The sequence below is a fragment of the Salmo trutta genome, chromosome 27, assembly GCF_901001165.1.
Source record: "Salmo trutta chromosome 27, fSalTru1.1, whole genome shotgun sequence".
In the NCBI taxonomy this organism is placed as follows: Eukaryota; Metazoa; Chordata; class Actinopteri; order Salmoniformes; family Salmonidae; genus Salmo; species Salmo trutta.
The window spans coordinates 39,691,806-39,835,984 of record NC_042983.1 but is presented as its reverse complement, the minus strand read 5'-3'; the positions used below and the strand labels follow the sequence as shown (position 1 = coordinate 39,835,984).

Below are 144,179 nucleotides of genomic sequence, written 5' to 3'. Positions count from 1 at the left end.
ATACACCACAGAGTTTAGGAAAGTGTTTCCATACACCACAGAGTTTAGGAGAGTGTTCCCATACACCACAGAGAATATGAGAGTGTTTCCATACACCACAGAGAATATGAGAGTGTTCCCATACACCACAGAGTTTAGGAGAGTGTTTCCATACACCACAGAGAATATGAGAGTGTTCCCATACACCACAGAGTTTAGGAGAGTGTTCCCGTACACCACAGAGAATATGAGAGTGTTCCCATACACCACAGAGTTTAGGAGAGTGTTTCCATACACCACAGAGAATATGAGAGTGTTCCCATACACCACAGAGAATATGAGAGTGTTCCCATACACCACAGAGTTTAGGAGTGTTCCCATACACCACAGCATTTAGGAGTGTTCCCATACACCACAGAGTTTAGGAGAGTGTGCCCATACACCACAGCATTTAGGAGAGTGTTCCCGTACACCACAGAGAATATGAGAGTGTTCCCATACACCACAGAGAATATGAGAGTGTTCCCATACACCACAGAGAATATGAGTGTTTCCGTACACCACAGAGTTTAGGAGAGTGTTTCCATACACCACAGCATTTAGGAGAGTGTTCCCATACACCACAGCATTTAGGAGAGTTCCCGTACACCAGGCCTGTTTTACGTCTGCCTCTGTAGGTAAAAAACTATTATTTTCTATTACAAGACCTTCATCCCACTAACTTTCTAGATTTAAATGTATTTATTTATTTTGGCAACTTCAGTTTCTCTTTTCAACTGTTACTGCATATGCACTGGTGTTATAGTATGATGTCACCCATCAATCATCTACTTACTGAGACCTGGCTGGTCTCTCGTGTAAGGTTCCACCGTTGGTCTCAGTCATTGGGTGTCCTGTAATCGTAACAGATATTATCTGCCTGTCATTGGCCGAAAGAGAAGATGGACAGCTTGGCCATCCAAAGACGTGGAAGCGGATGGATATAGTATGAACTCTGTGTGTTATGCAGAGTTCCTAACCAAGTGGGAATTTACCACATACGACTGGGGAAAAATCCACTTCAACAACCCCCAACTGGTGATTACTAGCAGATAAGCAGTATAGCATCCAGCTCCCACTTCTCCCACATGCTGACCTCTGACATCAAAATACTAAGGAAATGACCTCGATAACAGCACTTTCAGCAGTTAAAATTCAACAACAAAACATTGTTTAAAAAAAAACAAATAATCTATTAATATGTTTTTTTTGAACGCTATAATTTATTTACAAGCATGATAGCTGGACTTTAAGTTTATGGTTTATGCAGATTGTTGGCCATTAGCCAAATGGCGTTTCTCAATGAGTTCAAAGACACGTGAATGCATCCAACTAGTATTTTAACAACTTCACAACTGGTAAATCCCACCTCCCACTTGGTTACGAATGCAGCATTATTAACAACTAACGGCAAGTGTTCACTTTCTAGCTCTGTTGATTTGGTTCATATGTCATGCACTCACACTGTTTCAGTCTTACTATACGTTTGTAAAGAACAGCCGAACACCAGAGCATGTATTTATTGTATAGAATCAAAGTAAACTAGATCTTGAGCTGTGAATTTGTATGTATGTACTGTCAAATATGAAAAGATGGATATACTGTATGTAAAGTATTTATAAAATTATATAAAGCTGTGCAATGTTTAATATACTTGTACGAATGTTTGACAATCCAACTTTGTGACTTGGGGAGTGTTATGGACTTGGAAGGAGATTTGAAAGACTGTTACATGTTTTTGTCAGTTGTATTCCATTGGTTGTCAAGCGCCACCCACAACTGTGTTTATTTTACCAGGCGGTGAACCCCCCCCCCTCTACCTCCCCTCCAACCCCGAATACAGGTAAGCTAGTAACATCTCTGTACTCTCTCAGGCTGATGTTGACTTTGTCTCTGGGGTGAGTCCCTCTCTCTCAGGCTGATGCTGACTTTGTCTCTGGGGTGAGTCCCTCTCTCTCAGGCTGATGCTGACTTTGTCTCTGGGGTGAGTCCCTCTCTCTCAGGCTGATGTTGACTTTGTCTCTGGGGTGAGTCCCTCTCTCTCAGGCTGATGCTGACTTTGTCTCTGGGGTGAGTCCCTCTCTCTCAGGCTGATGCTGACTTTGTCTCTGGGGTGAGTCCCTCTCTCTAAGGCTGATGCTGACTTTGTCTCTGGGGTGAGTCCCTCTCTCTCAGGCTGATGTTGACTTTGTCTCTGGGGTGAGTCCCTCTCTCTCAGGCTGATGTTGACTTTGTCTCTGGGGTGAGTCCCTCTCTCTCAGGCTGATGCTGACTTTGTCTCTGGGGTGAGTCCCTCTCTCAGGCTGATGCTGACTTTGTCTCTGGGGTGAGTCCCTCTCTCTCAGGCTGATGCTGACTTTGTCTCTGGGGTGAGTCCCTCTCTCTCAGGCTGATGCTGACTTTGTCTCTGGGGTGAGTCCCTCTCTCTCAGGCTGATGCTGACTTTGTCTCTGGGGTGAGTCCCTCTCTCTCAGGCTGGTGTTGACTTTGTCTCTGGGGTGAGTCCCTCTCTCTCAGGCTGATGTTGACTTTGTCTCTGGGGTGAGTCCCTCTCTCTCAGGCTGATGTTGACTTTGTCTCTGGGGTGAGTCCCTCTCTCGCTATTTTTTCTCTCTGGCTCTCTCTTGGGCCAGATAGTATATACACAGTTCTGTCTGATGAACTGCTGAATGTGTTTAATGTAATCCTGTTCTCCATCCTCTCCATATCTTTGTCTTCTTCTCTTTTCTCCCCCTCTCTTTTCTCACTCTCATTCATTTCATTCTTCATGTCCTTCTTGTATTCACTCACTCATTTTCTCTCTCTCTCTCTCTCTCTCTCTCTCTCTCTCTCTCTCTCTCTCTCTCTCTCTCGATACTGTACATCATGATTAACTTCTTTCTGTCCAGAAGGCTGATCATTACAGTTTTTCTCAATTGCTAAAACACAATTTCTGAAACCTTGCTCCATTTCCTGAAAACATTAAACACAAAACCGCATCTTCAAGCACTATTTACATAACCTCTGACTCCTCTCGCAAAATGAAACATTCGCCTCAAAACAGTTTTACCAGTGTTCAAAATCAAACACTGCTCTCAAATCATAAACAAAGTGATCAAAATGATATACACTCTCAAGCAGTCAGTAAACAATACACCCGAAAAATAGAAAACACATTGTTCAAAACATACAATTCTCAGGGAGAAGTACATTTTTAATCTAAAAAAAATCATATTTTTCCATCATTGTCTTTTGATGAACGAAAACATGTTCTATCATAGTAGCTCAAAATTGATCAGAAATTACTACTCTGCTTTGCTCTTTGCAATTTTATTTTTTGTTCTTCCTCCTCCTTGTACACCAATTTTTACAGTACTGTACCCTGCATCTCACAAACTTGTCCTTTGTCTCTGTGATACTGTAATTATTGTTCTTTGTTGATGTGAACCTGCAACCAGTCAAAATCTATTGAGCAGTCAGTACTGTTAATAAATGGAAAGCACAATGTTCAGGGCCATACAACTTGTCCATTGTACAGTATACAGCCTACAATGCACTGTACTACAGTATACAATACTAAAAGGGACAAAAATCAAAGGAGTAAACATGTGATCAATGTGCTTGTTCTTGTCTTTGGGCTGGGTCAGGCCAGAGCACTTCGTCGACATCACAAGCAATATTGTCCCTCCTGAGGCAACGGGGGAAGAAGCCTCTTGTGTGCCGTATCCAGCCCTGACATGATTCCTCACCTATATCACCACAGGCTAAATCCATGGCTTGCAGCAGATTTACTCTGGTGTAGGGTTGTCTATCATACACTTTCCATCTCCAAGAGGAGAAAAACTCCTCAATCGGATTCAGGAAAGGCGAGTATGGAGGGAGGTACAAGTTCATAAACTGCCCATTGTTGTTAAACCATTCCCTTACCTGAGCAGCTCGGTGGAAACTGACATTGTCCCACACTATCACATAGGTGGGAATGGGATTCTCATTTAGCTCTTGACCCTGCTGCTCTTGAACCTGCTGCTCAAATAAAATATCTCTTAGATTGGCAATAAATGTTAGAAGGTGCTGGGTGTTATATGGCCCGAGTGTAACATGGTGATGTAGAACACCATGGTTGCTGATAGCAGCACATATTGTGACATTGCCACCTCGTTGACCAGGGACTTCAACAATGGCCCGCTGTCCAATCATGTTTCTGCCTCTCCTTCTCCTCTTTGTTAAATTGAAGCCTGCTTCATCGACAAAGATGAACTCATGGGGTCTGTCCAAGGATTCCAAGTCAAATATTGTCTGTGTTGATATACAATATACTGTATGTAGGATTTTGTAAGTCGTACAGAGACAGTGCTATACTGTAGAGTACAATTAGGCCTACTGTATGCACTTCTGATTCACATACATTGTATGTACTGAAGAGTGATGTCATTCACATAGTATGTGTTAGTACTGTAGACAATCTGGATTACAGTAAATGTTTCTGAATGAACACTTACTTGCACATACTGAGCTCGCAGTTCTTTCACCCTTGGTGAGTTGCGCTCAAAAGGTACTCTGTATACTTGTTTCATTCGCATCCTGTTACGATGGAGGACACGGTCAATTGTGGAAATGCACTGTCGATTCCCTGGAAGTGTGTGTTGTCTTGTATCACTCGTTCCTGGATTTCTCTGAGTCGTATTGCATTATCTTGAAGGACCATGCCAACTATAACGGCCTCTTGCTCCCGAGTGAATATAGCTGTCCTTCCACCTGCATGTGGCAGCCTTGCAATTCTACAAAAAGTAGTTGTGCAGTTACAAAACATATTCATGCAGTACAATACATACAGTGATTAACCTGTCTGGGCGAGGTGGGACGCCTAGTCAACAGCCAGTGGAATCGCGTGGCGCGAAATACAAATACCTCAAATGCTATAACTTCAATTTCTCAAACATATGACTATTTTACACCATTTTAAAGACAAGCCTCTCGTTAATCTAACCACACTGTCCGATTTCAAAAAGGCTTTACAGCAAAAGCAAAACATTAGATTATGTCAGGAGAGTACCCTGCCAAAAATAATCACACAGCCATTTTCAAAGCAAGAATATATGTCACAAAAACCAAAACCACAGCTAAATGCAGCACTAACCTTTGATGATCTTCATCAGATGACACTCCTAGGACATTATGTTATACAATACATGCATGTCAAGTTCATATTTATATAAAAAACCCGTTTTTTACATTAACATGTGACGTTCAGAACTAGCAAACACACCGAAAACTTCCGGTGAATTTACTAAATGACTCTTGATAATCGTTTACAAAATACATAACAATTATTTAAAGAATTATAGATACAGAACTCCTTTATGCAATCCCGGTGTCAGATTTTAAAATAGCTTTTCGGCAAAAGCCCATTTTGCAATATTCTGAGTAGATAGCTCGCCATCACAGGCTAGCTAATTTGACACCCACCAAGTTTGGCATTCACTAAACTCAGAATTTCTATAAGAAAAATTGGATTACCTTTCCTGTTCTTCGTCAGAATGCACTCCCAGGACTTCTACTTTAAAATAAATTTTTATGCTATTTTTCTCGTAAAATAGCGATAATATTCCAACCGGGCAACGTTGTTTTCGTTCAAAGGCTGAAAGAAAAACATGGCCACTTCTCGGGGCCGCGCATCTCCCAGAGACAGCAGAGATCTCATTCCACTTTCTGGCGCCTTCAGAGAGCCTATGGGAGCCTTAGAAATTGTCACGTTACAGCAGAGATCCTGTATTTTCGACAGAGATAACCTAGAAGGACAAGAAATGGTCAGAGAGGACACTTCCTGTATAGAATCTTCTCAGGTTTTGGCCTGCCATATGAGTTCTGTTATACTCACAGACACCATTCAAACAGTTTTATAAACTTTAGAGTGTTTTCTATCCAAATCAATTATATGCATATTCTCGTTTCTGGAAAAGAGTAGTAACCAGTTTAAATCGGGTACGTTTTTTTATCCGGAAAATACTGCCCCCTAGCCTAGAGAGGTTAAGACACTACACACAGACTTAGTTAAGACACTGCACACAGACTCAGTTAAGACACTGCACACAGACTTAGTTAACCTCTATGGGACCGGCGGGACGAATTCGTCCCACCTACATAACAGCTAGTGTCATCCTGTGGCGCGATTTTTAAAACGTTTGAAATGCTATTACTTCAATTTCTCAAACATATGACTATTTTACAGCTATTTAAAGACTCTCGTTAATCTAACCACACTGTCCGATTTCAAAAAGGCTTTACAACGAAAGCAAAACATTAGATTATGTCAGCAGAGTACCCAGCCAGAAATAATCAGACACCCATTTTTCAAGCTAGCATATAATGTCACAAAAACCTAAACCACAGCTAAATGCAGCACTAACCTTTTATGATCTTCATCAGATGACACACCTAGGACATTATGTTATACAATACATGCATGTCTGTTCAATCAAGTTCATATTTATATCAAAAACCAGCTTTTTACATTAGCATGTGACGTTCAGAAAAAGCATACCCCCCGCAAACTTCCGGGGAATTTACTAACAATTTGCTAAATTACTCACGATAAACGTTCACAAAAAGCATAACAATTATTTTAAGAATTATAGATACAGAACTCCTCTATGCACTCGATATGTCCGATTTTAACATAGCTTTTCGGATGAAGCACATTTTGCAATATTCTAAGTACATAGCCCAGCCATCACGGGCTAGCTATTTAGACACCCGGCAAGTTTAGCCTTCATCAAAATCATATTTCCTATAAGAAAATGGTCTTACCTTTCCTGTTCTTCGTCAGAATGCACTCCCAGGACTTCTACTTCAATAACAAATGTAGGTTTGGTCCCAAATAATCCATCGTTATATCCAAACAGCAGCGTTTTGTTCGTGCGTTCTAGACACTATCAGAATGCTAAATCACGGTCGTGCGCATGGCGCAGAATGTGACAAAAAAATTCTAAATATTCCATTACCGTACTTCGAAGCATGTCAACCGCTGTTTAAAATCAATTTTTATGCAATTTATCTCGTAGAAAAGCGATAATATTCTGACCGGGAATCTGCAATTAGCTAAACAGCCGAATGAAAATACTCCACGGGGGCGAATCGCGCACGCGCCTAATTCTGTTGTCCCCTGATGCGACACTTGGAAAAGGAGATAATGTGTTTCAGCCTGAGGCTGCCTCGTCATCGTTCAGGTTTTTCCCGGGTTCTGAGAGCCTATTGGAGCCCTAGGAATTGTCACGTTACAGCTAAGATCCTTACTCTTCAATAAACAGAGACAAGAAGAACGACTCCTTGTCAGACAGGCCACTTCCTGCATGAAACCTTGTCAGGTTTTTGCCTGCCATAGGAGTTCTGTTATACTCACAGACACCATTCAAACAGTTTTAGAAACTTTAGGGTGTTTTCTATCCAAACCTGAACAATAATATGCATATTCTAGCTTCTGAGTTGGTGTAGGAGGCAGTTAAAAATGGGCACATATTTTTTCCAAAATTCTCAATGCTGCCCCCTAGCCCGTAGAGGTTAAGACACTGCACACAGACTTAGTTAAGACACTGCACACAGACTTAGTTAAGACACTGCACACAGACTTAGTTAAGACACTACACACAGACTTAGTTAAGACACTACACACAGACTTAGTTAAGACACTACACACAGACTTAGTTAAGACACTGCACACAGACTTAGTTAAGACACTACACACAGACTTAGTTAAGACACTGCACACACATACATGTCTAGACGTTCACTGAGTTGGACAAAACATTAGGAACATCTGCTCTTCCCATGACATAGACTGACCAGGTGAAAGCTATGATCCCTTATTGATGTCACTTGTTAAATCCACTTTAATCAGTGTAAATGAAGGGGAGGAGACAAGTTAAAGAAGGATTTTTAAGCCTTCAGACAATTAAGACATGCATTGTGTATGTGTGCCATTCAGAGGGTGAATTTAAGTGCCTTTGAATGGGGTATGGTAGTAGGTGACAGGCGCACCGGTTTGAGTGTCAAGAACTGTAACGATTCTGGGTTTTTCCCTGCTCAACAGTTTCTCATGTGTATCAAGAATGGTCCACCACCCAACAGACATCCAGCCAACTTGACACAACTGTGGGAAGCATTGGAGTCAACATGCGCCAGCATCCCTGTGGAACGCTTTCAACACCTTGTAGAGTCCATGCCCTGACAAATTGAGGGCAAAAGGGGTGAAACTAAATATTAGGAAGGTGGTCTTAATGTTTTATCCATGCTGTACACACCTTTTAAACACATACACATTGGCTACAAGACACATGGCTACAAGACACATGGCTACCAGACACATTGGCTACAAGACACATGGCTACAAGACGTATGGCTACCAGACACATTGGCTACAAGACACATTGGCTACAAGACACATTGGCTACAAGACACATGGCTACAAGACGCATTGGCTACAAGACGCATTGGCTACAAGACGCATGGCTACAAGACACATTGGCTACAAGACGCATGGCTACAAGACACATTGGCTACAAGACTCGTGGCTACAAGACACATTGGCTACAAGACGCATGGCTACAAGACACATTGGCTACCAGACACATTGGCTACAAGACGCATGGCTACAAGACACATTGGCTACAAGACACATTGGCTACAAGACGCATGGCTACAAGACGCGTGGCTACAAGACACATGGGCTACAAGACACATTGGCTACAAGATGCATGACTATAAGACACATTGGCTACAAGACACATTGGCTACAAGACGCGTGGCTACAAGACGCGTGGCAACAAGACGCGTGGCTACAAGACGCGTGGCTACAAGACGCGTGGCAACAAGACGCATGGCTACAAGACGCATGGCTACAAGATGCATGACTATAAGACATATTGGCTACAAGACGCGTGGCTACAAGACGCATGGCTACAAGACGCGTGGCTACAAGACACATTGGCTACAAGACGCGTGGCTACAAGACACATTGGCTACAAGACGCGTGGCTACAAGACGCGTGGCTACAAGACGCATGACTATAAGACATATTGGCTACAAGACGCGTGGCTACAAGACGCATGGCTACAAGACGCGTGGCTACAAGATGCATGGCTACAAGATGCATGGCTACAAGATGCATGGCTACAAGATGCATGGCTACAAGACGCATGGCTACAAGACATATTGGCTACAAGACATATTGGCTACAAGACATATTGGCTACAAGACGCATTGCTACAAGACGCGTGGCTACAAGACACATGGGCTACAAGACACATTGGCTACAAGATGCATGACTATAAGACACATTGGCTACAAGACACATTGGCTACAAGACACATTGGCTACAAGACGCATGGCTACAAGACGCGTGGCTACAAGACACATTGGCTACAAGACACATTGGCTACAAGACACATTGGCTACAAGACGCGTGGCAACAAGACGCGTGGCAACAAGACGCGTGGCAACAAGACGCGTGGCTACAAGACGCGTGGCAACAAGACGCGTGGCAACAAGACGCATTGGCTACAAGACACATTGGCTACAAGACACATTGGCTACACGTGATGTTTTCACCCTCACGCAGGAGACCATATGGCCCCTACAGAGGAAGAATACTCAGGGTGTGCTGCGGGATTTTGAATAGGGGTGCTTTAGTCAGCGTATCAGTAATCATTCGAAGTGTTTGTGTGGCCAGTCTAGCTTTGACTGGTGTTGTTCTCACACTAAGAGACAGAGAAAAAATGAAAAGAAAGCTGTTTCCCTTTTTTGGCATGCAGGAAATTATACTTTAGCAGAGAGAAAGAGACGTGCAGTCCTTGAACAAACTGAAGGGCAAGAGAGACCGAGACGTGCAGACCTCGAACAAACTGAAGGGCAAGAGCGAAAGAGACGTGCAGTCCTTGAACAAACTGAAGGGCAAGAGCGAAAGTTAAGAGAGCAGAAAATGGCACAGGGGGAAAGATTTAGTGAGGCATGAAATAAGAGGAGAAAGTATAGGTAAAATAAAGAGGTTAGGGGAGCGGAGAGAAAAGGAGAGAGAGTGTCTAGTCCGGACCTGTGTTCCTGTTTATCTTCTGTGTGTAAGTGTCTGAGTCCCCTCTAGATTCCAAGCCCACCTACCTCTCACCAGCCAGACGTGAGAGCAGAAGAGAGAGGGGCAACATGAGACAGAGAGGACAAGAGAGAAGAGAGAGGGGGAACATGAGACAGAGAGGACAAGAGAGAAGAGAGAGGGGCAACGTGAGACAGAGCGGACAAGAGAGAAGAGAGAGGGGCAACGTGAGACAGAGCGGACAAGAGAGAAGAGAGAGGGGCAACGTGAGACAGAGAGGAGAGAAGTGAGAGGGGGAACATGAGACAGAGAGGACAAGAGAGAAGAGAGAGGGGCAATGTGAGACAGAGCGGACAAGAGAGAAGAGAGAGGGGCAATGTGAGACAGAGCGGACAAGAGAGAAGAGAGAGGGGCAATGTGAGACAGAGCGGACAAGAGAGAAGAGAGAGGGGCAACGTGAGACAGAGAGGAGAGAAGTGAGAGGGGCAACGTGAGACTGAGAGGACAAGAGAGAAGTGGGAGGGGCAACGTGAGACTGAGAGGACAAGAGAGAAGTGGGAGGGGGAACGTGAGACAGAGAGGACAAGAGAGAAGAGAGAGGGGCAACGTGAGACTGAGAGGACAAGAGAGAAGTGGGAGGGGGAACGTGAGACAGAGAGAAGTGGGAGGGGCAACGTGAGACTGAGAGGACAAGAGAGAAGTGGGAGGGGGAACGTGAGACTGAGAGGACAAGAGAGAAGTGGGAGGGGGAACGTGAGACAGAGAGGGAATGTGAGACGGAGACAGACAAGAAAGGAGAAGATAAAACATAGACAGGAAGGACTATTTGAGACAGTGAATGACTGAGGGAGGGAGGAGTTAGAGAGAGAGTAAGGAGGAGTGACAGAACTCTAAAGGAGGGATCAGAGACAGAGAAGGAGAGAGGGGTAGAATGACAAAAAGAGGAGAGGGGGGGTTAGTGTGTGCAGGACAGATAGTGAAGGAGGAGGGGATAGCTTTGAGGAAATATTAGCAGCTTGTTTCCTAGTCTGACTTTCCCAAGACTGCCAGGCCATTTGCTTCACACACACTCCGTCGGACTCACACTCCGTCGGACTCACACACGGCTGGAGCTGGGACTAACGGTAAGAACAACAGCTAGCCTCTTGACCTCAGGATTAGGAGTCAGGGTGGGGGAGAGGGTCAGGCTCACAGGAAGTAGTGGTGAACAAAAGCGAGTGTTCCCTCTCTCCATCTTTCTTCTCAGAGTACTCCTAAAAGGAAATACTCCAGGAGAGAGAGAGAGAGAGAGAGAGAGAGAGAGAGAGAGAGAGAGAGAGAGAGAGAGAGAGAGAGAGAGAGAGAGAGAGAGAGAGAAAATCACTTTGGAATACTTTTTGTGACTTTTTCCCACATTTGAAACATCACTCTAGTGATTTGTAAACTTTAAATAACAAGATAAATATTATCTTTCTCTGAAGAAGGTAGTGTCCTGTGACATTGTAGAAATTAATGTTTATTACTGCTAGTTTCTGTACTTCAGCTCTGTCTCTATTTGTCTAGTAGGAGGGTTTGGCATGTTTCAGTCAAAAAATATGTCCTTGTTTGTCTGGAAAGGGTGTCAGACAGGAAAATACTCTTGATTTCCGTGGAGTGATTTTGGGATTGATAATGATGATTATGAGGAAGAGGAGGGTCTGTAACATAATTGATGTCATGTGCGTACTTACTGTCCTCCAGTGTTGTGGCTTGCTCTAACCAGTCACTGTATGACAGTGTTGTGGCTTGCTCTAACCAGTCACTGTATGACAGTGTTGTGGCTTGCTCTAACCAGTCACTGTATGACAGACAGTGTTGTGGCTTGCTCTAACCAGTCACTGTATGACAGACAGTGTTGTGGCTTGCTCTAACCAGTCACTGTATGACAGACAGTGTTGTGACTTGCTCTAACCAGTCACTGTATGACAGACAGTGTTGTGGCTTGCTCTAGCCAGTCACTGTATGACAGACAGTGTTGTGGCTTGCTCTAGCCAGTCACTGTATGACAGACAGTGTTGTGGCTTGCTCTAACCAGTCACTGTATGACAGACAGTGTTGTGGCTTGCTCTAACCAGTCACTGTATGACAGACAGTGTTGTGGCTTGCTCTAGCCAGTCACTGTATGACAGACAGTGTTGTGGCTTGCTCTAACCAGTCACTGTATGACAGACAGTGTTGTGGCTTGCTCTAACCAGTCACTGTATGATAGTGTTGTGGCTTGCTCTAGCCAGTCACAGACAGTGTTGTGGCTTGCTCTAGCCAGTCACAGACAGTGTTGTGGTGTGTTGTGTGAGTGACAATACCCAAACACACACACACACTATTGTTCAGTGTTTGTGCTGCCCCGATAGTGTGCTTTGTTGTCAGCCTCAGTATCCTGCACAGGCCATTGAACCTTTCAGCTGGTGACCTCCAAGTCCCCTGCAGCCAATCTAAAAACATCAGTTATGTGTTCACCATAATAACCAGTTTCACATTCGTAATATAATCTGATGTATTGAAGGGGATCATATAATCTGATGTATTGAAGGGGTCATATAATCTGATGTATTGAAGGGGGTCATATGATCTGATGTATTGAAGGGGGTCATATAATCTGATGTATTGAAGGGGTCATATGATCTGATGTATTGAAGGGGATCATATAATCTGATGTATTGAAGGGGTCATATGATCTGATGTATTGAAGGGGGTCATATAATCTGATGTATTGAAGGGGTCATATGATCTGATGTGTTGAAGGGGTCATATAATCTGATGTATTGAAGGGGTCATATAATCTGATGTATTGAAGGGGTCATATGATCTGTTGTATTGAAGGGGGTCATATAATCTGATGTATTGAAGGGGTCATATGATTCATGTATTGAAGGGGTCATAAGATCTGATGTATTGAAGTGGTCATATGATCTTATGTGTTGAAGGGGTCATAAGATCTTATGTGTTGAAGGGGTCATAAGATCTGATGTATTGAAGGGGTCATAAGATCTGATGTATTGAAGGGGTCATATGATCTGATGTATTGAAGGGGTCAAATTACCAGACATGCAGTTGACACTTACTGTAGGACAAACAAACCAACATTACAATATTTAAACTCTATTTGCACTCCTTTTGTTTATGTGTGTGTGCGTCTGTGAAAAGTCGTCATACGTCATAATCCTCAACACCGTCGTAAACTCTCCCTCTACGTCAGGTCTGTCTGTCTCACTGTTCATCAGGTCTGTCTGTCTCACTGTTCATCAGGTCTGTCTGTCTGTCTGTCTGTCTGTCTGTCTGTCTGTCTGTCTGTCTGTCTGTCTGTCTGTCTGTCTGTCTGTCTCGCTGTTCATCAGGTCTGTCTGTCTGTCTGTCTGTCTCACTGTGTGTGTGTGTGTGTGTGTGTGTGTGTGTGTGTGTGTGTGTGTGTGTGTGTGTGTGTGTGTGTGTGTGTGTGTGTGTGTGTGTGTGTGTGTGTGTGTGTGTTGAAGTGATCAGTAATACGATTGTGCTGCTGTCAAAGGAACGAGACTGTTTTATAATGGAGGATAAACCGTATAATTAGTCTTAAAAGGTCAGTCTAAGTGGTGTGTTGTTATCAGGTAAACTGAGAGGGGCCACTCACATTCGGCTTTGTGGCCTGAGAGGTCAGGTGAATAATTCAGCAGTTGATTGTTCGGGACTTTTGTGTTTTCTGTGCTCCGGTCAAAAGGAGTTATGTTGTCCAGCTCTTCTCCTTTCCCTCCCCATCTCCTCCCCTCCTCCCCTTCTCTCCTCTCCTCTACTCCCCTCCTCCCCTGCTCTCCTCTTCCTCTCCTCTCCTCTTCTCCCCTGCTCTCCTCTCCTCTCCCTTTCCTCTCCCCTCCTCCCCTACTCTCTTCTCTCTTTCCTCTCTTCTCCTCTCCTACTCCTCTCTTCTCCTCCCCTCTCCTCCCCCTATTTCAGATTCACAGCCCAACAACTGCCACCGCTCTCTCCCCTCCAACACCCCAACTTTATATTGACATCAGACAGTAGATGACATAGTCAGGTGATTTCCACTGCTTAACAGGTGTTACTCTTTAATCTACACACACTATCAAATCAAACTTTATTTGCCACATGCGCCGAATACAAGTGTAGATTTTGCCGTGAAATGTATACTTTACAAGCCCTTAACCAACAGTGCAGTTCAAGAAGAAGAAAATATTTACCAAGTAGGCTAAAATAAAAAGTAATAATAAAAAGTAACACAATAAGAATAACAATAACGAGGCTATATACAGGGGGCACCGGTACCGAGTCAGTGTGCAGGGGTACAGGCTAGTTGAGGTAATCTGTACATGTAGGTGGGGACGAAGTGACTATGCATAGGTACCAAACAAACAGCGAGTAGCAACAGTGGAGGGGGGTCAATGTAAATTGTCCAGTGGCGATTTTTATGAATTGTTCAGCAGTCTAATGGAGATAGAAGCTGTTGAGGAGCCTTTTGGTCCTCGACTTGGCGCTCCGGTACCGCTTGCCGTGCGGTAGCAGAGAAAACAGTTTATAACTTGGGTGACTGGAGTCTCTGACAATTTTATGGGCTTTCCTCTGACACCGCCTATTATATAGGTCCTGGATGACAGGAAGCTTCGCCCAAGTGATGTACTGGGCCGTACGCACTACCCTCTGTAGCGCCTTGCGGTCAGATGCCGAGCAGTTCCCATACCAGGCGGTGATGCAACCGGTCAGGATGCTCTCGATGGTGCAGCTGTAGATCCTTTTGAGGATCTGGGGGCCCAAATCTTTTCAGTCTCCTGATGGGGAAAAGGTTTTGTCGTGCCCTCTTCACAACTGTCTTCGTATGTTTGGATCATGATAGTTAATTGGTGATGTGGACACCAAGGAACTTGATACTCTCAACCCGCTCCACTACAGCCCCAGTCCACGATCAGCTCCTTTGTCTTGGTCACATTGACGGAGAGGTTGTTGTCCTGGCACCACACTGCCAGTTCTCTGACCTCCTCCCTATAGGCCATCTGATCGTTGTTGGTGATCAGGCCTACCACTGTTGTCGTCAGCAAACTTAATGATGGTGTTGGAGTTGTGTTTGGCCACACAGTCGTTGGTGAACAGGGAATACAGGAGGGGACTAAGTACACACCCCTGAGGGGCCCCAGTGTTAAGGATCAGCGTAGCAGACGTGTTGTTGCCTACTCTTACCACCTGGGGGCGGCCCGTCAGGAAGTCCAGGATCCAGTTGCAGAGGGAGGTGTTTAGTCTATGAGTCCTTAGCTTAGTGATGAGCTTCGTGGGCACTATGGTGTTGAACGCTGAGCTGTAGTCGATGAACAGCATTCTCACATAGGTGTTCCTTTTGTCCAGGTGAGAAAGGGTGGTGTATAGTATGATTGAGATTTCGTCATCTGTGGATCTGTTGTGGCGGTATGCGAATTCAAGTGGATCTATGGTGTCCGGGAGGATGCTGTTGATATGAGTCATGACCAGCCTTTCAAAGCACTTCATGGCTACCGACGTGAGTGCCACGAGGCGGTAATCATTTAGGCAGGTTACCTTCACTTCCTTGGGCACAGGGACTACGGTAGTCTCCTTGAAACATGTAGGTATTACAGACTCGATTAGGGAGAGTTTGAAAATGTCAGTGAAGGCACTTGACGGTTGGTCAGCGCATGCTTTCAGTACACGTCCTGGTAATCCGTCTGGCCCAGTGGCTTTGTGAATGTTGACCTGTTTAAAGGTTTTCTTCACATCAGCTACCGATAGCGTTATCACACAGTCATCCAGAACAGCTGGTGCTCTCGTGCATGCTTCAGTGTTGCTTGCCTCGAAGTGAGCATAAAAGGCATTTAGCTCATCTGGTAGGCTTGCGTCACTGGGCAGCTCATGTCTGGGTTTCCCTTTGTAGTCCGTAATAGTTTTCAAGCCCTGCCACATCCGACGAGCGTCAGAGCCAGTGTAGTAGGATTCAATCTTAATCATGTATTGACACTTTGCTTGTTTGATTGTTTGTCTGAGGGCATAGCGGGATTTCTTAGAAGCGTCCGGATTAGTCTCCCGCTCCTTGAAAGCGGCAGCTCTAGCCTTTAGCTTGATGCGGATGTTGACTGTAATCCATGGCTTCTGGTTGGGATATGTACGTACAGTCATTGTGGGGACGACGTCATTGATGCACTTATTGATGAAGCCGATGACTGAGGTGGTGTATTCCTCAATCATTGCATGAATCTCGGAACGTATTCCAGTCTGTGCTAGCAAAACAGTCCTGTAGCGTAGCATCCGCGTTATCTGACCACTTCCGTATTGAGCGAGTCACTGGTACTTCCTGCTTTAGTTTTTGCTTGTAAGCATGAATCAGGAGGATAGAATTGTGGTGAGATTTGCCAAATGGAGGGTGGGGGAGAGCTTTGTAGGATTTCTTTCCTCTGGTTGCACATGTGACATGCTGGTAAAAATTTGGTAAAACTGATTTAAGTTTGCCTGCATTAAAGGCCCCGGCCACTAGGAGCACCGCTTCTGGGTGAGCATTTTCTTCTTTGCATATGGTCTTATAGAGTTGGTTCAGAGCAGTCTTAGTGCCAGCTTCGCTTTGTGGTGGTAAATAGACGGCTACGAATAATACAGATGAGAACTCTCTTGGTAGATAGTGTGGTCTACAGCTTATCATAAGGTACTCTACCTCAGGCGAGCAATACCTTGAGACTTCTTTAATATTAGACATCGCGCACCAGCTGTTGTTGACAAAAAGACACACCCCCCCACCCCACGTCTTACCAGAGGTAGCATCTCTGTTCTGCCGCCAGCTCTATTTTGTCCGTTTCTTCATTCAGCCACGTCTCGGTGAAACATAAGATGTTATAGTTTTTCATGTCCTCCCATGGCTCATCACCATAATCTCTGTATCTCCCCTAACCCCTGATTTCTGATAAGTCTTCTTTAGCCCAGGTCCAACCTAGATTATCATAACCTTAAAGGGAAAATCCACTTAAAAACAATATTTTGGTATTTATTTCATTAGTCCACAGTTGATACAGTCCCAAAATGTTTTGCATTGTCAGTAGTCAAGTTTTCAAGATGTTGGACTCTCAAGAAGCAAAGTGTCACCAGCCATATCATCAAAATGCATCGTGATGATGTGGTTGGTGACACTTTTCAGATTATTTCCAGGGATACACAACATCCTGAAATATATGTAGATATATTTTTAGAACAAATACTATATTTCCCTTGACGTAGTGATGCAGCATGTAAAAAAATGGCTCAACATATCCCACTCTCCCCTATAGTCACTGCTCACCAGTTACTTATGCTAAATTAACCCTTGCTGTATCTTTTATGTTGCAACAGAAAAGGTTTGTATGTTTGCCTATAGTCCATGAACTGTACTGAAGCATTGTCAGAATGTTTTGCCATGGCCCATGCCTTACTTCACTGTAGTATTGTCATAGTGTGTGGTTGGAGAATTCCTTGGTCAGTTCTCCCAGCTCAGTCCGGGGCAGTAAGGCTACAACAGTGTTGTCCTTTTAGCTGTTCAGTGGTAGCTGTCCTGTTCTGGTTCGGTCCGGTCTGCCATTAAGACTTCCTGCTATTGTGGTGCGTTATCAGCAGTTGGTCAAGGCTTTCTGTCACTACAGGTTTTAGCTACTGTTTGTGTTACCATACTTGGTCATAAAAGTGCCTTAGAGAGAATCAAATGAAATCCAAATCAAATGTTATTGGTCACATACACGTGTTTAGCGGATGTTATTGCGAGTGTAACGATATGCTTGTGTTTCTAGCTCCAACAGTGCAGTAGTATCTAACAAGTAATATCTAACGATACACAGAATCTAAAGTAAAGGAATGGAATTAAGAATATATAAATATTTGGAAGAGCAATGTCAGAGTGGCATAGACTAAGATGGAGTAGAATAGAATACAGTGTATATATATGAGATGAGTAATACATAGACTAAGATACAGTAGAAAAGGATATAACACAGTATATACATATGAGATGAGTAATGCAAAAATATGTAAACATTATTAAAGTGACTAATGTTCCAATTATTAAAGTGGCCAGTGATTTCAAGTCTATGTATAGGGCAGCAGCCTCTAATGTGCTAGGGATGGCTGTTTAACAGTCTGATGGCCTTGAGATAGAAGCTTTTTTTCAGTCTCTAAGTCCCAGCTTTGATGTACCTGTACTGATCTCGCCTTCTGGATGATAGCGGGGTGAACAGGCAGTAGCTCGGGTGGTTGTTGTCCTTGATGATCCTTTGGCCTTCCTGTGACATCGGGGGCTGTTGGTGTCCTGGAGGGCAGGTAGTTTGCCCCCGGTGACGTGTAGAGCAGACCGCACCACCCTCTGTAGAGCCCTGCGGTTGTGGGCAGTGCAGTTGCTGTACCAGGCGGTGATACAGCCCACAGGATGCTCTCAATTGTGCATCTGTAAAAGTTTGTGATGGTTTTAGGTGCCAAGCCAAATTTCTTCAGCCTCCTGAGGTTGACTAGGCGCTGTTACGCCTTCTTCACCACACAGTCTGTGTGGGTGGACCATTGTCAGTATTGTGTACGCCGAGGAACTTGAAACTTTCCACCTTCTCCACTGCGGTCCCGTCGATGTGGATAGGGGGGTGCTCTCTTTGCAGTTTCCTGAAATCCACAATCAGCTCCTTTGTTTTGTTGATGTTGAGTGATAGGTTTCTTTTCCTGGCACCACACTCCCAGGACCCTCACCTCCTCCCTGTAGGATGTCTCGTCATTGTTGGTAATCAAGCCTACTATTGTTGTGTCATCTACAAACTTGATGATTGAGTTAGAGGCGTGAACACAGTGCCTCACTTTATGTGTTAGTGGGTAACTAGGTTAGTAATGTAGATATTGTGTGTATGTATGTGTAACAGATATGTAACAGTAATGACAACATCTTATGCAGCCATTGTGAGTTTTGTGTGACCTTACAGCCATGTGAAGAGGTCACATCCTGGATTGCTGGACACCTTGGTCTCCTGTAAGGCACACACACACTCAATGTGAGGCCCTTTACGTAGCAGCCAGACATTTGGGAGGCCACTCCCACGAATTTCCAGCAATCTCCCCTCCACTTCCTCCACTCCTCTTCCAACAGCTTTCAGTCAAATTGTATTTGCGATCAAGAAAATACCTGCTTTTAACAATGCATCTTGAGATTATTTGGCATGCTCTTGCTTTTTTAATGCACTGCCTTGCATCTTGCTTAGTACATAAGAGTGAAGCATAATTATAACCAGGTAGCTGATAACAGCAGAAATACTTCCTGTTGACAAACATAAGATCAACTGAACTGACGTCTCAGAATGACAGGACCAGTAGCTGGGCTACAGATCTCATAGGACTCGTATCCAGACTTACGGTTAGTGCATTCATCTTTTCATTATACCTTTCTTTCAACAAGGAACACAGACTGAGGTCTACAGTTTAGGTACAATGATTAAGAAATTACACAAGACAAAACAAAACGATCACAGATGACACAAAAAAATACAACAGCAGATTGTTACATTTACACATAGGTAGCACAAGAACTTGCATTACCCAAAGCAGGTACAAGCAATACAAAAATAAAAATCCTGCTATAAATGTTTAAATGGACAAGGGGGACAAGAGTCTCAAGTTTAAGTTTAGTCAGCAGGCTATTCCATAAGCAATTAGGGTAACATGAAAAGGCAGCCATACCCAACTCTGTGGAGGTCGCAGGGGCCTCAAATGTAGTCCATGCTTGAGACCTGGTTTTATGAATTATAATTATAATGTTGATAAGTGATGGTAAATAAGAAGGTAGTTCATTCAGAAGTGCTTTATAGACAAACACGAGAGCATGTTGTTCTCGTCTCATGGACAGCGAAGTCCAACCCACATTTTGATATATCTAAAGGTGAGATAACCACATCTCAGTTATATACTGAACAAAAATATACACGCAACATGTAAAGTGTTGGTCCCATGTTTCATGATCTTTTCCATACGCAAAATTTCTCTCAAATGTTGTGCACAAATTTGTTTACATTGTCAAGATTATCCAGTCACCTGACAGGTGTGGCATATCAATAAGCTGATTAAACAGCATGATCTTTACACAGGTGCACCTTGTGCTGGGGACAATAAAAGGCCACTCTAAAATGTGTAGTTTTATCACACAGCACAATGCCACAGATGTCTCAAGTTTTGAGGGACTGCAGGAATGTCTACCAGAGCTGTTGCCAGAGAGTTTAATGTTAATTTCTCTACCATAAGCCACCTCCAACTTAGTTTTAGAGAATTTGGCAGTACGTCCAACTGACCTCACAACTGCAGACCATGTGTTACCATGCCAGCCCAGGACCTCCACATTCGGTTTCTTCACCTGCGGGATCGTCTGAGACCAGCCACCTGGACAGCTGATGAAACTGAGTATTTGTGTCTGTAACACAGTAAAATAACAACAACGAGGCCATATACAGGGGGTACTGGTAACGAGTCAATGTGCAGGGGTACAGGTTAGTCTAGGTAATTGAGGTAATATGTACATGTAGGTAGAGGTAAAGTGACTATGCATAGATAATAAACAGCGAGTTGCAGCAGCGTAAAAAAGGGGGTCAATACAAATAGCCATTTGAATAACTTAGCAGTCTTATGGCTTAGGGATAGAAGCTGTTAAGGAGCCTTTTGGACCTAGACTTGGCACTCCAGTACCGCTTGTTGTATTGCAGCAGAGAGAACTGTCTATGACTTGGGTGGTTGCAGTCTTTGACAATTTTTTGGGCCTTCCTCTGACACCGCCTGGTATAGAGGTCCTGGATGGCAGGACGCTTGGCCCCAGTTATGTACTGGGCCATACGCATTACCATCTGTAGCGCCTTGCAGTCGGATGCCGAGCAGCTGCCATAGCAAGTGGTGATGCAACCAGTCAGGATGCTCTCGATGGTGCACCTGTAGAACTTTTTGTAACACTTCAGCAATAGAGCCCTTATTAAAGCTGTCCTTGAAAGAAAAAAAGATGCATACAAAAGATTCCTTCTTGGTCAGGTTTCTTTGTTTTCCTGTGGTGAAGGTGGGCTGAGGTGGACTAACCAAATACACAGACATGCTCTACTTCCAAATCGCTCTCTCTGTCACACACACACACATAGGCTACCATCTTTCTCATTCCTCAGCAGTCCTGCCTCTCTGTGCTCTTGCTGTGAGTATGTGTGGAAGCTGCCAAGGCTGGAATCTTTAATAAACTTCCCATTTCATAAACTAACATTTTGACCTTTAGAATAAAGCATGATCAGTCCTTATGAAGGATGTGATTATATGATAACTCTGGAGGAATATCTGACCTTATTCTGCTGACATTATCCTGATGACATGATCCTGATGTCATTATCATGCTGACATTATCCTGATTACATTATCCTGCTGACATTATCCTGATGTCATTATCATGCTGACATTATCCTGATGGCATTATCCTGCTGACATTATCCAGATGGCATTATCCTGCTGACATTATCCAGATGGCATTATCATGCTGACATTATCCTGATGACATTATCATGTTGACATTATAATGATGGCATTATCCTGCAGACATGATCCTGATGGCATTATCCTGATGACATTGTCCTGATGACATTATCCTGATGACATTATCCTGATGTCATTATCCTGCAGACATGATCCTGGTGGCATTATCCTGATGTCATTATCCTGCAGACATGATCCTGATGGCATTATCCTGCTGACATTATCCTGATGACATTTAAAGCACTAGAGTGGGTGTGGTTGGTTAAAATCAGCTCCTCCTCATTGCTTTAACAATGTGCCCTGTTTGGCAACGGACCACAGACTGGGATGGAACATGTACTGTGTAGTGGTTTTAGAGGGCTGTATAGTTGTCTTCAGGAGGCTGTTTAAATAAGGGGACTATTTGACTTTGGTGTATTTGGAGGGCTTTACACAATGAATAGATGATGGATGGAAGGTAGGCTTGAAGTTGACACTGGAAGGAGCATGTGTGTGTGTGTGTGTGTGTGTGTGTGTGTGTGTGTGTGTGTGTGTGTGTGTGTGTGTGTGTGTGTGTGTGTGTGTGTGTGTGTGTGTGTGTGTGTGCGTGTGTGTGTGCGCATGTGTATTTTAGCAGACTTGGGCCTCTGTGTGACTCTGTTTTAAAACACACATTCTTAAATACACACGTGTGTGCTATAAATATGTCCAGAACTGAGTTCGCCATGACAGCCAATCCTGAGAGGCGGTTCCCACGGGGGACCAGTATGAAAAAAGTGTAAAATCAAATCAAATGAAAATGTATGCACTCACTAATCTAAGTTGCTCTGGATAAGAGAGTCTACTAAATAACTAAAATGTAAATGTTAACCGGCTACACACACTGGCTGCCAGAGTGTTGTTTCATTCCTGATACTGGCTGGCAGAGTGTTGTTTCATTCCTGATACTGGCTGGCAGAGTGATGTTTCATTCCTGATACTGGCTGGCAGAGTGTTGTTTCATTCCTGATACTGGCTGGCATAGTGTTGTTTCATTCCTGATACTGGCTGCCAGAGTGTTGTGTCATCCCTGATACTGGCTGGCAGAGTGTTGTTTCCTTCCTGATACTGGCTGCCAGAGTGTTGTGTCCTTCCTGATACTGGCTGGCAGATTTTGGGGCAGAATGTTTCTTTGAAGTCTGTAAGGCACAACTGCCCAAATCATCCCGAAAATATTCTCAAAAAATGTGACTTCCCGATAAAAATTCTTAAGGCATAAAAAGTGAGGCAGCATGCAGTGTTTGGTAGTAGCTGACACACACACACACACACACACACACACACACACATTATTTTTATGGATATTTTGAAGGGGCACCTCCCATTGACTCACCACCACCTCTCCCTCCCTGTATGAAAGGAAGAGGTCAAAGGTTGAGGAGGCTGATGAAACTGCCAGGCCATACACAGACAGATGAAAAGGATATGTTGATTATATTGAGAGAGAGAGAGAGAGAGAGAGAGAGAGAGAGAGAGGGGAATATAATGAGAGAGAGAGAATGCAAAGCAGAATTAGGCAGATACAAGGTAATTATCAACATCCAGAAAAGAGACGTTAAATTCTACAACCACCTAAGAGGAAGCGATTCCCAAACCTTCCATTACAAAGCCATCAACTACATGTAAAATCTTTCCCAAATGTTCCCAAGCTGGGCTTGTAATTGGCACTGGACACCTCATAGGGTACTTTAACTCCAAAACACTCCCCCATGAGAAGCAGAAGTATCTCATTTAGGATGTTCCACCCTGGGATGATAGTCTGTTACTTGTATTCGGGGGTTGTTAAATTAAGCGAATGGGTATTTTAGTCCACAACTAACCCTGTTCTCTCCCATCCCCAGATAAATACCATGCGTAGGTGAAGAGCGTGAGGAAGAGGCAGAAAACATGTCGTTCTTTGGTCTAGACTATGCCAAGAAGAAAGAGAGTGGTAAGGATCTGCTGGGAGTGTCCGTACATGACTGATCTCATTACATTTCATATTTAGAAATTAGCCGTTGGTTTAGAGATCCACTGTATATGCAGAAGTATGTGGACACCCCTTGAAATTACTGGATTTGGCTATTTCAGCCACACCTGTTGCTGTCCTGTTCTCACTCTCAATTCAATTCAAGGGACTTTATTGGCATGGGAAACATGTTTACATTGCCAAAGAAAATGAAATGGATAAACAACAGTTTATCCTCTCTCGCTCTCGCTCTCTCTCTCTCAGAGTTGGAGAGGAAACTGAGGGCAAACGACAGAGAGTATAACCTCTCCTTCAAGTATGAGGTGAGTTTAGTTGAATGTGTGTGTAAGTGCAAGCCTATGCATTGTTATCCTCAGCGGTAAATCCTCTGGTGTGTGTGTGTGCGTGTGTGTGTGTGTGGTACTTTGTGCATGCGTGCTCTTGTGTATTGAGTTAGTCCCTGTGACCAGACTATACATGTCACTGTCTGGTTATTGTCATGCTGCTGGCAGGCTGCCAGGGGTCTGTCTGGTCTGCTCTGGTCCGGTCTGATTTGCACTGGTCTGCTCTGTTCTGGTCTGCTCTGGTCCGGTCTGGTCCGGTCTGATTTGCACTGGTCTGCTCTGTTCTGGTCTGCTCTGGTTGCCTACCAAACTTGCTAACTGCCTGGTACTCAGCACTCTATTGTCTCTTGAATCACTCTGACATCAATGCAAATGTTCTCAAAAGTCTAATCAAACACTTCATGAGAGCCCATGAGCTCATGTTGCACAACATTTCTATAGGCTATGCAATTGCGTGAGAAAACAGATTGATGGGCCTCTATTAAAAAGAGGAGAATCCCATCAGCTTTCTCTAGGCTAGACCTTGTCACGTCCTGACCAGCAGAGGGAGTAATTGTATTAGTTTTGGTCAAGGCGTGGCAGAGGTTTTTGTGTTTTGGTATGTGTGTCTACGTTCTGTCTAGCTTTGGTTTTCTATGTATAGTTAATTGGGGTGGGACTCCCAATTGAAGGCAGGTGTGTTGAGTTGCCTTTGATTGGGAGTCCTATATTAGTAGGGTGTGTTTGCAAACACTGCGTTTGTTAGCCTGCTACACTGTTGCTGGCGTGAGTATTGGTTTTCCCCCCTGTGGATGCTTTTCTCGTGTTTGATTAAAAAGATGAGTATCCACATTCCTGCTGCGTTTTGGTCCTCCTTTTTTGTGACAGACCTACTATATTTATTTCTCAACTTCCCTAATATTAAGCACATTTCTTGTCTTTACAACAGGAGTATAGCCTACCTGGCTGGCATGAAAATGAACCGGGAGTAAAGCGTCCTCCAGTTGCTATTTAACTGCATAGATGACATGTATTTTTTCCACCTGCCAGTTTCGAGAAAGGTGCATGATAATTTTTGTGACTTTTTCAAATCATAGTCCCATTCCTCATGTAGCCTAACCCATAGGCCTATATGTTTTGATAAGGTTGGTATCACAAGTAAAGTGGCCAAATAACTTCTTAAAATGAAGCACATGAATCCACTTTACAAGGGGTGTAGAGCCCAACTGGCATACATAAGCAGCGTGTGTTTCAAGTTTGAGGAAGATCATTTTCACCATAAAAATGCACCTTTATAATAAAAGCATTACATACATAATCACATTTGCTGTCACTTTTGATAATGGTGTTTTCCCGCTAATTTGCACTTATAGCCTACTACAATGTGCGCATTGCTGTGCTTATAATGTGAAGAAATAGCCTAATAGTTTATCAACATTTTAAGCTAAACGTTCTGATCTGCTAAACATTTGGAAAGTTTTTTGATGCTAGTGGTTGTATTAATTTGGGATTTATCGCATTCCACAACTGTCCCAGTGTCACGTCCTGGCCAGTATAAGGGTTAATTGGTATTGTAGTTTGGTCAGGACGTGGCAGAGGGTATTTGTTTTGTGTGGTTCAGGGTGGTGTTTTGGGAAAAGGGCGTTTGATTTAGTATTTCCGGGTTTTTTGGTTTATGATCTATGTTTAGGTAATTCTATGTCTAGTCTAGGTAGTCTGTGTTTCTATGGTTGATTTATTGGGGTTGGGACTCTCAATTGAAGGCAGGTGTTTTCTCTTTGCCTTTGATTGAGAGTCCCATATATTAGGGTGTGTTTGTGTTTGGGATTTGTGGGAGATTGTTTTTGCATTGCGTGTTGTTGTGAGCCTGCAAAACTGTCATTTGTCGTGCTTATTGTTTTCTTGTTTTTCGTGTTCAACGTTCTTTAATAAATTAAGAAAATGAACGTCAACTCTACTGCGTATTGGTCCACACTATCAGACGACGATTTCGCTATATCATCGGATGATGAAGAAGTGCGTGACAGAATCTCCCACCTAACCAGGACCAAGCAGCAGAGGAAGGAGCAGTGGGATTATGAGTTGGACTATGTGGAGAGATGGACATGGGAGCAGGTTATGGCCGGAGAAGGCCCATGGAGTATGGCTGGTATGGACCGGGAACGTTTCCGAGGATCAAGACTGGCGTTGAAGCACGAGAGGCACCCCCAATAATTTTTTTGGGGGGGGCACACGGGTAGTTTGGCTAGGCATAGGAAGAGCCGGAAGCCAGCTACCCGTGGTTATATGGAGGAGCGTATGAGGTGGAGAGCGCCATAGTGCGCTCCTCAGCGAAACATCTCACCCATACGCACGCACAGTCCGGTGCGCGTTATTCCAGCCCCTCGCAGGTGCCGTGCTAGAGCGGGCATATGTTTGATAATTTATGAAAAATATAATACTGAAATATCACAAGTATATATGGTTTCGTTTTATAAAGCTGTGTCCATCGATAACATTCAATAATTTCTCAATACTTAGGTCACTTTTTCAAAACTCTTCACACAGTTCTAACAAACTTTCAGCTTGGCACAGCAGTTCATTTCACGTTCAAAATGCCCTACAACTACCAAAACACTTCATACATGTCTCAAATCAACTCGTTCTTCCATAACACTAGCAAAGGTTGTCACCCAACAAGCACACGTTGTCACTCATAAAACAACAACCTAAAAAACACTAACAACAGGTAGCATTACACAATGTTTTCTTTACAAAACAAGAATGACACCTCTGTACTGTTTAGAATTCACTGCAGTATATGTTACAGGAATGTATCAGACATGATGCAATATGGTTCAATATGTTTTATGTCATTTTATGGCATTGAGTGATTCCAAAATACAATAATTTATATATAGGTCCAGACTCACATTTAAGCAACTCCAATCCAAAATTAAATCTAGAATCGGCTTCCTATTTCACAACAAAGCATCCTTCACTCATGCTGCCAAACATACCCTCCTAAAACTGATCATCCTACCAGATCCTTGACTTCGGCGATGTCATTTACAAAATAGCCTCCAATACTCTACTCAGCAAATTGGAAGTAGTCTATCACAGTGCCATCCGTTTTGTCACCAAAACCCCATATACTACCCACCACCGTGACCTGTATGCTCTCGTTGGCTGGCCCTCGCTTCATATTCGTGGCCGAACCCACTGGCTCCAGGTCATCTATAGGTCTTCGCTAGGTAAAGCCCCGCCTTATCTCAGCTCACTGGTCACCATAGCAGCACCCACCCGTAGCACACGCTCCAGCAGGTATATTTCACTAGTCATCCCCAAAGCCAACTCCTCCTTTGGCCGCCTTTCCTTCCAGTTCTCTGCTGCCAATGACTGGAACAAATTGCAAAAATCACTGAAGCTGGAGTCTTATATCTCCCTCACTAACTTTAAGCATCAGCTGTTAGAGCAGCTTACTAATCATTGCACCTGTACACAGCCCATCTGTAAATAGCCCACCCAACTACCTCATCCCCATATTGTTATATATTTTTTTGCTCCTTTGCACCCCAGTATCTCTACTTGCACATTCATCTTCTGCATATCTATCACTCCAGTGTTAAATTGTTAAAATGTAATTATTTCGCCACTATGGCCTTACCTCCCTATTCTTACTACATTTGCACACACTGAATATAGATTTTTCTATTGTGTTATTGACTGTACGTTTGTTTATCCCATGTGTAACTCTGTGTTGTACTGCTTTGCTTTATCTTGGCCAGGTCGCAGTTTTAAATGAGAACTTGTTCTCAACAGGCCTACCTGGTTAAATAAAGGTGAAACAAAATAAAATGACACAACAATGTAGGCTGTGTGTAGTGGTTGGTGGTCATGGTATGAAGGTTTGGCTTGGAAAGCCTTTTTCACCTGGCCACAGACAGCTGATGTGTTGTGCATTGAAGTCCACAAGAAAAGGTGAGAGGAGAATGAGTAGATAGTTGCGAGAAAGAATTATACAGTGCGTTTGGAACGTATTCATACCCCTTGACTTTTTCAACATTTTGTTACGTTACAGCCTTATTCTAAAATTGATTAAATCGTTTTATTCCCCTCATCAATCTACTCACAATACCCCATGATGACAAAGCAAAAACAGGTTTTTAGAAATTGTTGCTAATTCAAAAATAATACTGAAATATCATATTTACATAAGTATTCAGATCCTTTACTCAGTACTTTGTTGAAGCACCTTTGGCAGCGATTACAGCCCTGAGTCTTCTTGGGTATGACGCTACAAGCTTGGCACACCTGTATTTGGGGAGTTTCTCCCATTCTTCTCTGCAGATCCTCTCAAGCTCTGTTAGATTGGATGGGGAGCATCGCTGCACAGCTATTTTCAGGTCTCTCTAGAGATGTTAGATTGGGTTCAAGTCCGGGCTCTGGCTGGGCCCCTTGGACATTCAGAGACTTGTCCCGAAGCCACTCCTGCGTTGTCTTGGCTGTGTACATAGGGTCGTTGTCCTGTTGGAAGGTGAACCTTCAACCCAGTCTGAGGTTCTGAGTGCTCTGGAGCAGGTTTTCATCAAGGATCTCTCTGTACTTTTGCTCCGTTCATCTTACCCTCGATCCTGACTAGTCTCCCAGTCCCTTCCGCTGAAAAACATGCCCACAGCATGATCCTGACACCACCATGCTTCAATGTAGGGATGGTGCCAGGATTCCTCCAGACGTGATGCTTGGCATTCAGGCTGAAGAGTTCAATGTTGGTTTCATCAGACCAGAGCATCTTGTTTCTCATGGCCTGAGAGTCCTTTAGGTGCCTTTTGGCAAACTCCAAGTGAGCTGTTATGTGCTTTTTACTGAGGAGTGGCTTCCGTTTGGCCACTCTATCATAAAGGCCTGGTTGGTGGAGTGCTGCACAGATGGTTGTCCTTCTGGAAGGTTTTCCCATCTCCACAGAGGAACTCTGGAGCTCTGTCAGAGTGACCATCGGATTCTTGGTCACCTCTCTGACCAAAGCCCTTCTCCCCTGATTGCTCAGTTTGGCCAGGCGGCCAGCTCTAGGAAGTGTTTTGTTGGTTCCAAACTCCATTTGAGAATGATGGAGGCCACTGTGTTCTTGGAGACCGTCACAATGCTGCAGAAATGTTTTGATAACCTTCCCCAGATCTGTGCCTCAACACAATCCTGTCTCGGAGCTCTACGGACAATTCCTTCAACCTCATGGCTTAGTTTTTGCGCTGACATCCACTGTCAACTGTATATAGACAGGTGTGTGCCTTTCCAAATCATGTCCAACCAATTGGACACCACAGGTGTACTCCAATCAAGTAGAATACTTATGGAAGTAAGGTTTTCGCTTTGTCATTATGGGGTATTGTGTGTAGATTTTTTAAAATGTAATCCATTTCAGAATAAGGCTGTAATGTAACAAATGTTGGAAAAAGTCAAGGGGTCTGAATACTTTCTGAAGGCACTGTATATACGGTACAACAGGCAACGTGATCGTACTGTTTTTAATGTGGCTTCTATGAAAGTGAACTGTGTTTGCATGTAATCAGGGGTGTATTCCGCCAATTCTGTTGAAAAACGTTTCTTAAACAGAAGCAAACAGAATGGGGATAAACATACTTGAACTTGTCCAATAGAAATTCAAATTTGCAAATGCTAGACTAATGATTACATCCTATATCAGCTAGATGCAGGCAAGAGTGTGCAAGGCAGTATTGAATGTGTCACTGTCTGTCACCTTGATTACTTAAAATTCTCTCAACCTGTAAACTTTCATTCATAGGCTAGGTTGTAGTAACCTCATGATGGGTATAGGGAAAAGTTGAGCATCATGCTGTAGCCTAAACCTATCGGTCTCACATTGAGCTGGGTGAATGGAATGTGAATGACAGTCATCCGATATGCTGTGATAGAAATAAGGCCATGCTCATAAAAAAAGCATTATCCTCCCTCATCTTAAACGGGATCGACTGCCACTGGTCTACATGATGCTGATGAAAGCCCCCTTGCTGGACTTCTCTATGCTGCATGTTTGGCTGCAAACTGGACATCTCTTTTACAACTGCAGCAGGCAATCTTATGAGGTGGTGTTGACTGGGAGGGCCTGTGATTGGCTGATATAATAGACAGCCAAGTGGTAAATTGCATTCTGTTCTAAAGAAAGGACTAAGCTTTCTTGCTAATGCACTTCACAGCCAGAATTACTCTACTAGTTGTATCTGCTTGGCAGGGAAATTAGCCTACTATTGTAACGGTCGTCGTATGGAGTAGACCAAGGCTCAGCGGGTTGAGTGCTCATATTTACTTTTATTGAGACACTTAATGACAAAACAAGAAACCAAAACTAACGACAAACAGTCTTGCAGGCTACACACAGCAATGCAAAAACAACTTCCCACACAAGACAGGTGAAAAAAGGGCTACCTAAGTATGACTCCCAATCAGCAACAACGATGTACAGCTGTTCCTGATTGACAGCCATACCAGGCCAACAAAGAAATACACAACATAGAAAAACCATAGAAATACAAAACATAGAACAATACCCAAAAACCCCGGAACACATAAAACAAACACCTTCTTACATAAGTACATATCCCAACAAACCCCGAACCACATAAAACAAACACCCCCTGCCACGTCCTGACCAAACTACAATAACAAATAACCCCTTTACTGGTCAGGACGTGACAACTATTTTATCAAGCCAGGTAGTTTTTTTACACAACTTTTCACATTTCACATAACACACATTACCTGTCGTTGTTGATGAAGCCGTCTGTGTCTTCAGGGCAGTAACTCGGGTCACTATCAGAGGCCTAATGATGGCGTGTCTTTTTCATAGGAGTCGAGGGAGACTGGCAACAACGGAGGAGGTGTCAGAAATGTACTTTTATTGTTGCCTGACAAGCTGTGAAAATAGCAAGTGAACATTGAATAAAATTATTTTTGGAGGTCACTAAACCATTGCAATCACATTGGTGGACATGTTATGATACCCACCTTTGCTCCTTCTGATTGATCCCCTGGTCAGCAACAGATGCCGGGACCTGTCTGACACCCAACTGGGCACTTTGTCTAACAGAAAAACAGGGTCAACGATGGTCATCATCCCTCAATTATAAACATAGCTCGAGAAATAACGTAATCTTGTTTGGAAGCTAATTCTATGCTTTACAGATGTAGACACTGGCTCCAGATTGGATTAGATTCAGGCCTGTGATGCCGTTACACTATGCAGTCAACTGTGACATGATTTGCTATGGCCCTGGCTTGGTTTGAGTTTATTGCTACAACTTAGTACAACGTTGTAGTCCGACATGAGTTAGCAAGGACCACCATAGCTGCATCCAATATGTATTTGTGCCCTAGACATGGGTTGCACCTCGGAGGCTGGTGACTGTTTCATCTAAATTACACTAACTTAGAGTGGCATGGAAATAATAAATTACTAAATAATTAGTAGGAAACAACTTTTCCATATTATCAAATTTACTTCAGAGAGATTGCAATGTTGCCATTACTACTAGCAAACGTCATCAAAAATAGCTAGCAATGCTAATGTTAGCTAGCTAAAATACGGTGGTTCCCTCAATCTTAGTCAGCTGGCTAAAGTTATACTGCATCTAAATTCAATCTGGCGACATCACAGTCATGACAAAAGGTTTTCCTACTAATTATTTGCCTTTTGAAATGTTATCGTTTTTCCAAGCCAAATCCGAGTTGCCATGAGGTAGGCTAACGTTAGCTAGCTAGCTAGGCTTTTCAGTCAGCCGTGATCCTTTGAACTTGTTCATTAGGGGCGATGAAACAACCAAAAGGGTTCTGACTGGAACCAAAAAGGGTTCTCTTATGGGGACAGCCGAAAAACCCTTTAGGAATGCTTTTTTTCTAAGAATGTTGGCTGGGTGATGCTGAAGGGGTTTGGGTCAGTGTTCTGCAGTGTTCAGGTTGTGTGTGTGTTGATACTGTATGTGTTCCCTATCCCCCAGGTTGGCCTACTGTCTGCTCTGAGATGTGTGTTCTCCTTGCTGTGCAGCAGCAAACAGGGAGGCAGTGTGAGGATCCACTTCGCCAATCCTTTGGGGTCACTGAGAAAGGTCCTTTGTTTTTGAAAGAAAAGCTATTTTTGTCCATTAAAATAACATTAAATTGATCAGAAATAGTGTAGACATTATTCATGTTGTAAATGACTATTGTAGCTGGAAACGGCTGATGTGTAATGGAATATCGACATAGGCATACAGAGGCCCATTATCAGCAACCATCACTCCAATGGCACGTTGTGTTAGCTAATCCAAGTTTATCATTTTAAAAGGCTAATTCATCATTAGAAAACCCTTTTGCAATTATGTTAGCACAGCTGAAAACTGTTGTGGTGATTAAATAAGTAACAAAACTGACTAGTTGAGTATCTGAAGCATCAGCATTTGTGGGTTCGATTACAGGCTCAAAATGGCCATCAGTCTATTCTTTATTTTATATCACCGGTACGCCTCCGAGGACCAGGCTACCCAACTCCCGCTCTACGCACGGCTACCATCAGGCCTCTGCACAGCCCAGTCTGCCCTGTACAAGCACCCCGCTCGTACAGGGCTACTAGTTCCATCCAGCCAAGACGGGTTGTGCAGGAGGTAAGATCAAGACCGACTGTGCACCTCCATAGCCCTGGATTTCCAGCTCCTGTCTCTCGTGCGGACCCGGAAGTGCGTCAACCCAGTCCGACTCGTCCTGTTCCCGCTCCCCGCACTAGCCTGGAGGTGCGTGTTCACAATCTGGTACGCCCAGTACCAGCACCACGCACCAGGCTTCAAGTGCGTAAACCCAGCCTCGCCAGTCAACAGTCACCAGAGCTGCCCGCCAGTCAACAGTCACCAGAGCTGCCCGCCAGTCAACAGTCACCAGAGCTGCCCGCCAGTCAACAGTCACCAGAGCTGCCCGCCAGTCAACAGTCGTCAGAGCTGCCCGCCAGTCAACAGTCGTCAGAGCTGCCCGCCAGTCAACAGTCACCAGAGCTGCCCGCCAGTCAACAGTCACCAGAGCTGCCCGCCAGTCAACAGTCACCAGAGCTGCCCGCCAGTCAACAGTCACCAGAGCTGCCCGCCAGTCAACAGTCGTCAGAGCTGCCCGCCAGTCAACAGTCGTCAGAGCTGCCCGCCAGTCAACAGTCGCCAGAGTGGCCAGACTGCCCCGAACTGCCGGAGTGGCCAGACTGCCCCGAGCTGCCGGAGTGGCCAGACTGCCCCGAGCTGCCGGAGTAGCCAGACTGCCCCGAGCTGCCGGAGTGGCCAGACTGCCCCGAGCTGCCGGAGTGGCCAGACTGCCCCGAGCTGCCGGAGTGGCCAGACTGCCCCGAGCTGCCGGAGTGGCCAGACTGCCCCGAGCTGCCGGAGTGGCCAGACTGCCCCGAGCTGCCAGACTGCCCAGACTGTCCCGAGCTGCCAGACTGCCCAGACTGCCCCGAGCTGCCAGACTGCCCAGACTGCCCCGAGCTGCCAGACTGCCCCGACAGCCTGGAACGGCCAGAACCGGAGCCACCTCCAGAGATAGGTGGGTTGGGGAGGGGGGGTGTAGCACAGTGCCGTCGTTGACGGCAGCCACCCTCCCTTCCCTCCCTTTAGTAGGGGGGAATTTTTCTTTTGGTGTTGTTTGGGGTTATTTTTGTTAAGGTGCTTCCGGGGTTAGCACCTTTAAGGGGGGGGTACTGTCACGTCCTGGCCAGTATAAGGGTTAATTGGTATTGTAGTTTGGTCAGGACGTGGCAGAGGGTATTTGTTTTGTGTGGTTCAGGGTGGTGTTTTGGGAAAAGGGCGTTTGATTTAGTATTTCCGGGTTTTTTGGTTTATGATCTATGTTTAGGTAATTCTATGTCTAGTCTAGGTAGTCTGTGTTTCTATGGTTGATTTATTGGGGTTGGGACTCTCAATTGAAGGCAGGTGTTTTCTCTTTGCCTTTGATTGAGAGTCCCATATATTAGGGTGTGTTTGTGTTTGGGATTTGTGGGAGATTGTTTTTGCATTGCGTGTTGTTGTGAGCCTGCAAAACTGTCATTTGTCGTGCTTATTGTTTTCTTGTTTTTCGTGTTCAACGTTCTTTAATAAATTAAGAAAAATGAACGTCAACTCTACTGCGTATTGGTCCACACTATCAGACGACGATTTCGCTATATCATCGGATGATGAAGAAGTGCGTGACACCCAGAGTAGAGCTGTGTTTGAATTTAGTACTCATACTAACCACAAGTTATGTTGGCTGACAATTTGTTAGCTACGCTATCCTTACGAACCACATAGCATATCATTACAGCACTATGTACCGGTATGTTAGCTAGCTACCTAACGTTAGTTGGCTGCTAATACATCAAACTTGGCAGTATATTAACTACGTATATGCTAGCTAACTAACTACCCAACTGTGTGTTCATGAATTGCGTTTCGCTCTCTGAAATTTCAGAGCGCAAACTGGATGCTCTGGTCAAGGAGTAGGGTTGATCCAAGCATTTTGACCTCACAATGGCAGTCAAGCACCCAAGCTAACTGGCTAACGTTGGCTAGCTTGCTATCTACTTCCAGACACAAATGAGAGAACACCTCACTCTGACCATTTTACTCGCCCTAGCAGAGCTGGTTAGGCTGTTTTCATGTTGTCCAGAGTGTTGGTGACTGTAACTGTCTGCTGGCAACAATTTAATTGTGCTTTTTTGTCAATGTTTACTGACACCGTCCATATTCAATGGGTGTTCGTAAATGTGTCAGTTATTGTGTGCTCTGGCACACTCAGACAAGAGTGCTTTGAATCGGAGTAGATAGCCAGAGTGACTTTTCAAACGCAACCTATTGACTTGATTATTCTCGTCATTCTTAGCTTAGCTAAGTGGTATAGTCATTGTGTGTTGTCAATGGACATTGTTAATGAAGTCGTAAGATGTCTAGCTAGTCATTTGTTACGCTAACAAGCTAGCAAGAAGTTGTATCGCAACAGCATCAACGTCCGGTAAACAGGCAAAGCGCTAGTATGCTCCACTGAAAGGATACCATTCGTTTACATATGCTAAAATGAACTAATAGTATGTAGTATATACTTATTAAGTATGTAGTATACAGTATGTTAGTATGGGTATTAGAACACAGCTTATGTTTGGAGTATTTATTTCTCTCACAGAATAGGTACACTTTTGTACTATTTTGGATATTAGATTGACAAAGGCTAGTGCTTTTGCTGTTCATTTGGCCAACTAATCTTGTTGGTTGATGAAAATATGCACAGTTCTTCCAATATCTTCAATATGTGCCTCGGAATTGGATAAGGACGCGCGCAGTTGCGTCCCCGAAGTGTCAGTCTTCACTTGTAGCCTGAGAAAGACCTGATCAGAAGAAGGAGAGCCATGTGAGTGAGAGGTGCTTTGGAGCACATGGCACACAGGGAGAAGGGAATTAAACATTTTATATTCAGCCCAAGGGCACAATGGGGGGTATAATGGCCACACATTATGGTCTTGAACCGGAAAAGGAGAGGAGAGCGGGTAGTTAGTAGTATTGAGAGAGGAGGCAAGGGTCTGATCCATAAAGTTCCCCGCGGCGCCGGAATCCACTAAAGCTGTAGACACAGGACATGAGGGACAGTCAGCCAGAGTGATGGGTACTAAAAATAGTCAAACAGGAAGAGCAGTAGATGAAATACTCACTCCTGGTCCCGGGGATGTAACATCACGTGACCGTCCCTCTGCTCTAGTGGATCCCGGATTCTAAAGTAACGGACACCACTGGTGCTTGTGCCCTCCCTGGCCACAGTACAGAGGTCCAGTCGTATCCGTCTGAGTCGTTCCGCCGCGGGAAGACGTGTGACCCCTACCTCCATGGGTTCAGGCTCTGATCCCGAACACTCGCCGAAGGAGGGAGAGAAGCAATGGAGATGCCGACGCTCCCAGAGGAGGTTATCCAGACGGATGACCATCGTAATGAGTGCGTCCAGGGTGAGGTTGTCATCTCGGCAGGCCAGTTCTGTCTGGACATCCTCGTACAGATCTCTTCTAAATAAAGTGCTGAGCGCCAGCTCATTCCATCCACCGGAAGCTGCTACTGTCCGGAAAGTAAGCACATACTCAGCAGCCGTCTGATTCCCCTGCTGAAGGTGATGCAGACGCTCACCTCCCTCTCTGCCCTCCGCGGGATGATCGAAAATACATTTAAACAGAGCCATGAACCCCTCATCAGCCTCGAGCTCCTCCTCTCCTCTCCCAGACGGCTGTAGCCCATTCCAATGCCCACCCAGTCAGCACAGAAATAACCATGGCATCCTTAGACCCCTCGGTGGTGGGAGCTCCCATCTGATGTGCGAAATAGAGGGAGCACTGAAGGAGGAAGCCACGGAATTTGGATGATGTCCCGTCACTTTAAACTTCATAGGCATAATATGATCTCTTCTCCCTTCTTCCCTCTCCCTTTCCCTCCATCCCTCCCTCCCTCCTCCAGACTAATGCCATTAAGACATCTAAGTACAACACGTTTAACTTCCTGCCCCTCAACCTCTTCGAACAGTTCCAGAGGATCGCCAACGCTTACTTCCTCATTCTGCTGTTACTCCAAGTGAGTGGAACACACACACACACACACACACACACACACACACACACACACACACACTTTTAGCTAGCGTATAAATACTTATCAGGCCCATGTTAGTGCTGAGCAGATGACTATAATTGATATGATTGATGTGATTCACAGAGTAAAGTTATAATCAGTAAGAAAACAACATATGACTGAGTGAAGTGCATTAAGATTACTGTCACGCCCTGACCATAGAGAGCCCTCTGGGTTCTCTATGGTGTTTTAGGTCAGGGCGTGACTAGGGGGATTTCTAGTTAGTTTATTTCTATGTTGGTGTATGTGTATGGTTCCCAATTATAGGCAGCTGAATATCGTTACCTCTAATTGGGGATCATACTTAGTGTGTTCTATTTCCCACCTGCGAGGTGGGATATTGTTTGTATGAGTGCCTATGTGCGCTACGTATTGCACGTTCATTAATTCTTTGTTGTTTTGAAGTTTCACTGTAATAAATATGTGGAACTCTACTCACGCTGCGCCTTGGTCCGATTATCTATATAACGATCGTGACAATTACGGGAAGTGACATACTCAGAACAGGAAGTTGACTCAGCATTTTAGCAAAGTCTCGTTGTCATATAGAGGGTTACACACAACACAACACATACCTAGAGTGAACTCATCACAGCGTACAGTATGTAGAAACAACTATGGAGACTAGTAGAGAGCAGAGCCATATACTGTACCTGTAGGTAGATCTGTCTTATGGATCTAGTAGAGGGCTTCCTGTCATCTATTCTGTCCTGTTCTGAATGTCTATGTGTAGGCTTGTGTTGTTCCCGTGTGTGTTTTTATCTGCATACTAACTGTATATGTTGAGCTCATATCAACACCATTTACAACCAATAACAATCTCTCCTCCCTATCTTTTTTTGTGGGGGGGGGTTATAATGAATGTGAGATTTTGTGTAGATTTAGAAATGTTACCTAAGCATTTGTTGAATGTTGTGGATGTGTTACGGTAGGTGATTCCTGCAATCTCCTCTCTGTCCTGGTTCACAACCGTGGTCCCTCTGGTCCTGGTGCTGTCTGTGACGGCTGCTAAAGACGCTACAGATGACATCGTGAGTATGAAGAGAACTCTGCCTTTGGGCCTTACCCACCCTCCTTACCACTATATTTGGGCCTTACCCACCCTCCTTACCTCTGTATTTGGGCCTTTCCCACCCTCCTTACCACTATATTTGGGCCTTACCCACCCTCCTTACCTCTGTATTTGGGCCTTACCCACCCTCCTTACCTCTGTATTTGGGCCTTACCCACCCTCCTTACCTCTGTATTTGGGCCTTACCCACCCTCCTTACCTCTGTATTTGGGCCTTACCCACCCTCCTTACCTCTGTATTTGGGCCTTTCCCACCCTCCTTACCTCTGTATTTGGGCCTTACCCACCCTCCTTACCTCTGTATTTGGGCCTTACCCACCCTCCTTACCTTTCACATCTTACTGCTCTTCAGCCATTCCAAGAAGACATTTTATTCGCTTTTCCTTTTCGTCTACAGTTCATTTGGAAAGTATTCAGACCCCTTCACTTTTTACACATTTTGTTACGTTACAGCCTTATTCTAACATTGATTCAATTGTTTGTTTCCCTTCATCAATCTACATACAATACCCCATAATGACAAAGCAAAAATAGGAAGAAAAAAAAATTTAATATCACATTTACATAAGTTTTCAGACCCTTTACTCAGTACTTTGTTGAAGCACCTTTGGCAGTGATTACAGCCTCAAGTCTTCTTGGGTATGACACTACAAGCTTGGCACACCTGTATTTGGGGAGTTTCTCCCATTCTTCTCTGCAGATCATCTCAAGCTCTGTCAGGTTGAATGGGGAGCATTGCTGCACAGCTATTTTCTGGTCTCTCCAGAGATGTTCGATCGGGTTTATGTCTGGGCTCTGGCTGGGCCACTCAAAGACATTCAGAGACTTGTCCCGAAGCCACTCCTGCGTTGTCCTGGCTGTGTGCTTAGGGTCATTGTCCCATTGGAAGGTGAACCTTCGCCCCAGTCTGAGGTCCTGAGCGCTATGGAGCAGGTTTTCATCAAGGATCTCTCTGTACTTTGCTACGTTCATCTTTACCTCGATCCTAGCTAGTCTCCCAGTCCCTGCTGCTGAAAAACATCCCCACAGCATGATGTTGCCACCCCCATAGTTCAATCTTTGTTTCATCAGACCAGAGAATCTTGTTTTTCGTGGTCTGAGAGTCCTTTAGGTGCCTTTTGGCAAACTCCACGTGGGCTGTCATGTGCCTTTTTCTGATTAGTGGCTTTCATCTGGCCACTCTACCATAAAGGCCTGATTGGTGGAGTGCTGCGGAGGTGGTTGTCCTTCTGGAAGGTTCTCCCATCTCCACAGAGGAACTCTGGAGCTCTGTCAGAGTGACCATCGGGTTCTTGGTCCCCTCCCTGACCAAGGCCCTACTCCCCCGATTGCTCAGTTTGGTCGGGTGGCCAGCTCTAGGAAGAGTCTTGGTGGTTACAAACTTCTTCCATTTAAGAATGATGGAGGCCACTGTGTTTTTAGGGACCTTCAATGCTGCATATTATTTTTCTTAGCCTTCCCAGATCTTCCAAGAAATGTGGAAAAAAGGAAGGGGTCTGAATACTCCGAATGCACTGTATACATTTCCCCTTCTCTGTAATGATTTGTTCACCTTTGACCATCTGACCCATCTGACCTTTAACCTTATTGTCTGAGTTGACCCCTGGATAGGGAGGTTTTGACCTCTCAACAGGTGTTAGTGGTGCAGACAGATCCACGCTGACATTATCCCGTTTTATTGGCGACACCTCTAGGTACCATGGTTATTATAGTAAACTAAAACGGAAAGTTACACTAATCAGGAAAAAATATTTTGTAAACTGAAATAAAATTATTATCAAACCCGTTTGAAAAACCTTACAAGGTATTTTACATATCAGCTAACCACTTCATATGGTATAGCAGTCAGACTGCACACTTGATGACATAGCACGCAACCATTGGTTGATTGGCACACTCGATGACATGGCACGCAACCATTGGTTGATTGGCACACTCGATGACATGGCACGCAACCATTGGTTGATTGGCACACTCGATGACTTGGCATGCAACCATTGGCTGATTTGTCATTAGTAAATCAGATCTAAAACATAACTGGAACTAAACAGAATTTTAAAAAAGTCCCAGAAATAAAACCTAATATTAAAACACAACACTATAATAACCTTGCTAGGTACACACACTCACATCACCTAACCCTTCTAAAACATCACCTAACACTTCTAGAACATCACCTAGCACTTCTAGAACATCACTTAACCCTTCTAAAAAATCACCTAGAACTTCTAGAACATCACCTAGCACTTCTAGAACATCACTTAACCCTTCTAAAAAATCACCTAGAACTTCTAGAACATCACCTAACCCTTCTAAAACATCACCTAACACTTCTAGAACATCACCTAGCACTTCTAGAACATCACCTAGCACTTCTAGAACATCACCTAGCACTTCTAGAACATCACCTAACCCTTCTAAAAAATCACCTAGAACTTCTAGAACATCACCTAACCCTTCTAAAACATCACCTAGAACTTCTAGAACATCACCTAACACTTCTAAAACATCACCTAGCACTTCTAGAACATCACCTAACCCTTCTAAAACATCACCTAGCACTTCTAGAACATCACCTAACACTTCTAAAACATCACCTAGCACTTCTAGAACATCACCTAACCCTTCTAAAACATCACCTAGCACTTCTAGAACATCACCTAGCACTTCTAGAACATCACCTAGCACTTCTAGAACATCACCTAGCACTTCTAGAACATCACCTTACCCTTCTAAAATATCACCTAGCACTTCTAGAACATCACCTAGCACTTCTAGAACATCACCTAACCCTTCTAAAACATCACCTAGCACTTCTAGAACATCGCCCAACCCTTCTAAAACATCACCTAGCACTTCTAGAACATCACCTAGCACTTCTAGAATATCACCTAGCACTTCTAAAACATCACCTAGCACTTCTAGAACATCACCTAACCCTTCTAAAACATCACCTACCACTTCTAGAACATCATCTAACACTTCTAGAACATCACTTCGCACTTCTAGAATATCACCTAGCACTTCTAGAACATCACCTAACCCTTCTAGAACATCCCCTAGCACTTCTAGAACATCACCTAGCACTTCTAGAACATCACCTAGCACTTCTAGAACATCACCTAACCCTTCTAAAACATCACCTAGCACTTCTAGAACATCACCCAACTCTTCTAAAACATCACCTAGCACTTCTAGAACATCACCTAGCACTTCTAGAACATCACCTAGCACTTCTAGAACATCACCTAGCACTTCTAAAACATCACCTAACATTTCTAGAACATCACCTTACAATTATTCTACGATAACTAGTGTTTTCCCTGAATTATGAAATTAATCCCAGACATTATCTGTGTTCACCTGACTGTTTTTCCAGGGTTAGTAAATGGAGTGGTGGTCAGGCAGTAATAGCAGAGGAGTGTATTGTGTTGTGGTAGTAGAGGAGAGTATTGTGGTAGTAGAGGAGAGTATTGTGGTAGTAGAGGAGTGTATTGTGTTGTGGTAGTAGAGGAGAGTATTGTGGTAGTAGAGGAGAGTATTGTGGTAGTAGAGGAGAGTATTGTGGTAGTAGAGAAGTGTATTGTGTTGTGGTAGTAGAGGAGAGTATTGTGGTAGTAGAGGAGAGTATTGTGGTTGTAGAGGAGAGTATTGTGGTAGTAGAGGAGAGTATTGTGTTGATGGTAGTAGAGGAGAGTGTTGTGGTAGTAGAGGAGAGTATTGTGGTAGTAGAAGAGAGTATTGTGGTAGTAGAGGAGAGTATTGTGGTAGTAGAGGAGAGTATTCTGTTGTGGTAGTCGAGGAGAGTATTGTGTTGATATTACTGCACTATGTGGATATTAATGCTCTATGTGGGTATTACTGCACTATGTGGGTATTACTGCACTATGTGGGTATTACTGCTATATGTGGGTATTACTGCTATATGTGGGTATTACTGCACTATGTGGATATTACTGCATGATGTGGATATTACTGCACGATGTGGGTATTACTGCACTATGTGGGTATTACTGCACTATGTGGGTATTACTGCACTATCTGGGTATTACTGCACTATGTGGGTATTACTGCTCTATGTGGGAACTGGAACACGCTTTCGTACACGTCATTCCAGAACATCCCAAACATGGTCAAAAGGTGACATGTCTGGTGAGTATACAGACCATGGAAGAACTGGGACATTTTCAGCTTCCAGGAATTGTGTACCGATCCCTGTGACATGGGGCCATGCATTATCATGCTGAAACATGAGGTGATGGCGGTGGATGAATGACACGACAATGGGTCTAAGTATCTCATCACGGTATGTCTGTGCATTCAAACTGCCATCGATAAAATGCAATTGTGTTTGTTGTCAGTAGTGTATGCCTGCCTATAACACAACCCCACCAACATCATGAGGCACTCTGTTCACAACGTTGACAAATCAGCAAACTGCTCGCCCACACGACGCCGTACCCACTGTCTGCCATCTGCCCGGTACAGTTGAAACTGGGATTCATCCGTCAAGAGCACACTTCTCCAGCTTGCCGGCGGCCATCGAAGGTGAGCATTTGCCCACTGATGTCGGTAAGACGCCGAACTAGAGTCAGGTTAAAATCCTGGTGAGGACGATGAGATTAGATCCGTGCTCATCGTCCACACCAGAATTTTGACCTGACTGCAGTCCCGTGTCGTTACCAACTTCAGTGGGCAAATGCTCAGTTCATCTTTCAATCACCCACGTGGGTATATGCTCCTAAAAACCAATGAGGAGATGGGAGAGGCGGGACTTGCAGCGCGTGACGAGACAAAAATAGAACCAGTTCTATTTTAGCGTCAGGTTACGCAGATGCTTGTTGACGTGCGCGAGCAGTATGAATGAAATGATTGAGTGACATGTAATTGTACATTTATTTTGGAATGCTGGCGCACGTAACACGAGCAGATTGGTCAACATGTTAGATGATCTGCCCTAACGTTGACAAATCATTCTGACGTGTTTTCATATGTTCTGTTGTTATGTTGTTCAAGCAGGAATCTAGATTCAAAACTAAAACTATATAAGGAAAATTATTTCGCAATTCCAGCGTAAACAAACATGTACTACTATTATTGTCTGTTATTGAGTGGATTGGCAACCTGATTCTGTAGCATTCTGGGAAGCGTGATGTAATTCTGTTACACGTTAACCTCAGTAGCAAAACAAGGGTCTGTTTGTTAGGTCGGGTGGCGACACTGCCTGCATCCCAAACTGCACCCTGTTCCCTATGTAGCGGACTACTTTTGACCTTGGCCCATAGACTCTGGTCAAAAGGTAGTGCAATACGGTGCCATTTGGGATGTAGTCAGTGACCTTTCTGTCTTCATGCTCATGGGCCACCACCCCATTGGTTGCTTTAGTGAGGTCATATTGTTTGGCTTGTCATAACTGGCTCTTGTTGAGGAGATGTTGACCATCTTTAGCGACACGGTGGTGGTGGGCAGTCATTTTGCTGGGTCGTCTTGTGAGACTCCAGACCCACTGACCTTTAAGCCAGAGAAAGATGTTTCCGATGGACAGAAGCCTTTGTAATGATTTAAGTGGAATGGAACACCCTCCATTCACAAGACAAGTCTAATGTTATTATAATCATGTCTGTCCTACTAGAACCGCCACAGGAGTGACAACCAGGTGAACAACCGGAAGGTCACAGTGCTCATCGATGGAGAGTAAGTCCATGAGATCTACTATTGGTTTCTAACACTTCATAATGAACACAACTCATAATGGCACACTGGTTGTGTGTGTGGTCACAGATTGTTTGCCCCTTCCTGCTCCCTGTCCCCAACCTGCTCTCTCCACTGTCTTCCACCAAAATCCATTTCCACAGCAAATGTGTCAGGTGTCACCTTCCGGAGACACCTGAAACCCCACCTCTTTAAGGAATACCTAGGATAGGATAAAGTAATCCTTCTAACCCCCCCCCCCTTAAAAGATTTAGATGCACTATCGTAAAGTGGTTGTTCCACTGGATATCATAAGGTGAATGCACCAATTTGTAAGTCGCTTTGGATAAGAGCGTCTGCTAAATGACTTAAATGTAAATGGGAAACTTCCCATCAGAGCAGCAGCCTAGATGATGAAAGGAAAATAGGCTGGACACAGATTTGACCCCTCCATACATTTTTTTTTTCTTCCTGATCCTAAAAAATAGAGGGAGGATGTCTACTGTCTTGAAAAATGTGAAACTTGAAATACTCTTCTTTTCTACCCCTCTTTCTCTCCCTCCCCTCCCCCACCCCACCCACTATCTCTCTCTCTCTCTCTCTCTCTCTCTAGACTACGGAGTGAAAAATGGATGGATGTTCATGTGGGTGACATCATCAAACTTGTAAACAACCAGTTTGTTACGGTGAGAACAGAACACTGAACCAGCCTTACTGTGTGTTCATTACAACATACCGTTTCACATCTAAAACATCCAGTACCTCACTGTTAGTCTTTTTCAGCTGCTATGATTCTGGCATAAGAGACCATCGTGATAGACTGGGTGTGAAACAGGTGCATATATTAGGTGTCTTTAATAGTCAGTGAATCTGACTATGTGAATCTCTCCCTCTGTGATTTCAGGCAGACCTGCTGCTGCTCTCTAGTAGTGAACCTCTCAACTTGGTCTACATCGAGACTGCTGAACTGGATGGGTAAGTGTGTGTGCGTGTCTGTTTGTTTGTTCATATACTGTACAAAGCCTGTGTCTATTTCATACCCATGTCTCTCCTGCTCCTATCGTCCTCTCCTCCTCCTCCTATCGTCCTCTTCTCCCTATTTCCTCTCCTCCTCTTCCTATCGTCCTCTTCTCCCTATCTTCCTCGTCTCCTCCTCTCCAGCAAGTGAAATTAGGAGGCTACAGATTGCACAGAACAAAGCAGCAAGGATTGTTTTAAGGTGGAGATATGGTTCTTCTATTGTAGTCATGCACAATGCTCTTGGTTGGTCATTAATCAACAAGATAATTGACAAAAACATGCTTATTTTATTTCATAATATACACCATTTAAAACGGCCAAACTCTATTCACAACAGTATTCAGTTGGTAAGAGACAGACATTCAGTAAATACTAGGAATAGATTGTCCACCATCTATGTGTTATCCAGACAGAAAAGAGAAATAGGCTAAAGAACATTTTGATTCAGAGCAATAATGTAAGTGGTGTTTAACTGGCGGCAGAGAAGTCAGACGCAGGAGAGAAATAACGGTTTCCAACGGCGCAGTTTATTACAAAAACCCCACCGGAAAACATAATAATAAAAATCAATGGGTAAACATAACCCGATGTACACCAGTACAGACGTACACAAACACTTACAATAAACAATCTCCGGCAAGGACATGCGGGGAAACAGAGGGTTAAATACACAACATGTAATTGATGGGATTGGAACCAGGTGTGTAGGAAGACAAGACAAAACCAATGGAAAATGAATCAATGATGGCTAGAAGGTCGGTGACGTCGACCGCTGAACACCGCCCGAAACAAGGGACCGTCTTCGGCGGAAGTCGTGACAAATAAAACAATTGAATAATTTATCTGAGCAAACCAGAAACCTTTCAATATATAAATTCAAACATTACTTTAGAACTGTTTAAAAATAATACATGGGAAGGTTGTGCTGGACTAATTGTAGATAAAGGAATCAATCTATAATTTCAGACTGTTAGAGTATTTATCTGGTCAATATGTCAGTGTATTATGTTTGTTTGTAACAGTGTGTTATATGTGAAAATGTGATCAAAATTATAAATTGTATTTTAATGTTTAAAGAACTCTTGCAAGATTAGTCCAAATGAGGACTAAAATAAATCCTAATCAAATCTCCCTCTCCTCTCCTCCTCCTCTCAGTGAGACTAATTTGAAAGTGAAGCAAGCTGTGACGGTCACAGGAGATATGGGGGACAACATCCATAACCTGGCCTCCTTCAATGGTGAGTCTCCCACAGGGAGGTGGTTATCTACTACATAGTTCTAATAAAGGTATACAGCTAATTGCCAGTCGAAAACATATATAGTTATGAACAACTAACCCGCACACTGACTCGGTACCGGTGCCCCCTGTATAGAGCCTCGTTATTGTTATTCTTATTGTGTTACTTTTTATTATTACTTTTTATTTTAGTCTACTTGGTAAATATTTTCTTAACTCTTCTTGAACTGCACTGTTGGTTAAGGGCTTGTAAGTAAGCGAATACACTTGTTGTATTCGGCGCATGTGAGAAATACATTTTGTTTTGAACTAGCTTGTAGATTAGGATGTTTAATCCTTATGATGGCCCACTCTCCTCTCCTACCTGACGAACCTTGCGTCTCCTCCCTACTCTCTGAAGGCGAGGTGAGCTGTGAGCCCCCCAACAACCGCCTGGACCGTTTCACAGGAACTCTGACTAACGCCGGTCAGAAATACTCTCTGGACAATGACAAGATCCTGCTGAGGGGCTGCACCCTCAGGAACACAGAGTGGTGTTTTGGACTGGTGCTGTTCGGAGGTGAGAGGGTAAAGGTCAGGACTGGTGTTGTTCAGAGGTGAGAGGGTAAAGGTCAGGACTGGTGCCCTTCAGAGGTGAGAGGGTAAAGGTCAGGACTGGTGCCCTTCAGAGGTGAGAGGGACTGGTGCTGTTCGGAGGTGAGAGGGTAAAGGTCAGGACTGGTGCCCTTCAGAGGTGAAAGGGTAAAGGTCAAGACTGATGCTGTTCGGAGGTGAGAGGGTAAAGGTCAGGACTGATGCTGTTCGGAGGTGAGATTTGAGAAGTTAGAGATGAGAGATCAGGACTGGTGCTGTTCGGAGGTAAGAGGTCAAAGAATAGAGGTCAGGACTGGTGCTGGTTCACAGGTCAGTTAGACTCAGCACGCCCTCTGCTGGCCAGTATAGATAATAAACCTCAACTACGAACACCTAACCCTGACTGACCAAATATAAATATTTCTTCTGTTATAATCTTCATGATTAGAAACTCTTCAAAAGGAAAGGAAATGAGGAAATGGAAATTCTCTAAATTGTCACATGTAGCCCCTTAAATACTAACCGTGTGATCCTTTTGTGGTCCAGGTCCAGAGACTAAGCTGATGCAGAACTGTGGGAAGACCACATTCAAGAGGACCAGCATCGACCGCCTGATGAACGTGCTCGTCCTCTGTGTGAGTCCAGCAGTAACATGTCCTGTACTTACAGCTCCCTGCACTCACTTAAACACGGACTCATATGATTTAGCTTATACAGTACCAGTTTTCCATGTTTATATCAAACATGTCACATGTTTATGTCTCTGTACCCATCTGTTGACCTATGTACCCTGTCTGCCAGTAGATATTTGGCTTCCTGGCATTCATGTGCACCATCCTGGCCATTGGCAACAGGATCTGGGAGCAGCTCTGGGGGTCAGAGTTCACGGCCTTCCTGCCCAGACAGGGGGGAGTTGATGCCCCCTTCTCCGGCTTCCTCACCTTTTGGTCCTACGTCATAATCCTCAACACCGTCGTACCCATCTCCCTCTACGTCAGGTCTGTCTGTCTCACTGTTCGTCAGGTCTGTCAGTCTCGCTGTTCATCAGGTCTGTCTGTCTCCCTCTACGTCAGGTCTGTCTGTCTCACTGTTCATCAGGTCTGTCTGTCTCACTCTACATCAGGTGTGTGTGTGTGTGTGTGTGTGTGTGTGTGTGTGTGTGTGTGTGTGTGTGTGTGTGTGTGTGTGTGTGTGTGTGTGTGTGTGTGTGTGTGTGTGTGTGTGTGTGTGTGTGTGTGTGTGTGTGTGTGTGTGAGAGAGAGAGAGAGCATCTGTTTTGCTGTGTAATTGCTTATTGGATTTATGCCTAATCGATATACCTTGCAGATACATTTCTGTTAAGGTTATGTGTAATGCCACTATCCCTGTGTGTGTGTTGTAGTGTGGAGGTCATCCGTCTGGGCAACAGTTTCTACATCGACTGGGACAGGAAGATGTACCATGCCCATAGTGACACCCCAGCCAAGGCCCGGACCACTACGCTGAACGAGGAGCTGGGTCAGATCAAATACGTCTTCTCTGACAAGACCGGAACACTCACTCAGAACATCATGACATTCAACAAGTGTTCCATCAACGGGAAGAGCTACGGTGAGGTTCAGATGGTACATAGGAAGAGCTACGGTGATGTTCAGATGGTACATAGGGAGAGCTACGGTGAGGTTCAGATGGTACATAGGGAGAGCTACGGTGAGGTTCAGATGGTACATATGAAGAGCTACGGTGAGGTTCAGATGGTACATAGGAAGAGCTACGGTGATGTTCAGATGGTACATAGGGAGAGCTACGGTGAGGTTCAGATGGTACATAGGAAGAGCTACGGTGAGGTTCAGATGGTACATAGGGAGAGCTACGGTGAGGTTCAGATAGTACATAGGAAGAGTTACGGTGAGGTTCAGATGGTACATAGGAAGAGCTACGGTGAGGTTCAGATGGTACATAGGGAGAGCTACGGTGAGGTTCAGATGGTACATAGGAAGAGCTACGGTGAGGTTCAGATGGTACATAGGGAGAGCTACGGTGAGGTTCAGATGGTACATAGGAAGAGCTACGGTGAGGTTCAGATGGTACATAGGGAGAGCTACGGTGAGGTTCAGATGGTACATAGGAAGAGCTACGGTGAGGTTCAGATGGTACATAGGAAGAGCTACGGTGAGGTTCAGATGGTACATAGGGAGAGCTACGGTGAGGTTCAGATGGTACATAGGAAGAGCTACGGTGAGGTTCAGATGGTACATAGGGAGAGCTACGGTGAGGTTCAGATGGTAAATAGGAAGAGCTACGGTGAGGTTCAGATGGTGCCTAGGGAGAGCTACGGTGAGGTTGATGGTACATAGGGAGAGCTACGGTGAGGTTCAGATGGTACATAGGAAGAGCTACGGTGAGGTTCAGATGGTACATAGGAAGAGCTACGGTGAGGTTCAGATGGCACATAGGGAGAGCTACGGTGAGGTTCAGATGGTGCATAGGGAGAGCTACGGTGAGGTTCAGATGGTACATAAGGAGAGCTACGGTGAGGTTCAGATGGTACATAGGAAGAGCTACGGTGAGGTTCAGATGGTACATAGAGAGAGCTACGGTGAGGTTCAGATGGTACATATGAAGAGCTACGGTGAGGTTCAGATGGTACATAGGGAGAGCTACGGTGAGGTTCAGATGGTACATAGGGAGAGCTACAGTGAGGTTCAGATGGTACATAGGGAGAGCTACGGTGAGGTTCAGATGGTACATATGAAGAGCTACGGTGAGGTTCAGATGGTACATAGGAACAGCTACGGTGAGGTTCAGATGGTACATAGGAACAGCTACGGTGAGGTTCAGATGGTGCATAGGGAGAGCTGCGGTGATGTTCAGATGGTGCATAGGGAGAGCTGCGGTGATGTTCAGATGGTACATAGGGAGAGCTACGGTGAGGTTCAGATGGTGCATAGGGAGAGCTACGGTGAGGTTCAGATGGTACATAAGGAGAGCTACGGTGAGGTTCAGATGGTACATAGGAAGAGCTATGGTGAGGTTCAGATGGTACATAGGAAGAGCTACGGTGAGGTTCAGATGGTACATAGAGAGAGCTACGGTGAGGTTCAGATGGTACATATGAAGAGCTACGGTGAGGTTCAGATGGTACATAGGGAGAGCTACGGTGAGGTTCAGATGGTACATAGGGAGAGCTACAGTGAGGTTCAGATGGTACATAGGGAGAGCTACAGTGAGGTTCAGATGGTACATATGAAGAGCTACGGTGAGGTTCAGATGGTACATAGGGAGAGCTACGGTGAGGTTCAGATGGTACATAGGGAGAGCTACAGTGAGGTTCAGATGGTACATAGGGAGAGCTACAGTGAGGTTCAGATGGTACATATGAAGAGCTACGGTGAGGTTCAGATGGTACATAGGAACAGCTACGGTGAGGTTCAGATGGTACATAGGAACAGCTACGTTGAGGTTCAGATGGTGCATAGGGAGAGCTGCGGTGATGTTCAGATAGTGCATAGGGAGAGCTGCGGTGATGTTCAGATAGTGCATAGGGAGAGCTGCGGTGATGTTCAGATAGTGCATAGGCAGGCAAGAAAGTGTGTATGGACAGACGCAGAAACACACGCACATTCATGTCACACACACACACAGAAGAACCATCATAACCCAAGACCAGCTCTGTTAATACCTACCATTGTGACAGTGAGTCGTCATAATGCTGCATCAAATGTACATTATCCTAGGGGCGTTGGCAGACACAATGTAAGTAACTTAATTGATGTCCCCTTAAATGCCCTGAATACCTTTGTTGATCCTACAGCTATTGTATGCGGTAATCATGAGCCTATGAACCAGAGTTACACTGTTAGCACTGAGGCAGTGTGTACTCGTAGGAAGACCACTTTGTGCAGCTCACCCTGCACTATCAGCTCCAATATAAATAACATGAGCAAGTCTGCATCTGATAAGTTTCCCAGTAAAGCATTAAAAACAAGCAAGCAACCCAGAAAAGTGCTAAAAATAGCCCATAATAACATCTGCAGCCTGAGAAAGAAGGTCCATGAAGTCAATAACTCGCTTGCAACAGATGACATTCATATTCTGACTATCTCTGAAACTCACTTAGATAATACCTTTGATGATACAGTGGTCGCAGTACATGGTTATAACATCTACCGAAAAGACAGAAATGCTAATGGGGGAAGTGTTGCGGTCTATATTCAGAACCACATTCCTGTAAAGCTTAGAGATGATCTAATGTTAAATATTGTTGAAGTAATATGGCTACAGGTTCATCTGCCTCACCTAAAGCCCATTCTGGTGGGAAGCTGCTTTAGACCACCAAGTGCTAACAGTCAGTGTCTGGATAATATGTGTTAAAAGCTTGATAATGTATGTGATATCAACAGAGAAGTATATTTTCTGGGTGACTTAAATATTGACTGGCTCTCATCAAGCTGCCCACTCAGGAAAAACTGTAACCAATGCCTGCAACAGCACAGGAATGAAATCATCAAGATGTATTGATCACATCTTTACTAATGCTGCAGAAATTTGCTTTAAAGTAGTATCCAAATCCATAGGATGTAATGATCACAATACAATAGCCATATCTAGGAAAACCAAAGTTCCAAAGGCTGGGCCTAATATAGTGTATAAGAGGTCATACAAGAAGTTTTGTAGTGATTCTTATGTTGATGATGTAAAGAATATTTGCTGGTCTGTGGTGTGTAATGAGGAGCAACCAGATGTTGCACTTGACACATTTATTAAATTGCTTATTCCAGTCACTAATAAGCACGCACCCATTAATAACTTCTCTGGGATCGGTGTCCCTTCCACGGGACTTTAAGCTTTGTATTTGGGACAAATCATTCACTACACCCCTAAACCTCAACTACGTCTCGTAATGAATAATGGGGAAATTGAGCAAGTTGAGGTGACTAAACTGCTTGGAGTAACCCTGGATTGTAAACTGTCATGGTCGAAACATATTGATATAAGAGTAGAATAAAGCGCTGCTCTGCCTTCTTAACAACACTATCAACAAGGCAGGTCCTACAGGCCCTAGTTTTGTCACACCTGGACTACTGATCAGTGGTGTGGTCAGGTGCCATAAAGAGGGACTTGGGAAAATTGCAGTTGGCTCAGAACAGGGCAGCACGGCTGGCTCTTAAAAGCACACGGAGAGCTAACATTCATGACATGCATGTCAATCTCTCATGGCTCAAAGTAGAGGAGATATTGACTTCACCATTACTTGTTTTTGTAAGAGGTGTTGACAAGCTGAATATACCGAGCTGTCTGTTTAAATGACTAGCACACAGCTCAGACACAAATGCATACCCCACAAGACATGTCACCAGAGGTCTCTTCACAGTCCCTAAGTCCAGAACAGACTATGGGAGGCGCACAGTACTACATAGAGCCATGACTACATGGAACTCTATTCCACATCAAGTAACTGATTCAAGTAGTAGAATCAGATTAAAAAAGCAGGTTAAAATACACCATATGGACCAGCGGGGACTGTGAAGCAACACAAACATAGGCACAGACATGAAAACACACACATGATAACATACGCACTATACACACACGTACACATGGACTTTGTGTTGTGAATTCTGTAATGAATGTATTGTAATGTTTTTCAAATGTTGCCGAACTCCAGGAAGCATAGCTGTTGCCTTGGCACGAACTAATGAGGATCTGTGATAAATACAAATACAAATACATTAACTCATCCAATATCCATCTTTTTTTCCAGGGGAAGTATTTGGCTACACTGGCCAGAGACAGGAGATCAACGAGGTGAGTATTAGATTTATGAGTACTTACTGCTAGTACTTACTGCTAGTACTTACTGCTAGTATTTAGTGCTAGTATTTACTGCTAGTACTTACTGCTAGTACTTACTGCTAGTACTTACTGCTAGTACTTACTGCTAGTATTTACTGCTAGTACTTACTGCTAGTATTTACTGCTAGTACTTACTGCTAGTATTTACTGCTAGCATTTACTGCTAGTACTTACTGCTAGCTAGTATTTACTGCTAGCTAGTATTTACTGCTAGTATTTACTGCTAGTACTTACTGCTAGTACTTACTGCTAGTATTTACTGCTAGTATTTACTTCTAGTATTTACTGCTAGTACTTACTGCTAGTATTTGCTGCTAGTACTTACTGCTAGTATTTACTGCTAGTATTTACTGCAAGTATTTACTGCTAGTACTTACTGCTAGTATTTACTGCTAGTATTTACTGCTAGTACTTACTGCTAGTATTTACTGCTAGTACTTACTGCTAGTATTTACTGCTAGTATTTACTGCTAGTATTTACTGCTAGTACGTACTGCTAGTACTTACTGCTAGTATTTACTGCTAGTATTTACTGCTACTACTTACTGCTAGTACTTACTGCTAGTACTTACTGCTAGTACTTACTGCTAGTATTTACTGCTAGTATTTACTGCTAGTACTTACTGCTAGTACTTACTGCTAGTACTTACTGCTAGTATTTACTGCTAGTACTTACTGCTAATACTTACTGCTAGTACTTACTGCTAATACTTACTGCTAGTATTTTCTGCTAGTACTTACTGCTAGTACTTACTGCTAGTACTGCTAGTACTTACTGCTAGTACTTACTGCTAGTACTTATTGCTAGTACTTACTGCTAGTTTTTACTGCTAGTATTTACTGCTAGTACTTACTGCTAGTACTTACTGCTAGTATTTACTGCTAGTATTTACTGCTAGTATTTACTGCTAGTACTTACCGCTAGTACTTACTGCTAGTATTTACTGCTAGTACTTACTGCTAGTATTTACTGCTAGTACTTACTGCTAGTACTTACTGCTAGTATTTACTGCTAGTACTTACTGCTAGTACTTACTGCTAGTATTTACTGCTAGTACTTACTGCTAGTATTTACTGCTAGTATTTACTGCTAATACTTACTGCTAGTACTTACTGCTAGTATTTACTGCTAGTACTTACTGCTAGTATTTACTGCTAGTACTTACTGCTAGTACTTACTGCTAGTACTTACTGCTAGTACTTATTGCTAGTACTTACTACTAGTTTTTACTGCTAGTATTTACTGCTAGTACTTACTGCTAGTATTTACTGCTAGTATTTACTGCTAGTATTTACTGCTAGTACTTACTGCTAGTATTTACTGCTAGTACTTACTGCTAGTACTTACTGCTAGTATTTACTGCTAGTACTTACTGCTAGTACTTACTGCTAGTATTTACTGCTAGTACTTACTGCTAGTACTTACTGCTAGTACTCCTAGTACTTACTGCTAGTCAAGAACATGAGTAGCACAAGGCTTTCTCTCTCTCTCTCTACTCTCTCTCTCTACACCCATTGTCCCCCAGAACACAGAGACAGTGGACTGGTCATTCAACCCTTTGGCTGATCATCACTTCTCCTTCCATGACCACTCCCTGGTGGAGGCTTTGAAGCTGGAGAGTCCTGAAGTCCAGTCCTTTTTCAGACTATTGGCCCTCTGTCACACTGTTATGGCTGAGGAGAAAATAGAAGGTGAGGAACGAGAGGAGAGGGGAGAAAGAGAGAGACAGAGAGAGAGAGTTTGTGATAGCGGGATGCATGTGTTTGTTAATGAAACAATTTTGAGATGTTGAGATTGTGTGTGTCTGAAAGGGAAGACTGTGTGTTTATCCAAAAAAGCGGGAGAGGGAGCGAGAGAAAGAGAGAGAGAGAGGCCTTTTCTTAATTGGATCTAAGATGGCGCTGACAGACATGGTGTCACGATTTCTGCCGAAGTCGATGCCCCTCCTTGTTCAGGTGGTGCTCGGCGGTCGACGTCACCGGTCTTCTAGTCATCACTGATCCATTTTTCATTTTCCATTGGTTTTGTCTGGTTTTACTACACACCTGGTTCCAATCCCATTCATTACATGTTGTGTATTTAACCCTCTGTTTTCCCGCACGTCCTTGTCCGAGATTGTTTTGTTTGTTATCGGTTTCGTGTATTTTGTATTGGTGAGCTACGGGTATTTTTTACCCATGTTATTTTTATATACGTTGGTTTTGGAGTTTGTGTTTGTTTATTCTTTATTAAATAACTCCAGTTATACCAAGTTGGTTTCTCCTGCGCCTGACTTCCTTGCCACCTACACACCTGTCGATGACACATGGTAAGCTCTGCTTCTAGCTTCTAAGCAATTTGGCAGTATTTCGTTTTTTTTGTGTTATTTCTTACATTATTAGCCAGAAAGTTTTGTTTTATTACAGCCTGAAATAACTTTTGGATATCAGTGGCGGTAACTCACCAGCATTACGACCAGAAATACAATTTTCCCAAATTGGATCCTTTGTTCGTACCCCCCAGTGCAATTTAACTTATCACAGAGGCTGCTACAAGACTCCGCCGGCAGATAAGAGGTATTCGGAGTGGACTTCTAGTCCGAATCAGGAAGCGTGCACACCATCCACGGCTTCCAAGTATTTTACTTGCTAATGTTCAGTCCTTGGACAATAAAGTCGATTGAGCTCAGGGCGAGGATCTCCTTCCAGAGAGACATCAGGGACTGTAACATACGCTGTTTCACGGAATCATGGCCCTCTCCGGATATACTGTCCCCATCCATACAGAGACAATGTAGAGTCGCAGTTCAACGGCTCAGACACGAGACGTATGTGGCAGGGTCTACAGACAATCACAGACTACAAAGGGAAAACCAGCCACGTCGCGGACACCAACGTCTTGCTCCCGAACAAGCTAAACACCTTCTTCGCCCGCTTTGAGCATAACACAGTGCCATCGACGCGGTCCGCTTCCAAGGACTGTGGGCTCTCCTTCACCGTGGCCGACATGAGTAAGACATTTAAGCGTGTTAACACTAGCAAGGATGCTGGCCCAGACGGTATCCCTAGCCGCATGCGCAGACCAGCTGGCTGGAGTGTTTACAGACATATTCAATCTCTCCCTATCTCAGTTTGCTGTCCCCACTTGCTTCAAGTTGTCCACCATTGTTCCTGTACCCAAGAAAGCAAAGGTAACTGAACTAAATGACTATCGCCCTATTGCACTCAACTGTCATCATGAAGTGATTTGAGAGGCTAGTTAAGGATCATATCACCTCCACCTTACCTGACACCCTAGACCCACTTTAATTTGCATACCGCCCAATAGATCCACAGATGATGCAATCGCCATTGCATCAGGGCCGCAGTGGAGAAGGTGAAAAGTTTTAAGTTCCTCGGCGTAGACATCACTGACAATCTGAAATGGTCCACCCACACAGACAGCGCCTCTTCAACCTTAGAAGGCTGAAGAAATTTGGCTTGGCCCGTAAGACCCTCACAAACTTTTACAGATGCACAGTTGAGAGCATCCTGTCAGCTGTATCACTGCCTGGTACTGCAACCGCACCGCCCTCAACCGCAAGGCTCTCCAGAGGGTGGTGCGGTCTGCCCAACGCATCCCCGGGGGCACACTGCCTGCCATCCAGGTCATCTACAGCACCCATTGACACAGGAAGGCCAAAAAGATAATCAAGGACATCAACCACCCGAGCTACTACCTGTTCACCCCGTTATCATCCAGAAGGCAAGGTCAGTATAGTTGCATCAAAGCGGGGACCGAGAGACTGAAAAACAGCTTCTATCTCAAGGCCATCCGACTGTTAAATAGCCATCACTAGCCATCTACGACCTGGTTACTCAACATCGCACTTTAGAGCCTGCTGTCCTGTATACAAAGACATGGAATCACTGGTCACTTTAATAATGGAACACTAGCCACTTTTATAATGTTTACATACTGCTTTAATAATTTAATATGTATGTACTATATTCTATTCTACTGTATTTTAGTCAATGCCACTCTGACATTGTTCGTCCTAATATTTATATATTTCTTAATTCCATTCTTTTACTTTTAGATTTGTGATTTGTGTGTATTGTTGTGAATTGTTAGATACTACTGCAATGTTGGAGCTAGGAACACAAGCATTTCGTTACACCTGCAATAACATTTGCTAAATGTGTGTATGTAACCAATAAAAATGTATTTGATTTGGATTTTCTCCAACTCCTGCATCCTTTCTCGCCTCCTTTGGAAAAAGGTCAAAGGTAATCGAGGAGCGGCGGTGAGGAGAGGGAGATCGTGGACGAAAATGTGCTTGTATGAAACGATACAATCCTTCTCCACTCACGCGTCATCAGGCACCTTTACAGGGGTGGATCCCAAATGAAATGTGTTACATGATGAAGTTAGTTGTTTTTAAATGTTTGCATGCTTTTCTCCTCTGACAAAACAAAAGCTGATTTCAAAATTCTTCCTAAGGACCCAGATATGATACACATGATCCTCAATGAAAAGTTGCTATCAAGGTGGGAAGAACACTGTTCCATTCGCCCACTAACAAATCGACATCTCCTCGAGCACTCGACCACTCATCGGTTTCTGGATCACAGAGCAGAGAGGATGTAGAGATGGAGAGAAAACTACACCCACTGACTCTAACAACAGGAAATGACTTCACTCCCTCTGTACAGGTGAGCTGCTGTACCAGGCCCAGTCCCCTGATGAAGGTGCCTTGGTAACCGCTGCACGCAATTTTGGCTTTGTGTTCCGCTCTCGCACGCCAGAGAGCGTCACCATCGTAGAGATGGGAGAACAACACAGTTACGAACTCCTCGCCATCCTTGACTTCAACAACGTCCGCAAGAGGATGTCCGTCATCGGTAAACACCCCTCTGGAAACACGTATCATGGTAGATTTAAGTTCATATCTGCTCATTGTAAGATGTCTATGCAAACATAATTCTTACTATAGTGTGTGTGTGTGTGTGTGTGTGTGTGTGTGTGTGCGTGTGCGTGTGCGTGTGTGCGTGTGCGTGCGTGTTACAGTGCGGAGTCCAGAGGGGAAGCTGTGTTTATACTGTAAAGGAGCAGACACCATGGTCTATGAGAGGCTGCACCAGTCCTGTACCAAGCTGATGGACGTCACCACTGAACACCTCAATGTAAGTGTGTGTGTGTCAGAGGAGGCTGGTTGGAGGAGCTATAAGAGGAAGTTGTAATAAATCGAATGGTATCAAACACATGGAAACATTGATTCTGTTCCAACCATTACATTGAGCCCCTCCTCTTATAGCACCTCCCACCAGCCTCCTCTGGTGTGTGTGTGTGCATGTGCATCTGCGTGTGAGTGTGCGTGTGTGTCTGTGTAGGAGAGAGGGGGAGACAGAGAGAGGTGGAGAGTTAGAGGCGGAGACAGAGAGAGGCGGAGACAGAGAGAGGCGGAGACAGAGAGAGGCGGAGACAGAGAGAGGCGGAGACAGAGAGGGGCGGAGACAGAGAGGGGCGGAGACAGAGAGGGGCGGAGACAGAGAGGCGGAGACAGAGAGAGGCGGAGACAGAGAGAGGCGGAGACAGAGAGAGGGGGAGACAGAGAGAGGGGGAGACAGAGAGAGGGGGAGACAGAGAGAGGGAGACAGAGAGAGGAAGAGCGAGAGAGAGAGTCTGAGTGTGTATTGCCTCTCTCTTCCTCCCTGTACTTCTGTGAAAGAGTGGCTGAAAATATAAACCATCCAAATCACGTTCCATAAAAATGATGTGTGTGTGTTCTGTCCCTACAGGAATTTGCTGGTGAGGGTCTGCGGACCCTGGCTCTAGCCTATAAGGACCTGGATGAGGAATACTTCAGCAGCTGGAAACAGCGCCACCATGAGGCCAGCACAGCCCTGGAGGACAGAGAGGACAAACTAGACGTGCTCTATGAGGAGATAGAGAAAGACCTGATGGTAGGAAGGAGTTAAACACACCCGATTGGGCTACCATTTAACACACACAATCCAGTGAAATGTGTAAATAAACTCCCCAATTAAAAGTTCCTACTTAATTTCATATTTTAACAGCAAATTAACTCTGAACCAGGGTCAGTTTAGCTTTGATAGATTAAAGATATAAAAAGACCTGATGGTATTTCCTGAACACTGAACCAGGGGCAGTTTTAGCTCTTACTGATAGAGAAAGGATTGTAATTAAATGTGTGTGTGTGTGTGTGTGTGTGTGTGTGTGTGTGTGTGTGTGTGTGTGTGTGTGTGTGTGTGTGTGTGTGTGTGTGTGTGTGTGTGTGTGTGTGTGTGTGTGTGTGTGTGTGTGTGTGTGTGTGTGTGTGTGTGTGTGTGTGTGTGTGTGTGTGTGTGTGTGTGTGTGTGTGTGTGTGTGTGTGTGTGTGTGTGTGTGTGTGTGTGTGTGTGTAGTTGCTGGGAGCTACCGCCATAGAGGATAAGCTCCAGGATGGTGTGCCACAGACCATCGAGCAGCTTGCCAAAGCTGACATCAAGATCTGGGTGCTCACTGGCGACAAACAGGGTTAGTCACCAAGCAACATACTCTCAGCTATCTGCCTCACATATAACGGAATAATAATAAGTTTTCCCAGAGAGTCCTCGCAAAATTCTTGCGTGAGAAATTGCTCTTTGCAAAGAAGCAAATGTATTTATTTATTTTTCCAATTTTAATTGAAGATAATAACTGTAAGGTACTTAATTGTTACCCAGATTTGATGTTAAGATCAAATGGCTGCATTGGACCTTTAAAGTGTTGGTAAAAATGAATAATTTTTATCTTATTTTGAACAACGATGTTGTTGTTTCATCCAAACCATCAAGGTATTTAAGCCACGTCGATCTCTATGTCTAACCCAGAGGAGGCTGGTGGGATGGGGCTGCAGGAGGACGGGCTCATAATATTGGTAAAAATGGAGTGAATGTAACGGTATCATACGCACTGTTTTCATGTTTGATACTGTTCCATTCACCCCATTCCAGTCCCCGATGTTCCATAAGGTGTATTTCTACTTGTTTTTATTAAATCTGATTGTACTGCTTGCATCAGTTACCTGATGTGGAATAGAGCTCCATGTAGTCATGGCTCTATGTAGTACTGTGCGCCTCCCATAGTCTGTTCTGGACTTGGGGACTGTGAAGAGACCTCTGGTGGCATGTATTTGATACCATTTTACTCATTCCGCTCCAGCCATTACCACGAGCCCATCCTCCCCAATTAAGGTGCCACCAACCTCCTTTGATGTGTAGGACCATATGTCCACATCACTGTGTCTGTCTCCACCTATCATATTGTGTGTTTTTGTCATGTGACAGAGACGGCGGAGAACATTGGCTACTCCTGCAACATGCTGCGAGAGGAGATGAACGACATTTTCATCGTGTCGGCCAACAACTCAGACGATGTCAGACAGGAACTGAGGTCAGAGGGTGTGACATCAGAACCACATAACCCTGCCCGCCTCAATACTAACACCATTTGTCCAGGGTTTAGTTCCTACCCAGCACCAATGCACCTTATTCAACTAATAATGGCATTTAATAGAGACTGATTAGTTGACTGGTTGTAAAGTGGGATTGGAACAATGCCTGTCATTGCTGCAGTTCTTTAGAACCAGAATGAACCATCACATCCCATCCCCGGATGATAACACCCCATCCCACGTTGATAACATCCCATCCCAGGTTGATAACATCCCATCCCAGGTTGATAACATCCCATCCCAGGTTGATAACATCCCATCCCAGGTTGATAACATCCCATCCCGGGTTGATAACATCCCATCCCAGGTTGATAACATCCCATCCCAGGTTGATAACATCCCATCCCAGGTTGATAACATCCCATCCCAGGTTGATAACATCCCATCCCAGGTTGATAACATCCTATCCCAGGTTGATAACATCCCATCCCATCCCAGGTTGATAAGATCCCATCCCAGGTTGATAACATCCCATCCCAGGTTGATAACATCCCATCCCAGGTTGATAACATCCCATCCCACGTTGATAACATTCCATCCCAGGTTGATAACATCCCATCCCAGGTTGATAACATCCCATCCCACGTTGATAACATCCCATCCCAGGTTGATAACATCCCATCCCATCCCAGGTTGATAACATCCCATCCCACGTTGATAACATCCCATTCCATCCCAGGTTGATAACATTCCATCCCAGGTTGATAACACCCCATCCCAGGTTGATAACATCCCATCCCAGGTTGATAACATCCCATCCCACGTTGATAACATCCCATCCCAGGTTGATAACATCCCATCCCACGTTGATAACATCCCATCCCAGGTTGATAACATCCCATCCCAGGTTGATAACATCCCATCCCAGGTTGATAACATCCCATCAAACGTTGATAACATCCCATCCCATCCCAGGTTGATAACATCCCATCCCATCCCAGGTTGATAACATCCCATCCCATCCCAGGTTGATAACATCCCATCCCATCCCAGGTTGATAACATCCCATCCCAGGTTGATAACATCCCATCCCAGGTTGATAACATCCCATCCCACGTTGATAACATCCCATCCCAGGTTGATAACATAGACATGGTGGAATAGAATGACATGAAAGGATTAGTTTTGTATTGAACCAGGAATGCATGGAGCACCATGAAACCAGGTGCAGAGGAGGCGGCCAACTTCATGCCAGAGAGGACGCTGGGTAACAAGCCGAAGGTGGTCAGGGACGAGGAGGTGAACGGGGATTATGGCCTGGTCATCAACGGACACAGTCTGGTGAGACACTACAGTCCTATTTACTGTAGTCTGGTGAGACACTACAGTCCTATTTACTGTATATCAGTCTGGTGAGACACTACAGTCCTATTTACTGTAGTCTGGTGAGACACTACAGTCCTATTTACTGTAGTCTGGTGAGACACTACAATCCTATTTACTGTAGTCTGGTGAGACATTACAGTCCTATTTACTGTAAATCTTGCACTAACATGAGCCCTGATTCCTTGTTGTGTGAAATATCTGATTGTGCCCATATTTTAGACAGATAAGACACATTTTTTGACAGATAAGACACATTTGTGACAGATAAGACACATGTTAAAAGGATTAGATACATTTTAGACATTTGATCTGATTCTGATCAGTTTAATAGGATCTGGGACATCCATATTTGATCTGTTACCATTAGATTAGACTGTACTCTAACCTACCCTCTCTCCCCCTCCCCCACCAGGCCTATGCCCTAGAGCGTAGCATGGAGCTGCTGTTCCTGCGTACAGCCTGTCTGTGTAAGACAGTGATCTGCTGCAGAGTGACTCCACTACAGAAAGCCCAGGTGGTGGAGCTGGTCAAGAAATACAAACAGGCCGTCACTCTGGCCATAGGAGACGGGGCCAACGACGTCAGCATGATTAAAGGTAACTTACAATATACTGTCCAAAATGACACCCTATCACCTAGATAGTGCACTGCTTTTGACCAGGGTCCATATAGGAGCACCCTTTGACTACAGATCTGGGATCAGATAACTACACCAGTCAAATACTTAACCATGTGGAGTGTTAGGGAAAAACAGACTCTGTATGATTATGCAGCAGAGAACCCTCTGAGCCCAACGGTCCTGAACAATGTTTACCTTCTCTCTCCTTTCCCCCTCTTTCTTCCCCTTTCTCTCCCTCTCCTCCCCTCGCTCTCTCCAGCTGCTCATATAGGTGTAGGTATAAGCGGTCAGGAAGGGATGCAGGCAGTCCTCTCTTCAGACTACTCCTTTGCTCAGTTCCGCTTCCTGGAGGTAAGAGGGCCACGGACACATCAGTGACGTTTTTAAATCACAATGCAAAAACCCACGTTTTTATCTTGGAATCTTATCAGTGATTTAATGTTCTATTAGTCTGTTGTTTGTACGATTTAAAATAACGTTTTTTTTGTTTTGTTTTCATTTAATTGACAGCGCCTCCTCCTGGTCCACGGTCGCTGGTCCTACCTGAGGATGTGTAAGTTCCTGCGTTACTTCTTCTACAAGAACTTCACCTTTACCTTCGTCCACTTCTGGTACGGCTTCTTCTGCGGATTCTCAGCACAGGTAAGAGGGAGAGGGGAGAGTAGAGAGAGGGGGGGAGAAAAGGGGAGAGAGAGGAGAGAGGGGGGGAGAAAAGGGGAGAGTAGAGAGAGGGGGGGGGGAGAGGGGAGAGAGAGGAGAGGGGAGAGAGAAGAGGGGAGAGAGGGGAGAGAGGGGGGGAGAAGAGGGGAGAGGGGGGGAGAAGAGGGGAGAGAGAGGAGAGAGGGGGGGAGAAGAGGGGAGAGAGGAGAGAGGGGGGGAGAAGAGGGGAGAGAGACCCTGCATGTTTTCATTTCTTCAACTTCAGTCAACCCAACGTTGAATTCCAAAGCAACTCGTTTACTCCTCTACTTCTATTTCTTTAAAGCCCCGTGCAGCCATGCCCCGTGCAGCCATGCCCCGTGCAGCCATGCCCCGTGCAGCCATGCCCCGTGCAGCCATTAGATATTTAAATCATCGCTGTATTTCTAATAAATCACTGTGTGTGTGTGTTAGTTTCATGAAAATAACTCCAAATATATGTTTAGTCATTTATTTCATATAATTGCTATATTGTATTTACTTTACCACCATGGCCTATTTATTGCCTTTACCTCCCTTATCTCACCTCATTTGCTCACATTGTATATAGACTTATTTTTCTACTGTATTATTGACTGCATGTGTAACTCTGTGTTGTTGTATGCGTCAAACTGCTTTGCTTCATCGAGGCCAGGTCGCAGTTGTAAATGAGAACTTGTTCTCAACTTGCCTACCTGGTTAAATAAAGCTGAAAAAAAAAAATCCCTGAGCCTCCTTTTGCCATTGAACTGCTCAGTCTGGTCGTGTGGGCGTGTTGATACAAACGCTTATTTTTTTACATACACAGCCCTGATTGGCAGATAGAATCATCTAGAGAGCCTACCCCGCTTACCCCTTCAAAGTAGGAGGATACACATGCAAATAACAGATGACTGGTCATTGGTCAGAATAATCCCATCAGATTGTGATGGAATGCTGTCAGACAACAACAACAACAAAAAAGCTCTAAAAAAAGTGGCACAGTGGTCTAAGGCACTGCATTACCGGCCGTGACCGGGAGTCCCATAGAGCGGCGCACAATTGGTCCAGCGTCGTCCGGGTTAGTGGAGGGTTTGACCGGGGGGGTGGGGCTTTACTTGGCTCATCGCGCTCTAGCGACTCCCTGTGACGGGCCAGACGCCTACGAGATGACTCGGTCGTCAGTTGAACGGTGTTTCCTCCGACACATTGGTGTGGCTAGCTTCCGAGGTTAAGGGAGAGGGTGTTAAGAAGCACATTTTGGTGGGTCATGTTTCGGAGGACGCATGAACTTCGAACTTCGCCTCTCCCGAGCCCATTGGGAAGACGCAGCGATGAGACAAGATCGAAATCACGAAATTGTGGAGAAAAAGTGTGTAAAAAATTCAAATTAATAAACTCTTACACTAAAAGGGCATTATCATCATTTACACCATTTCAGAGTGTTATTTCGACCTTGTAGTATGGAAACCTATTTTAAAAAATTACAAGAAAATCCCGTTTTTGACTGCACTCTCCCTTTAACAACTGTTCAGTATTTTCAGATATATAAAGTTATTTGTCTGTGATGATCTGATTGTGTTTCTGCCAGACGGTGTATGATGAGTGGTTCATCACGTTGTATAACCTAGTCTACACAGCACTTCCTGTACTGGGTATGAGTCTGTTTGACCAGGTAAAACGTGTGTGATGTCAATGTGTTCATGTGTGTGTGCAGGAATTAATGTGTTCATGTGTGTGTGCAGGAATTAATGTGTTTATGCAATATGCTTGTGCATTTCTGGTGTTTCTCCCACACATTTAGATTTGTGTTATTGAGAATGTTTTTCTTACCTCACTGTCTCCCCCCTGTGTCTAGGATGTGAATGACATGTGGAGTTTCCAGCACCCCCAGCTGTACGTTCCAGGCCAGATGAATCAGTACTTCAGTAAGACAGCCTTCTTTAAGTGTGCCCTCCACAGTATCTACAGCTCAGTAGTGCTGTTCTTCATCCCCTACGCTGCCATGTACGACACGGTCCGAGACGACGGGCAAGACATTGCTGACTACCAGTCCTTCGCCCTGCTGGCACAGACCTGTCTGGTCATCACTGTCTGTATACAGGTACAGTACACTACAATACATTAGAGTACAGTACAATAAATTACATTTAAGTACAGTACAATATAATACAATACAATACATTACAGTACATTACATTACAGTACAATACAATACATTAGAGTACAGTACAATAAATTACATTACAGTAAAATAAAGTACAGTACAATACAATACATTAGAGTAGAGTAAAATACATTACATTACAGTACAATAAATTACACTACAGTAAAATACATTACAGTATGGTACAATGCATTACACTACAGTACAATAAATTACATTACAGTAAATTACATTACAGTGCAATACATTACAGTACAGTACAATATATTACAGTACAGTACAATACATTACAGTACAGTACAATACATTACAGTACAATACATTACAGTACAAGATATTACAGTACAGTATAATACATTACAGTAGAGTACAATCCATTACAGTACAGACGGTACAATACATTACAGTACAATACATTACAGTACAATCCATTACAGTACAGACGGTACAATACATCGGGACCACAGTCAAGTACTGGAAAAAATGTAATCAATGTAAAATGGACCCAGATAAAAAAATATTTCTTATTTCTAAACTTTGACTTGAGAAAGCTAGACTCTAATTTCTATGGTGAACTACCTGCCCTAATTGAAAACTGTTAGTCCATTGACATGTCCGTGTGCCTGTCTGTCATTGCTTGTCAGTCTGTGTCCGTCTTTATTCATCAGATGTATATTTCCCCCCCCCCCCAGCTGTGTCTGGACATGTCCTACTGGACAGCGGTGAACCACTTCTTTGTGTGGGGGAGTCTGGTCATGTTCTTTACTGTCACCTTCACCATGTACAGCAACGGCACGTACCTCATCATCCCTGCATCCTTCCCCTTCATCGGTGAACAGCGCCCTCACTACACACCACTACACACCACTACACACCACTACACAACACACCACTACACTATACAACACACCACTACACACCACTACACAACACTACACTACACACCACTACACTATACAACACACCACTACACTATACAACACACCACTACACAACACAACACTATACAACACACCACTACACTATACAACACACCACAACACACCACTACACTATGCAACACACCACTACACTATACTACACACCACTACACTATACAACACACCACTACACTATACAACACACCACAACACACCACTACACTACACACCACTACACTATACAACACACCACTACACACCACTACACTACACACCACTACACTATACAACACACCACTACACACCACTACACTACACACCACTACACTATACAACACACCACTACACTATACAACACACCACAACACACCACTACACAACACAACACTATACAACACACCACTACACTATACAACACACCACAACACACCACTACACAACACAACACTATACAACACACCACTACACTATACACCACACCACTACACTATACAACACACCACTACACACCACTACACAACACAACACACCACACAACACACCACTACACTATACAACACACAACTACACTACACTACACACCACTACACACCACAACACACCACTACACTACACAACACACCACTACACACCACTACACTATACAACACACCACTACACTATACAACACACCACTACACACCACAACACACCACTACACACCACTACACTATACAACACACCACTACACTATACAACACACCACTACACACCACAACACAACACTACACACCATAACACAACACACCACAACACACCGCACTACACACCACTACACCACACTACACACCACTACACTACACAACACAACACACCACACCACACCACTACACTACACAACACACCACACCACTACACAACACAGCACAACACACCACCGCACTACACTACACAAAACTACACAACACAACACATCACTGCAAAACTATCTTGAGCCAGGACAAACTCTAGACAGGTTGTTGTTGTGTGTGTGTGTGTGTGTGTGTGTGTGTGTGTGTGTGTGTGTGTGTGTGTGTGTGTGTGTGTGTCCTGCATCAGGCACAGCCAGGAACTCCCTGAACCAGCCCAACGTGTGGCTGACCATCCTGCTCACCTCCATCCTCTGTGTACTTCCTGTGGTTGCCTACCGCTTCCTGTTAATACAGCTCCGCCCCACTATCAACGACAAGGTGGGACCATTGACCAATCACACGTTGTCTTCTAGGAACACTGACCAATCACACGCTGTCTTATTGGAACACTGACCAAAAGGTCTTATTTCAAAATGATGAACAATAAGTGGAAATCTGACCTACAATCCTAGTCCCAAAATACCACCCTATTCCCTATATAGTGCACTACTTTTGACCAGGGCCCATTATGGGTATAGGGTGCCATTTGTGGCACATCCCTACTGAATCTAAGATTAAGCCTATCCCTCCCATTTCCACCAGGTGATGTTCAAGGTGAGACAGGCCAAGGCCGCGCCCCCTCCATTAGCCCACCGTGTCCGGATTCGCCACACCAGCACCCGCCGTTCCGGCTACGCCTTCTCGCATGCGGCGGGCTACGGGGACCTGGTGACGTCCAACCGTTTTCTGCGCCGTCCCGCCGTCACACTCACCACCGCTTTCACCCCTCTGGGACGCACCACAGGGTTCAGCCCCACGGGACGCTCAGCTGGATACAGCCCCACTGGGAACGCTCTGAACTCCAGACCACAGGATGTGGAGGTGACATCACTGCAAATGTACCACAGGATGTGAGACCCCGCTTTCTGATGTACCGCGCTATGCCCGCCTTACGTCAGATAAGATTCATATACTAGCCACTTCTGAGACTCACTTAGATAATTAATTTGATATACAGCAGTAGCAATACAAGGATATAACATCGATAGAAGAGACAGGAATGTTTATGGGGAGGTGTTGCAATATATATTCAGAGCCATATCCCTGTAATGCTTAGAGAAGATCTTATGTCAAGTCTTTTCTTTAGGGGTGTTGCTATAGGCCATCAAGTGCTAACAGTCAGTATCTAAATAATATGTGTGAAATGCTTGATAGTGTATGTGATGTAAACAGAGAGGTCTGCTTTCTTGGGGACCTGAATATTGACTGGTTTCCATCAAGCTGTCTGCTCAAGAGGAAGTTTTTCACTGTAACCAGTGCCTGTAATCTGGTTCAGGTTATTAATCAACCTACCAGGGTGTTTGCAAATACTACAGGAACAAGATCATCCACATACACTACAGCTCAAAAGTTTGGGGTCACTTGGAAATGTTCTTGTTTTTGAAAGAAAAGCACATTTTTTGGTCCATTAAAATAACATCAAATTGATCAGAAATACAGTGTAGACATTGTTAATGTTGTAAATGACTATTGTAGCTGGAAACGGCAGATTTTTTATGAAATATCTACATAGGCGTACAGAGGCCCATTATCAGCAACAATCACTCCTGTGTTCCAATGGCACGTTGTGTTAGCTAATCCAAGTTTATTACTTTAAAAGGCTAACTGATCATTAGAAAAGCCTTTTGCAATTATGTTAGTGCAGCTGAAAACTGTTGTCCTGATTAAAGAAGCAATAAAACTGGCTTTCTTTAGACCAGTTGAGTGTCTGGAGCATCAGCATTTGTGGGTTCGGTTACAGGCTCAAAATGGCTAGAAACAAAACTTTCTTCTGAAACTCGTCAGTCTATTCTTGTTCTGAGAAATGTTCTGAGAAATGAAGGCTTTTCCATGCGAGAAATTGCCAAGAAACTGAAGATCTCGTACAACGCTGTGTACAACTCCCGTCACAGAACAGCGCAAACTGGCTCAAACCAGAATAGAAAGAGGAGTGGGAGGCCCCGGTGCACAACTGAGCAAGAGGACAAGTACAGTAGAGTGTCTAGTTTGAAAAACAGACGCCTCACAAGTTCTCAACTGGCAGCTTCTTTAAATAGTACCCGCAAAACACAAGTCTCAACATCAACAGTGGAGACGACTCCGGGATGCTGGCCTTCTAGGCAGAGTTGCAAAGAGAAAGCCATATCTTAGACTGGCCAATAAAAAGAAAAGATTAAGATGGGCAAAATATGAAGATGAACGAAGCAAAGTACAGAGAGATCCTTAATTAATGAAACCTGCTCCAGAATGCTCAGGACCTCAGACTGGGGCGAAGGTTCACCTTCCAACAGGACAAGGACCCTAAGCCCACAGCCAAGACAACGCAGGAGTGGCTTCAGGGCAAGTCTCTGAATGTCCTTGAGTGGCCCAGCCAGAGCCCGGACTTGAACCCAAACATCTCTGGAAAGACCAGAAAATAGCTGTGCAGCAACGCTCCCCATCCAACCTGACAGAGCTTGAGATGATCTGCAGAGAAGAAACTCCCCAAATACAGGTGTGTCAAACTTGTAGCGTCATACCCAATAAGACTTGAGGCTGTAATCGCTGCCAAAGGTGTTTCAACAAAGTACTGAGTAAAGGGTCTGAATACTTACGTGAATGTGATATTTCATTTGTTTTTTATACGTTTGCCAAAAATTCTAAAAACCTGTTTTTGCTTTGTCATTATGGGGTATCGTGTGTAAATTGATGAGGGGAAAAAAAATGTTTTTTTATCCATTTTAGAATAAGGCTGTAATGTAACAACATGTGGAAAAAGTCAAGTGGTCTGAATACGTTCCGAATGCACTGTATATGGAAAGCTACTGAGGATGGTAGCTGACTCTATAGCCACTCCTATCGGTCAAATATGTAATCTGAGCCTACAGGAAAGTCTTTGTCCTCAGGCCTGGAGGGAAGCCAAAGGCATTCTGCTACTGTAGCGCGGGTCGTATAAAGGGGACCAAGGCGCAGCGTGTAGAGTGCTCATAATTACTTTAATGATGACACTTAAAAAGAAAACAACAAAACGACAGCCAACAGTTCCGTCAGGTACTACTTACAAAACGGAAAACAACTACCCACACCAACACAGGAAAAACAGGCTGCCTAAGTATGGCTTCCAATCAGAGACAACAATAGACAGCTGCCTCTGATTGGAAACCATACCTGGCCAAAACATAGAAAACAAAAACATAGATAGGTGGGCATTCTATCACACCCTGACCTAACTAAACAGAAAAACACAGCTCTCCTAGGTCAGAGCGTGACAGCTACCCACGAGTGGTAAAGTGACCTTTGATGGTTCTAACAGCATACTGATCAGCTTGCTGCCAGCTCTTAGCAAACTGTTGGGAAAAAATTGTTTGACCAAATACAGTGCCATTTCTTTGTAAACAAATTAACAGGATGTTCATCATGCTAATAGACAATGGCAGTCAACATGTAATGCACTGAAACAAATGACTGATGATTGGTTGAAAGAAATTGATAATAAAAAGACTGTAGGAGCTGTACTGTTAGATTTCAGTGCAGCATGTTATATTGACCATAACCTGTTGTTGAGAAAACGTATGTGTTATGGTTTTTCAACCTCAGCTCTGAATCCACGATATGGCAATGTAATATATCTCAGAGGATTTTCTTTAATGTAAGCTTCTCATGTCAAACATAAAGTGTGGTACCGCAGGGCAGCTCTCTAGGGCCTCTACTCTTTTCAATTTTTACCAAAGACCTGCCACTGGCATTAAACAAAGCATATGTGTCCATGTACAGTGGCAAAAAAAGTATGTGAACCCTTTGGAAATGCCTGGGTTTCTGCATAAATTGGTCATACAATTTTATCAGATCTTCACCTAGGTCACAACAATAGACAAATACAGTCTGCTTAAACTAATAACACACAAACAATTATACGTTTCCATGTCTTTATTGAACACACCTTGCAAACATTCACAAGGCAGGGTGGAAAAAGTATGTGAAACCTTGGATTTAGTAACTGGTTGACCCTCCTTTGGCAGCAATAACCTCAACCAAACATTTTCTATAATTGCGGATCAGACCTGGACAACGGTCAGGAGGAATTTTGCACCATTCTTTACAAAATTGTTTCAGTTCAGCAATATTCTTGGGATGTCTGGTGTGAACTGCTCTCTTGAGGTCATGCTACAGCATCACAATGGGGTTGAGGTTAGGATTTTGACTGGGCCACTCCAGAAGGCATATTTTCTTCTGTTGAAGCCATTTTGTTGTTGATTTACCTCTGTGTTTTGGTCATTGTCCTGTTGCATCACCCAACTTCTGTTGAGCTTCAATTGGAGGACAGACAGCCTAACATTCTCCTGCAAATGTCTTGATAAACTTGTAAATTAGTTTTTCCGTTGATGATAGCAAGCTGTCCAGGCCCTGAGGCAGCCCCAAACCATGATGCTCCTCCCTCCACCATACATTACAGTTGGGATGAGGTTTTGATGTTGGTGTGCTGTGCCTTTTTTTCTCCACACATAGTGTTGCGTGTTCCTTCCAAACAACTCAACTGTAGTTTCATCTGTCCACAAAATATTTTGCCAGTAGCACTGTGGAATGTCCAGGAGCACTTTTGCAGACTTCAGACTTTTGTTTTTTTGGACAGCAGTGGCTTCTTCCGTAGTGTCCTCCCATGAACAACATTCTTGTTTAGTGTTTTATGTATCATAGACTCGTCAACAGATGTCACGCCCTGACCATAAAGAGCCCTTGGTTCTCTATGGTGTAGTAGGTCAGGGCGTGACTAGGGGGTGTTCTAGTTCAATATTTCTTGTTGGTGTTTTGTATGGTTCCCAATTAGAGGCAGCTGGTAATCGTTGCCTCTAATTGGGGATCATATTTAGGTAGCCATTTTTCCCACCTGTGTTTGTGGGATATTGTTTGTGTTGGTGTTTGTTTCACCACGTAGTCACGTTATGTTGCTTGTTTATTGTTTTGGTTGAAGAAGTTTCACCTTAAATAAATATGTGGAACTCAACAAACGCTGCGCCTTGGTCTGTCTCTTACAACAACCGTGACAACAGATGTTAGCATGTTCCAGAGATTTCTGTAAGTCTTTAGCTGACACTCTAGGGTTCTTCTTAACCTCATTGAGCATTCTGCGCTGTGCTCTTGCAGTCATCTTTGCAGGACGGCCACTCCTAGGGAGAGTAGCGACAGTGCTGAACTTTCTCCATTTATAGACAATTTGTCTTACTGTGGACCGATGAATATCAAGGCTTTTAGAGATACTTTTGTAACCCTTTCCAGCTTTATGCAAGTCAACAATTCTTAATTGTAGGTCTTCTGAGATCTCTTTTGTTCGAGGCATGGTTCACATCAGGCAATGCTTCTTGTGAATAGCAAACTCAAATTTTGTGAGATTTTTTATAGGGCAAGGCAGCTCTAACCAACATCTATCTCATCTCATTGATTGGACTCCATGTTAGCTGACTCCTGACTCCAATTAGCTTTGGGAGAAGTCATTAGCCTAGGGGTTCACATACTTTTCCCAACCTACACTGTGAATGTTTAAATGATGTATCAAGATAGACAAATGCAATAATTAGTGTTATTAGTCTAAGCACACTGTGTTTTTCTATCGTTGTGACTTAGATGAAGATCAGATCCAATTTATGCAGAAATCCAAGTAGTTCCAAAGGGTTTACATATTTTTCTTGCCACTGTATGCTGATTATTCAACCATATACTCATCAGTCACTGAAACCCTTAAAGAGTTGCAGTCTGTTTTGGAATGGGTGGCCAGTAATAAACTGGTCCTGAACATCTCTAAAACTAAGAGAATTGTATTTGGTACAAATGATTAATGTTTAGGAAATTCAAAATATTTTACATAGTCAACTTACACACAGCACTGACACACAGACTTACCTCATCAGACATCCCACCAGGGGTATTTTCACAGTCCCCAGGTCCGGAACAAATTCAAGTAAACATACAGTGTTATACAGAGTCATGAGGGCATGGAACTCCCATCTTATATGGCGCAAGTGAGCAGCAAACCTGATTTCAAAAAACAAATAAAGCAACACCTCACGGTACAACGCCTCTCCCCCATGTGACCTACTTGTTGTGTGTATGTACTGACACGTATGTGTTACTGATAGATGCACGCACACTACATGTTGATGTTTCTAAATGTATTCTCAATTGTAAAGTCTTGTCTCTAATGTATTTTTTTTATGTGTCGGACCACAGTAAGACTGTCGCTAATGGCGTCAGCTAATGGGGATCCTAATAAATCACATCAAATACTGTAACTGTACGAATATCTACAGGAACAGAATTGTTTGAGCATTCCAAAGACAGACACTTGTGTCTGGTTGGTCACACCATCAGAAATATGAAACACTCTGTTTCTCCTTTTTCCTGCCTCACTCCGTCTCCTGTTCCACTCCTTGGCCTTGTGTCCCATCAAGTCTCTTCTCATGGGGAAATGTGCCTCTACATATCAACTGTGTACTGTTAAAGCCCTGTGTGAGGACAGATTGACTGTGAGATTCTCTCAGGCTGTCTAAGGAGAATATACTATACTCACTCAGTGCTGTGACACCATAGGGAAGGAGAAAACCAAAGGCCACACCAAACATCTCACAGTTGTAGGTTTCATGCCTAATTCCTAGCCTCGTAAGACCATCCTGATCATGGATTCAATCTGTGTAGTGAAACGGAATGTAAACTTGCGAAATCAGGATGCTAGTACAAGGCTAGTTTCTTCCATGCTCAACCAGCCCTCTACTCCTCCACTGTGATGATGCCCTTATGCAATCATACAGGTGAAGAGATGTACTGTACACTCCAACACTAACCATGTTTATGGGTCTACATCCTGTCTGGCCAAGATGGATTGTGGAAGTCGAGATGGAGGGCATCTCCAGTAGAATCCCGATTGTATGATGGAGTGTTCTTGTCCTTTAAACCAAGCACTGTTTTTCATTCCTTTTATACACATTTCAATACCTGTGGGCTTGATTAGATGATATAAGACTTTTGTTTTTATGGAGATAGAATAGATCTTCTGTTCACTAATTTAGCCCTCATCCAAAAGCTAAATCAGTGTTGATCCTGAATGGGATTGTGACAATGTTAGCATGCTAGCCATTAGCCTCTGGACCAGCGACAGGTAACTGCCAAAATAATGGAAACACTTGAGTAAATGAGGGATTCAAAGTATATTGAAAGCTGGTGCTTCCACACAGGTGTGGATCCTGAGTAAAATAATCAATTAACATCCCATCATGCTATTTTGTCTATGTCCCCATAGGATGCACAGGGCACGAGTGGTCACTGAATGGTTTGATGAGCATGAAAACTACGTAAACCATAGGCCATGGCCGTTTCAGTCACCAGATCTCAACCCAATTGAACACTTACGGGAGATTCTAGGGAGGTGCCTGAGACAGCGTTTTCCACAAACATCAACAAAACACCAAATTATGGAATTTCTCGTGGAAGAATATTGTCGCATCCCTCCAATTGAGTTCTAGACACTTGTAGAATCTATGCCAAGGTTCATTGAAGCTGTTCTGGCTCGTGGTGGCCCAACGCCCTATTAAGACACTTTATGTTGGTGTTTCCTTTATTTCGGTAGTTACCAGTAGGTCCCAATACAACATCATGACACAAGTTGAGAGGCACAGGGACAGCCATGAAGCAGCGGCCCTGTAACGGGTTTCGTTGGAAGGAGTGGACCAAAGCGCAGCGTGGAAAGTGTTCATGATATTATTTATTAGTCACCGAAACACTCAAACAAAATAACAAAGGGGAAACCGCACAGAATGCTAAACAGAAAACAACTACCCACAAAACATAGGTGGGAAAAGGCTGCCTAAGTATGATTCCCAATCAGAGACAACGATAGACAGCTGCCTCTGATTGTGAACACCACTCGGCCAACACAAAGAAATAGATAACATAGAATGCCCACCCCACATCACACCCTGACCTAACTAAAAGAGAAATAAAATGGCTCTCTAAGGTCAGGGCATGACAGGCCCTCGGATGAAGAGACATTTTGGCATTAAGTGCCTTGCTCTAAAGCACAACGCCAGTAAATGGTACCTGGGAGCAGATCACCAGCGAGGCAGTAGACACATTGCTGTTTCAACCCCCGGACAGAGCTAGCCAGTATTTTTTACACTTATTTCAATAGTTCATCATTCATTTAAAAAAAACACCAGTTGTAATATTATGTCAACTGTTTTATCATTTATATGTATTGAAACATGGTTAATAATAGAGAAAGATGTTAGACTTTTACAATGAGTCACTTAACATTACACCAGTTTGCTGGTCTTTAGTGATATGTTATATTAGAGAGGAGTCATCTATACACATCTATTTTAGACCACAGGAGAAATATCAGACTGAAATAGCATCTCTAAGCTAAGGGGAAACAGAATCTGATCGCAGAGCTACAATAGAAAAGAGATTACATGTATGTATATCCATTGATTTAGAGCAAGTGCTTGACGTCAGTCAAGTGTTTAATAAAAGGTGAAAAAGGAACTCCAGTCTGCACACGGATTATGCTCCCATGTCAACGTATTAGACAGAGATTTAGTGGTCGAAACAATGTCTAACGCATTCACATGAAAGCTCTGACAGCTTAGAAGTCCAACACAGCTGCATGACAGCCAGATACTGTATGTGCACAGTAGCCGCAGTATTAACGGAGATCTCAACAGTACATTTACTATCCAGGAGAGGGTGCTACAAACACATCCTTCCCAAATTCACTGCTGGCAAGTTACCAAACTGAATGTGGGACAGGGTTTTTTGTTGTTGTTCATGCAATTTACAATAATCAAAAGCCATTCCTTCACCATAAACCATAAAAAAAATTAAAGACACAGGCAATGATCTATCCCATATCAAAACAAGGGTACGCTATGTGCAATGGAACCAATGGGATAGTCCCAAAAGTACAACACAAATTCAAGTACAGCACAACAAAGTATGTCAGGTAGGCCAATTTTTCAAGTAGGCTAGGCCAGGCAAGGTCAGCAGCATTTGTTATTGTTGTGCTATTAGACAAGTAGAACTGAGTTGGCCCAGAAGGCCCACTGGAGTTGGCTGCAAATTAGATACCATTCCAAGCCCGTGTGAAGGTCTGTTGTGAAATCATTCCAACTCCTTGTCAATCATTTTCATGCCAAACGTGGTTGTCATGACAATGACAACAATGGACTTGGCAGATCTGGGACCAGGCTATACAATTCCAGAATATGTGAAATATGTTGTAGGCCAGGCAGGCCTGTAGTGATGGGGCCTGAGGCAGATAGGTCAGCTGGGCTTGCTCGCCTTGGGCCTGGTAACCAGGGCCTTATGCCAGGGTCCCTGCTATTTGGAATCCTTGGGACGTCCCTACCCCATTGAAGTTGTAATTTAAAATGGTTAGGGTTAGGTAAGGGATAAGGTTAGGGTTCAGAGTAAGGACGTCCTAAGAATCCCGGATAGCACTAACCCTTATGCCAGGGTCCCTGCTATTTGGAGTCCTTGGGACGTCCCTACCCCATTGAAGTTGTAATTTAAAATGGTTAGGGTTAGGTAAGGGATAAGGTTAGGGTTCAGAGTAAGGACGTCCTAAGAATCCCGGATAGCACTAACCCTTATGCCAGGGTCCCTGCTATTTGGAGTCCTTGGGACGTCCCTACCCCATTGAGGTTGTAATTTAAAATGGTTAGGGTTAGGTAAGGGATAAGGTTAGGGTTCAGAGTAAGGACGTCCTAAGAATCCCGGATAGCACTAACCCTTATGCCAGGGCGTGGTGGAAATGACTAAGCCGACTGAGCCCAGTCCGTATTGGGCTGCTTACTGGCTGCTGCTGATTATCTATTCTTAGCTGTATGAGAACATGGCAATGGTTCCTGAACCCTCCTACAGTAGCTCCTTTAAAAATCGCTGTTGAAAACAGCCAGGATTAAATTGTGCAGTGACAGTAGGCGTCTGTCTTCATCGATTAACTGTCAAGTCGTTGAGCGCTTGAGACAGCAAACGTTCGAAGGCTATCTGAAACGTTAATTGTATAATGGTTAGTATTTTCAAGGATTTAAAGATTTAAAGTGGCTTTTGTGAAAGGATTGATATAGGCCTCTGTGGTTGAGGCCTCAAGCTAGAGGTCTTCAACAGGTCCACCTGAACCTGAATACTCGAGCTGGACTGGGTCCAAAATTCTAACTTTTCCCTTGGGTCCTGGTCGGGTCCTGTTTGATTGTCATTGGATCCTGTTCTCGGGTCCGTTCGGGTCCAGGTACCCCTTTAAAAAAATATATTGGGTCTATTCGGATCCGGGTCTGATTGTCCTGGGTCTGTCTAGGTCCAACTTTTTGGACCCGAGAAGACCTTAAACTCTATTTCTCTCTAGTTTGCTTTCTGCAACCAGGAGAGGCAAGGGACGTGTACTAGCACGTGTACTGGGCGTGTCTTAGCCAAACATTGCCAACCCCTAAGCCAATGATATTATGAGATATTTGAATATATTTGTTTAATACAAAATCCGTCTGAATACTGAGCTCTGGTTGGTTCGTGGAAGTCCAACTGACCAATCGCTTAAATGACAGGTGCCCAGCTGGCCGTAAACCCCGCCTCTCCTATTGATTTTTCAGCAAACCCCGGAAACATCGTTCTTTAAAGGGACGCTGATCTATTTCATGGCGGAGGTCTTCAACGAGCACAGCTGAAGCGCAGGAAAGCAAATACGAGCGACGTAGGCAGACAGCAAAGCAAAAGAGCTAGCTAGTTGTGTTCAGAGAGAAGAGGAGAGACGACAAGACAGACTTTTTTTTTTTTCTTCCCCGATGACCGACGCTGAAATCAACCTTTCTTCAAAGCTAGCTAACGTTTATATAGCAATCCGATCTTTGAATTTAAACAGAGACGTTTGATGTGAAGTCGGCCAGGGTTGTCCTGCAGCGAAAAATAAAAGGCCAAAACTGCGTTTCTGAGACGAAGGGAATGTCTAATTAACATCCCTGTACGTGTCAAGCCTGTCATTCCCTTTACAGCGCTGGTGAGTAACAAAGCGTTTTCATGTTCAGTCAATTCTGCTCTTATTCCTTCCCTATGCTGGAAACTAGGTGGCTAACGCTTGTTTAACGGCTTACATTTAGGATTTATCGTGTAAAAACACTGTCGATATTGTACTATTGTAATGACTTTATAATAACCACTTATGTATTTCATGGTTATAAATGTGAACAGTGGTCTTTTGTGGGGAAAAAAACAGACAAATGATGCAATACATCAAGGCAGCTGGCTACATGGTAGTCTATAACTGTTTAGTACTGCATTATTTTCTTTGCCATTTGAAATACCAGACAAGCCCTGAATACAATGTCATGACACACACACTGTATGTCTGCCAAGGGGGCGTTCCTCTGCTTTGTTTGCCATCCTCTTCCTTAACAAAAAAAAAGAGACTTGTGCGTCCGTGTGCAGAATAAGAACAAGGAGATGAAGTCCAATCCTGTGTGTGTGTGTGTGTGTGTGTGTGTGTGTGTGTGAAGCACACAGTCTGCAATCCATGCATGCCTTAACTACGTACAGATGCAATGCATTTAGCGTAGTACTGTCTGTAGGTCGTAGCGTATGTGCGCGACGGAGGGTCGTGGAAGTCACTACCATACACATACAGCCATACATCTTTTTGAGTTGATGACGGTATCATGGCGGTGGAATAACCTTAATACTATTGCTCTAAATAACAGCATAGGTGAGGGAAGGGAATCCCCCCCGCTGGTTTCATTGTTCCGTAAGAGGAGATGCTGCGAGATAGATGGAAATGCATTGGAGGGAGGCTGTCCACTGGGACACCACACCTGTGGTCCAATGTACTGACTCGAGCTACAATGCCACAGTTATTACTGCTGCTATGTTGCGTAACGGCATTGTTGCAGTAGGCTAGCAGCCTTTGCTACTGTGATAAGAAGTGCAGTGACGTAGAGGTGTGTGATTTGAGCAGAGCTGCAGGGCCCTCCCCTTTGTATTCACCAACAGGGCAAGATAGCGTTGGCAAACACATTACACGTATACACACACACATTTTATATACACGCACAGTCTTTACAGTACCAACATACAAAGACACAGCATGCAGGCACACACACACAGTAAAAACTATACTCAAATACAATGCACACTAAACGATGCTCAAATACAATACACACTCAACTATGCTCAAATACAACAGTGGTTTAGCCAAACATTTGTTGGTGGGTGGCCCTGCAAAAATAATGTACTTTTTTTTTAACACAAACACCTCTTTGCACTTCCTTATCTGACCTGCACATGCAGCCCAGGGACAAGTACCGCCTCCCTCCCTCTCTTCCTTTTCAATTCAATTTAAGGGGCTTTATTGGCATGGGAAACAGATGTTTACATTGCCAAAGCAAGTGAAATAGATCATCAAAAATGTGTTTGCAGTAAACATTACACTTACAAAAGATCCAAAATAATAAAAGACATTTCAAATGTCATATTATATGCAAATAGTTTGTGACCTGTTATGTCACACTGTGGTATTTCACCCAGTAGATATGGGAGTTTATCAAAATTGGGTTGTTTTGAATTCTTTGTGTTTCTGTGTCATCTGAGGGAAGTACGTGTCTCTATGGTCATACATTTGGCAGCAGGTTAGGAAGTGCATCTCAGTTTCCACCTCATTTTGTGGGCAGTGTGCACATAGGCAGACCTGGCTCTCAAGAGAAGATAGGCTTTCTCAATAGCAAGGCTATGCTCACCGAGTCTGTACATAGTCAAAGCTTTCCTTAATTTTGGGTCAGTCACAGGGCAGGTATTCTGCCACTGTGTACTCTCTGTTTAGGGCCAAATAACATTCTAGTTTGCTCTGTTTTTGGTTTATTCTTTCCAATGTGTCAAGTAATTATCTTTCTGTTTTCTCATGATTTGGTTGGGTGTAACTGTGTTGCTGTCCTGGGGCTCTGTGGGGTCTGTTTGTGAACAGAGCCTCAGGACCAGCTTGCTTAGGGGACTCTTCTGTAGGTGATGGCTTTGTTATGAAAGGTTTGGGAATCGCTTCCTTTTAGGTGGTTGTAGAATTTTAACAGCTGCTTTCTGGATTTTGATAATTAGTGGGTGTTAGCCTAATTCTGCTCTGAATAGATTATTTGTTGTTTTACGTTGTACACAGAGGATATTTTTACAGAATTCTGCATGCAGAGTCTCAATTTGGTGTTGGTCCTCTTTTGTGAATTATTGGTTGGTGAGTGGACCCCAGACCTCACAACTATAAAGGGCAATGGGTTCTTTAACTGATTCAAGTATTTTTAGCCAGATCCTAATTGGTATGTTGAATTTTATGTTCCTTTTGATGGCATAGAAGGCCCTTCTTGCATTGTCTCCTCTCTCGCATGCTTTCTCGCTCTCTCTCCCTCTCTTGTTCGCTCTCCCACTCTCAATTTCCGTCTCTCCTTCTCTTTCTTTTATCATGTTAAAACCAGTGGGCATTGTCCTCAGCGATGAATGACCAGCCTGATCACAAGAAATAAACAGCGATTTCGAACATTTGAAAAGGTCCTAAGAACTTCGATATACACACATAGGAGCTATGTCTACAGTTGAAGTCTGAAGTTAACATACACCTTAGCCAAATACATTTAAACTCAGTTTTTCACAATTCCTGACATTTAATCCTAGTAAAAATTCCCTGTCTTAGGTCAGTTAGGATCACCACTTTATTTTAAGAATGTGAAATGTCAGAATAATAGTAGAGCGACTGATTTATTGCAGCTTTTATTTCTTTTATCACATTCCCAGTGGGTCAGAAGTTCACATACACTCAATTAGTATTTGATAGCATTGCCTTTAAATTGTTTAACTTGGGTCAAACGTTTCGGGTAGCCTTCCACAAGCTTCCCACAATAAGTTGGGGGAATTTTGTCCCATTCCTCCTGACAGAGCTGGTGTAACTGAGTCAGGTTTGTAGGCCTCCTTGCTCGCACACGCTTTTTCAGTTCTGCTCACACATTTTCTAGAGGATTGAGGTCAGGGCTTTGTGATGGCCACTCCAATACCTTGACTTTGTTGTCCTTAAGCCATTTTGCCACAACTTTGGAAGTATGCTTGGGGTCATTGTCCATTTGGAAGACCCATTTGCGACCAAGCTTTAACTTCCTGACTGATGTCTTGTGATGTTGCTTCAATATATCCACATAATTTTCCTACCTCATGATGCCATCTATTTTGTGAAGTACACCAGTCCCTGCTGGAGCAAAGCACCCCCACAACATGATGCTGCCACCCCCGTTCTTCAGTTGGGATGGTGTTCTTCGGCTTGCAAGCCTCCTTTTTCCTCCAAACATAATGATGGTCATTATCGCCAAACAGTTCTATTTTTTTGAACCTGTTTCCTCCAGCATCTTCACAAGGTCCTTTGCTTTTGTTCTGGGATTGAAATGCACTTTTTGCACCAAAGTACGTTCATTTCTAGGCGACAGAACACGTCTCCTTCCTGAGCGGTATGACGGCTGCGTGGTCCCATGGTGTTTATACTTGCGTACTATTGTTTGTACAGATGAACGTGGTACCTTCAGGCATTTGGAAATTGCTTCCAAGGTTGAACCAGACTTGTGGAGGTCTACAATTTTTTTTCAGAGGTCTGTGCTGATTTCTTTTGATTTTCCCATGATGTCAAGCAAAGAGGCACTGAGTATGAATAGGCCTTGAAATACATCCACAGGTACACCTTCAATTGACTCAAATGATGTCAATTAGCCTATCAGAAGCTTCTAAAGCCATGACATTATTTTCTGGAATTTTCCAAGCTGTTTAAAGGCACAGTCAACTTAGTGTATGTAAACCTCTGACCCACTGGAATTGTGATACAGTGAAATAATCTGTCTGTAAACAATTGTTAGAAAAATGACTTGTGTCATGCAGAAAGTAGATGTCCTAACCGACTTGCCAAAACTATAGTTTGTTAACAAGAAATTTGTGGAGTGGTTGAAAAACGATTTTTAATGACTCCAACCTAAGTATATGTAAACTTCCAACTTCAACTGTATGTCTCATATCTATATATATATCAAATTAGAGGATTCGGCTATTTCAGCCACACCCGTTGCTGACAGGTGTATCAAATTGAGTACACCACCATGCAATCTCCATAGACAAACATTGGCAGTAGAATGGCATTACTGAAAGCTCAGTGACTTTCAACATGGCACCTTCATAGGATTCCAGCTTTCCAACAGTTTGTCAAATGTGTAAACCTTGCCGCCATTGGACTCTGGAGCAGTGGAAGTGCGTTCTCTGGAGTGATGAATTACGCTTTAATATCTGGCAGTCTGAAGGACTAATCTGGGTTTGGCAAATGCCAGGAGAATGCTACCTGCCTCAATGTATAGTGCCAACTATAAAGTTTGGTGGAGGAGGAATAATGGCTGTTTTTCATGGTTCGTGCTAGGCCCCTTAGTTCCAGTGAAGGGAAATCTTAACGCTACAGCATACAATGACATTGTAGATGATTCTGTGCTTCTAACTTTGTGGCAACTGTTTCGGGAAGGCCCTTTCCTGTTTCAGCATGACAATGCCCCCGTGCACAAAGTGAGGTCCACACAGAAATGGTTTATTGAGATCATTGTGGAAGAACTTCACTGGCCTGCACAGAGCCCTGACCTCAACCCCATCGAGAACCTTTGGGATGAATTGGAACGCCGACTGCGAGGCAGTCCTAATCGCCCAACATCAGTGTCCGACCTCACTAATGCTCTTGTGGCTTAATGTAAGAAAGTCCCCGCAGCAATGTTCCAACGTCTAGTGGAAATTCTTCCCAGAAGAGCGAAGGCTGTTACAGCAGCAAAGGGGGGACCAACTCCATATTAATGCCTATGATTTTGGAATGAGATGTTGGATGAGCAGGTGTCCACATACTTTTGGTCATGTCGTGTATTCCTTCCTCTGTGCTCACAAAAAAAGAAAAAGGTCTGACACTGGCTGCAAACTCATGATGCTCGGAGTGGGAGCGCACAGCTTAGACTGCTGCATCACCGCAGTTCGCAATGCTCTAGTGAGCCGTGAAAATACTTGATGATAGTTGATGCAAACAGCACTTTGTTTTTAATTATTTTATTTTAAAGGGAAGATTGCAGAATTAGGTTGCTCTTAAATGTTCTGATTTGGTTTCATCCTTCAAACTAAAAGTCCCAATACGACATGCCATTTTGTATTTTGTGAGAAATGTTTATTTTATCACAATAGTAGACATTGAATGTCTATAACCAAACTGGCTACAATTCTGTTGTTGGCCCATGGTAGCTAATGCTAGGCACATGCTAACCTGAATACTAACATTACTAGCAACAGTAACAGTAAATCCAGGTATAATGGCTAACACAAACATTGGCTACCATGATATCCTGCAAGTTATGTCAGCCAGTAAAGATCAGGCAGTTCTGCACAAATAAAGACCTACCTTGAAATACACAATAATTAATCCGATTGGTATTTGACCATTCAGTTCTGCAAAACGTGCAGTGTTGATAGAGTTGTTGTAGCTAGGTAGGTAGCTAGGTAGCTAGCTAGGTAGCTAGCTACCAGCTAGGTAGCTAGCTAGGTTATTCCATCCCAAAACACCATGCTAGATCAGAGTGGGCCAGTTCGGCTCTCATCGTTTTTGTTTAATCTTTAAATCAGTTACTAGCAACATAACATGACAAACTCTTTTGGTCACTTTAGTACCTACTTACTTACCCGATTGGCCTCAGTCACCAGCAGGCCGTTCTTTTTCTTGACGTCCAAAGCCGCAATGTATTGTTGTTGAATTAGTTTTTTATTAATGTGATTGAAATTGCGAAAATAGAAGTGTAATTATTTGTGTATTGGTTATATTAGACTTGTGGAATATTAATTGTGCAACCTTTCCTTTAAGCCTTTTCCCAAAGGTCTGTCTGTTTTTTATTTGACCTTTTCTTTAACTAGGCAAGTCAGTTAAGAACAAATTCTTATTTACAGTGACAGCCTAGGAACAGTGGCTTAACTGCCTTGTTCAGGGGCAGAACGACAGATTTGTACCATGTCAGCTCGGGGATTCAATCTTGCAACCTCCAACGCTCTAACCACTAGGCTACCTGCCTCTCTAACCACTAGGCTACCTGCCTCTCTAACCACTAGGCTACCTGCCTCTCTAACCACTAGGCTACCTGCCGGTCTGTCTGTGATAGAGATTCTCAGCTTTTCTTGACATCACACTCCACAAAGCAAGTCCTGCAGGCTCTGGTGTTATCTTATCTACAATGCCCAGAACAGAGCAACACATTTTGCTCTTCATTGTAATCATATGGCTGAAATCAATACTTTGCATGCCAGTCTCTCTTGGCTAAGAGTTGAGGAAAGACTGACTGCTTCACTTCTTGTTTTGTAAGAAACAGTCATGTTGGAAATTCCAAATTGGTTGCATAGTCAACTTACACAAAGCACTGCCACACACACTTATCCCACCAGCGGTCTTTTCACAGTCCCCAAATCCAGAACAAATTCAAGAAAACATACAGTATTATATAGAGCCATTATTGTATGGAACTCCATTCCATCTCATATTGCTCAAGTGAACAGCAAACCTGGTTTAAAAAACAGATAAAGCAACAGCTCACGGCACAATTCCTCTCCCCCAGATGACATGTATGTGTAACTGATACACACACACACACACACACACACACACACACACACACACACACACACACACACACACACACTACATGTTAATGTTTTTAAATGTACAGTACCAGTCAAAAGTTTGGACACACCTACCAGTCAAAACTTTGGACACACCTACACATTCAATGGTTCGTCTTTTGTTTTCAATATTATTCTACAATGTAGAAAATAGTAAAGACATCAAAACTCGGAAATAGCACATATGGAATCATGTAGTAACCAAAAATGTATTAAACAAATCAAAATATTTTTATTTGAGATTCTTCAAAGTAGCCACCCTTTGCCTTGAAAGCTTTGCACACTCTTGGCATTTTATCAACCAGCTTCATGAGGTAGTCACCTGGAATGCATTTCAATTATCAGGTGTGCCTTGTTAAAAGTTTTTAATTTCATTTGAGCCAATCAGTTGTGTTGTGACAAGGTAGAGGTGGTATACAGAAGATAGCCCTATTTGGTAAAAGACCAAGTCCATATTATAGCAAGAACAGCTCAAATAAGCAAGAGAGACAACAGTCATATCACATTTTATTTGTCACATGAGCCGAATACAACAGGTGTAGACCTTTACAGTGAAATACTGAATACAAGCCCTTAATCAACAATGCCCTTTTTAGAAGAAATAAGTGTTACGTAAAGAAATAAAAGTAACAAACATTGATCATTACTTTAAGAGTTGAAGGTCAGTCAATCCAAGACATTTTAAGAACTTTGAAAGTTTCTTCAAGTGCGGTTGAAAAAACCATAGAGCGCTGTGATGAAATTGTCTCTTATGAGGACGCCACAGGAAAGGAAGACCCAGTGTTACCTCTGCTGCAGAGGATAAGTTCATTAGTTACCAGACTCAGAAATCGGCAATTTACTGCACCTCAGATTGCAGCCCAAATAAATGCTTCACAGAGTTCAAGTAACAGACAACTCAACATCAACTGTTCAGAGGAGACTGGGTGAATCAGGCCTTCATAGTTGAAATGCAGCAAAGAAACCACTACTAAAGGACACCAATAAGAAGAAAAGACTTGCTTGGGCCAAGAAACACGAGCAATGGACATTAGAGCGGTGGAAATCTGTCCTTTGGTCTGAAGAGTCCAAATTTGCGATTATTATTTTTTTTGGTTCCAACTGCCGTGGTTTTGTGAAATGCAGAGTATGTGAACGGATCTCTGCATGTGTGGTTCCCACCGTGAAGCATGGAGGAGGCGGTGTGATGGTGTGGGGGTGGTTTGCTGGTGACAATCTCAGTGATTTATTTAGAATTCAAGGCACACTTAATCAGCATGGCTACCGCAGAATTCTGCAGTGATACGCCATCCCATCTGGTTTGCACTTAGTGGGACTATTGTTTTGTTTTTCAACAGGACAATGACCCAAAACACATCTCCAGGGTGTGTAAGGGCTACTTGACCAAGAAGGAGAGTGATGGAGTGCTTCGTTAGATGACCTGGCCTCCACAATCACCCGACCTCAACCCAATTCAAGTGGTCAGCATATGTGTGAACTCCTTCAAGACTGTTGGAAAGGCATTCCAGGTGACTACCTCATGAAGTTGGTTGAGAGAATGCCAAGAGTGTGCAAAGCTGTCATCAAGGCAAAGGGTGGCTATTTGAAAAATCTCAAATATAAAATATATTTAGATTTAACACTTTTATTTTTGTATTTTTGTATTTTTTTTGGTTACTACATGATTACATGTGTTATTTTATAGTTTTGATGTCTTCACTATTATTCTACAATGTAGAAAAAAAACAGACTTGAATGAGTAGATGTGTCCAAACTTTTGACTGGTACTGTATGTCAATTGTAAAGTATTTTGTCTAATGTCTTTTCGTTATGTGTCAGACCCCAGTAAGACCAGCTGTCTCCATTGGCGTCCGCTAATGGGGATCCTAATAAAAATCTAAACCCAAACCATAGCCCTAATCTTAACCACTCAGAATGAATACCCTTTGAGTTGTTTCTGTTTGCACCCTGCAACCAAGCAGAATTTGTTCTGTCACCACATGGAATTAATGCATAAAAAATAGTTCATCCATAATACATTAAATTTCAAAGGAATACTATGAGATCAAATCAGTTTATTTGTAACGTGCGCCGAATACAACCGGTGTAGACCTTATAGTGAAATGCTGAATACAACCGGTGTAGACCTTACAGTGAAATGCTGAATAGAACCGGTGTAGACCTTTCAGTGAAATGCTGAATACAACCGGTGTAGACCTTACAGTGAAATGCCGAATACAACAGGTGTAGACCTCACAGTGAAATGCTGAATACAACCGGTGTAGACCTTACAGTGAAATGCCGAATACAACCGGTGTAGACCTTACAGTGAAATGCTGAATACAACAGGTGTAGTAGACCTTACAGTGAAATGCCGAATACAACAGGTGTAGTAGACCTTACAGTGAAATGCCGAATACAACAGGTGTAGACCTTACAGTGAAATGCCGAATACAACAGGTGTAGTAGACCTCACAGTGAAATGCTGAATACAACAGGTGTAGACCTTACAGTGAAATGCCGAATACAACCGGTGTAGACCTTACAGTGAAATGCTGAATACAACCGGTGTAGACCTTACAGTGAAATGCTGAATACAACAGGTAGTTGTATTAACCATGTACGTTAATACAGCCAGAGGAATTCCAACCACTTATCACAATTAACCCAAAGTGCATTAAATCTATCTAACAGATGAAATGTTCCTTAAAGGTGAAGTCACTACAAACATGAAGAAATAGAGATCTCTTACAGTGAAATGCTTACTTACAGGCTCTAACCAATAGTGCAATATTTAAGTAAAAAAAAAAAGGTATTAGGTGAACAATAGATAAGTAAAGAAATAAAAACAGTAAAAAAGAGACAAATAACTGTAGCGAGGCTATATACAGACACCGGTTAGTCAGGCTGATTGAGGTAGTATGTACATGTAGATATGGTTAAAGTGACTATGCATATATGATGAACAGAGAGTAGCAGTAGCGTAAAAGAGGGGGTGGTGGGACACAATGCAGATAGCCCGGCTAGCCAATGTGCGGGAGCACCAGTTAGTCACGCTAATGGAGGTAGTATGTACATGAATGTATAGTTAAAGAGACTATGCATATATGATAAACAGAGAGTAGCAGCAGCGTAAAAGAGGGGTTGGGGATCTTGCTTGAATAACCACTTCCTCCTTCGCTCTTTAAATAGCTCTTAAACGCCACACACACATTATGGAACCAGGCTCGTGACTAGTATACATAAAAAAAAAAAATCACACACTACCAAAGTTAAAAACTCTCCACTGGCTGGTTCTGACATGCCCCTTTGCTTTGACTCAACAAAACATATGTTAGGAGACACACACACAGTCCTCTCTGTCTGTGGTTCTTGTTCATTAACATACAGTACCAAGGCCTGTGCCAAACCAAACCCCTTCGACTGTGAGACAGACTGAGAGAGAACGCAGAGAAGAAAACAAGGGGGGAGAGAGACCCACACACATACACTATCCCCTACTATTCGTACTGCAACACTCAAAATGTCTATCTGTTTGGAAACCTTTTTGAGTGCAGGTAAGGGATAGACAACGAGAGGCTATGTGTTCTATGGAAAATACTGAATGACTTGTGCTTTTCTACAAGGTGTTGCATTATTTTCCAAAGAAATCATAAAGCCCCTCCTATTTGTGTGTGTGTGTGTGTGTGTGTGTGTGTGTGTGTGTTGATATGTAGGCTTCGTGTCCCTCTTTTTAAATGTTTTATTCTTGTCTATTAATGTTCTGTATTATGTCATGTTTTGTGTGGACCCCATGAGAATTACCTGCAGCTTTCGTAAAACGGCTAATGGGGGTCCTAACAAAGACGGTGGAGAGGAGGATGTGATGGTTCAGCGTGTTGAAGGCAGTGGAGAGAGATAGATATCTATATATATCACCCTCAAGTGTTTTGGAAAGAAGAGATACAGGTCTGTAGTTTTTGACGTCGGAGGAGCTGTGTTGGTTTCTTGAGGAGTGGAGCGACTCTATCCATCTTGAAGTTAGAGGGGATGCAGCCAGGAAATAGGAATGGCAGAAGGCTTGCACCTTGAGGGGACACACAAAACACTCTTATTCAGCTGTCTCCATAGGAGTACGCTTTTTGGTTCCAGGTCGTACCCTCTGTGGAAAGGGTTCTACATGTAAACCAAAACAGTTCTACTTGGAACCAAAAGGGTTCTACATGTAAACCAAAACAGTTCTACTTGGAACCAAAATGGTTCTACATGTAAACCAAAACAGTTCTACTTGGAACCAAAAGGGTTCTACATGTAAACCAAGAAGGGTTCTTCAAAAAGTTCTCATATGGGGACCGGTGGAGAACCCTTTTAGGTTCTAGATAGCATCTTTTTTTTTTAAGTGCACTTAAAAAAACGCTGGGACAACACCAGGACGAGTGTGTTGGGCCGGGACGGTACCAGTACCGCTATACTTATTAGTATCGTGGCAAGGAATAAAACATGAAGCAGGTTTTAACTTCTTCAGGAAAACAGCCCTGATGTTGGAAATAATCATCCTTATGTTGATATCTAGAGTCGCATGTATTTATTTATTTAAATATATTTATTTAAATAAATGTATTTATTTAAGTTATTGCACACAATATGTTACATACAGCAGGTTTTAAATAACCAAAGTGTTTAGTCTACTTCGTGTTTTTATTTTTGTCATTGGAAAAATATTGTGACACTGGTATCGTGTGTGTGTGTGTGTGTGTGTGTGAGAGAGAGAGAGACATGGGAACATCGGTGTGTATGGTTTTCAGTGTAATCTCAAACCTTGTTGATTTATTCCTCGCTGGGCACAGACGTCAGTTCAACGTCTGGTTTTGATTCACGTTAGGTTGTTATGTCACCATGTCATTGGATTTAGGTTAAAAGTTGGATAAAGAAAAGACGATGACTTTTTGAAAATCCAATCAGTTTTCTACGCTGATAAAACTACATGACATAACGTTTTTCAGGGGTTAAATGACATGGCAGTAAGGTCTGTGCTTATATCACTCTGAGGAACCAGATACCCTAGAATACATACTGTACTCAGCCATTAACTGGTAAAGAGGAACTAAGGTGAACATAAAGATCAATCCACACACAGGCACCACACACACATCGTTGGGGCTTATCCATGTTAGCTTGGGGGACAGTCAGGAGAGGTGGTGGTCTGTGGAAGCTCTAGCAAAGGAACAGTACGGTTAATCCTAACCACACACACACACACTTCTCTTTTTCTCTGTCACACACACACACACACACACAGCTAGACAGGCCCTAGTTGTTGCCATCGAGACAGAGTGTCATTCTAAACACCGTGGGCGGATGTCCTAATGCAGGGATCATCAACTAGATTCAGCCGCGGGCCGATATTTTCTTGAGCGGATGGTCGGGTGGGCCAGAACATAATTACAAATCATTTGTAGACTGCAAATTAACCGCAAGAAGCCCAAATGGATATATTTGACTAAAACAATCATTTCGAACCTTGCTTACATTTGTAAGTGTCTATTATGCATGGGAATAGTTTTTTTGCTCTGAAAACCTGGGGGGGGGGGCAAATAAAACCATTGCCAGTTGGGGAACCCTAGTGTGTGTGTGTGTGTGTGTGTGTGTGAACAGACATCTATTCTTAGCTTTTTTCAGCTGTACTCAGACACCCTTGAACAGGGGAGGGACTTGAGAAGAGGCCACACCCCATTTTCATTATATGGAAGTTAACAAGGGTTCTTAAAGGGGCAGGTGTGTGTGTGTGCGCATGTTGGATCCTAAATAACAGCGTTGTCTAGTGAGATTCAAAAGTTCCTATTTTATTGTTTTCTCAGCTGAGGTGAAATATGTTTTATTGAATATAAGGTATCTTTTACAAGTGAGACCTGAGTACAAAAATACAAGCAGAAGACAAGAGCAGACAACATGAGTTTTTGACACACTTGAACCTCTACTGGAAACAAAGGTCTTTGTTTCTGTCTTTCTTTCTTCCCCCTCTCTACTCTCCTCCCTTCTCTCTATATTTGGAGGTGCATAGCTGAAGAAACTTCTGTTGTTTTGCAAGAGACACACACACACACACACACACACACTATCACATCCTTTCTATGTACAAATAACAACCTAGACCTAACACACTGTTTCAGGAAATAACAGCTTCTGTTTTGCAAGCTTCTATTAATTCTGCTCCTACACACTCACTCACTCTCACACACACACCCCTTCTATAAACCTCCCTAAACATGAGCTAGGAGGCAGGTTAGAGCTTCTGGTTTAGTGTAACAGATGATTGACACCGTTGTGGGAAAGCTAACTGTGTGTTAAAAATAACCAATCCTAAATAGATGCTGTCTGGTGCCTAAGAGAATGAAGATTCAAATATACATCCCCCTTACACACACACAGAGAAAGGCTGTTTTAGGAGCGTTCTCTGCTCTCTCTCTGTTTCTGCAAAACAGGCCGAGCAGGTGGGAGGAGCTTCGGCTTCCCCTAGCCAATCAGAGCCTCGGTTACTCCAGCTGACCCCCCCCCCCCTTCTCTCAGCCAATCAGAAGCCAGCTCCTCTCCCCCCTTCTTTTCTATATGTGTTTAGTGCTGACTGGATCTACCAGCTGGGAGGAAGAGACAGAGAAAAGGGCAGAGGGGCTGAGATAGAGGAGGCCTGACGACAGAGAAAGAGAGGCTACAGGGGATGAGGAGAGAGGGAGGGAGAGGCTACGGGGGAAGAGAAGGAGAGAAAGAGAGGCTACAGGGGATGAGGAGAGAGGGATGGAGAGGCTACGGGGGAAGAGAAGGAGAGAAAGAGAGGCTACGGGGGAAGAGGAGAGAGGGAGGGAGAGGCTACGGGGGAAGAGAAGGAGAGAAAGAGAGGCTACAGGGGATGAGGAGAGAGGGAGGGAGAGGCTACGGGGGAAGAGAAGGAGAGAAAGAGAGGCTACAGGGGATGAGGAGAGAGGGAGGGAGAGGCTACGGGGGAAGAGAAGGAGAGAAAGAGAGGCTACGGGGGAAGAGGAGGAGAGAAAGAGAGGCTACGGGGGAAGAGAAGGAGAGAAAGAGAGGCTACAGGGGATGAGGAGAGAGGGAGGGAGAGGCTACGGGGGAAGAGGAGAGAGGGAGGGAGAGGCTACGGGGGAAGAGAAGGAGAGAAAGAGAGGCTACGGGGGATGAGGAGAGAGGGAGGGAGAGGCTACGGGGGAAGAGAAGGAGAGAAAGAGAGGCTACAGGGGATGAGGAGAGAGGGATGGAGAGGCTACGGGGGAAGAGAAGGAGAGAAAGAGAGGCTACGGGGGAAGAGGAGAGAGGGAGGGAGAGGCTACGGGGGAAGAGAAGGAGAGAAAGAGAGGCTACAGGGGATGAGGAGAGAGGGAGGGAGAGGCTACGGGGGAAGAGAAGGAGAGAAAGAGAGGCTACAGGGGATGAGGAGAGAGGGAGGGAGAGGCTACAGGGGATGAGGAGAGAGGGAGGGAGAGGCTACGGGGGAAGAGAAGGAGAGAAAGAGAGGCTACAGGGGATGAGGAGAGAGGGAGGGAGAGGCTACGGGGGAAGAGAAGGAGAGAAAGAGAGGCTACAGGGGATGAGGAGAGAGGGAGGGAGAGGCTACGGGGAAGAGGAGGAGAGAGGGAGGGAGAGGCTACGGGGGAAGAGGAGAGAGAGAGGGAGGGAGAGGCTACGGGGGAAGAGAAGGAGAGAAAGAGAGGCTACAGGGGATGAGGAGAGAGGGAGGGAGAGGCTACGGGGGAAGAGAAGGAGAGAAAGAGAGGCTACAGGGGATGAGGAGAGAGGGAGGGAGAGGCTACGGGGGAAGAGAAGGAGAGGCTACAGGGGATGAGGAGAGAGGGAGGGAGAGGCTACGGGGGAAGAGAAGGAGAGGCTACAGGGGATGAGGAGAGAGGGAGGGAGAAGCTACGGGGGAAGAGAAGGAGAGGCTACGGGGGAAGAGGAGAGAGGGAGGGAGAGGCTACGGGGGAAGAGAAGGAGAGCGAGAGACACCCTACTAGAATCTGAAGTCAAATGTTTGCTGATGATTTGGTGCTTCTGTCACCAACCAAGGAGGGCTAACAGCAGCACTTAGATCAAATCAAATGTTATTAGTCATATGCGCCGAATATAACAGGTGTAGACCTTACAGTGAAATGCTTACTTACGAGCCCCTAACCAACTATACAGTTATTAAAAATATGGTTAAGAATAAGAAATAAAAGTAACAAGTAATTAAAGAGCAGCAGTAAAATGACAATAGCGAGACTATATACAGGGGGGTACCGGTACAGAGTCAATGTGCGGGGGCACCGGTTAGTTGAGGTAATATGTACATGTAGGTAGAGTTATTAAAGTGACTATGCATAGATAACAAGAGAATAGCAGCGGTGTAAAAGAGGGGGGGGGGGGGGGCATTTGATTAGGTGTTCAGGTGTCTTATGGCTTGGGCTTGGGGGTAGAAGCTGTTTAGAAGCCTCTTGGACCTAGACTTGGTGCTCTGGTACCGCTTGCCGTGCTGAGAACAGTCTATGACAAGAGTGGCTGGCGTCTTTGACAATTTTTAGGGCCTTCCTCTGACACTGCCTGGTATAGAGGTCCTGGATGGCAGGAAGCTTGGCCCCAGTGACGTACTGGGCCGTTCGCACTACCCTCTGTAGTGCCTTGCGGTCGGAGGCCGAGCAGTTGCCATACCAGGCAGTGATGCAATCAGTCAGGATGCTCTCGATGGTGCAGCTGTAGAACCTTTTGAGGATCTGAGGACCCATACCAAATCTTTTCAGTCTCCTGAGGGGGAATAGGTTTTTTCGTGCCGTCTTCATGACTGTCTTGGTGTGCTTGGACCATGTTAGTTTGTTGGTGATGTGGACACCAAGGAACTTGAAGATCTCAACATGCTCCACTGCAGCCCCATCGATGAGAATGGGGGCGTGCTCTGTCCTCTTTTTCCTGTAGTCCACAATCATCTCCGTTGTCTTGATCACGATGAGGGAGACGTTGTTGTCCACCACACAGCCAAGTCTCTGACCACCTCCCTATAGGCTGTCTCGTTGTTGTCGGTGATCAGGCCTACTGCTGTTGTGTCATCGGCAAACTTAATGATGGTGTTGGAGTCATGCCTGGCCGTGCAGTCATGGGTGAACAGGAGGGGACTGAGCACACACCCCTGAGGGGCCCCTGTGTTGAGGATCAGCGTGGCGGATGTGTTGTTACCTACCCTTACCACCTGGGGGTGGCCCGTCAGGAAGTCCAGGATCCAGTTGCAGAGGGAGGTGTTTATTCACAGGGTCCTTAGTTTATTGATAAGCTTTGAGGGCACTATGGTGTTGAATGCTGAGCTGTAGTCAATGAATAGTATTCTCGCATAGGTGTTTCTTTTGTCCAGGTGGGAAAGGCCAATGTGGAGTGCAATAGAGATTGCATCATCTGTGGATCTGTTGGGGTGGTATGCAAATTGGAGTGGGTCTAGGGTTTCTGGGATAATGGTGTTGATGTGAGTCATGACCAGCCTTTCGAAGCACTTCATGGCTACAGATGTGAGTGCTATGGGTTGGTAGTCATTTAGGCAGGTTACCTTAGTGTTCTTGGGCACAGGCACTATGGTGGTCTGCTTAAAACATGTTGGTATTACAGACTCGGACAGGGAGAGGTTGAAAATGTCAGTGAAGATACTTGCTAGTTGGTCAGCGCATGCTCACAGTACACATCCTGGTAATTTGTCTGGCCCTGCGGCCTTGTGAATATTGACCTGTTTAAATGGTCTTACTCACATCGGCTGCGGAGAGTGTGATCATAGTCTTCCAGAACAGTTGGTGCTCTCATGCATGTTTGTTATTTGCCTCGAAGCGAGCATAGAAGTAGTTTAGCTCGTCTGAGGCTCTTGTCACTGGGCAGCTCTCGGCTGTGCTTCCCTTTTGTAGTCTGTAATGGTTTGCAAGCCCTGCCACATCCGACAAGCGTCAGAGCCGGTGTAGTATGATTTGATCTTAGTCCTGTATTGACACTTTGACTGTTTGATGGTTCGTCAGAGGGCATAGCGGGATTTCTTATAAGCTTCTGGATTAGAGTCACGCTCCTTGAAAGCGGCAGCTCTAGTCTTTAGCTCAGCGCGGATGTTGCCTGTAATCCATGGCTTCTGGTTGGGGTATATACGTACGTTCACTGTGGTGACGACGTCATCGATGCACTTATTGATGAAGCCAGTGACAGATGTGGTGTACTCCTCAATGCCATCGGAGGAATCCCGGAACATATTCCAGTCTGTGCTAGCAAAACAGTACTGTAGCTTAGCATCTGCTTCATCTGACCCCTTTTTTATTGATCTAGTCACTGGTGCTTCCTGCTTTAATTTTTGCTTGTAAGCAGGAATCGGGAGGATAGAATTATGGTCATATTTGCCAAATTAAGGGCGAGGGAGAGCTTTGTGCGTGTCTCTGTGTATGGAGTAAAGGTGGTCCAGGGTTGTTGTTTTTTTTCCCCTCTGGTTGCACATTTAAAGTGCTGATAGAAATGTGGTAAAACTGATTTTATTTATCATTAAAGTCCCCGGCTACTAAGAGCCCCGCCTCTGGGTGAGCGTTTTCTTGTTTGATTATGGCAGAATACAGCTCATTCAATGCTGTCTTAGTGCCAGCCTCCGTCTGTGGAGGTATATAAACAGCTACGAAAAATACAGATGAAAACTCTCTAGGTAGGTAGTGTGGTCTGCAGTCTATCATAAGATACTCTACCTCAGGTGAGCAATAGCTCGAAACTTCCTTAGATATCGTGCACCAGCTGTTATTTACAAAAATACGTAGTCCTCTGCCCTTTGTCTTACCAGACGCCGCTGTTCTATCCTGCCGGTGCAGCGTATAACCAGCCAGCTGTATGTTGATAGTGTCGTCGTTCAGCCACATCTCTGTGAAGCATGAGGCCCCCCCCCCCGCTTTTTCTTCATCCAAACCCAGACAGCTGATGCAAAATCTGGATCCCTACAAATCAGCTGGGCTAGACAATCTGGACCCTCTCTTTCTAAAATTATCTACTGAAATTGTTGCAACCCCTATTTTACTATCCTATTCAACCTCTATTTTGTATAGTCTGAGATCCCCATCCTGCCCTACCTTTCTAAAATCTTCGAAAGCCAAGTTAGTAAACAGATCACCAACCATTTCGAATCCCACCGTACCTTCTCCACTATGCAATCTGGTTTCCGAACTGGTCATGGGTGCACCTCAGCCACTCTCAAGGTCTTAAACGATATCATAACCGCCATCGATAAAAGACAGTACTGTGCAGCCGTCTTCATCGACCTGACCAAGGCTTTCGACTCTGTCAATCACAGTGTTCTTATCGGCAGACTCAATAGCCTTCGCTTCTCAAATGACTGCCTCGCCTGGTTCACCAACTACTTCTCCGATAGAGTTCAGTGTGTCAAATTGGAGGGCCTGTTGTCCGGACCTCTGGCAGTCTCTATGGGGGTGCCACATGGTTCAATTCTCGGGCCGACTCTTTTCTCTGTATACATCAATGATGTCGCTCTTGCTGCTGGTGATTTTCTTATCCACCTCTATGCAGACGACACCATTCTGTAAACATCTGGCCCTTCTTTGGACACTGTGCTAACAAACCTCCAAACAAGCTTCAACGCCATACAACACTTCTTCCGTGGCCTCCAACTGCTTTTAAATGCTAGTAAAACTAAGTGCATGTTCTTCAACCAATTTGCTACCTGCACCCTCCTGCCCGACTAGCATCACTACTCTGGATGGTTCTGACCTAGAATATGTGGACAGATACCTAGGTGTCTGGTTAGACTGTAAACTCTCCTTCCAGACTCACATTAAGCATCTCCAATCTAGAATTAGTTTCCTATTTCGCAACAAAGCCTCCTTCACTCATGCCGCCAAACATACCCTCGTAAAACTGATTATACTACCGATCCTGACTATCCTACCGATCCTTGGCAATGTCATTTACAAAATAGCCCCCAACACTCAACTCAGACTACATCCAGTTTGCTATCACAGTGCCATCCGTTTTATCACCAAAGCCCCATATACTACCCACCACTGCGACCTGTATGCTCTAGTCGGCTGGTCCTCACTACGTACTTTTTGTCTAAGTTTAACAAGGACTCTTTCCTCCTCACCAGTGTCATGATCAAAGATATGATCAAGAGCCTCGTATACAGTATATCGTTTGGTCATTGTGCTGCCACAGAATGAATTGTGAGCAAGGCCTCAAAAAAGCTTTATATACCAGAGCTGCGAGAAATGTTCTATATATTATTGAAACAATGTTGTGATTGTTTGTGAGAATGCCAACAGGTGTGGTTCCTGTGGGGGAAAGATTCTATTGGGGAAAGGTTCCCGTGGGGGTTGCCATGGAAGCCAAGAAGGGGAGTGAGGTGTGTGTGTGTGTGTGTGTGCTCAAACACACATGCATGTGGGGGTCTGAGAGAGGAAGTGTTTTCCGTCTGATGAATGGGCATTTGCCTGAACTCGATTTTATACACTAATTGTAGTCTCACCCATTCATTTCTAATGACCGGTCATTTTTGATACCAAGTGTACACATGTTAAAGAAAACACCCAAAATGTAATGAAAATCATCAAAATGTATTTTGTGTGTTCAGATGCCCTGTGTGGACAAAGTCATGGTACCTTATGACAATCAGATTAAATGAACTACATTTTTCAGAGAGAGAACTTGTAAATCGGTCCAATTCGACCGGAACACAGCAGGAGGGTTAATGGGGGGGAAAAAAAGGATTCTGGCAGTCCTTGGTGAGTAACCACAGTCCTGATGTCTAGAAGTTATTTTCGGTCATAAGAAACGGTTACGGCAACATTATATACAAAATAAGTTACAAAAAAACATCTGCCTTCTCCGGCGCCAACACTTCTTCTGCACATCACAACACTGTATATAGACATAATATGACATTTGAAATGTCTTTATTCTTTTGGAACTTCTGTGAGCGTAATGTTGACTGTTAATTTTTATTGTTTATTTCACTTTTGTTTATCTTCACTTGCTTTGGAAATGTGAACATATGTTTCCCATACCAATAAAGCCCCTTAAATTGAATTTGTGGGGAGGGGAGAAGAGGCTACAAGGGAAGAGAAAGTTAGAGAGAGAGAGAGGCTACAGGGGAAGAGAAGGAGCCAGTGAACAGCCTTCATTGTTGTCAAGTTATTTGGGAGGACTGAAAGAAAGAGAGCGCAAGAGAGTAGGGGGAGGGGGAAGCAGAGTGAGCAAGCAAGAGAGGTGGGAGGGGGTTTGTGTGCATGTACGTGTTAAAGAGTGACTGAGGGAGCAAGAGGGATAGAGTTAATGTTGTTGGGCATACCAGGACATCACAGGAGGGGAGGGGAGCAGAAACGGCCTCTACACTACAGCAACCTGATCAGCACTGGCCTTGGGAACAACTTTTTCACACAGGACTGTTTCTCTCTTAAACACCCTATTCAGGCAGAGGAGGCCAAGCAAGGAATAAATAGTGGAGAAAGAGAAGGAGAGATGGAGTGAAGGCAAGCTGACCTGCTATACATAACTCTCAGCTGAAAGAGAGAGAGACACACCATTCACCAGAGGTACTTAGCTGTGTCTCTGTGAGGGTGAGAATGAAAATGGACAGAGAAGCCTTAGCTGGGTCTCTGTGAAGGTGAGAATGAAAATGGAGAGAGAAGCCTTAGCTGGGTCTCTGTGAGGGTGAGAATGAAAATGGACAGAGAAGCCTTAGCTGTGTCTCTGTGAGGGTGAGAATGAAAATGGAGAGACGCTCCCCATCTAACCTAACAGATCTTGAGAGGATCTGCAGAGAAGAATGTGAGAAACTCTCCAAATACAGGTGTGCCAAGCTTGTAGCGTCATACCCAAGAAGACTTGAGACTGTAATTGCTGCTAAAGGTGCTTCAACAAAGTACTGAGTAAAGGGTCTGAATTCTTATGTGAATGTTATATTTCAGTTTTTGTATTTATTTATACATTTGCAAAAAAATATCTACAAACCTGTTTTTGCTTTGTCATTATTGGGTATTCTGTGTAGATTGATTTTAGTCCATTATATAATAAGGCTGTAAGGTAACAGTGGAAAAAGTCAAGGGATCTGAATTCTTTCCGAATGCACTGTAAATCCCATCAAACTTTGATAGTGTCAAACTAAATGTTATTTGTCACATGCTTCGTAAACAACCGGTGTAGACTGACAGTGAAATACTTAATGAGCCGTTTTCCAACAATGCAGTTAAGATGAAAAATGTAATAAAAAAAATAGTGACACGATGAGTAAAAATAATATGGGCATATAGAGTCCCAGTACCGAGTCGATGTGCAGGGGTAATGAGGCTATATACAGTACCAGTACTGAGTCGATGTACAGGGGTAATGAGGCTATATACAGTACCAGTACTGAGTCGATGTACAGGGGTAATGAGGCTATATACAGTACCAGTACTGAGTCGATGTACAGGGGTAATGAGGCTATATACAGTACCAGTACTGAGTCGATGTACAGGGGTAATGAGGCTATATACAGTACCAGTACTGAGTCGATGTGCAGGGGTAATGAGGCTATATACAGTACCAGTACTGAGTCGATGTACAGGGGTAATGAGGCTATATACAGTACCAGTACTGAGTCGATGTACAGGGGTAATGAGGCTATATACAGTACCAGTACTGAGTCGATGTGCAGGGGTAATGAGGCTATATACAGTACCAGTACTGAGTCGATGTGCAGGGGTAATGAGGCTATATACAGTACCAGTACTGAGTCGATGTGCAGGGGTAATGAGGCTATATACAGTACCAGTACTGAGTCGATGTACAGGGGTAATGAGGCTATATACAGTACCAGTACTGAGTCGATGTACAGGGGTAATGAGGCTATATACAGTACCAGTACTGAGTCGATGTACAGGGGTAATGAGGCTATATACAGTACCAGTACTGAGTCGATGTGCAGGGGTAATGAGGCTATATACAGTACCAGTACTGAGTCGATGTACAGGGGTAATGAGGCTATATACAGTACCAGTACCGAGTCGATGTACAGGGGTAATGAGGCTATATAGAGTACCAGTACTGAGTCGATGTGCAGGGGTAATGAGGCTATATACAGTACCAGTACTGAGTAGATGTGCAGGGGTAATGAGGCTATATACAGTACCAGTACTGAGTCGATGTGCAGGGGTAATGAGGCTATATAGAGTACCAGTACTGAGTCGATGTACAGGGGTAATGAGGCTATATAGAGTACCAGTACTGAGTCGATGTACAGGGGTAATGAGGCTATATACAGTACCAGTACTGAGTCGATGTACAGGGGTAATGAGGCTATATAGAGTACCAGTACTGAGTCGATGTACAGGGGTAATGAGGCTATATAGAGTACCAGTACTGAGTCGATGTGCAGGGGTAATGAGGCTATATACAGTACCAGTACTGAGTCGATGTACAGGGGTAATGAGGCTATATAGAGTACCAGTACTGAGTCGATGTGCAGGGGTAATGAGGCTATATACAGTACCAGTACTGAGTCGATGGACAGGGGTAATGAGGCTATATACAGTACCAGTACTGAGTCGATGTGCAGGGGTAATGAGGCTATATACAGTACCAGTACTGAGTCGATGTGCAGGGGTAATGAGGCTATATACAGTACCAGTACTGAGTCGATGTGCAGGGGTAATGAGGCTATATACAGTACCAGTACTGAGTCGATGTACAGGGGTAATGAGGCTATATACAGTACCAGTACCGAGTCGATGTACAGGGGTAATGACGCTATATACAGTACCAGTACTGAGTCGATGTACAGGGGTAATGAGGCTATATACAGTACCAGTACTGAGTCGATGTACAGGGGTAATGAGGCTATATACAGTACCAGTACTGAGTCGATGTGCAGGGGTAATGAGGCTATATACAGTACCAGTACTGAGTCGATGTACAGGGGTAATGAGGCTATATACAGTACCAGTACTGAGTCGATGTACAGGGGTAATGAGGCTATATACAGTACCAGTACCGAGTCGATGTACAGGGGTAATGACGCTATATACAGTACCAGTACTGAGTCGATGTACAGGGGTAATGACGCTATATACAGTACCAGTACTGAGTCGATGTACAGGGGTAATGAGGCTATATACAGTACCAGTACTGAGTCGATGTGCAGGGGTAATGAGGCTATATACAGTACCAGTACTGAGTCGATGTACAGGGGTAATGAGGCTATATACAGTACCAGTACTGAGTCGATGTACAGGGGTAATGAGGCTATATACAGTACCAGTACCGAGTAGATGTACAGGGGTAATGAGGCTATATACAGTACCAGTACTGAGTCGATGTACAGGGGTAATGACGCTATATACAGTACCAGTACTGAGTCGATGTGCAGGGGTAATGAGGCTATATACAGTACCAGTACTGAGTCGATGTACAGGGGTAATGAGGCTATATACAGTACCAGTACTGAGTCGATGTACAGGGGTAATGAGGCTATATACAGTACCAGTACCGAGTAGATGTACAGGGGTAATGAGGCTATATACAGTACCAGTACTGAGTCGATGTACAGGGGTAATGACGCTATATACAGTACCAGTACCGAGTAGATGTACAGGGGTAATGAGGCTATATACAGTACCAGTACTGAGTCGATGTACAGGGGTAATGAGGCTATATACAGTACCAGTACTGAGTCGATGTACAGGGGTAATGAGGCTATATACAGTACCAGTACCGAGTAGATGTACAGGGGTAATGAGGCTATATACAGTACCAGTACTGAGTCGATGTACAGGGGTAATGACGCTATATACAGTACCAGTACCGAGTAGATGTACAGGGGTAATGAGGCTATATACAGTACCAGTACTGAGTCGATGTACAGGGGTAATGACGCTATATACAGTACCAGTACCGAGTAGATGTACAGGGGTAATGAGGCTATATACAGTACCAGTACTGAGTCGATGTACAGGGGTAATGAGGCTATATACAGTACCAGTACTGAGTCGATGTACAGGGGTAATGACGCTATATACAGTACCAGTACCGAGTAGATGTACAGGGGTAATGAGGCTATATACAGTACCAGTACTGAGTCGATGTACAGGGGTAATGAGGCTATATACAGTACCAGTACTGAGTCGATGTACAGGGGTAATGAGGCTATATACAGTACCAGTACTGAGTCGATGTACAGGGGTAATGAGGCTATATACAGTACCAGTACTGAGTCGATGTACAGGGGTAATGAGGCTATATACAGTACCAGTACTGAGTCGATGTACAGGGGTAATGAGGCTATATACAGTACCAGTACTGAGTCGATGTACAGGGGTAATGAGGCTATATACAGTACCAGTACTGAGTCGATGTACAGGGGTAATGAGGCTATATACAGTACCAGTACTGAGTCGATGTACAGGGGTACGAGGTAATAACAAGGCTATATACAGTACCAGTACTGAGTCGATGTACAGGGGTAATGAGGCTATATAGAGTCCCAGTACCGAGTCGATGTACAGGGGTAATGAGGCTATATACAGTACCAGTACCGAGTCGATGTACAGGGGTAATGAGGCTATATACAGTACCAGTACTGAGTCGATGTACAGGGGTAATGACGCTATATACAGTACCAGTACTGAGTCGATGTACAGGGGTAATGAGGCTATATACAGTACCAGTACCGAGTCGATGTACAGGGGTAATGAGGCTATATACAGTACCAGTACTGAGTCGATGTGCAGGGGTAATGAGGCTATATACAGTACCAGTACTGAGTCGATGTACAGGGGTAATGAGGCTATATACAGTACCAGTACTGAGTCGATGTACAGGGGTAATGAGGCTATATACAGTACCAGTACTGAGTCGATGTACAGGGGTAATGAGGCTATATAGAGTACCAGTACTGAGTCGATGTACAGGGGTAATGAGGCTATATAGAGTACCAGTACTGAGTCGATGTACAGGGGTAATGAGGCTATATACAGTACCAGTACTGAGTCGATGTACAGGGGTAATGAGGCTATATAGAGTACCAGTACTGAGTCGATGTGCAGGGGTAATGAGGCTATATACAGTACCAGTACTGAGTCGATGGACAGGGGTAATGAGGCTATATACAGTACCAGTACTGAGTCGATGTGCAGGGGTAATGAGGCTATATACAGTACCAGTACTGAGTCGATGTGCAGGGGTAATGAGGCTATATACAGTACCAGTACTGAGTCGATGTGCAGGGGTAATGAGGCTATATACAGTACCAGTACTGAGTCGATGTGCAGGGGTAATGAGGCTATATACAGTACCAGTACCGAGTCGATGTACAGGGGTAATGACGCTATATACAGTACCAGTACTGAGTCGATGTACAGGGGTAATGAGGCTATATACAGTACCAGTACTGAGTCGATGTACAGGGGTAATGAGGCTATATACAGTACCAGTACTGAGTCGATGTGCAGGGGTAATGAGGCTATATACAGTACCAGTACTGAGTCGATGTACAGGGGTAATGAGGCTATATACAGTACCAGTACTGAGTCGATGTACAGGGGTAATGAGGCTATATACAGTACCAGTACCGAGTCGATGTACAGGGGTAATGACGCTATATACAGTACCAGTACTGAGTCGATGTACAGGGGTAATGACGCTATATACAGTACCAGTACTGAGTCGATGTACAGGGGTAATGAGGCTATATACAGTACCAGTACTGAGTCGATGTGCAGGGGTAATGAGGCTATATACAGTACCAGTACTGAGTCGATGTACAGGGGTAATGAGGCTATATACAGTACCAGTACTGAGTCGATGTACAGGGGTAATGAGGCTATATACAGTACCAGTACCGAGTAGATGTACAGGGGTAATGAGGCTATATACAGTACCAGTACTGAGTCGATGTACAGGGGTAATGACGCTATATACAGTACCAGTACTGAGTCGATGTGCAGGGGTAATGAGGCTATATACAGTACCAGTACTGAGTCGATGTACAGGGGTAATGAGGCTATATACAGTACCAGTACTGAGTCGATGTACAGGGGTAATGAGGCTATATACAGTACCAGTACCGAGTAGATGTACAGGGGTAATGAGGCTATATACAGTACCAGTACTGAGTCGATGTACAGGGGTAATGACGCTATATACAGTACCAGTACCGAGTAGATGTACAGGGGTAATGAGGCTATATACAGTACCAGTACTGAGTCGATGTACAGGGGTAATGAGGCTATATACAGTACCAGTACTGAGTCGATGTACAGGGGTAATGAGGCTATATACAGTACCAGTACCGAGTAGATGTACAGGGGTAATGAGGCTATATACAGTACCTGTACTGAGTCGATGTACAGGGGTAATGACGCTATATACAGTACCAGTACCGAGTAGATGTACAGGGGTAATGAGGCTATATACAGTACCAGTACTGAGTCGATGTACAGGGGTAATGACGCTATATACAGTACCAGTACCGAGTAGATGTACAGGGGTAATGAGGCTATATACAGTACCAGTACTGAGTCGATGTACAGGGGTAATGAGGCTATATACAGTACCAGTACTGAGTCGATGTACAGGGGTAATGACGCTATATACAGTACCAGTACCGAGTAGATGTACAGGGGTAATGAGGCTATATACAGTACCAGTACTGAGTCGATGTACAGGGGTAATGAGGCTATATACAGTACCAGTACTGAGTCGATGTACAGGGGTAATGAGGCTATATACAGTACCAGTACTGAGTCGATGTACAGGGGTAATGAGGCTATATACAGTACCAGTACTGAGTCGATGTACAGGGGTAATGAGGCTATATACAGTACCAGTACTGAGTCGATGTACAGGGGTAATGAGGCTATATACAGTACCAGTACTGAGTCGATGTACAGGGGTAATGAGGCTATATAGAGTACCAGTACTGAGTCGATGTACAGGGGTAATGAGGCTATATACAGTACCAGTACTGAGTCGATGTACAGGGGTACGAGGTAATAACAAGGCTATATACAGTACCAGTACTGAGTCGATGTACAGGGGTAATGAGGCTATATAGAGTCCCAGTACCGAGTCGATGTACAGGGGTAATGAGGCTATATACAGTACCAGTACCGAGTCGATGTACAGGGGTAATGAGGCTATATACAGTACCAGTACTGAGTCGATGTACAGGGGTAATGACGCTATATACAGTACCAGTACTGAGTCGATGTACAGGGGTAATGAGGCTATATACAGTACCAGTACCGAGTCGATGTACAGGGGTAATGAGGCTATATACAGTACCAGTACTGAGTCGATGTGCAGGGGTAATGAGGCTATATACAGTACCAGTACTGAGTCGATGTACAGGGGTAATGAGGCTATATACAGTACCAGTACTGAGTCGATGTACAGGGGTAATGAGGCTATATACAGTACCAGTACCGAGTCGATGTACAGGGGTAATGAGGCTATATACAGTACCAGTACCGAGTCGATGTGCAGGGGTAATGAGGCTATATACAGTACCAGTACTGAGTCGATGTGCAGGGGTAATGACGCTATATACAGTACCAGTACTGAGTCGATGTGCAGGGGTAATGAGGCTATATAGAGTACCAGTACTGAGTCGATGTGCAGGGGTAATGAGGCTATATACAGTACCAGTACTGAGTCGATGTACAGGGGTAATGAGGCTATATACAGTACCAGTACTGAGTCGATGTACAGGGGTAATGAGGCTATATACAGTACCAGTACTGAGTCGATGTACAGGGGTAATGAGGCTATATACAGTACCAGTACTGAGTCGATGTACAGGGGTAATGAGGCTATATACAGTACCAGTACTGAGTCGATGTACAGGGGTAATGAGGCTATATACAGTACCAGTACTGAGTCGATGTACAGGGGTAATGAGGCTATATACAGTACCAGTACTGAGTCGATGTACAGGGGTAATGACGCTATATACAGTACCAGTACTGAGTCGATGTACAGGGGTAATGAGGCTATATACAGTACCAGTACTGAGTAGATGTGCAGGGGTAATGAGGCTATATACAGTACCAGTACCGAGTCGATGTGCAGGGGTAATGACGCTATATACAGTACCAGTACTGAGTCGATGTACAGGGGTAATGAGGCTATATACAGTACCAGTACTGAGTCGATGTACAGGGGTAATGACGCTATATACAGTACCAGTACTGAGTCGATGTACAGGGGTAATGACGCTATATACAGTACCAGTACTGAGTCGATGTGCAGGGGTAATGAGGCTATATACAGTACCAGTACTGAGTCGATGTACAGGGGTAATGACGCTATATACAGTACCAGTACCGAGTCGATGTACAGGGGTAATGACGCTATATACAGTACCAGTACCGAGTCGATGTACAGGGGTAATGAGGCTATATACAGTACCAGTACCGAGTCGATGTGCAGGGGTAATGACGCTATATACAGTACCAGTACTGAGTCGATGTACAGGGGTACGAGGTAATAACAAGGCTATATACAGTACCAGTACTGAGTCGATGTGCAGGGGTACGAGGTAATAACAAGGCTATATACAGTACCAGTACTGAGTCGATGTACAGGGGTACGAGGTAATAACAAGGCTATATACAGTACCAGTACTGAGTCGATGTACAGGGGTACGAGGTAATAACAAGGCTATATACAGTACCAGTACTGAGTCGATGTACAGGGGTACGAGGTAATAACAAGGCTATATACAGTACCAGTACTGAGTCGATGTGCAGGGTTATGAGGTAATAACAAGGCTAAATACAGTACCAGTACTGAGTCGATGTACAGGGGTACGAGGTAATAACAAGGCTATATACAGTCCCAGTACTGAGTCGATGTACAGGGGTACGAGGTAATAACAAGGCTATATACAGTCCCAGTACTGAGTCGATGTGCAGGGTTACGAGGTAATAAGGCTATATACAGTACCAGTACTGAGTCGATGTACAGGGGTACGAGGTAATTAACAAGGCTATATGCAGTACCAGTACTGAGGCGTTGTACAGGGGTACGAGGTAATTAACAAGGCTATATACAGGGAGTACCAGGTAATAACAAGGCTATATACAGGGAGTACCAGGAGTACGAGGTAATAACAAGGCTATATACAGGGAGTACCAGGGGTACGAGGTAATAACAAGGCTATATACAGGGAGTACCAGTACTGAGTCGATGTACAGGGGTATGAGGTAATAACAAGGCTATATACAGTCCCAGTACTGAGTCGATGTACAGGGGTACGAGGTAATAACAAGTCTGTACCAGTACTGAGTCGATGTGCAGGGGTATGAGGTAATAACAAGGCTATATACAGTCCCAGTACTGAGTCGATGTACAGGGGTACGAGGTAATTAACAAGGCTATATGCAGTACCAGTACTGAGGCGTTGTACAGGGGTACGAGGTAATTAACAAGGCTATATACAGGGAGTACCAGGTAATAACAAGGCTATATACAGGGAGTACCAGGAGTACGAGGTAATAACAAGGCTATATACAGGGAGTACCAGGGGTACGAGGTAATAACAAGGCTATATACAGGGAGTACCAGTACTGAGTCGATGTACAGGGGTATGAGGTAATAACAAGGCTATATACAGTCCCAGTACTGAGTCGATGTGCAGGGGTACGAGGTAATAACAAGGCTAAATACAGTACCTGTACTGAGTCGATGTACATGGGGTACGAGGTAATAACATGCCTATAAGGCCCAGTACTGAGTCGATGTGCAGGGGTACGAGGTAATAACGAGGCTATATACAGTACATATAGGTAGGGGTAAAGTGACTAGGCAACAGGATAGATAATAGTGTGTGTGTGTGACAATTTTTTGGGGCCCTTCCTCTGACCCCTGCTGGTGTAGAGGTCCTGGAAGGCTGGGATCTTGGCACAGTGATGTACTGTGCCATTGTCAGATGCCAAGCAGTTGCCATACCAAGTGGTGATGCAGCCAGTCAAGATGCCCTCAATGGTGGAGCTGTAGAACACACTGAGGATCTGAGGGCCAAGTCTTTTCAGTCCACTGATTCTCTCTGCTGTCGTGTACACTACAGGAACACTATAGACGACATGCTCTCTCTCTCTCTCTCTTTACCTCTCTCTCTCTCTCTCTCTCTTTACCTCTCTCTTTACATTTCTCCCTCTCTCTATTTATATATGATATGTCAGCTGTTCATAAATATCTTGTCCTCGTCAGCTCTTCTCCCATCAGGTCACATGATAACTTGCTCGTATTCCATATTCCATTTTAGATAGTACTTGGAGGGTTCATCGGTTGCTTGTTGCAACATTACTGAAGTTGAATCTGGTCTGCTGGTAATTTCATCTCTGCCAAAAGGAGATGTTAGAGGTAGTATTTTTGAATCACTGTAATATAAGTGTTCACATTTATGGTGCCCATGTCACGTTGACCTTCTGCAGCGGCCATCTTGTTTCGTTCTAGGATGTTTTCTTGGAACAGTATCTTTCTCTCTCTGTGGGGGAACACAAAGGGCCTGTTGTCAAGGCTGCAGGTTGTCATGGAAGCAGCTTGTTCATGGGAGCATGTTCTGGTCCAAAGGTTCAGCTTATTTGACTGATTAATCTCTGCAATAAAAAAATCAAATTCTCAGGAATTCCCTGATGGCCTGAATTATCTACTGAGAGGTTCCCTCACTGCAAGGTCCTGATATAATGGTCCATAGGTTGGCTCTGATCAATCCGTTAATTTATTAATTGATTAAGCTAATTCTCTCTCTCTCGTGTCTCTAGGGATTCTCTGTGGAATGACCGTGTCATGATGCAGTCGCTGAGTCTCACCCCGCACCCAGGTGACGAGGGAGGGTGTCTCCGGCCGTCGGCCAATCACAGAAGGTGCTTTAGGATAGTCACTTCCTGTTTGTGTTCATCAATACTTCCTCTCGGAACCCTCCAGCCTCACTGACGTCCCGCCCCCTTGGTGAGTAGGCCACTCAAAGTAGGCTACTTTCAGCCAACACTTCTTAGAATGGTGTTAGTAGAGAATCTATCTTTTATTTTCTCTCTCTCTTTCGCTCTGTCTCTCTTTTGCTCTGTCTGTCTCTCTCTCGCTCTCTCTTTTGTTCTGTCTCCATCTCTGTCGCTATGTCTCTGTCTCTCGCTCTGCCTGTCTCTCTCTATTTTCTCTCTCCAGGCCAAAGTGCCAGGATTCCGGTCTGGAAGCACGGTTTCGACTGCTCCTACAGTTTTGCTTAGGTACTGCAGTTTAACTGACACCAGGTCCAGAAAGACCCATTTCCAATTAGATACTTTAGTCATCCCCTTTGTGCACAAAGCAATATTGAATTATTAAAATAATTGTCATGTTCTTGGATGACGTGATGACGTCGTCGCTGCTCGCACGGCTCCCTGTGCGTGCTGAGTGCTAGTGTGCATGTGATGTTAGTCTGTGTAAACCGGATGCAACCCGGATATAGACAGTCCACGAATCGGCGTATGCGCACTTGAGTAGATTACCTCTCAAATAACGGGCGGACATATTGGACACAGTTTCCAGTTCTTTATTAAACCTCAGTGCTCCAGGTGGTAGGTAGTTCCTGTATCCATCTCTTCCATCACTTCCTCTTCCTCCTGAAGCCCCGCCCCTTCCCGTGTGGCTGTGTGGGGATACTGGTGCTAGCTGCCACATGTCGTAACCATGGTGGTGGATAGGTAACCGTGGTAGGAGTCTGTGGGCACAGCTTTCTGATGTTGTGCCAGGTGTTGACGGGTCAGGAGGGTGTCAACGGGCACAGAGGTGAGACAGGAAGCGTCTTGGCTTACATTTACATTGTATTAGTGGGATAGTTATTAGCCATGATGGCGTGTCCTGTTTTATCATTGATAACTTGTTGCTGAGTGTATCACACCTTTTCCTCTTCTCAGGTGCTATGCGTCTCTACTTCCTGGTTTACCGTGTGCTGATGATGTCACAGAAGGAAGTATAGGACCTCTCTTCCTGTAGAACATCAGCCTCCTTGCACTTTCTAGAACTTCCTGCTGCTACTTGACTTCCTGTTAATTGCACAACGTCTCTCAGACGCTCTAAGGCTCTGACCTCTAACCTCTGAACCCAAGCAGCCATGAGGCACATTCACGTAGAACTGACGCGCGGCAGCAAGGAGGAGCTGGCTCCTGTGGAGCTTCCATCCCACGAGGGGGACCTGTCTCCTCCTGCGGCCCCCTCACAGGGCCCAGATCCTGGGGTGATGGTCGGGGTTTCCAGGCACTTTGGTCAGGAGCAGCTGCGTCTCCAGAAGGTCTACCAGCTCTCTATCTTCTCCCAGCTGGGGGGGTTCTCAACCTCCGAACCCCCCAGGACATGTGAGGCCCAGCCGGGACAGGACCCTCGGATGGCCAGGCCAGGGGTCAAGAGGGGCCTGGAGGAGCCCAAGCTTAGCCACAAATGGCCCCACCTGGCTGGGGACACATACAGAGATGGTGACGCCCTGGAAGAAGGGGTTCTGTGTGGGCCAGGACCTGGGGTAGGGGTTGGGATGGGGGTAGGGCAGGTATTCTCCTGCATCATGGTGGATCACAGAGACTCAGGTGGGGACCTGTCACCTAGATCCCCCCCACCTGAACCCCTCTCCCCCGGCCACACCCCCGCCCGACGCCCCGCCCAGCACAACCACGACAGGCCCGTCCCGGACCCGTGGGCTCCACTGTCTCCCAAATCACCTCCCATGGTTGAGCCCCACAGCCCCCCTGGCCCCCGCAGCCCGTTACCCAGCACAGAGCCTCCTTCTGATCCTGGAGGGTCCGGGGAGGGCTGCAGTAGTGGCTCCTCATCGGGACAGCGTCAGCCCAACTCCTGCTGTGACGAGGGTTCCTATTGGGCCCTCGGAGCCTTCGAAACCCCCAACCCCCCTGGACCTCCCCTCGGACCTACAGGCTCCCTCTCCCCCCACTACCTTCTCACCACAGACCCCCAGGGGCCCGGGGAGGGCAGAGAGTGTGGGACCGAACTGGAATCCTCCCCGCCCCATCCCAGTACCACAGCATCCATCAACGAGCTGGCCTCCCTGGAGAAGACCCCCAGCCACAGTGGGGTCCCCTCGGTCCCCTGCCCTGCTAAAAAGAAACTTCTATCCTCTAGCGACACAGCAGAGTCGTGTTCGGAGGATGAGGGCCCCTCTACCTCTAAGAGGAGCCGTCTTGCACTGCTGGCCCCTGGCTTAGGGCTGGCCTCCTGCAGGGGCACCGATGCCAAGGCTGCCCCCTTCTGGAACCACCTGCTACCTAACGCACAGGGCCGGGACCATGTCAAGGTGAGGAGTACAGACGAGCACACACAGAAAACTGTACACTGGTCGTAGTTTGTGCTGTCAGGCGTGTCATTGTGGCAGGCAGATTCCCTTTTTTTAATGTAACAGTCATTTGACAGCCGAGTGGCTCCAGAATGTCTATTGAGAGAGCCTGTTTTGTTCCCCCTATGCTACGTGTTCTGCCTGCCTGTGCTGCTGTTGCCCCGATAGAACCCCCCTACCAAACCACACAGGTCTTTCTGCCCCCCCCCGAGACCTGTTGGTCATGGATACATAGAAGATGATTATCAGTACAGTTTGAGCATGACAATAGTATGAATGTTTTATAGCACTGGAACGATCGGAGATGGATTGTGCTTTACTAAACCATGTATTCTCTTTCCTGCTTTCATTCTCTCTTTTTCTTTCTCTCTCATTCTGTCCGTCTCCCCCCGGTTCTGTCTGTCTCTCCGGTTCTGTCCGTCTCTCTCTCTCCTCTCTCTCTCTCATTCTGTCCGTCTCCCTCCGGTTCTGTCCGTCTCTCCGGTTCTGTCCGTCTCTCTCTCTCTCTCCTCTCTCTCTCTCTCATTCTGTTCCTCTCTCTGGTTCTGTCCGTCTCCCTCCGGTTCTGTCTGTCTCTCCGGTTCTGTCCATCTCTCTCTCTCTCTCTCTCATTCTGTTCCTCTCTCTGGTTCTGTCTGTCTCTGGTTCTGTCTGTCTCTCTCATTCTGTCCGTCTCCCTCCGGTTCTGTCCGTCTCTCCGGTTCTGTCCGTCTCTCTCTCTCTCTCTCCTCTCTCTCTCTCTCATTCTGTTCCTCTCTCTGGTTCTGTCTGTCTCTGGTTCTGTCTGTCTCTCTCATTCTGTCCGTCTCTCCGGTTCTGTCCGTCTCTCTCTCTCTCTCCTCTCTCTCTCTCTCTCTCATTCTGTTCCTCTCTCTGGTTCTGTCTGTCTCTCCGGTTCTGTCCGTCTCTCTCTCTCTCTCTCCTCTCTCTCTCTCATTCTGTCCGTCTCCCTCCGGTTCTGTCCGTCTCTCCGGTTCTGTCCATCTCTCTCTCTCTCTCATTCTGTTCCTCTCTCTGGTTCTGTCTGTCTCTGGTTCTGTCCGTATCTCTCTCTCATTCTGTTCCTCTCTCTCATTCTGTTCCTCTCTCTGGTTCTGTCTGTCTCTGGTTCTGTCCGTATCTCTCTCTCATTCTGTTCCTCTCTCTGGTTCTGTCCGTCTCTCCGGTTCTGTCCATCTCTCTCTCTCTCTCTCTCTCTCATTCTGTTCCTCTCTCTGGTTCTGTCTGTCTCTGGTTCTGTCCGTATCTGTCTCTGGTTCAGAGTGTATCAGAAGTCAGCAGAACCAGCAGGAGACTGAAAAGGTATGTTTACTTTCTACCTTTAGTTGATTCATTGACTTTACTACTTATCATTTAAAAACATAATATTTGATTATGTGACTGTAACCATAGCTAAACCATCCACTGTTGTTTTGTGTGTGTTTACGTGTGTGTGCAGTCGACAGCTGCGTAGTGGGCGGCGTACAGACACCTTGTGTCGTTCTGCTCGGTCAGGCTGGCCCTCTTCCTCAATCAGCCGGTCACTACTGGGCAACTTTGAGGTATAACACACTTGTTTGTTTTACTATGCTTGTGGACGCCTGGAATGTATTTCCAGCAAACATAGACTATATATTACAGTACATTCTCACCTGAAGAGACGATTGACAATGAAGTGTGACATACCGTCCATGTGAAAATGTTTCCTAAAGTATAAAGGTATTTTGTCAGAACTTGAGATTCGACCAAATATTTAGAGATATTTTAAAAATTCCTCATGGCCATAGAAGTAGCAGTGCTTTGTAATTGATCTTCTTCACTCTTTCCTCTTGTGGTTTCTTATCCATACTTTGAATACGCTCCTACATAAACTCAGCAAAAAAAGAAACGTCCCTTTTTCAGGACGCTGTCTTTCAAAGATAATTCGTAAAAATCAGAATAACTTCACAGATCTTCATTGTAAAGGGTTTAAACACTGTTTCCCATGCTTGTTCAATGAACCATAAACAATTAATGAACATGCACCTGTGGAACAGTCGTTAAGACACTAACAGCTTACAGACGGTGGGCAATTAAGGTCACAGTTATGAAAACTTGGGACACTAAAGAGGCCTTTCTACTGACTCTGAAAAACACCAAAAGAAAGATGCCCAGGGTCCCTGCTCATTTGCGTGAACGTGCCTTAGACATGCTGCAAGGAGGCATGAGGACTGCAGATGTGGCCAGGGCAATACATTTCAATGTCTGTACTGCGAGACGCCTAAGACAGCGCTACAGGACGGACAGCTGATCGTCTTCGCAGTGGCAGACCACGTGTAACAACACCTGCACAGGATCGGTACATCCGAACCTCACACCTGTGGGAGAGGTACAGGATGGCAACAAGAACTGCCCGAGTTACACCAGGAACCACAATCCCTCCATCACTGTCCGCGATAGTACAGCCTCTCTCAGCCTGAGGGCTTGTAGACCTGTTGTAAGGCAGGTCCTCACCAGACATCACCGGCAACAACGTCGCCTATGGGCACAAACCCACCGTCGCTGGACCAGACAGGACTGGCAAAAAGTGCTCTTCACTGACGAGTCGCGGTTTTGTCTCTCCAGGGGTGATGGTCGGATTCGCGTTAATCGTCGAAGGAATGAGCGTTACACCGAGGCCTGTACTCTGGAGCGGAATCGATTTGGAGGTAGAGGGTCTGTCATGGTCTGAGGCGGTGTGTCACAGCATCATTGGACTGAGCTTGTTGTCATTGCAGGCAATCTCAACGCTGTGCGTTACAGGGAAGACATCCTCCTCCCTCATGTGGTACCCTTCCTGCAGGCTCATCCTGACATGACCCTCCAGCATGACAATGCCACCAGCCATACTGCTCGTTCTGTGCGTGATTTCCTGCAAGACAGGAATGTCAGTGTTCTGCCATGGCCAGCGAAGAGCCCGGATCTCAATCCTGGAGTGGATCTTACCTTGTGCCCTCTTGTTGTTTTGGAAGTATCTGTGTGTTGATCCTCCTCACTTTTCCCTCTTGTTGTTTCTTCTCCAGGAGTCGATCCTGAAGGGTCGTTTCTCTCCGTCGGGTCGTATCGAGGGCTTCACAGCAGAGATCGGTGCCAGCGGATCCTACTGCCCTCAACACGCCACTCTGCCTGTACACGTCACTTACTACGACATCTCAGAGCACAGCGCACCCTCACCCTTCTTGGTTAGTGTGTGTGTGTGTGTGTGTGTGTGTGTGTGTGTGTGTGTGTGTGTGTGTGTGTGTGTGTGTGTGTGTGTGTGTGTGTGTGTGTGTGTGTGTGTGTGTGTGTGTGTGTGTGTGTGTGTGTGTGTGTGTGTGTGTGTGTGTGTGTGTGTGTGTGTGTGTGTGTGTGTGAGAGAGACATGATGTAAAATCATTTAATCTCTCTGTTGTAGGGAGTGATCTCCTTGGAGCCTCTTGGAAAGAAAGGATACAGCGTACCCAAAGCAGGGACCATCCAAGTGGTGAGTCTTATGGTCCTCTTTCTCCCTCTCTCTCTCCCTGGTATTATTCAACCCCAATGAAACTGTTCTCTCTTCCTCCAGACCTTATTCAACCCAAATAAAACTGTGGTGAAGATGTTCCTCGTGACCTATAACTTTGGGGACATGCCCGTCAATCACATGACCTTCCTGCGTCACCGCATCTTCCTGGTTCCCGTGGAGGAGGCGGGGCCAGATGGGAAGGGGGAGGGGCCTACAGAGCCCAGGGCCACGCCCACAGAGAGGAAGAAGATTCTCTGCTACCTGATACACCTCAGGTATGTCTATCTGGTGATTTGCTGTTTGTTTTTAAAGGGATAATCCACCCCCAGAAATAAAAATCATGAAATTCCTGTCAATTTGGTGAACACCTATGTTCTATCAGTGGTTATAGAAAAACATTTACCCCATGACTTAATTTCTAAGTGGTCCGTCTGTAATCAGAAAATTGTGTAGGAACGTGTCATACTTCAGAAAGTATTCATACCCCTTGACTTATTGCACATTTTGTTGTTTTACAGCCTGAATTCAAAATGGATTAAATATTTATAATGAAAACATGTTTTTGGACATTTTTGCAAATGTATTAAAAATGTAATGCAGAAATACCTAATTTTACATAAATATTCACACCCCTAAATCAATACATGTTAGAATCACCTTTTAGCATCGATTACAGCTGTGAGTATTTCTGGCTCTCTAAGAGCCCTCCACACCTGGATTGTACAATATTTGCCCATTTATTCTTTAGACAATTCTTCAAGCTCTGTCAAATTGGTTGTTGATCATGGCTAGACAGCCATTTTCAGGTCTTGCCATAGATTTTTAAGGAGATTTCAGTCAAAACTGTAAGTCGGCCACTCAGGAACATTCAATGTCTTCTTGGTAAGCAACTCCAGTGTAGATTTGACCTTGTGTTTTAGGTCAGTCCTGCTGAAAGGTGAATTCATCTCCCAGACTGAACAAGGTTTTCCTCTAAGATCCTGCTCCATTCCATTTATTTTTCATCCTGAAAAACTCCCCAGTCCTTAACGGTTACAAGCATACCCATAACATGATGCAGCCACCACTATGCTTGAAAATATGGAGAGTGGTACTCAGTAATGTGGGATTTGCCCCAAAAAATGAATTGCCTTGCCAATTTTTTTGGCAGTATTACTTTAGTGCCTTGTTGCAAAAAGAATGCATGTTTTGAAATATTTTTATTCTGTACAGGCTTCCTTATTTTCACTCTGCCAATTATTGTGGAGTAACTACAGTGTTGTTGATGCATCCTCAGTTCTCTCCCATCACAACCATTAAACTCTAACTTTTTTAAAGTCACTATTGTCCTCAGGTAGAAATCCTTGAGCTGTTTCTGAGTTAAGAAGGATGCCTGTATCTTTTTAGCGACAAGGTGTATTGATACATCATCCAAAGTGTAGTTTGGATGACGTGCTAACGGGATCAGCACGTCAAGAAGTTAATAGCTTCACCATGTCCAAAGGTATATTCAATGTCTGCTTTTTTTTATTTTTACCCGTATACCAATAGGTGCCCTTTGTGAGGCATTGGAAAACATTGATGGTCTTTGTGGTTGAATCTGTGTTTGAAATTCCCTGCTCGACTGAGTGACCTTATAGATAATTGTATGTGTGGGGTACAGAGATAAGGTAGTCATAAAAATATAATGTTAAACACTATTATTTCACACAGAGAGTCCTTGCAACTTATGTGACTTGTTAAGCACATTTTTTACTCCTGAAGACATTTAGGCTTTCCATAACAAAGGGGTTGAATACTTATTGACCCAATACATTCCAGCTTTTCATGTTTTATTAATTTGTACAAATTTAGAAAAACATCATTCCGTTTTTACATTATGGGCTAATTTGTATAGGCCAGTGACAAATCTCCATTTAATCCATTTGGAGTTCAGTTTATAACACAACAAAATGTGGAACAAGTCAAGGGGTGTGAATACTTTCTGAAGGCACTGTGCATGGTTCCTTAGATGTACTCAATCTAAACAGTGTCCCAAATTATTCAATTTAGTTTCTCCTTCAAATACCATCTCCCAATGTACCCTGTGTGTTTGTGGGAAACATGGTAAAGGACCGTTGTTGCCATAGCAACGTACCCTGCACTCGCTCTGTGCTGAGAGGAACTGCAAGTTGAGCTCTGTGAGATAAATAATGCAGTTTGTTTGGGCGATTTTTACAGCTAGCTAGTTACTTCACATGCTAATATTGACTTTGGTATTATTGTGTGTAGCTACGTTTGCTCACTAGCCATCCAGCCCAGAGAGAGAGCTTTGCATTGTGGGTTTTGTAGTCGACTTGAGCTGCAATAGATTTCCACACCAATTTTCACATGTTGCTACCAACCTTGTAATAATGACTAAATGAAATGTTTGTTCACAAAAAATATTGTTTTCACATACTAGTGTTATTTAACACTGTTAATCATAGGAATGTGTTGTTTGGGTTGGATTATCCCTTTTAAGGTTCAGTTTGTTGTGGAAATTGTATTTTTCTGTACTGTTTGTATGGCATGTACAATATCTTTGTTAGGAATGTCTGTCCATCCAGTCCAACCGCCATCCATCTCCATCCATCCAGTCCAACCCCATCCATCTCCATCCATCTCCATCCATCCAGTCCAATCCCATCCATCTCCATCCATCCAGTCCAACCCCATCCATCTCCATCCATCTCCATCCATCCAGTCCATCCATCTCCATCCATCCATCTCCATCCATCCATCCATCTCCATCCATCCATCTCCATCCAGTCCAACCGCCATCCATCCAGTCCAACCGCCATCCATCCAGTCCAACCGCCATCCATCCAGTCCAACCCCATCCATCCATCCATCCATCCAGTCCAACCCCATCCATCCAGTCCATCTCCATCCATCCAGTCCAACCCCATCCATCCAGTCCAACCCCATCCATCCATCCAGTCCAACCCCATCCATCCAGTCCAACCCCATCCATCCAACCCCATCCATCCAGTCCAACCCCATCCATCCATCCAGTCCAACCCATTCATCTGTTGTTTGCTTTGTTGGTACAAAACCAAGATTCATTTTATAGCATTTCAAATGCAGGCTTTTAAAAATGTTTTCTAATGTAATAATTTACTTAATGTCTTTAGGATTGTTTGCTGATCAGTGCCTTGTTTCAGTAGAGTAGCTTTACACAAGCTACTGACGGTGATGCTTCTGATCAGTGCCTTGTTTCAGTAGAGTAGCTTTACACAAGCTACTGACAGTGATGCTTCTGATCAGGGCCTTGTTTCAGTAGAGTAGCTTTACACAAGCTACTGACAGTGATGCTTCTGATCAGTGCCTTGTTTCAGTAGAGTAGCTTTACACAGGCTTCTGATCAGTGCCTTGTTTCAGTAGAGTAGCTTTACACAGGCTACTGACGGTGATGCTTCTGATCAGTGCCTTGTTTCAGTAGAGTAGCTTTACACAAGCTACTGATCAGTGCCTTGTTTCAGTAGAGTAGCTTTACACAGGCTTCTGGTCAGTGCCTTGTTTCAGTAGAGTAGCTTTACACAGGCTTCTGATCAGTGCCTTGTTTCAGTAGAGTAGCTTTACACAGGCTTCTGGCAGTGATGCTTCTTCTTTGTTTTCTTTTGACTCTGTAGATTCCAGAGCTCCAAATCTGGGAAGATTTACCTGCACAACGATATCCGGCTGCTTTTCTCCCGCAAGTCCATCGAGGTGGACACAGGGATCCCTTACGAGCTCAAATCTTTCACCGAGGTGCCAAGAAACCCCAAATACTCCCCCCGTTTGTGACCTTACGGCTCCTAATCCCTGACCCCTAACGCAGCCCCGGAATGGTGCATAGACAGACTGCTCAGTACATCGACGAGAACTTGAATAGACCATACATACATGCATGCATGCATACACTATATATAAAAATGTATGTGGACACCCCTTCAAATTTGTGGATTTGGCTATTTCAGCAATACCCGTTGCTGATAGGTGTATAAAATCGAGCACACAGCCATGCATTCTCCATAGACAGGCCATTCTACTGCCAATGTTTTACTGAAGAGCTCAGAGACTTTCAACGTGGCACCGTCATAGGATGCCACCTTTCCAACAAGTCAGTTTGTCAAATTTATGCCCTGGTAGAGCTTCCCCGGTCAACAACGGCTCAGCCGCAAAGTGGTAGGCCTCACAAGCTCACAGAACGGGACCGCCGAGGGCTTAAGCGCGTAGCGTGTAAAACTCGCCTGTCCTCAGTTGCAACACTCAGTTCCAATCTGCCTCTGGAATCAACTTCAGCACAATAACTGTTCGTCGGGAGCTTCATGAAATGGGTTTCCATGGCCAAGCAGCCGCACACAAGCCTAAGATCAACATGCGCGCAATGCCAAGCGTCGGCTGGAGGGGTGTAATGCTCGCCTATATTGTACTATGGAGTAGTGGAAACGCGTTCTATGGTGTGATGAATCACGCTTCACAATCTGGCAGTCTGACGGACAAATCTGGGTATGGCGGATGCTAGGAGAACGCTATCTTTCCCAATGCATAGTGCCAACTGTAAAGTTTGGTGGAGGAGGAATAATGGTCTGGGGCTGTTTTTCAGTGAAGGTAAATCTTCACACAACAACATACAATGACATTCTAGACGATTCTGTGCTTCCAACTTTGTGGCAACCGTTTGGGGAAGGCCCTTTCCTGTTTCATCATGACAATGTCCCTGTGCACTAAGTGAGGTCCATACAGAAATGGTTTGTCGAGATCGGTGTGGAAGAACTTGACTGCCTGGACAGAGCCCTGACCTCAACCCCATCAAACACCTTTGGGATGAATTGGAACGCCGACTGCGAGACTGACCTAATCGCCCAACACCAGTGCCCGACCTCACTAATGCTCTTGTGGCTGAATGTTGCGAGGACTTGCTTCCAATGTTCCAACATCTAGTGGAAAGCCTTCCCAGGAGAGTGGAGGCTGTTATAGCTGCAAAGGGGGGACCAACTCTATATTAATGCCCATGATTTTGGAATGAGATGTTTGACGAGCAGGTGTCCACATACTTTTGGTCATGTAGTGTACATGCAAACATGCACAGACAACAAGCAATACTTGCACCCAAGCTAAGCAGACTCATGTGTATACACAACTCACAGTACACATGACCACTCTTCTGTCTAGAGTTGAGTGTTAACATGCATGCCTTGTGACTAACCTAAAACCAGTTTTCCTCTAGTGCCATTAGTTTCACACACACTGTCCTTCACTCTGCCTGCCTGCACCTGCCCTCTCACCCCCGCGGTGGACCAATGACAACCCTGCCACCTCAATCAGCCAGCCAATAGGAAGCCGGCAAGCCGCTAATGGAGCACATATTGGGAGAAGAGGACTGTAGAGCATTAAACAAGCACATCCAAGTAAAGGGGGGAGGGACAAAACACAAATTGTATTTAACTGGAGAAGAGATGAGAGAAGAAGATGGAGGAGCAGTAGTGAAACAGACTGCTTTATCTCAATCAATTGAAGAATAAAGATTAGACTTCAGATGTTTGACACACCCTGCAAACGCCGAAACAATTGGCTACACTCAGGACTTAACTGTACTGTATTTTGATTGAAGCCTATAGACGTTCCAGGGAACCTTCCCCATTTCAAGCGTCATGGTATGGATCACTGTGTAGGATGTAAGCGGGGAATATACCATGTAGTGGGTGGAAGGGGTGGATGCCTCCCTTTCATATAGACAGATGGAGGGTTCACTGTGTTTTTAGTTCTCTTTCTGTTCAAAACAGTCTGAAATGAGAGCAGAAGGAAAATGAGCAACAAAAAAGCTGTAGGATTTAATTTATGTTCGCAAATGTCTTAAAAAGCTGCACAATTAGACTGTTTTTTTTTTAGCCGGATATGCTTTTGCTGCATTAAAAATGTCACCATATTCCCTACATAGAGCCCTATAGGCCCTGGTCAAATGTAGTGCTCTATAGAGCCCTATTATAGGCCCTGGTCAAATGTAGTGCTCTATAGAGCCCTATTGGCCCTGGTCAAATATAGTGCACTATATAGGGAATAGGGTGCCATTTGAGACACCATCTTTCTCTGTGGTGGAGGAGAGGAGAACTGAGATGGAGGGTAAAAATAGAGGTGGGATGAAAAAAGTATATGTGTATTTAAATTAAACTCAGCGACTGGCGAGTAAAACCTGGGTCTTGATTTTGATATTATTGTGTTATTAACATGTATTGACTGTGTTAATACCTTTTTATCTCTGTCCAACCAACTTTTCACCCTGACAATTGGCAAGTAAATCTGAGACTCATGGGTTCAGTAAGTGTAGTGTCCATCCAGAGTCACACACACACTGAGGGGACAAGACATTAAGAACACCTGCTCTTTCCATGATATCGACTGACCAGGCGAATCCAGGTGAAAGCTATGATCCCTTATTGATGTCACTTGTTAAATCCACTTCAATCAGTGTAGATGAAGGAGAGGAGACGGGCTAAAGAAGGACTTTTAAGGCTTAAGACAATTGAGACGGATTGTGTATGTGCGACGTTGGAGTGGTGGACTACAGGACATCGGTGAAGGTATTACGTTTACTGTGTATTGAAAGCGACCAGAGCACTGCCAGATATGGTAGTGTGTTCCTTCAGGCGTGTCCGGCTGTGTTCCTACAGGCGTGTCCGGCTGTGTTCCTTCAGGCGTGTCCGGCTGTGTTCCTTCAGGCGTGTGTTCCTTCAGGCGTGTCCGGCTGTGTTCCTTCAGGCGTGTCCGGCTGTGTTCCTACAGGCGTGTCCGGCTGTGTTCCTACAGGCGTGTCCGACTGTGTTCCTTCAGGACTGTCCGGCTGTATTGAGAAACAGCCAGAGCAGCCTTCTTCCCCATTCGAATAGACACATCATACTATATATCAATCAGATCACTGCTTCAAATATCTCAATATTTAGCAAACTTGAAAAGAGAGGACACTTCATCTGGTGAATAAGAGACTTGGATAATGTGAGTCTGCTAAGTTCACGTGAATGTGTTCTTAACTAGAATGGCCCAGTGGTTTGAATAATATGCTGTAAAAAAAAAAAGTTTCAGTTTTACCTTCCTCATGACACAGGGAAACGCAGAGATCCTTCCTCATGACACAGGGAAACGCAGAGATCCTTCCTCATGACACAGGGAAACGCAGAGATCCTTCCTCATGACACAGGGAAACGCAGAGATCCTTCCTCATGACACAAGGAAACGCAGAGATCCTGCCTCATGACACAGGGAAACGCAGAGATCCTGACTCATGACACAAGGAAACGCAGAGAGATCCAGCCTCATGACACAGGGAAACAGAGATCCTGCCTCATGACACAGGGAAACGCAGAGATCCTGCCTCATGACACAGGGAAACGCAGAGAGATCCAGCCTCATGACACAGGGAAACGCAGAGAGATCCAGCCTCATGACACAGGGAAACACAGAGATCCTGCCTCATGACACGGAAACACAGAGATCCTGCCTCATGACACAGGGAAACAGAGAGATCCTGCCTCATGACACAGGGAAACAGAAGGATCCTGCCTCATGACACAGGGAAACACAGAGAGATCCTGCCTCATGACACAGGGAAACAGAGAGATCCTGCCTCATGACACAGGGAAACAGAGAGATCCTGCCTCATGACACAGGGAAACACAGAGATCCTGCCTCATGACACAGGGAAACAGAGAGATCCTGCCTCATGACACAGGGAAACAGAAGGATCCTGCCTCATGACACAGGGAAACACAGAGAGATCCTGCCTCATGACACAGGGAAACAGAAGGATCCTGCCTCATGACACAGGGAAACACAGAGAGATCCAGCCTCATGACACAGGGAAACAGAGAGATCCTGCCTCATGACACAGGGAAACAGAGAGATCCTGCCTCATGACACAGGGAAACAGAAGGATCCTGCCTCATGACACAGGGAAACACAGAGAGATCCTTCCTCATGACACAGGGAAACAGGGAGATCCTACTTTATTTGTTCACTCCAAAACAGACACGCAGCGACCAGAAGATTTAAAATGTCAAGCAATGTGTACATGTGTGATGAGCAGTAACATTACCCAAAATGAGTACCGGCACCTACACTGAACAAAAATATAAACGCAACAATTTCAAAGATTTTACTGAGTTACAGTTCATATAAGGAAATCAGTCAATTGAAATAAATAAATCTAATCTATGGATTTCAATGACTTGGAATACAGATATGCATCTGTTGGTCACTGATACCTTTTAAGTAAAAAAGGGAGGGGCGTTGATCAGAAAACCAGTCAGTATCTGGAGTGACCACCTCACGCAGCGGGACATCTCCTTCACATAGAGTTGATCAGGCTGTTGTTTGTGGCCTGTGGAATGTTGTCCTACTCCTCTTCATTGGCTATTGTTGGATACTGGCGGGAACTGGAACATGCTGTCGAACACGTCGATCCAGAGCATCCCAAATATGCACAATGGGTGACATGTCTGGTGAGTATGCAGGCCATGGAAGAACATTTTCAGCTTCCAGGAATTGTGTTCAGAACTTTGAAATATGGGGCTGTGCATTATCATGCTGAAACATGAGGTGATGGCGGTGGATGAATGGCATGACAATGGGCCTCAGGATCTTGTCACGGTATCTCTGTGCATTCAAATTTCCAGCGTTAAAATGCAAATGTGTTTGTTGTCCGTAGCTTATGCCTGCCCATACCATAACCCCACCACCACCATGTGGCTCTCTGTTCACAACGTTGATGTCAGCAAACTGCTTGCCCACACGACGCCATCTTCCCTGTACTGATGAAACCGGGATTCATTCATGCAGACCACACTCCAGCGTGACAGTGGCCATCGAAGATGAGCATTATCCCACTGAAGTCGGTCACGATGCCGAACGGCAGTCAGCACAAGACCCTGGTGAGGATGACGAGCACACAGATGAGCTTCCCTGAGACGGCTTCTGACAGTTGGTGCAGAAATTCTTTGGTAGTGCAAACTCACAGTTTCATCAGTTGACCGTGTGGCTGGTCTCAGATGATTCTGCAGGTTAAGAAGCCGGATGTGGAGGTCCTGGGCTGGCGTGGTTACACGTGATCTGCGGTTGTGAGGCCAGTTTGATGTACTGCCAAATAATCTAAAACAACGTTGGTGGCTTATGGTATTGAAATTAACATGAAATTCTCTGGCAACAGCTCTGGTGGACATTCCTGCAGTCAGCATGCCAATTGACAGCCCCTCTACTTGAGACCTCTGTGGCACTGTACTGTATAACAAAACTGCACATTTTAGAGTGGCCTTTGATTGTCTCCATCACAAGGTGTAATGATCACACTGTTTAATCAGCTTCTTGATATGTCACACCTGTCAGGTGGATGGATTATCTTGGCAAAGGAGAAATGCTCACTAACAGGGATGTAAACAAATTGGTGCAACAAATTTAAGAGAAATAAGCTTTTGTGAATATGGAAAATTATAGGGTTCTTTTTATTTCAGCTCATGAAACATGGGAACACTTTACATGTTGCGTTTTATATTTGTGTACAGTGTATATCAGTCCAAGTCAAACACTGATGATGAGTGTGATGTTGACATGGTGTTCAAGCGAAAGTTAACATTCTTGAGAAACATGTTCCTTTATTTATTTTTTAAAACAGCAAACCACGTTCCTCCCACCTTAAAAAACACTGACAAAGTGTTTCCTATTCTTTCTCTCTCTCTGTCTCTCTGTCTCTGTCTCTCTGTCTCTCTGTCTGTCTGTGTCTTCGACATCTTGGGTTAGTGTTTAACCCTATAGATGGGTTGCTAGTCTGTTTTTGCCTGTTTAGGTTCAGATGTAGTGTTAAGGTGGTCCAGGGCTGGTGGTGTAGTGGTGAGGTGGTCCAGGGCTGGTGGTGTAGTGGTGAGGTGGTCCAGGGCTGGTGGTGTAGGTTGTGGTGAGGTGGTCCAGGGCTGGTGGTGTAGTGGTGAGGTGGTCCAGGGCTGGTGGTGTGGTGAGGTGGTCCAGGGCTTGTGGTGTGGTGAGGTGGTCCAGAGCTGGTGGTGTAGGTTGTGGTGAGGTGGTCCAGGGCTGTGGTGGTGTGGTGAGGTGGTCCAGGGCTGGGGTTGTTGTGGTGTGAGGTGAGGTGGTCCAGGGCTTGTGGTGTGGTGAGGTGGTCCAGGGCTGGGGTTGTTGTGGTGTGGTGAGGTGGTCCAGGGCTGGGGTTGTTGTGGTGGTCCAGGGCTGGTGGTGTAGTAGTGGTCCAGGTGTGGTGGTGGTCCAGGGCTGGTGGTGTAGTAGTGGTCCAGGTGTGGTGGTGGTCTAGGGCTGGTGGTGGTCCAGGGCTGGGGGTGTTGTGGTGGTCCAGGTGTGGTGGTGGTCTGGGGCTGGTGGTGTGGTGGTGGTCCAGGGCTGGTGGTGTAGTGGTCTATACAGCTGCTCTGCTGCTCTGGTCAGAACTTCATCCTGTTCATCCAAGTCCTCATCACCTGCAGACAGTATATCTGGAAGAAGGAGAGAGGATCTGTGAGTCAACTTGAACTAGAGCAGACTAATTTAACTTATTCACGTTTATAAACACCGGGTCACTACAGTTATTGTTATTTGTGGTGGTAAACATTATTTAGAGTTAATTGTATGAGGGGGGAGGGTGTTCAGTTTAATTGACAATACAAGGGGAGGGTCATGTGAAAATATATTTTAAGAGGCGGGTGTATTTTGTTTTATGACACCTTGACACACACTTTCAACAGTTAGCCGTACCTTTCCACCCCATACAGAGTAGCCCTGCCTGATGTAGAAAAATGTAAGCTTTATTAACTTACTGCTGGCTACTCTTCTTCCCGTAGCTTAACCCAACGAGAGGTGGTCACAAGTGTTTCACCAAAAGCTGTCTGGGTTTAAACATCATCTACTGTACAGAAAGTGAATAGTTGCGTCAATTGATAGTGACAGATTTATATTACTTCCCAAGCAAAGTCTATTCCTGGTCTCCTCTGCTATAGAAGGTTGTAGCTCAGCCTCTGAATATCAAAGAAATGAAACAAAGATTTCCCCATAATGCATTGGAGTCACGTATTTCCTGGGTCTTTTCCATCTTGTTTCTAGCATGGATCAAAGCGCTGTTATAGATCACTTTACATAATTGGATCTGTTTTTTTTCTTCTAAATGTTAAGGTAAGAAAGAGCCTGTTTTTTTTCTTTTGCCATTTTCTTTATCACAAGTTTGGCCTATAGCATACCCCCTCAATTACAGGCTTGGTTTTGCGTGGTGGGTGGTGGACCGATACTGTGGGCCGATACTGTGCTCTATTCTAGTTTTGTGGGGGAGGAGGGCGTTTTTTTGTCTCAGAGTATCCAGGACTGGACACACACATACACATTATTGTCCCCCCCCTGACATACAGGAGAGGGGACAATAATGAGAGACATGCACTCTGAGGTTCTCCTGTGTCTCCATGTTGTCCACCTCCAGAGAGAACTTTTTGATGAGATCCCCAGGAACCAAACCTCAATTGCTTTGGTTGGTGACTTGAATCTTCTCTCTCACTGACAAAAAGGTCCCAAATGGTCAATGAAAGGTTCTTCACCTTGTGGATCAGCTGTAAGTTAAACCTCCTGTTCTTCTGATAGGGTTCTGACTCCTGCATCAGCACTCTGTGTGAGAGACCATAGTCTTGTGTGTAAATGAGATGTCTGGACTGATCTGTGACAGACCATAGTGTTGTGTGTAAATGAGATGTCTGGACTGATCTGTGACAGACCATAGTATTGTATGTAAATGAGATGTCTGGACTGATCTGTGATCCACTGTTGTGCCCTTAAAAGCCCTCCCTAATTCCCACTAGAAAGTTTACTGTTTAATGCTTTGCAGATGGGATGGACTTTGACAGACAGACAGACAGACAGACAGACAGACAGACAGACAGACAGACAGACAGACAGACAGACAGACAGACAGACAGACAGACAGACAGACAGACAGACAGACAGACAGACACATTTCTCATCCCATCAGAGCTGGGGTCAGTTCAGTTCCATGTCATTGCAGACCATGGCTATAGAGCCAGTAACTCATGGACATCCATTATCAAGGGGAATAACTGTGGATGTGGAAATATTGTGAACAGACCAGACTGTGTCTACTGCTATATAAACTGCATGGCATCTGTAAGACATTTGACTTGTTTTACTATAAGCATGGCTTCTGGAGCCCCCTAGTGGTCCGATGTACACATTACTGGTCAAAACGGAAACTTTATGGTTTACTGATTTCCTGTATTGACATGAGCCCTTTTACAAAAATAATCCTTTTATAGATCTGATCATTACCTGACTTATTTAAAGGTTTCTGATAAAATGTTCACTGTTTAACAGTGGTGCATTCATAGCATGAGTCCGACTGTTTATATCTTCACTATTGCATAGCTGTTAGACGTTTACATTTTACATTTACGTAATTTAGCAGACGCTCTTATCCAGAGCGACTTACAAATTGGTGCATTCACCTTATGATATCCAGTGGAACAACCACTTTACAACTTTACAATAGTACATCTATATCCTTTTTGGGGGGGGGGGGTTAGATGGATTACTTTATCCTATCCCAGGTATTCCTTAAAGAGGTGGTGTTTCAGGTGTCTCCGGAAGGTGGTGATTGACTCCGCTGTCCTGGCGTCATGAGGGAGCTTGTTCCACCATTGGGGTGCCAGAGCAGCGAACAGTTTTGACTGGGCTGAGTGGGAACTGTGCTTCCGCAGAGGTAGGGAGGCGAGCAGGCCAGAGGTGGATGAACGCAGTGCCCTTGTTTGGGTGTAGGGCCTGATCAGAGCCTGAAGGTACGGAGGTGCCATTCCCCTCACAGCTCCGTAGGCAAGCACCATGGTCTTGTAGCAGATGCAAGCTTCAACTGGAAGCCAGTGGAGTGTGCGGAGGAGTGGGGTGACGTGAGAGAACTTGGAAAGGTTGAACACCAGACGGGCTGCGGCATTCTGGATGAGTTGTAGGGGTTTAATGGCACAGGCAGGGAGCCCCGCCAACAGCGAGTTGCAGTAATCCACACGGGAGATGACAAGTGCCTGGATTAGGATCTGCGCCGCTTCCTGTATAAGGTCAGGGTCGTATTCTGCGAATGTTGTAGAGCATGAACCTACAGGATCGGGTCACCGCCTTGATGTTAGTGGAGAACGACAGGGTGTTGTCCAGGGTCACGCCAAGGCTCTTAGCACTCTGGGAGGAGGACACAATGGAGTTGTCCACCGTGATGGCGAGATCATGGAAAGGGCTGTCCTTCCCCGGGAGGAAGAGCAGCTCTGTCTTGCCGAGGTTCAGCTTGAGGTGGTGATCCGTCATCCACACTGATATGTTTGCCAGACATGCAGAGATGCGAGATGCGATGTCAGGGGGAAAGGAGAAGATTAATTGTGTGTCGTCTGCGTTGCAATGATAGAGACCATGTGAGGAAATGACAGAGCCAAGTGACTTGGTGTATAGCGAGAATAGGAGAGGGCCTAGAACTGAGCCCTGGGGGACACCAGTGGTGAGAGCACGTGGTGCGGAGACGGATTCTCGCCACGCCACCTGGAAGGAGCGACCTGTCAGGTAGGACACAATCCAAGAGTGAGCCACGCCGGAGATGCCCAACTCGGAGAGGGTGGAGAGGAGGATCTGATGGTTCACACTATCAAAGGCAGCAGATAGGTCTAGAAGGATGAGAGCAGAGGAGAGAGAGTTAGCTTTAGCAGTGCGGAGAGCCTCCGTGACACAGAGAAGAGCAGTCTCAGTTGAATGACCAGTCTTGAAACCTGACTGATTTGGATCAAGAAGGTCATTCTGAGAGAGATAGCAAGAGAGCTGGCCAAGGACGGCACGCTCAAGAGTTTTGGAGAGAAAAGAAAGAAGGGATACTGGTCTGTAGTTGTTGACATCGGAGGGATCGAATGTAGGTTTTTTGAGAAGGGGTGCAACTCTCGCTCTCTTGAAGACGGAAGGGACATAGCCAGCGGTCAAGGATGAGTTGATGAGCGAGGTGAGGTAAGGGAGAAGGTCTCCGGAAATGGTCTGGAGAAGAGATGAGGGGATAGGGTCAAGCGGGCAGGTTGTTGGGCGGCCGGCCGTCACAAGACGCAAGATTTCATCTGGCGAGAGAGGGGAGAAAGAGGTCAAAGCATAGGGTAGGGCAATGTGAGCAGGACCAGCGGTGTCGTTTGACTTAACAAACGAGGATCGGATGTCGTCGACCTTCTTTTCAAAATGGTTGACGAAGTCATCCGCAGAGAGGGAGGGGAGGGGGAGGGGGAGGAGGATTCAGGAGGGAGGAGAAGGTGACAAAGAGCTTCCTAGGGTTAGAGGGAGATGCTTGGAAGTTAGAGTGGTAGAAAGTGGCTTTAGTAGCAGAAACAGAGGAGGAAAATGTAGAGAGGAGGGAGTGAAAAGATACCAGGTCCGCAGGGAGGCTAGTTTTCCTCCATTTCCGCTCGGCTTCCCGAAGCCCTGTTCTGTGAGCTCGCGATGAGTTGTCAAGCCACGGAGCAGGAGGGGAGGACCGAGCCGGCCGGGAGGATAGGGGACATAGAGTCAAAGGATGCAGAAAGAGAGGAGAGGAGGGTTGAGGAGGCAGAATCAGGAGATTGGTTGGAGAAGGGTTGAGCAGAGGGAAGAGATGATAAGATGGAAGAGGAGAGAGTAGCAGGAGAGAGAGAGCGAAGGTTGTGACGGCGCAATACCATCTGAGTAGGGGCAGAGTGAGTAGTGTTGGAGGAGAGCGAGAGGGAAAAGGATACAAGGTAGTGATCGGAGACTTGGAGGGGAGTTGCAGTGAGATTAGTAGAAGAACAGCATCTAGTAAAGATGAGGTCAAGCGTATTGCCTGCCTTGTGAGTAGGGGGGGACGGTGAGAGGGTGAGGTCAAAAGAGGAGAGGAGTGGAAAGGAGGCAGAGAGAAATGAGTCAAAGGTAGACGTAGGGAGGTTAAAGTCTCCCAGAACTGTGAGGGGTGAGCCATCCTCAGGAAAGGAACTTATCAAGGCGTCAAGCTCATTGATGAACTCTCCAAGGGAACCTGGAGGGCGATAAATGGTAAGGATGTTAAGCTTGAATGGGCTAGTGATTGTGACAGCATGGAATTCAAAGGAGGAGATAGACAGATGGGTCAGGGGAGAAAGAGAGAATGTCCACTTGGGAGAGATGAGGATTCCAGTGCCACCACCCCGCTGACCAGATGCTCTCGGGGTATGCGAGAACACGTGGTCAGACGAGGAGAGAGCAGTAGGAGTAGCAGTGTTTTCAGTGGTAATCCATGTTTCCGTCAGCGCCAAGATGTCGAGGGACTGGAGGGTAGCATAGGCTGAGATGAACTCAGCCTTGTTGGCCGCAGACCGGCAGTTCCAGAGGCTGCCGGAGACCTGGAACTCCACGTGGGTCGTACGCGCTGGGACCACTAGGTTAGAGTGGCAGCGGCCACGCGATGTGAAGCGTTTGTATGGCCTGTGCAGAGAGGAGAGAACAGGGATAGACCGACACATAGTTGATAGGCTACAGGAGAGGCTACGCTAATGCAAAGGAGATTGGCATGAAAATTAACTAAACAACTGGGGAAGCGAGAGAGCAGGGCCTCCCTCACTAACAATTCACTGAAACACTAAAATATAACTTTTCTAGCTACCACTAGAAATTATAATTGATGTAAACTACAGTGGTTCAATGTTTCCAGGAATAGGCTCAAACTTAGTTTATTCAGCTAGATAACTTGGTACAGTATTCTTCCGTGAAACCCACCTTGTTGTGTAGTTAGGCTACACAACAATCCAGGCCGGTATAGGTTACACGATTGTCCTTAAATAGAGAGAGAGAGAGAGTGTGCGTGTACAGTCTGCACATAAAATAAGAGTTGAAATATAAGCATGGGACTCTGACCAACCAAATGTCATCATAAAAATAAGATTGGTTTTCAGCCAATGTTGAGCTCTTTGTTCATCTCTTTCCTCCATATCTGTTGATGGCAATGTTCCCTGTCAGTTCCAGGGTGTGGTTGAGTAGGAGGTACTGGGGTCACTGGGTTTCCCTTGGTTTGCTTAGATCATTCTCCCCTGAACACACATATACACTCATGCGCACACACACACACTGCGTACAATGGATTGTTTCCGAGTGTGTATTACTGTGTCCAAAAGTCTTTAATCATAAGGAGTAAAAGCCATGTCGTGCTAGAAGTCAAAGCTCAATTGGTAAATTCAATGTTGTTCTCTGACTTGACCAGTCTCAATGATTCATCCCTGGAAGACATTGATCTTCACACACACTGTAAAACCCTTTGCACTTAAAATATCTGAGTATAGTTCATTAGTGATTTTGTAGTCATTACGCAAACCGATAGTCACTGTGACCATGTAGGGGTTCCAGATTTGAGTTATATCAGCTATCATAAACTATGCCTTGCCTTTTAGAGTGAATGGTAGAGTTGCCACCAGTGACTGTATTTGTTAGTGACAGAGACATACATGGTTGTTGAATTCGTTAATTTTCAGTCCTGTTGCCTTCACCAAGTGACACATTATCGTTATAATTCAACTCATTATGACAATACATTACATACCTCACCAGGCCATATTTTGAGGCCTAGTTTTACCCTAATACAGTGGCCTGAAACTCATGGTTTACAGGTCACATCAGGCCTGCAAGTTGGGTTGCAAAATATACAGGAAAAAAATTAATCCAAGAATCTTTTAAACGAGATCTCTGGAAAACCTGGCAAATTTCAAATTATTTTTTTTAACCCTACCTGCAATTCACATTATGCTGAGATAGGATATCCAACATGTGGAATGTGTATTTACCCGTAACCTGCATTCATGATGACTGCCAGGTTAGGAACCGTGTGAGGAGACTACCTAAACCATGTATGCATTAAGTAATAAGGACTTTTCATTGACTTTGAGTTAAATGCCAGGTCAGCTCAGCAGTCAGTCAATCTACATGTGCATTTCCTGTGTATGCCTATATATGCTTTTAAATGAGTTCCTATATTTCAAAACCCTCTCAATAAAAATAATATACTGTAAAGTTATTGGGAGTCTATTTATACAATCTTGTCATGTCTTGAACTCTTGCTATTTTGCTGTGGTGATCTTGAACATGGAAAATAGTCAAGCAACTGTAATTGACATTCCTGTGAGATTTTAATAACTGATTTTGTTCATTATTAACAGGTTTGGTAAAATATGTTAAATTATGCTACTGCCATAGTTTTTCAAAGTATAGCCCACATCGCTTAATGATAAAAAATGTGACATGATTTAGGAGGACTTTAAGCATTTTATTGTGTTTACACTGCCTATTTCTCTCTACAAATATTGAGACAATAAAAAATGCAATTTCAAAACAAACCCAAACTTTATTTAAATTGCATTCACAATACATTTGCAGATCTTTGTGTTGTATCATGAATGGAAAACGAACACATGAGCCCAGCAATATGTACAGTATGGTTAGAATTTCAGTAGAACTAGCTTAAAAGAGTATGTTTTGTTACCTGTATGGAAAGAATCCAAAATGCGCTCACTACTGTAAGTCACTGTTGATGAGAACATCTGCTAAATGACTCAAATGCAAATGTATATACACAAACAAGTAAATAATTCTCTCTATTCCCAATTAAACAACTATTTTAACTTTCCTCCAGTCTAAAAATGTAGCACCAATATTTATTACATAACCCAAGTAATGTAGCACCAATATTTCATGTATATGTAAACATTGTTTAAAATGGCAACATTTGATTAAATATATCCATTATACTAGAACTTTCATACAGTAAAAATCTTAAATTAGCACCTAAACAACAATTTAATGTATAATGTGTATCACAACAAATCATTCAAACCTTTTAGCATTCCAAACAAAATCATGCTTGTGAAGATCAAATTTAAAATCAAATAAAATGTTATGTCACATGCTTCGTCAACAGTGAAATACATACTGTAGTAAGTCTTTCTCAACCATTAACTTTGTCTCTATCAACTTTGCACATTATGCTTAAAAAAAGGGTGAATACTGTAATATAATATTGTTTTAAACCTAGAATATTTATAAAGTTACAAAAATAATTAAATAAAGAAAGAAATGTTACGCTTTGCGGGAAACTCAGACCAATACATATTGTAAACAATAATGTCTTCATATTTGATTGTCCGTCCATGATGATTGTTGTCTTGTTTTGCAAATCATCGTAAAGCTTCTTCTGTGGTGTTTCCTTTGTTCTTAGTACCTGGATAGATAGAAAGAAAACACATCATGCCAGCAATCATTTGCAGTATTTTATTTTACAGAGGCAAATCTTGATTCCTTGTGTCCTCGCTCTCCTTGGCACTGAGGTTCCTCCTCTGAAGGGCGGAACCCCAGATCTTCTGCTACAATGTGCTTTGAGAAGGACAGGATGAGTCGGGACACAAGGGAAAAAAAGGACATAGATTCATCCCTTGGTTTGGTATTTTTTTCCCCCCATAATGGACAAAAGACGACACTCACGATGTAACAGTACACCCTGAAACCTGGACAGAGGTGCCGCTGTATTGAACACTACAACGAACGACATTATTGCCAAAGTTGGACTCTGGAACCTGGTGACCTGGGTTTACAGTGATCTGTAATTTTTTAAAAGGCATAAAGTACAATGTTAGGTTAGAAATCATTCACATCATGATGCTACAATAGGTTGAATTTGGACAGTGTATCAAAAATGTTTATCAATGGCATACAATATAACAACAGGATAGAAACCTCCTTAGCTAATAATATAGAACAAAATATGGCAACAAACCTTAAGGATATACTTCCCAGGTGTCACATCAGTAATGTCAATCCACTGACAGTCAATATCGGCATTATAGGTGTCATAGCATCCAGGACTCAATCCCTAAAACAATCAACCCAAGACAAAGAGATTTAACTGGTTCAAAATAGCATGGTCCCAGATCTCGTTGCGCTATCATGTCAACTCCTTGTCACTTGGCATGGCTTGACATGATAGAACAAGCAGATCAGGGACCAGGCTTGACATGACAGAACAAGCAGATCAGGGACCAGGCTAGAAGGATAGCACAAGCAGATCTGGAACCAGGCTAGAAGGATAGCACAAGCAGATCAGGGACCAGGCTAGAAGGATAACACAAGCAGATCAGGGACCAGGCTAGCACAACAACACAAGCAGATCTGGGACCAGGCTAGAACGATAGCACAAGCAGATCTGGGACCAGGCTAGCACAACAACACAAGCAGATCAGGGACCAGGCTAGAATGATAGCACAAGCAGATCTGGGACCAGGCTAGCACAACAACACATGCAGATCTGGGACCAGGCTAGAACGATAGCACAAGCAGATCAGGGACCAGGCTAGCACAACAACACAAGCAGATCTGGGAATCACAACAACACAATGAATAAAAAGATACAATACTTTATACTGAATAGAGCCCGGTCCAGTTCTGTCTCTACTATTGAATGGTGAAAGCTCTCGGATGCAAACTAATATTTATAGCCAGGCCTCTCTTCCCACTGGGCACATACAGTACGTCATTTCAACACCTAGTTTTGGTTGTGTTGTCATCTAATGTAAATTTAACAATGTTCCCCCCAGTGGGTTGTGTATGTTGCATGTTGTTTAATGGGCTACTATTATAGTGGAGCATAAGGTAATGATCACAGGATGTGTCCCAGAAGGCACCCTATTCCCTACATAGTGCACTACTCCTGACCAGAGCCCAATGGACCCTGATACAAAGTAGTGCACTATATGGGGAAATAGGGTGCCATGTGGGACGTAGATACAGTAATAACAGACCTGAGTGTGAGACGTGCAGGCGAAGCGTCTGTAGTATCCCGGGTCACATGACGTGTCCTCCAAACAGAAGCTAGCCTTGTGTCCCTCGGCCACGCTTCTCTCGGAGCCGGTCTCCAGCAGCTCGTACAGACTGAACTCGTCCATGCTATGGAAGTGACTGGAATACATGGAACGTAATTCTCATCAATGACCAGACCACACAGACTCTTAATGCACTGCTTTCAATGTTGTTATTGCAAGCATAGTAAACCTATACACACTGGTCTGTGTGGATCTGTTGAGAGCCCACTCCACCACACCCCATTATACACACTGGTCTGTGTGGATCTGTTGAGAGCCCTCTCCACCACACCCCATGCCTCTGAAACTGTACAGGCTTATAGAAGCCTGTCTTAAAGGGATAGTTACATCAAAATATAGATTTTAGTATTTTGTTCATTAGTCCACTGTTAATACAACTCCCCAATATGTCAGCGGCCAAGTTTTCAAGAAAGAGCAAAAACTGATGAGGAATGCTTTTTGTATCATATGATACTGTCCCTTTTTAAGAACTTAAATCTGAGTTGGATGTTTGCTCAAAAGATATTGAAAAAGGTGGAACTATCTGTAGTCTACTGATGCAATGACAACAGACATACATTTTTACGCAAACTGAACAATAATGTCGACTGCCATATCTTACAAATGTTGTATAAATCTGTCCTGCAGAGTGTGCTGTCCTTTGGTCTGATATGCGTGTGCAAGACCAAGTCAAGCTTCAGCGCTTGATCAAGACGGCAGGAAGGATAATTGGTTATAGATCAAGAATCAGTCTCCAACCTGTACACGAAGCTCATCCTCCTAAAACTTGAAAGCATTTTACAGGACAGTACCCATCCCCTTCACTCAAAACACATCCTCCTAAAACTTGAAAGCATTTTACAGGACAGTACTCATCCCCTTCACTCAAAACTCATCCTCCTAAAACTTGAAAGCATTTTACAGGACAGTACTCATCCCCTTCACTCAAAACTCATCCTCCTAAAACTTGAAAGCATTTTACAGGAAAGTACTCATCCCCTTCACTCAAAACACATCCTCCTAAAACTTGAAAGCATTTTACAGGAAAGTACTCATCTCCTTCACTCAAAACTCATCCTCCTAAAACTTGAAAGCATTTTACAGGAAAGCACTCATCGCCTTCACTCAAAAGTCAGTCACAGCAGCAGCCAGACAAGGGGAAAGAGACTTCTTCAAAAGAAAATTTAAACAGATAGATATGGGGACTCTTTTATTCCAACAGCCACTAGGCTGTATAATAGATAGTCTGTTGGTCCCTCCAGTATACACAATATTGCACTTTAAATGTGTAGCTATAGAAATTTGAATGAATTATTTTCTGTCGTTTTGTTTTATATACTGTCTTTTTAACCACATGTCCAAATGAATTCCCCCCCCCCCCGGTGGATAGTGAATCTGAATCTATTTATACATGTTTATGTATCAATATCCAATACTCACTGATGGCAGCTGTGCCATTCCCAGGCATAGCGAGGTTTGCTGGGCAGGAAGTCAGCAGTGCCCTGGTTCTTCACGCGCTGGGGGAACCGCAGCAGCACCCGGGTGTCGTAGTCGGCCACGCCCCGAGCAGAACTGTCCCGTCACAGGGGAAAACATCTGGTCTTAGACATTCAAATAGTTCATATGGCAATGCACTTTATTCATGTATCAATTTCATTTATTTTACAACTTTTGACATTCCAGGGACTCTAGTCCAATCATTCTTGACCCATAGTCTCAATGATTAACTAAATAATTGAATTAATTAAATTGATTCCTAAATGTCGTTTTGAACTGCTGAAAGGAAACTGGAGTCTGGCACTCTCGGTTACTACTGTTAATGAATATACAGTACATGCTACTATAGGCTTAACTACTGTAATACGTGGCAGAACCATGACTGAGTGGTAACACTCTCCACTCTCTCAACAAATGTACACAGCAGAGACCAGGGTCCAATCCCTGGTAGACCCGAACAACTTTCCTCTCCATAGCTATATCTCTCTTGTAATTAATAAATAAAGAATTTAAAACATTTTTAAACCACTAATCAGAGGCTTCTTTACATTGGAGTTCAGCATACATACACATCTAAAGCTGAGTCATTTCATGTCTGGACTTTGTAAAAACCCCTAGCTATATACACTGGGTGTACAAAACATTAAGAAGCCTTTACCCAAGCCTCCCGAGTGGTGCAGTGGTCTAAGGCATTGCATCGCAGTGCTTGAGGCTTCACTACAGACCTGGGTTTGATCCCAGGCTGTGTCACAACCGGCTGTGACCGGGAGTCCCATAGGACGGCCCACCATTGTCCAGGTTAGGGGAGGGTTTGGCCGGGGGAGGGGCTTTATTTGGCTCATCGTGCTCTAGCAACTCCTTGTGGCCGGCCGGGCGCCTGCAGGCTGATTCTGGTCGTCAGTTGAACGGTGTTTCCTCCGACACATTGGTGCGGCTGGCTTCCGGGTTAAGCGAGTGTTAAGACGTGCGGTTTGGCGGGTCATGTTTCAGGAGACGCATGACTCCACCTTCGCCTCTCCCGAGCCCGTTGGGAAGTTGCAGCATTGAGGCAAGATCAGAATTGGATAATAAAAAATACAAATAACAACATTTAAGAACCCTTTGCCCTCAGAACAGCCTCAATTAAATCGGGGCATGGACTCTACAAGGTGTCAAGCTGGCTGCAAGTCCTTTGGGTGGTAGACCATAGTTAATACACACAAGAAACTGTTGAGCATGAAAAACCCAACAGCGTTGCAGTTCTTGACACTGAAACCGGTGTGCCTGTCACCTACTACCATACCCCATTCAAAGGCACTTAAATTCACCCTCTGAATGGCACACATACACAATGCATGTCTTAATTGTCTGAAGGCTTAACAATCCTTCTTTAACTTGTCTCATCCTCTTCATTTACACTGATTAAAGTGGATTTAACAAGTGACATCAATAAGGGATCATAGCTTTCACCTGGATTCACCTAGTCAGTCTGACCTGGAAAGAGCAGGTGTTCTTAATGTTTTGTACACTCAGTATAGATTGGAATGGTCACTGCAGTATGAGAATACCTTGCGAGGCAACCTTCCTCGGCTGCACATCTCAGACTGTACATGGGTGACCTCTGGATATAGGAGGAAACTTGAATATAGTATGGGTCTGGCACCAAGTCAGGGAGACCTGTCAATCATGTAACAAATGTAATATTATTAAGTAGCCTAAAGCAAGCTGTTAAAAAAAATTTTATTGGGATAAAATGCCTTACAAATGTGAGAGAAAACAAATGCATTTAAAAAGTGAATTACTGGAAGGGAAATATTGCACTTTACCTCCGTGTTGATGATAACTTGTGCCATAACCATGCGGCTCTCGGCTTCTGGCTCTAGGTCTGTAGTAAGCATCATAATAATTATAATAGGGGTTATAGGGATTATAACCGATGGATTTATAGGGGTTGTTCGGGTCATCTCCAACCATCATATCCTCTCTTCTCAAATCGGTCAATGGTGGAGAGTTAGTAGATGTGGGTTTGTCGTCGGTGGGATTTGATCCATCGCCTGCATCATGGCCAGGTCTTGAAGCAGTCTCCCGGCTCTCTTGAGGTCTTTCATGTCTAATCGCTCCATTAGGACGTCGACGCGCGGTGCGTAATTGCACACCCGGCGCTGGCCGCCTTGGAGAGCCTCTTGGCGCAGGGTATCTGTGCACATTCGTCTCTTCAGCCGTCTCATTTTTGTTGATAACGACAACTATGTGATTCCGTTGAGCTGAACCTGTTTGTCGGTCTCTTCGTCCCGATGGCTGATATTCAGAACCGTGGCTAAGTATACTAAACACCTGCCCGTTGTGTTGCCATGGCATTCTCTGCCTTAAAGCTGCTGATGGCGAAGCATCCTGCGTAAGAACTGTTTGTAATATGCAACTGAGGATGCATAGCTGTGTCAACGACAATAAACAGGCTTCAAAGCCAAGACCCCTCATTATACTTATCAAATGAGTGAATGATTTATCCACATTGAAAAATACCAAATTAAATATAATTTGCTAGGAAGCAGAATTTGGAGAATTGTTCTCTCACTAACCGAGCAGAATCAAATTTAGGCCTGTCGCGAGAGGAACTATTGCTCAGGCAATCTCGCATCTTGAACGCGCAAGACAGTTTGTGGAGTGTGAAGGAGGGGTGTGAGTTTTAAAGTTTCTGGACCAGTTACACAAGTGACATCCGCATGCGCGCTGCCGAGGAAGTGGAAGTGGTTGGCACTAGCACGGGCACGTCACGTCCCATGAATTCATATAACAATAGTGGTGGCAGTGGTGCAAGATACATGCGGTTTTATAATACTTAGTGTTGCCTCACGATAAATGTTATTATGCGTATTCACAGGGAACAAAAATTCTCTACGTTATAAGAAAAATGAGTAGTTTTGCTTTTCAAATATTTCAGAAGACGTTGTAGTAGCTACATTTTGAAAGACAAAAACAGTCTGTTTTAGGTGAAAGAGGTTTGATCAAAATCAAATTGAGTTCTGAGAATCGTTGTTGACTTGTGTAAGATTTGTGTCTTTGTTCTCTCTCTCTCTCTCAATGCCTTCCACTCTTTTTAGTGAGATGTAATTTGTGGTGTTCCCTCACACACCAAGTAGTTATTGGCTGCCCTGGAATGGTGAGTTGGTTTCTAGACCTTGATGGTTATGCATTGTCTTTGTTTGCTTTACGGATTTTGTAGGCCTGTGACACTTTTGCTGTTATAGCAACACATGACCTTCTCTTAGTCCTTGATACCATTTTTGGTATTTTGGTTACCTTTAAATAAACGATTCAGTAGGCTAAGTATCACCCCCATAACAAGTGAACCTGGCTGCCACAGAGGTCCCCCCCCCCATAACAAGTGAACTTGTCTGCCACAGAGGTCCCCCCCCATAACAAGTGAACCTGGCTGCCACAGAGGTCCCCCCCAAGACTAAGGAGATTATTCCCCCTTCTGATAACCAGGCGGCGAATCGCATCTCTGCATGTCTGGCAGACATATCAGTGTGGATGACGGATCACCACCTCAAGCTGAACCTCGGCAAGACGGAGCTGATCTTCCTCCCGGGGAAGGACTGCCCGTTCCATGATCTCGCCATCACGGTTGACAACTCCATTGTGTCCTCCTCCCAGAGTGCTAACAACCTTGGCATGACCCTGGACAACACCCTGTCGTTCTCCACTAACATCAAGGCGGTGACCCGATCCTGTAGGTTCATGCTCTACAACATTCGCAGAGTACGACCCTGCCTCACACAGGAAGCGGCGCAGGTCCTAATCCAGGCACTTGTCATCTCCCGTCTGGATTACTGCAACTCGCTGTTGGCTGGGCTCCCTGCCTGTGCCATTAAACCCCTACAACTCATCCAGAACGCCGCAGCCCGTCTGGTGTTCAACCTTCCCAAGTTCTCTCACGTCACCCCGCTCCTCCGCTCTCTCCACTGGCTTCCAGTTGAAGCTCGCATCTGCTACAAGACCATGGTGCTTGCCTACGGAGCTGTGAGGGGAACGGCACCTCCGTACCTTCAGGCTCTGATCAGGCCCTACACCCAAACAAGGGCACTGCGTTCATCCACCTCTGGCCTGCTCGCCTCCCTACCTCTGAGGAAGCACAGTTCCCGCTCAGCCCAGTCAAAACTGTTCGCTGCTCTGGCACCCCAATGGTGGAACAAGCTCCCTCACGACGCCAGGACAGCGGAGTCAATCACCACCTTCCGGAGACACCTGAAACCCCACCTCTTTAAGGAATACCTGGGATAGGATAAAGTAATCCTTCTAACCCCCCCCCCCCTTTAAAAGATTTAGATGCACTATTGTAAAGTGGTTGTTCCACTGGATATCATAAGGTGAATGCACCAATTTGTAAGTCGCTCTGGATAAGAGCGTCTGCTAAATGACTTAAATGTAAATGTAATTATTGTGGACTACAGGAAAAGGAGGACCGAGCACGCCCCCATTCTCATCGACGGGGCTGTAGTGGAGCAGGTTGAGAGCTTCAAGTTCCTTGGTGTCCACATCAACAACAAACTAGAATGGTCCAAACACACCAAGACAGTCGTGAAGAGGGCACGACAAAGCCTATTCTCCCTCAGGAAACTAAAACGATTTGGCATGGGTCCTGAGATCCTCAAAAGGTTCTACAGCTGCAACATTGAGAGCATCCTGACTGGTTGCATCACTGCCTGGTACGGCAATTGCTCGGCCTCTGACCACAAGGCACTACAGAGGGTAGTGCGTACGGCCCAGTGCATCACTGGGGCTAAGCTGCCTGCCATCCAGCACCTCTACACCAGGCGGTGTCAGAGGAAGGCCCTAAAAATTGTCAAAGACCCCAGCCACCCCAGTCATAGACTGTTCTCTCTACCACCGCATGGCAAGCTGTACCGGAGTGCCAAGTCTAGGACAAAAAGGCTTCTCAACAGTTTTTACCCCCAAGCAATAAGACAACTGAACAGGTAATCAAATGGCTACCCGGACTATTTGCATTGTGTGCTCCCCCCCAACCTCTCTTGTACGCTGCTGTTACTCTCTGTTCATCATATATGCATAGTCACATTAACCATATCTACACGTACATACTACCTCAATCAGCCTGACTAACCGGTGTCTGTATGTAGCCTCGCTACTTTATATAGCCTCGCTACTTTTATAGCCTCTCTACTGTATGTAGCCTCTCTACTGTATGTAGCCTCTCTACTTTTATAGCCTCGCTGCTGTATATAGCCTCTCTACTGTATGTAGCCTCTCTACTGTATGTAGCCTCTCTACTTTTATAGCCTCGCTGCTGTATATAGCCTGTCTTTTTACTGTTGTTTTATTTCTTTACTTACCTATTGTTCACCGAATACCTTTTTTGCACTATTGGTTAGAGCCTGTAAGTAAGCATTTCACTGTAAGGTCTACTACACCTGTTGTATTCAGAGCACGTGACAAATAAACTTTGATTTGATTTGATTATCTCCCCATAACAAGTGGACCTGGCTGCAACAGAGGTTACCCCCCCATAACAAGTTAACCTGGCGGTCACAGAGGTTACCCCCCCCATAACAAGTGAACCTGGCTGCAACAGAGGTTACCCCCCCCCATAACAAGTGAACCTGGCTGCAACAGAGGTTACCCCCCCCCCCCCCCATAACAAGTGAACCTGGCTGCAACAGAGGTTACCCCCCCCATAACAAGTGAACCTGGCTGCAACAGAGGTTACCCCCCCCCCCCCCATAACAAGTTAAGCTGGCGGTCACAGAGGTTACCCCCCCATAACAAGTGAACCTGGCTGCAACAGAGGTTACCCCCCCCCCCCCATATCAAGTGAACCTGGCTGCAACAGAGGTTACCCCCCCCCCCATATCAAGTGAACCTGGCTGCAACAGAGGTTACCCCCCCCCATAACAAGTGAACCTGGCTGCAACAGAGGTTACCCCCCCACCCATAACAAGTGAACCTGGCTGCAACAGAGGTTACCCCCCCCCCATAACAAGTTAAGCTGGCGGTCACAGAGGTTACCCCCCCATAACAAGTGAACCTGGCTGCAACAGAGGTTACCCCCCCCCCCCATAACAAGTGAACCTGGCTGCAACAGAGGTTACCCCCCCCCCCATAACAAGTGAACCTGGCTGCAACAGAGGTTACCCCCCCCATAACAAGTGAACCTGGCTGCAACAGAGGTTACCCCCCCCCCCCCATAACAAGTGAACCTGGCTGCAACAGAGGTTACCCCCCCCCCCCATAACAAGTGAACCTGGCTGCAACAGAGGTTACCCCCCCCATAACAAGTGAACCTGGCTGCAACAGAGGTTACCCCCCCCATATCAAGTGAACCTGGCTGCAACAGAGGTTACCCCCCCCCCCCCCCCCATAACAAGTGAACCTGGCTGCAACAGAGGTTACCACCCCCATAACAAGTGAACCTGGCTGCAACAGAGGTTACCCCCCCCCATAACAAGTTAAGCTGGCTGCAACAGAGGTTACCCCCCCCCATATCAAGTGAACCTGGCTGCAACAGAGGTTACCCCCCCCCCCATAACAAGTGAACCTGGCTGCAACAGAGGTTACCCCCCCCCCCCCATATCAAGTGAACCTGGCTGCAACAGAGGTTACCCCCCCCCCATATCAAGTGAACCTGGCTGCAACAGAGGTTACCCCCCCCCCATAACAAGTGAACCTGGCTGCAACAGAGGTTACCCCCCATAACAAGTGAACCTGGCTGCAACAGAGGTTACCCCCCCCCCCATAACAAGTTAAGCTGGCGGTCACAGAGGTTACCCCCCCCCATAACAAGTGAACCTGGCTGCAACAGAGGTTACCCCCCCCCCCCCCATATCAAGTGAACCTGGCTGCAACAGAGGTTACCCCCCCCATAACAAGTGAACCTGGCTGCAACAGAGGTTACCCCCCCCCATAACAAGTGAACCTGGCTGCAACAGAGGTTACCCCCCCCCCCCCATAACAAGTGAACCTGGCTGCAACAGAGGTTACCCCCCCCCCCATAACAAGTGAACCTGGCTGCAACAGAGGTTACCCCCCCCATAACAAGTGAACCTGGCTGCAACAGAGGTTACCCCCCCCCCCCCCATAACAAGTTAAGCTGGCGGTCACAGAGGTTACCCCCCCATAACAAGTGAACCTGGCTGCAACAGAGGTTACCCCCCCCCCCCCCATATCAAGTGAACCTGGCTGCAACAGAGGTTACCCCCCCCCCATATCAAGTGAACCTGGCTGCAACAGAGGTTACCCCCCCCCATAACAAGTGAACCTGGCTGCAACAGAGGTTACCCCCCCACCCATAACAAGTGAACCTGGCTGCAACAGAGGTTACCCCCCCCCATAACAAGTTAAGCTGGCGGTCACAGAGGTTACCCCCCCCCCCCCATAACAAGTGAACCTGGCTGCAACAGAGGTTACCCCCCCCCCCCCATAACAAGTGAACCTGGCTGCAACAGAGGTTACCCCCCCCATAACAAGTGAACCTGGCTGCAACAGAGGTTACCCCCCCCCCCCCATAACAAGTGAACCTGGCTGCAACAGAGGTTACCCCCCCCCCCCCCATAACAAGTGAACCTGGCTGCAACAGAGGTTACCCCCCCCATAACAAGTGAACCTGGCTGCAACAGAGGTTCCCCCCCCCATATCAAGTGAACCTGGCTGCAACAGAGGTTACCCCCCCCCCCCCATAACAAGTGAACCTGGCTGCAACAGAGGTTACCACCCCCATAACAAGTGAACCTGGCTGCAACAGAGGTTACCCCCCCCCATAACAAGTTAAGCTGGCGGTCACAGAGGTTACCCCCCCCCATAACAAGTGAACCTGGCTGCAACAGAGGTTACCCCCCCCCATATCAAGTGAACCTGGCTGCAACAGAGGTTACCCCCCCCCCCATAACAAGTGAACCTGGCTGCAACAGAGGTTACCCCCCCCCCCCATATCAAGTGAACCTGGCTGCAACAGAGGTTACCCCCCCCCCATATCAAGTGAACCTGGCTGCAACAGAGGTTACCCCCCCCCCCCATAACAAGTGAACCTGGCTGCAACAGAGGTTACCCCCCCCCCATAACAAGTGAACCTGGCTGCAACAGAGGTTACCCCCCCCCCCCCATAACAAGTTAAGCTGGCGGTCACAGAGGTTACCCCCCCCATAACAAGTGAACCTGGCTGCAACAGAGGTTACCCCCCCCCCCATATCAAGTGAACCTGGCTGCAACAGAGGTTACCCCCCCCCCATAACAAGTGAACCTGGCTGCAACAGAGGTTACCCCCCCCCATATCAAGTGAACCTGGCTGCAACAGAGGTTACCCCCCCCATAACAAGTGAACCTGGCTGCAACAGAGGTTACCCCCCCCATAACAAGTGAACCTGGCTGTCACAGAGGTTACCTGACAGTAACAACCACCAGGTTCAGTACATGGTGGATATTTTTAGACTATTAGCTACTAATCGATCCATATTATTTGCATGCTCAACCATTGCATGCTCAAATTTTCCTGGTCACATACACATGGTTAGCAGATGTTATTGCGAGTGTAGCGAAATGCTTGAATTATTGCATCTGCATACCCGGTCTGAATGGAAGTGTTCTCTCTATTTGTGCTACTTGTTGATTCATTCAAATGGGTAACACAACAAATCTACATACACTGATACACACAGGAAATGGTTGAGTGTGAAAAACCCAAAAGTGTTGCAGTTCTTGACACAAACCGGTGAGCCTGGCACCTACAGAGCATTCGGAAAGTATTCAGACCACTTCCCTTTTTCCACATTTTGTTAAGTTACAGCCTCATTCTAAATGGATTAAATAGTTTTTTTCCCCTTCATCAATCTACACACAATACCCCATAATGACATCACAATACCCCATAATGACAAAGCAATACCCCATAATGACATCACAATACCCCATAATGACATCACAATACCCCATAATGACATCACAATACCCCATAATGACAAAGCAATACCCCATAATGACATCACAATACCCCATAATGACATCACAATACCCCATAATGACAAAGCAATACCCCATAATGACATCACAATACCCCATAATGACAAAGCAAAAACAGGTTTGTAGAAATGATTGTAAATGTATATTAAAAAAAAAACTGAAATACCACATTTACATAAGTATTCAGACCCTTTACTCAGTACTTTGTTGAAGCACCTTTGACAGCGATTACAGCCTCGAGTCTTCTTGGGTATGATGCTACAAGCTTGGCACACCTGTATTTGGGGAGTTTCTCCCATTCTTCTCTGCAGATCCTCTCAAGCTCTGTCAGGTTGGATGGGGAGCGTTGCTGCGCAGCTATATCCAGGTCTCCCCAGAGATGTTCGATCAGGTTCAAGTCCGGGCACTGGCTGGGCCACTC

The 144,179-nt window shown here is 44.8% G+C and overlaps 3 protein-coding genes across 10 annotated transcripts in view; 2 read left to right on the top strand and 1 right to left on the bottom strand.

Annotated features, from left to right (window-relative positions):
• Positions 1 to 66,958, top strand: part of LOC115165020 (probable phospholipid-transporting ATPase IM) — a 69,035-nt gene extending 2,077 nt beyond the window's left edge. The window contains exons 1-30 of one of the 2 annotated variants that reach the window (XM_029718031.1): positions 1 to 1,861; positions 23,422 to 23,510; positions 23,793 to 23,851; positions 31,840 to 31,947; positions 36,319 to 36,432; positions 37,422 to 37,520; positions 43,193 to 43,254; positions 43,865 to 43,937; positions 44,156 to 44,226; positions 45,427 to 45,509; positions 45,909 to 46,067; positions 46,628 to 46,716; positions 46,886 to 47,079; positions 47,463 to 47,671; positions 51,825 to 51,868; positions 53,443 to 53,608; positions 56,591 to 56,779; positions 56,946 to 57,061; positions 57,677 to 57,841; positions 58,304 to 58,415; positions 59,207 to 59,312; positions 60,513 to 60,654; positions 61,112 to 61,295; positions 61,578 to 61,669; positions 61,829 to 61,960; positions 63,567 to 63,650; positions 63,834 to 64,079; positions 64,835 to 64,973; positions 66,140 to 66,270; positions 66,535 to 66,958. The exon at positions 1 to 1,861 is cut by the window's left edge and continues 2,077 nt beyond it. In XM_029718031.1, the coding sequence (XP_029573891.1) occupies positions 23,468 to 23,510; positions 23,793 to 23,851; positions 31,840 to 31,947; positions 36,319 to 36,432; positions 37,422 to 37,520; positions 43,193 to 43,254; positions 43,865 to 43,937; positions 44,156 to 44,226; positions 45,427 to 45,509; positions 45,909 to 46,067; positions 46,628 to 46,716; positions 46,886 to 47,079; positions 47,463 to 47,671; positions 51,825 to 51,868; positions 53,443 to 53,608; positions 56,591 to 56,779; positions 56,946 to 57,061; positions 57,677 to 57,841; positions 58,304 to 58,415; positions 59,207 to 59,312; positions 60,513 to 60,654; positions 61,112 to 61,295; positions 61,578 to 61,669; positions 61,829 to 61,960; positions 63,567 to 63,650; positions 63,834 to 64,079; positions 64,835 to 64,973; positions 66,140 to 66,270; positions 66,535 to 66,846 (3,723 nt within the window). In that variant the 5' untranslated portion in view covers positions 1 to 1,861; positions 23,422 to 23,467 and the 3' untranslated portion in view covers positions 66,847 to 66,958. The remainder of the gene's footprint in view (positions 1,862 to 23,421; positions 23,511 to 23,792; positions 23,852 to 31,839; positions 31,948 to 36,318; positions 36,433 to 37,421; positions 37,521 to 43,192; positions 43,255 to 43,864; positions 43,938 to 44,155; positions 44,227 to 45,426; positions 45,510 to 45,908; positions 46,068 to 46,627; positions 46,717 to 46,885; positions 47,080 to 47,462; positions 47,672 to 51,824; positions 51,869 to 53,442; positions 53,609 to 56,590; positions 56,780 to 56,945; positions 57,062 to 57,676; positions 57,842 to 58,303; positions 58,416 to 59,206; positions 59,313 to 60,512; positions 60,655 to 61,111; positions 61,296 to 61,577; positions 61,670 to 61,828; positions 61,961 to 63,566; positions 63,651 to 63,833; positions 64,080 to 64,834; positions 64,974 to 66,139; positions 66,271 to 66,534) is intronic. The other variant, XM_029718032.1, reaches the window with a different exon arrangement.
• A 9,519-nt stretch (positions 66,959 to 76,477) lies between these two features.
• On the top strand, positions 76,478 to 117,381 carry atosb (atos homolog b). 7 transcript variants are annotated; one of them, XM_029718028.1, is made up of 11 exons: positions 76,478 to 76,984; positions 107,415 to 107,601; positions 107,815 to 107,876; positions 108,258 to 108,417; positions 108,546 to 109,930; positions 111,231 to 111,271; positions 111,408 to 111,510; positions 112,990 to 113,148; positions 113,361 to 113,429; positions 113,511 to 113,725; positions 117,083 to 117,381. In XM_029718028.1, the coding sequence occupies exons 5-11, from the start codon at positions 108,743 to 108,745 to the stop codon at positions 117,234 to 117,236; spliced, it is 1,929 nt and encodes a 642-aa protein (XP_029573888.1). In that variant the 5' UTR covers positions 76,478 to 76,984; positions 107,415 to 107,601; positions 107,815 to 107,876; positions 108,258 to 108,417; positions 108,546 to 108,742; the 3' UTR covers positions 117,237 to 117,381. The 7 variants fall into 7 exon arrangements, with proteins under 7 accessions (XP_029573888.1, XP_029573886.1, XP_029573885.1 ...); XM_029718026.1 differs by adding an exon at positions 97,084 to 97,276 and having other exon boundaries at positions 107,815 to 108,417; XM_029718025.1 differs by lacking the exon at positions 108,258 to 108,417.
• Positions 117,382 to 130,786: 13,405 nt separating this feature from the next.
• LOC115165018 (protein-lysine 6-oxidase) lies at positions 130,787 to 137,460 on the bottom strand. Its single transcript, XM_029718023.1, has 7 exons — positions 136,615 to 137,460; positions 136,357 to 136,465; positions 134,753 to 134,884; positions 133,253 to 133,409; positions 132,232 to 132,327; positions 131,940 to 132,055; positions 130,787 to 131,679 (listed from the first exon to the last, which is right to left on the bottom strand). Exons 1-7 carry the CDS (start codon positions 137,264 to 137,266, stop codon positions 131,673 to 131,675), a joined length of 1,269 nt encoding a protein of 422 aa, XP_029573883.1. The 5' UTR covers positions 137,267 to 137,460; the 3' UTR covers positions 130,787 to 131,672.
• Positions 137,461 to 144,179: the final 6,719 nt, after the last annotated feature.

Coding starts and splice junctions, on each gene's coding strand:
- LOC115165018 (XM_029718023.1), bottom strand. CDS start 137,266: ATGAGGGGTCTTGGCTTTGAAGCCTGTTTATTGTCGTTGACACAGCTA. Junction 132,328..133,252: donor CCTGCACGTCTCACACTCAG/GTCTGTTATTAC, acceptor TGATTGTTTTAG/GGATTGAGTCCTGGATGCTA. Junction 132,056..132,231: donor CTGGGAAGTATATCCTTAAG/GTTTGTTGCCAT, acceptor AAAAAATTACAG/ATCACTGTAAACCCAGGTCA.
- atosb (XM_029718030.1), top strand. CDS start 108,743: ATGAGGCACATTCACGTAGAACTGACGCGCGGCAGCAAGGAGGAGCTG. Junction 111,272..111,407: donor ACCAGCAGGAGACTGAAAAG/GTATGTTTACTT, acceptor GTGTGTGTGCAG/TCGACAGCTGCGTAGTGGGC. Junction 113,149..113,360: donor GCGCACCCTCACCCTTCTTG/GTTAGTGTGTGT, acceptor TCTCTGTTGTAG/GGAGTGATCTCCTTGGAGCC.